At 38.1% G+C, this 144,179-nt stretch overlaps 1 pseudogene; it reads left to right on the top strand.

The window, feature by feature from the left end:
* Positions 1 to 38,098: 38,098 nt before the first annotated feature.
* On the top strand, positions 38,099 to 133,078 carry LOC121489717 (annotated as a pseudogene).
* The last annotated feature ends 11,101 nt before the right edge of the window (positions 133,079 to 144,179 follow it).

The raw sequence follows: 144,179 nt of genomic DNA, 5'->3' as shown, positions 1-144,179 counted from the left end.
CAGCTGCACCTCTCTACAGGCAATAACATAAAAATTCAAGTTTGCTAATACCTGCCAATAATATTAAAGTAGAAATTAGTAATCACCATAAATACTATCTCCCAGGAAAACAAAGGATACACTTTACTAGCTTCAGAAAAAATAACCCTCAATTAAATAAATGATGGTTATGAAAACTTTGCTGAAAAGTATCAAACTTCTGGGGGAATTTTTTTTTCCTTTTTCTTTTCATTTGGGTGGAATAAGAAGCATTTTTAAAAGTATACTACTCTCTTTTTCTCTGCACAACCAGTCACAACATGATGAAATTCAAAGTGCCAATTATAAAAATAGATGGTGGGGGAAGCACCTGGGGGGTTCAGTCAGTTAAGTATCTGACTCTTGATCTCAGCTCAGGTCTTGATCTCAGGGTCATGAGTTCAAACCCTGTGTTGAGCTCTACATGGAGCCCACTTTTTTAGAAAGGAGGATTTGTAAAGAAAAATGACAGTAACTTCAGATTAAATGGCATATTTGCTATGGTCTAAACTTCCCTTTTTCTGTGTTTTAAGGGACCCAAGTCAAGCTTTCAAATTTCACTTGGGAAAATTATTTAACTGAAAAGGCCAACTCTATAGATATTGGTTTCTTTTTTAGCCAAGGTAAGCCATTCATGTGTGTGTGTTACCGGGAGGGGGGGGGGAGGGGGGACAGTGTTTCACAAGCTCCTATACCAAATCTCCAAATCTTAAAGTCAATTCTGAAGTCATAAATGCTAATTTACACCTGTAAGTTTAAGACTGGTTAAAATTCCTATAAATCGTCTTTTGTTATGGTATCTAAAAATGTGAAAAATTCAGTAAGAGTCTCACTAGTATTCCTCCAGGACTTTTTTAGCCCTCGGGTTTTCTGTGTTGCTCCTGGCAATTACTGTTACCTCCTACAAGGTTTCAGAATATGATCTCATTGCTCTGCCAGGAGCATAATGAGTTAGAAGAGGACGGAGTCCTATGAATTCTAACTGCAGTGTCTAAAGCTACCTGGAGAGGGGGCATCATGGATGGTTTCACCATGTGATATGTGAGAAATAACTATGAAACTCAGCTTTCATGGTTGTCCCTTTGGTCTAGCTACTGTTGTGTGCAACCACATCACAAATGTCAGAAAAGTTGTACCACAGTCATGTGAGTGAGAATGACCCAAGGTGGTTTGAGAGCAAAACAGAGTAAGTCAGGAATGGAAATTCTTTCTAGAATATTTCTGAGTTCAGAAACTATCAATATCATTAGACATGACAGAAATAAAAAGAACTTAAGCAGGATCATGAAGCTTATACAAGCTAGGCTGGGACCCAAATACGTGTCTCTCTGACCCCAAATCCCTCTAGCCTCCCTTTCACTCCATAGTACCTCAGCCCCTCTTCTGGAATGCCATACCCCATTCCTTTCCCAGAAATAATATTTGCTTATTATAAAAGTTGTAATCAAAATTCAAATATGAATGGACATTGAGAAACGTGCCTAATATACTTTTGCCTCTGTAACTCCTTTGTCACTGGGGATAGTGAACCCTCTACCCTTACCCACCCCCAAAATCAGATCCATATTAAAGAGGGCAGAACAGAAGTGACCTCAAACACCTACCCATAACTCAAGAGTTTTCTTCATATTTAATCATCTATAATTACATTTAATCTTCACAACAATCCAGCTAGGTAGAACAAATACCATCATCAGTTCACTTCACAGATGAAGAGATACTCTCAGGGAAATGTAACTTGCCAAAGGACACACAATTAATAAATGTTAGTTCAAGGCCAAGCCTGAACTTCTGTCAGTGTTGGAACTACATGAACCACCTGAGTTAATTGTTTTCAGTTCTCCATCTAGGCTCGCTGTTGGGTACCATTCAAGGATTTGTCATGCTGCCATTTTCAGCGCCCAGGAAAAATTATTCTCAAACATTGCAATTACACAACAGAAAAGAAAAACACACTGCAATCTATATATTTTTTTCTTTTTCCTTTCGGTAACATCTTTGAAAAAGCAGGATACAGACAGGTGGAACATTGTTCACAGCAGAATCATTTCTCTATTTACCCTGATGTCACTCTTGTTTTTTTTCAGTAAGAAAGAATGACAGTATAACTAGGTATACAAAATATCAAGCCAGTTGGGTCAACAATTTTTTTTTAAAAAAAAGCTCTTTCTATATTCACTTATTGTGCTTCTAAAAGGTTTATTCATTAGTGCAGTTTCATTTTTCATTCTTTATACATGATTAAAATAATGAGGGATATGTCCTCCTCTTGTTCCACAGGAGCAACCAGTCCTGAGGCTAATGGGGTCCATGCAATGATCAGAAAGACAACACTCTAATATTAAAATGCCACATAATCAACTGGATAACAATTTCACAACCGAAGATCCTATATTGAAATCTCAATGCAAAAGAGGATTCTAAATGTAATATCTCATCATTGTTAATATTTGCCTAAATAGAAGAATTGCTGATAGAAATATTTCTTACATATTTTCCAAAGCCAGACATTCATCTATATTCCTAAATTACAAGAACTAACTGTTAATATCAACTAGAGATGAGAGAAATGAAAAAGAACCAGGGCAGAGCCACTGAGCTGGTACAAAGCTATATTGAAACACAAAACTCAGGTGTGTCTAACCCCGAAGCCCTTCTGCTTCTGTTAGACTTTGCCTCAGTTCCCCTTTTGAAACTTTGCATTCCATTCCACTCTCAGAAATAATATTTGCTTCTTGTAAGTATTTTAACCAAAATCCAAATATAAGTGTATCAAAAAGTTCATAAACAGTCTTTTGCTTTCTATCTCTATTGTTACTGAAGTAACAAAATCTATGGTGATGGGACTTCTTTTTGGCTTCTCAATTGTACCAATGCCAAGCTTGAGTGTCTAAACTCCTTGACAGGACTACAATTTGTTATGTACATTTTTATCAGGCTCAGCTCAAATAGAATACATGGGACTTATGTAAAACATTATCTTGCATTCATAAATTTACCTATACAGTAAGAAGCACGTTGATTCTTCATGCAAATGTTACACGCTACTTAAAACCTAAATGGGCTTTGGTTTTGATTTTTTTGAGACGTAGTATTAGTACATATCATGTGGTTATTGCAGCAAGTTGTGAAAAATGAATGCCAATAAGAGAGAGAATAAATGAATTGTCAAGATCTTGTAAGGTCTACCATCAGAAGAGTCATTTGCAACATACATGTGACGTAACTAAAATATCACATGCAACATAAACAGTGCTGTAGGATCAATCATTTAGTTTTCCATCTAAGGGTCAATATTCCCTTTTCCATTTCTTATCCAAGGAATGACATTGATTTTAAAATGAAAAAAAAATAATTTTGCAGTTCATTTACATGCTACACAAACAAACAGAATTCAAACTGATTTGTTTAGCCTACTCTATGTGTTACATAGATTTTGCTACAAAACTAAAGCTTTCCTTATTCAATAAAGTCCTTTCGGGATTATATTTAGGTGGCTCACAATAAAAATATTTATCATTTTCTTGTTGCTTTACCTTCAGATTTATCATATATGAAAAAGCATAAATTTGCCTGGCCAGAATTAATTCTTCAAACCATGACCAATTACAGTAGCTACTTACTCCCACTTTATTTATTTATTTTTATTTTTTTGAAGTACAGTTGACACATAATGTTACATTAGTTTCAAGTGTACAACATGATTCAACAATTCTATCCATTATGCTGTACTCACAAGTGTGGCTACTATAAGTCACCATACCACACTACAACAATACCATCCACTATATTCTTTATGCTGTACCTTTCATCTCCATGACATTCATTCCATAACTGGGACCCTGTATCTCCTACGTTTAAACAATACTGCTTCTTATCATCCTACATCCCTTCAGTTTCTTGAAAACTGTTGAAGAGAACTTTCTATATCCAAAGGTAATAAAGAGACAATTAGTCACCCTAAGATTGTTTCATGATAATTACATGAAGATGAAGCCATCAAGTAGGGTTTGCAATTTATGAATTCTAGAAATCCAAAGTCAAGTAATGTTTTCAATACTTACTTAAAATTCAAACAGTATACACTAGGGTTTTATCTTAACAGTTGCTTATAGAAGGAAAAGCATGAATGAAAATCACTTTACATAGGAATAGTCAAATAATGTGAATTAAATCTACATTATCTATGTTATATTATTACTTTAACTTTTATTACCACCAATAAAATAGCAGTGTTTTAGTCAAATTGGATAGCTTTGTTATTAAAAATGACTTGAATTTTTATTCTTATTTCCTATATTATTAAAGTATAATTAACATACAATGTTATATTAGCTTAAGGTGCGCAGCATGACTCAACAATTCTATACATCACTCAATACTCATCACAATAAGTGTAGTTTTAATCCCCTCTTTTTCACTCATTCCCCCCTCTTACCTCCCCTCTGACAACCACCCACTTATTCTCTGTATTTGAGTGTTTTCTTGGTCTCATTTCTTTGTTCATTTGTTTTATTTCTTAAATTGCACACATGAGTAAAACATAGGGTATTTGTCTTTCTCTGTCTCATTTATTTCACCCAGAATTGTATCCTCTAAGTCCATCCATGTTGTTGCAAATGGAAAGATTTCACCTTGTGAAATAATGCTTCAATAAACACAAGGGTATATATGCCTTTTTGAGTTAGTGTTTTTGTTTTCTTTGGGTAAATACCCAGTAGTGGAATTACTGGATCTTATCTTTTTGGAAGATGTACAGATCAAGGATATGTTCTCTTGTGATGTATTTTCTCACCCTTCCTTTGGAATGCTCCCAGTGCTTTATGAGAATAGAATACAATACAAAAGAAGGACTCATTTTAAGTACTACCCTTTCCAGACTCACCTAGCATAGTCATCTTTCCTAAACACTCCCCAGAGTGTTGGTCATCTCTCCTTTTTATCCTAACTGTATCCCACACATACTTCAATTAAAACATTTCAAACGACTGTAAGCAATTATTTATCTGAAAATCTATCTCCCCAGAGTGGCATAATTTATAAACAGATTCATGTTTGATTCAGCTCCATACCTCTAGATTTCATATAAAACAGTAAAACTTTAATGAATGAACATGGCCCTGGTCTTTAAGATCTTTTGCTCTAATTAAGTTAATAGTAAGTTAATTTACTCTAATTAAGTGAATAAAAATATGAATATCTATAGTTAAATTTAAAACAGATTCAGTTCTTGCACATCCATATCTAGAAACATTTCAAGGTAATGAAACAGGCTGTCATGTTAGCGTACATCTCTACAAAATGAATTGATCTGTTAATAAATGCCATTAGTTTACGGAAGCAAAGATTACTTCATGCCAGGTGGTCAAGGAAGGCTTTGCAGAGGAAGGGAGCACTGAGCTCCATATTACAGGCTGAGTTGGTTGTGTGCAGTGTAAAGGGCCTTCTGGGAAGGGTGCCAACAAGAGTGTCAGCATTTCATGAAAGTGGTGACTGATCCAATTAGCTGGAGCCAAAGGTCCTTTTGAGAAGAAAGATAAGAATAGGAAGATAAGCTGCTTTTACATAAGGAAGAGTCTTTAATGAGGGACTAAAGAGATTTTTTTTTCCAATATAAGAGTCATCTAAGATTTTGTTTATGACAGCATAATCAGAGTGGTACTTTAGAATGATGAATTTGCCTTAAGGGGGATGGAAAGGATAAGAATTGGAGTGAACCATGAGATGGAGGATATGAACTGAAAGGCTGCTGCAATAAGACAAATATTATCTAATAAGTACCCGGAGTGAAATAGCTTGCAGGAAGAAAAGGATTAAATGCAAACGATAGTGTCAAGAAATAGTTCACAGAAGCCCCAAGACTAAAGGAATAAGAGGCTTGAGAAGGCAGACAGAGCGGAAGGATGGTTGTCAGGCTGCAAGCCCTTGTAAGGTGAGAGTTTTCAAGTCACTGGAAGATACAAGGAAGTCATGAGGCCAAGGAGTTTTGCAAGGGGGAAAGTTGTTTCATCCCAGATTGTGAAGGTTGAGTGGATGGCAGGCTAATCAAGCAGAAATGCTAGGCAGGTGATTGGAAAAGTGAACCATTGAGAGAAGACAAGGATTGTCAGTTAGTGGGAATCATTTTCCAGTGAAGGTGTTAAGTCCTGAACAAATGAGATATGCCAAAATGAGTGCATCAAGAAAAGTTAGGCTAGACTTAAAAGGGGTAAGGCATCCATGTTTAAGAGATGGGAGGGTGGAGGGGAACTGGAGAAAGAGCAGACAGGATATCAGAGAGACAGCAGAAGGAGGAGGAGAGTGAGGTAGCAGAGATTAGGAATGGACAAGTGTTCAGACAGAAGGTGGGTGGGGGAGACACTCTATGGTGCACATACATATCTAGAAACATTTGTGTTTCTAGCAAAAACAGAGTGAAAAGGAATCCTGGAAGTGAAAAGAAGAAATTGCTAGAACAAACAATAAGACTCAGAAGAAGGGTTAAAGATAGGAGAAACCAGAGCATTTTTATACAGACAGGGAAGGTAAAAAGGGAAAGGGATCCAACATAATTCTGGATAAGTTTAAATAGGAGGGTTTTATTTAAAAAAAAGATTATATTTATTTATTCATGACAGAGAAGCAGAGACACAGGCATAGGGAGAAGCAGGCTCCCTGTGGGGAGCCTGATGTGGAACTCAATCCCAGGACCCCAGGATCATGCCCTGAGCCAAAGGCAGACCCTCAACTGCTGAGCTACTCAGGTGTCCCAAAAAGGGAGTTTAATATGGAAAACACATTAACTTTTCTAAGAGAAGTTTTAAATTTAGTACTTTGACAATTTTAATATAACTTTGACTAAACTTTACAACCTTTAAGGAATGTAAACTGATGAAAGCCTTGCACTTCCTTTGGTTGACTAATATGCTTTCAGATTTCTCCAGAAATCTTAGGTAACTTTAATTTGAATTCCTTAATCTCTGTTGAAGAATTTCAAACATCTGTTAAATATTGTTTACCTCTGTTGTTTAAAGAAGAGGTATAAAGCAGCAAAGCCATGTTGGAAGATAGAGTTAGCAAAAAATAGTGATTCCTTTCAAGGCCAAAGGAGTCCCTTGGAAAAACACAGTAGTAGGTCAAAAGGAAGCGATTTCCACATTTTTCAGGAAAAGGTATAGGGGAGAAGTTTGAAGCAAGACCAGTGATATCACCAATTATGTCCAACATAAGGTATGACACATTATAGCAAAAAATCAATTATAACCAGTGACAGGTGTAGTTTCAGACGTAATTTCTAACTAACTCATCCAAATAATTTGCTTGTAATCTATTCTGAAGTTTGCTTTATATTTAATTACTGGCAATTTTCTTTTCATAGTGTTCCCCAGAAATTAGTTTACAAATCAGTTGTGAGAAACCCTGAATATATTTTTCATAGATCTTTTTCCTCAAAGATAATATAGAATATGGTGATTCTGTCAACACAATAAAACACCTACAAAAGCCACCTTATTCCAGAGTTTATCTGAAGTACGATGCATTTTTAGTGATTGTTACCTCATTGAAAGCTCTCAAGAATTCTGTGAGGCAAGGACTACTAGTATCTTATATCTACAATAAGTCAATTGAGGAAATAGAGGTCAGGTAACTTGCTCAATAATATATAGTATATAAATAAATACAATATATGATATACATTATATTTGCAGTATAGTTGACCCTTGAACAACACAGGTTTGAACTGCATAGGTCCAGTTGTATGCAGATTTTTTACATATACAAAAATATTTTCTTTATGGTAAGAATATAGTATGTAATACATTTAACATACAAAATATGTATTAATCCTCTATGTTATCAGTAAGGTCCAATCAATAGTAAGCTATTAGTAATTAAGCTTGGGAGGAGTCAAAAATTATATGTGGAATTTTGACTGTGCAGGGTGTCAGCACCCTGAAACTCCCACATTGCTCAAGGGTCAATTGTATATATGATGTCATATATAGTGTAATTTACTACATATACAGAGAGAGAGAATTTTTTGGTACTAAGAAATGCAACTTTTTTTCAATAAAACATTGCATTTATAATGGCAAAAAGTGAGTTTTTCAGAAAGGTATGTAAGAGTGAAAAGGAATACTTGACTAGAAGTTCCAACCTTCATCCTCACTTATGATGACTTCAAGTGCATCATAAGCATCTGTAGTTTCTCTGTCTGAAAATAAATAATTTAGATTAAATAACTAGTAGGGCACAATTTAGAACCAAAGTTCTATGTTTCTGTGATCAGTTTCTGTTACGTTATTTTATGTACTTAGCTAGATTTGTAAGGAAAATTAAATCCTTGTGCTGTAAATCTCTAAAGTTCTTTGACTTTCATACAGAATATTGAGACTATTTGAGAAGAATGTTAAAAATTAAGGTCTTGGGAATTGGAGGGACCCATCCCAATCTTCACTTTTTATTCCCATAATCTCTTCTTTCATTTATTTTTATAGTTAGACACAAGAACAGAAAAGTTAAAAGCATAAAAGTAAAAGAAAAGTGGGGATTTTTTTTACCTTGCCTTAAAATACCTATTTCAAGCATCAAAAAATTAAATAAAATGAAGCAGCTGCACCTGATATCTAGTACCTTTTGTGGGCTAGGCATTTTGCATAGGTTAGCTCACCATTCTATAGGTGAGAAGATTATAATTGCTCAAGGCCACACAATTCATGTTTCCAGTTTTCTTATCCTTAGCCACCACCAGTGACAGACATTATAGTCACAGCCTAAATAAATCCATTGCTCTTCTTCCTCATTTAGAGAAGGCTATGTCTGGATGTCCAGACCTCTCTGGATATCTAGCTTGTTCCCAGTGAACCATGGCAGTCTCTTTAACCTTGCCAAATCATGAGTTTAGTCACAGGAAGATGATGTACTTTTGGCCAACTGTATTTTAGGTGATGCCAGCAATGTAGGTTTTGTGAGGGCTTTACTCACCGTTAAAAATAATAATAATAAAATCATTTCTTTTACCTTCTACTGTGTGTTGTGTTTTGAAAATGTAATGTTTGTTCCCTTTAATCTTATGATCCTAAGGGACAAGTCTGAAAAAAAAAAAAAGAAAGAAAAAAGTCAAGATGAAAATGATTCCTGTGCTGAGAGATGGAAAGAAGGTTAATCCTATCAAAATTGAGCTGCTGAAACTGAACATACTCTGGATGTCTATTTATATGGGATAGGAAAGACTCATATTATTTTAACCACTGTTAGGGGGAATTTGCTGTTATTTTCAACCAAAAGTACCATAATTGATAACTTGCTGCATGGTATGAAATCACTATGAGCGTTCTCTTCCCCCAATATATTATCCCATAAAAACTCTCTATAAGGGCAGCCCGGTGGCTCAGCGGTTTAGCACCGCCTTCAGCTCAAGGTGTGATCTTGGAGACCTGGGATCAAGTCCCACATTGGGTTCCCAGCATGAAGCCTGCTTCTCCCTCTGCCTGTGTCTGCCTCTCCCTGTGTGTCTCTCATGAATAAATAAATAAAATCTTTAAAAAATTCTCTATGATTCCTCTTCTATAATCCAATTTCTTACAGTATTCTTCCCTCCTGACTCTTCGACTATGTCCTTTATAACTCTACTTCATAACAAATTCCCTAAAGTCACAATCTGTCTATCAAACTTACCCTTTGCCTCTTTCCATTAGTTGCAACATGGCTCTTGGCTCTTCACCAAGAAATGACACCCCCAACAGCCAGACCTGTAATCACTCACTTTCACGGACTATCTTCTAGACCCCAAGACTTTCCATCTTCCTCAATGATTTAAATACCTATGCAAAGTATAAACAATCCAATGCTCTCTCATCTCTTTGTACTCCCTTTCTGTAGGGCACTTTAGCACCAATCCCCCTTGGACATGCACTCCCACACCACACTCAGCTGGAACTCCTGTAGCTCTTAAAATCTAAATTTAAGCCTCCTGCCCTCTGGCCAACAATCTCCTATCCTTCCATCTCTCACTTGCTTACTTCCACTAAATTTCTTAATTTTCACCCCAGCAGTTTAGAATCAAATACCTATCATTTCAAAAACTTCAACTCCCTTATTCTTCCAGTTTTCCATTGTCTCTGCCTAGAAATCTTGGATCAATCCATCTGTCCAAATATTCTACAACAATATCCAAGCTTCTATTTTTATTAAAAAAAAAAAACTTCAGAACCCATGAATCAGCACAATCTTCAAAAGAAATCAAGCTCTTTAACCTGACCAATATGCTTTCTGTGCTTCCTAAATTAATTATTTTTCCCATTATCCATACAATTATTTCTCATCATTTGCATCCTTCATTAAACCTCCTACCTCATTACCATCCCTCCATTCCCAGGAAAAGACCTGCCTCCAGTGTAAAAGCCAAAGGAGAAGCTCTAAGATAGGAATCCCCTCTTTATCCTGCCACCATAGCTACTACAAATTCAGCCACACCTCTACCCATTATCCTTTCTTCATCCTCACTGTAAAACAATGCCCCAGCCTTTCCAGTAATGATAATCTCTCTGCTTGTTCTCTAGATCCCACCTTCATCTGCCTACTGCAAATACTAGCTCTAGTGATTATTTCCTCATTTTCTCATATCTTCAACTTTTCTCTATGGGCTCCTTGTCACACACACACACACACACACACACACACAACATGTTCACATTCTCTCTTTTTAAAAGGTAAAAAATGAAACCTTCTGTGGCAAGCTAAATAATGACCCCCAAAGATAACCTGGTACTAATCTCTGGATCCTATGAATATCACCATATATGACAAAAAAGACTCTGCATATCTAATTAAATTAAGGATATTGTACTGGGGAAATTAATGTTGATTATCTGGATGGGCCTAAATTTAATAAAAAAAGGCAGGTAGGGATAGATTCGTTGACAGAGGAGGAACAAGATGATGTGTGACAAAAGCATACAAAGAAAGAATGATTGGATATGAGGGAGAGGTCACAAGCCAAAGAATGGCAGTTGGCTTCCCAAAGTTAGAAAAGGCAAAGAAATAAAATATCTCCTCAAACCTCCAGAAGAAACTAGCCCAGCTGACACCTTCATCTTAACCCCATAAAACCCATGTCAGACTTCTGCCTTCCAGAACCATATGAATAAACTCAAGATGCTTTAAACCACTAAATCTGTGTTTATTAGGAAACTAATTCACTATCCCTCAAATTCACATGTCCCTCTAGCTACTACTTATGTATGTAAGTCTACTTTTGAGGAGGTATTACCTCAAGAGCAGACATCTTATAAACATAATGATAGTAGTAATAATAATATTAGTAATGAACACATATTAAAGAAGGTTAGAACCTGAGTATTTGCATTTTCTTCTCTATAATATCATATTCCAGTTAAAAATTTTACTAATTGAAAAGAGTGTATCAGGACACTCAAGATATATAATTGTCAAATAAGCCACTGGGGAATTTGTTTTTTTCTTAATTTTTTTTTAGTTTTTACTATATTTTTTATTGGAGTTCAATTTGCCAACATAGAGCATAACACCCAGTGCTCAAGTGCCCCCCTCAGGGCTGGTCACCCAGTCATCCCATCCCCCCACCGCTCCCCTTCCACCACCCTTGTTCGTTTCCCAGAGTTAGGAGTCTCTCATGTTCTGTCTCCCTCTCTGATATTTCCCAGTCATTTTCTCTCCTTTCCCCTATAACCACTTTCACTATTTTTTATATTCCCCGAATGAATGAGACCATATAATGTTTGTCCTTGAGGAAGACTGACTTACTTCACTCAGCATAATACCTTCCAGTTCTACCCATATGGAAGCAAACTGTGTTTGCTTTGGGGTTTTTTTCCCATCATTTAAAACTGCTACCACCACCCAAGGCTAGATCAAGTTATCATAAAAGAGACTGATTACTTAGAATGATGCAATATATAAGCATCCAGATTCCATTTCTATATGTAACTAGGACTATTATCTTTTAATAGAACTATCTGATTAGATTCTGCTTTTGGGATAAAGTTTCCAGTAGTGAGAGTATTCAACTTTAACCTGAATATTGAGCAAAAGGTAGACTTGTTAGAAAAACAAACAAATGGAAATGTGAAATGGGGTCATGTGTATGTATGTGTATTAGTCAAGTTGCTCATAATGTTCACATTTTCATGCATAGACAAGATTTCAAAATAACTTTTAAGTTTCTCCTATGCTGGGTATTGGACCTTAGGAAATGACTTTATGGGTAGTTAAATAATAATATGTTCATGATTATTTTGAGGTTTCCCGTTCTCAAGGGGCTTCTTAAACTTATCATTTTAAATTTTAGTTGTTCTCATAATGATTTAGCTACTCTATACTGACATCAACACTAGCTAACTTTTTTTCAAGAAGAGAAGTATGTTGTATAGAACTATAAATGAAGAAAATCCTTTTGAGGCCATATTTTAATGGTTAACTATATTCAATCATTTTTATTTTGTAATTAGGCCAACATGTAAAATATCCTAAGACTCCAACTCAGAATTCTTATGCTATCTCTTTGAAAAAGTCTAACAGAATGCTTTAAGATCATTTGGCTAGGTTTGTTTATTTTTACTAAGCTTGGAGAGAAATTTCACTATGTTCTCTTGGTTTTGATTTCCCAGCTTCTCAGCATTTCAGTACATTAAATAGACTGATTGAGAGCCTTGGTCAAAATTCAAAAAATGTAATTTGTTAATGGATTTAAATACATGGATTTCCCCTAAGAAGAACCCATTGACCTCTAGATAAGAGAAAAAGGAGTCTCAGAATCTGAGGCAATAAATGTAAATTTCTTAGAGGTGATACACAGTTTTTGATGGTAAATCTCCTAAGATATTAAAAGTGATGGTTTTAGATTTCTCCAGGGGACTAAAATACCACCTGTGGCTGAAATGGGGGAAATATTACAATAAGCTAAAATAATTTCAACATCATTACCTAAAAAATAGATGGCATTTAGTTTCCCACTTTGAAGCAACAGATTATAGCTGACCACATATCTAATTGAATAAAAAAAACATGGAAACTTGGTTTGGATATTAGCCTCTTGATGTTCATGATCCACGTAATAAAAACTAAAATTCTAATGAATGTAATTCAGTAAATTTAGTAATTTAAGTGCACAAAAACATTTAATACCTCTTTTCCACCATTGAGGGGTCACATGTAAAAAGAGAATTTGGAAAATAGATTCTATCAGGCAAGCATATCTTTATGCTAAATGCACTTAAACCTTTTAATTGGAGATAAGCTTATATAACGTTTAAGGGAAATTAATATTTATTACTTCTTAAAGTTTTAACCATATAAATGAAACATAAGTGACTTTACCCCCAAAAACATTTTAAGTAAAATATATGTATTTTCCCTTTGGGAAAACATATAGAAAATCAACATAAATTTATTGTAGAAAAAGTTCGATGTTTCTACACAGAAAACATGTAAAGACCCGAAGATATTTATTTGTGAAAAATAAAATGGTTTTCTAATATAGGCTCATTAGTATCGATAATAATTAGGTTAAATATTAGTTAAAATGCTCATTAGTACTTTTCTAGCACTTTGTTATCTAGAATCAGTCTACACAAAAAGAGGTCACAAATTCTAAATGCCCTATTCCTACAGAGATTTATAAATGTCATGGCTGTATAGAAATCTGTATATTTGATAAATAACTTTTAGAGGATTCCTGTAGCAAAAAATCAAGATGCTTTACATGAACCCCAACAACTTTTTCTACAAAAAATAATGATGTTATATGCTTTGAGAAAACGATAAGCTCAAAACTTGTAATTATTGAGATATTCTCTAACAAAAGGAGGAAGTATATTTTACCTTTCCCTAGGGATGAAATTTCTCTGGAAAAAAAGAAACGTCAGCATCTCCAGCTATGAATGGAATAGTAACATTATGGAATTATACATTTCCTGCTGTTGTTCAGCTGCGACCTTTAAGAATACAGATAGTTTTTAATTTGCATAAGTTCCCACAATTTTGTTTCTAAATGTGTCCTTTTTTAATTCCATTGACTAAAAGAAGTTTTGCATGTTCACATTAGCCTTTCATAACTTTTATTCTAGTATTAAAAAATGCTAACTAATGCTCAGTCATTTAAAAGAAAGTTTTTTTTTATATAATAAAATTTAGGCACCAAAAGTGCTCTTAAAATCATCCATTATTATATGAGTGATCCATAATTTAATTATTTAATTTTACTTATTTTTCTTTTTTGAACATATAAAATATTGTCAATATTAAATAAATTAAAATATGATTTTCTTGTTTTTATCATAAAGAATAAACAAAAGAATTGTCTATAAAGCATATCCTTTACAAAGAGGTTTATTATTTAAAATATTTACTTTAAAAAATTTAAATTAAATAAATATTTACTTTACCTCCAAGAAAATCTGAAACCCCAACACTGCTTCCTTTATTTCATGTTTTGAAAGTTAACATTCATTGAGGTTTATCTGATTGTTTTCATTTTTGACTCACTCAACTTTGATGTGCCTCTAAGTATAATCGCTTATATAATACCCAGTATACTAGCTAATCAAATTAATTTTGAAATCCAAAACCTCTATACAGTTTCTAATTGTTTCTTGGGTTTTGTCAGAATATTTTGTCATGCTAGACATGCACATCTTACTGTACAATAACATGCCAGTTCCGTGAACAGTGGGGAGCTCACTTTAGAATTTATCTTCCTAAAAGAGGCATATTCCTCCTACGGGTCATATTTTAAAAACCTCAGGCACAAATTTCGAAGACTTTGACTCAATTTCCCTTTTCTGAGATAATTGCCTATCTTGGCTGCTGAAGGAACAAGTTTAAGGATATAATCTGGCAATTGGTCCTTAGAGATGTTACGAAGAGCAAAAGAAAACAGCAAACTCAATAAGAAATGAAGAGCAGGTGTTCTTTCAATTAGAAAGAAACAGAGAAGTTTCAGATAATGAGGCTGTGATGAAAACTAGTGGAGGATACAACATATAAAACACAATGTTAAGGTTGATATTCTTCCCACACGCTCATCTGCATGCTTCCTTAATTAAATGAGCATGTTAGTTTGCATCTTTTAACATTTAATCTCGAAACAACTCCCTCTTTTCATCTTTAAATAATGACAATGTAGATTGCTGAATATGTAAAACACTGTAAGAAATTAGTTTATAAGTCTCTTAGTTAACTGAAGTAGATTGTAGCATCTTGTGGCATTAAACTAGATACATCAGAATCACAATTAAGATAATCCTTGCTCTTCAAAATATTAATATGTGAATACTTTTCATTTGCATAAAGCTCTCTACTTTGTAAAAGTAAGTTCTATGAAGACTGCCTAGAAAATAATTTTCCAGAAATGCATTGTATTTGATATCCACAAGAAGGAACTCCAGCTTTCAGGAAAATTCTGTTATCTAATATAACACCAACAATCAAAATCTCGCCAAACTCATATTTTTACAGGCACTGTTTTACTAACTTGGGGGAAGTCTAGATCCCAGATTTCTGTCGAGAGCGCTCATACACCCACACCTAACTATCTAGCAATGCCTATAGGTGTTACCATTGCATTTAGCCACTTAATGATTACTTGGGATGTTTAGGACCAACCCAATGTGAGACTTTCATGACAGCTACCATGGGTCTTTTTTAGCACAGCAGGATCAGTAAATGCAAGCTTTCTTGGTCCAAATTACAAAGCTTCATCACCAAGACAAGCTGAAACCAAACCATTTGTGGCAGCAGTCTGACTCCACCAAACTCTGCTGAGTTTTGGTGAGCTCTGGGATAATAATAAACCACTAATGGTCACCATTAGAAGGACCATATATACTTAATATTGACAGAAAATGGATTAGAACCATTAAAAAAACTTAGGGATGTCTATATGCAAGCTAAAATAGTTATAAGGCAGTACTGGGGCACCTGGGTGGCTCAGTGGTTGAGCATCTGCCTTTAGCTCAGGTTGTGATCCTGGGAAGCTGCTTCTCCCTCTGCCTATGTCTCTGACTCTCTCTGTGTGTCTCTCATGAATAAATAAATAAAACCTTTAAAAAAAAAAAGGCAGTGCAAACTTTAAGCCAAAGATAGAAATATCAATTTGGGAGTGCTTAGGTGACTCAGTCGAAAAGAAAGAAATCTCAATATGTGTTCTTGAGAATGCCATTTTTCCCTTCATTATCTTTGACTACTGTAAGTTCATGCTGGCCCATGGCGTGAGCCTGCCCTCATCGACAACATACTGTTAATGTCCTCATGTAGCTTAGAAAAAATGAAAGCTAACGTAGCACAGCAGCATCCAGAGTATCTCATATATGGCTCCATCTACTTGATACCCATCACTACTAAGGGTCTGCCCAGACCTAGTAATTTCATTCCCAGGGGATAAAGTTGAAAACAAAGGTGTTTCCCATTTCAAGAAAAAAAAAGAAGTTTCTATGTACTATTTTATTCACAAAATTTTCTAAAGCAGGACCCTGTATAAGTTCTGTAAAAATATATAGAATTCCCAGAAAACTGCAAAAAGGGTTACAGGAATATCACTATTAAAGAAAACATAGAAACTTCTTGTTACTTTAGATTCCTGGAATTGTCAAGTATTTCAAAGATATGGTTATAATAGTTGCAGCTGCAGCAGAGAGTTACCAACAGAAAGAATACTAGGATTGAGAGAGAATAAAATTCACCTTTGCTTGAACTATATCCTTTTATGCCAAGAAAGCTACAAGAAAGTTGTGGAAAGATTTTTGGTCAGGAGGGAAGATCAGAAAGGTAGGAATCCTACCATCACAGTGAAGACAATCTTTTGGGAGGACCAATACAGAGTCTCTCCATCTTTCAGGCATTACATCCTGCTTATGTGCTTATGCTTCTCTCCAGAATTGGTTGGATCAATAAACTGACTTTTATAACAGCGAATGTCAACCTCACAAAGTAAGGCTAAGAATTGAACTCACTGGATCAACTTCTTGGCAATTATAGTGGTAGCTTCAGCTTAAGTCCCATCCCCAGAAGACTGGACTCTAGGTGATAACGAATAACACTAATCCAGGCAGGCAGGGGCTATAATCAAGCTAATGTCCTCTGCTGCCCTGAACTCCACACTGAAAAATTTGCAGAAGAACACCACCAGCAATGCCTTCTTTTATTTCCTGGTTTGCAGGCATTCATTTTCTACTTACCATTTTTGAAATAGCATACACACAAAAAAAATAGCCTGTCTACTTATACAAATTAAAGGATGAAATTCTCCTATATAAAGTCTTCAAGCAAAACTAAGTAATAGCAATAAGGTTTACAAAACAAGGGCTTGGCATACTGAAATACTCCGTGTATCAGAACAAATAAAAGTGTTGTTTTAATTTTACTTTGGTAAACATACATGCAATAAATTCTATGTAAAATATAGACCATTTATTATTTAATATAAATATATTTTAATAAAATTTTGCTTTTACATTTTGCTAGATTTTGCTTTCCCCAGTGGGCTGAGAGATAAGTTATTTATAGCATATAACTTTCCTTAAGTTTATGATAAAAGCCTTTATATTTTAAAATATCTCAAGGAAACAACATTGCTGAAGGCCTGTGTATAAATAAGGAGAATAGTTATTTAATGCAGACCTGTGTAAGTTTAAACAACCTATGTGATCTATTATAAATAAATAAAATACCCAGACTCTGAGACTAGTTGAGCAAAAAAGTAGTTAAACTTGGTGAGATGTGAAATTAGGTTTTAATGCATGCAAAACACATCCCAATGCATATTTTTAGGTGTAGGCTGATTGACTTTTCTCAGTGTTTAAAATTAAAAGCTGCCTTTAGGCAGTTAAGAACCTTTGGAGAGCTTTTGATATTATTAAACTCAAGCACTTACATTTAGTTCTACCATAGAGCCATGCAAAAACCAACACTTAAGTCTCATCTGAGGATAGATTTTTACATGACCATCTGTCAATACTGTCCCACACAGCCAGCTCATCAGTTTCTCTCCCCAGGGTGACCCCGCCACCCTATGCCGGGGACTGTACTCCCTTTCTTTTTTTTAACATCCCAATCATGTTTCACTCATTCTTGACAGCTGTCATGAACATCATATTAACAATAATAATAAAATAACAGCTGGCACATAAATATCTCAGGGTCAAGCACTGTATCCACGTCACTACTTCATTATAATTTCACAACCTATATGGGATAGATACAATTATTAATCCAATTTTACTCTTTGAGAAAATCGACATTTAGTCAAGTTAAATAACTTGGCCAAGATCATGCAGCTCACAAGTAGAGCTGGAAGTGAATCCATGTCTATGCGGTTCCAAAGCTGAGCAAAGAGAGCATGTGCTATAATTGGCTTCACTGAGACTGTTAGATTACATTCGTTTTCTCCCCCAGTGTGTAGGCTGTAACTCATGGTTTCCCATGATTAGGAATGCAAGATCTTTAATACACAAACTCTGTTCCATAAGTATGCATTGAGTACTTTTGTGTAAGATACTGAACTAAGTGGGTGGCTATCCTAATATATTTGTCATTATCCAAATTCATTTCTTTTCCGAGTTTCAGATTCTGTGGTTTTCACTCTCTCTGAGATTACATGTATGGGTTACTGTCATCATACTATTTTCCTTAACTATCTCTTGTGTTTCTCCAAAACAGATTTGTTGTGATATATTTTACGCAGACATTTAAGTGTGTGATTTGGGCAAAATACAAATTAACAATCTTGACTTGCCTGTGCTGAGTTAAAATGCATTGCTGAGCCAGTGTGACCCACAAATGCTAGTACATCGGGTGCAAAGCTTCAATGGCAGGTTCCACCTTCATATTCTATCATTTATTTCCTATTGCTCACGGGTCAAGACAGAGTACCAAGTGCAGTAGAATGGTCATTTGAGAAAGACATGTTTTGCTTTTTATGACTGCCAGACAGAGATAGGAATTTTACCCCAGCATGCAATGTGACACTTTTCCTATTCCAATAATTTTATTACAAAATTGTGAGAGTGTCTCAGGAGCCTGAGTGGATGACATACCTACCTGAATGCTGACCACTATCCACCTCATCTAAATGAATATTGAATGAAACAGGTGCTTTAACTATGGTGAAATCTGTCCTGAGTGTATAGATAATTTTTAATCACATATTCACTTTTGTCTCATAATGAATTTGGCGGGGAGGAAAGCAATAAGATCAGCACTAGAAAACAATTTTTATTCAAAAGTTAATTAATTTAACAAATAGTCATTAAATACCTACAGTATACAATGTGTGTTTCTAGATGTGTGGGATAAAATAATATTTTTTAAACATAAAAATGAATTGATGATAGTTGTAAAAAGAAATATAGAAAGTTATAATCAGAGATAAGTCGAGTCCTAGGCATCCAGTTTCTGAATGATATAGTCTCGACAAGAGTGTGAGGTTTTTTTAACAATTTTTTTTTATTTATTTGAGAGAGCATAGTGGGAGGAGGGGCAGAGAGAGTGAGAATCCCAAGCAACTGAATGTGGACCCCAACATGGGGCCTGATCCCAGGACCCTGAGATCATGACCGCAGCTCAAATCAAAAGTCAGATGCTTAACTTACAGCCATGCAGGTGTCCCTAAGAGTGTAAGCTTTAAGAAAATTGCATAAATTATAATGAAATCATTTTATTTGTTCCAAGGAGAAGTCAATTTGAAAAATGCCAAAGTTCCTCTGGATTTGAAAAAGGTCAGTATTAAAACAGATTACTTTAATTGCAAATGAGAGAAATTAAACTAAGTCGATGTGTGCCTGAGGAGGGGAAGATTGAAGAGGAAGAAGCAGCAAAATTTACTTTCAGGGAAATACCATAGGATTCTGGGAAGAATGGAACTCTTTCTCTCCTGTCTGTTCAGCTTTATCTTTTTCAGCAGCAGGAGTCCACAGCTCTGCACTGCATTTGGTAGACTAAAACCTTACTTTCCAATCCTTTAAAATTCTAGCAACACTGAAAAAATAGGTCTACTCAATCATCAGCTAATCCAAAAATTCCAACAGGGGCAATACTGCCCTCTAGGATGAATATTTGAAATTTGTTAAGACAGTTTTGGTTGACATAATGATTTGGGGAATCCTAAAAACCCAACAGCATGTTGGAACCACTGTGCATTCCTCCACCTGGAATCCAAGTTCACTGTATGCTTTTTTCAAAAGTTAATAAAATTTGACGCAATTCATAACTTGTCCAGAAATACAACATCTATGTAAGTAGAAAGAAATACTGCATTTTGTTTTGTTCTAAATTTACTAAGAGATGCCCACCACTTCAAAAAATATCATGTCACCACCAGGAAAACCACTTATGGAATTTTAATGACAAATCTAACATATCCCTGTCAATCTTCAATTGCAGCTAGTGCATTTACTGTATTCTAGCATTCACATTTTGAAACAAATAGAATCTCATCATGAAATGTTTTCCTCCTATGTCCTTTTATTTCTCCTTTGTATTGTAATTAGGTCATGATATTTTCAAAATTATGTGCAAGTAGGTTATATTATCAAAGCACTTATGAGAGAATTCTAAAGGGGGCTTTGTAAAAATTATTTGCAAGTAAGCTATATCAATAAGATCATTTTTAAGGAGGCTTTACACAAATTATTTGATATAAAAAAACAGATATTGGATCCAACAGGGTTGAAATTAGGTTAGTTAATCCATATATCAGGGCAAAAGAATCTAACTGTCCTGGCTTGGGTCAGATGTCTCACCATGCCCCAGTTAGTTATGGTTAAGTAGCCAGAATTAAGAAGTGGAAAACAAAGATCCACCTTTAATGGCAGTGCCACCATCCCAAGAGATTCAGGACAGACAGCTTATTATATCATTATAGTTTTTCCTATAATGATATAGATCTGGCACAGGTATTAATCATAGATGATAAATTAAGTCACTCCATCCCCTTCCAGCATCCCCTCTTTTACTTTCCCCCATTCCTTTCTCTACATCATAGTTAGGATGTCCTGTCCTGTTCTCTCCTTATGTGGGACCTCAAGCCAGATTGCCCTACACAGGTCTCCTCATTCATTCAGTCGTCCAATTATTATAATTTCTAGGTATGTACTACATGTCAGGCGTCAATCTAGATATTGGAAATATAATAATCAAGCAAGATGATTGCCTTCATGGAGCTCAAACTTTACAGGGAGAAATAATAAACAAAAAGCTTTTTATTTTTTTTTATTTTATTATTTATGATAGTCACAGAGAGAGAGAGAGAGGCAGAGACACAGGCAGAGGGAGAAGCAGGCTCCATGCACCGGGAGCCCGATGTGGGATTCGATCCCGGGTCTCCAGGATCGCGCCCTGGGCCAAAGGCAGGCGCTAAACCGCTGCGCCACCCAGGGATCCCAACAAAAAGCTTTTTTAAAGCTTACTTTCAAATGTGAAACTGTCACTACAAGAAAATGAAACATGATAATATGATGGGGAGTAACTGGGAGGAACTGGTTCCTTTTCTATAAGGGACTATATTCTGTCCTATAAACAAATGTTCTCCCTCTGGGACCTACTTAGTTAACAGATCTGATAAAGAAGTTTGTGCTGAGAGAGTAATGCTCACAAGTGATTGAAAGCATGAGCTTTCACCAGTAGTTGTCTATCACAGAATTAGAAGGAATTTTTTGCTAGTATTTATTTTAGTACCTTCATTTTACATTTGAGGTAAATATTTCTGCAAGTGTACTTTTGTACACTTATATATATATATACACACACATACATTATATATATGTATATATATATGTGTATATATATATATATCATAGATAATATATGTGATATATATAGACACAGTTTCTTGGTTCATCAAAGTCCTAAAGCCATGATGCTCTTTACAGATTCCAAACTCTGACTTACCAAGCTTATATAAAAACTATGTGTGTGTGTGTATATGTGTGTGTTATTAACTTAGAAAAAGAAATCTGGGGGGTGGGCACCTGAGTGGCTGAGTCAGTTAAGCCTCTGCCTTAGGCTCAGGTCATGATCCTGGGGTCCTAGGATCCAGCTTCTGCTTCTCTCTCTCCCTCTACCTGCTGCTCCACCCCCCCCCCCAGCATGTGTGTATTCTCTTTCTCTGATTAATTAATTAATTAATGTTTACTTACTTACTTACTTACTTAATTAAAGAAATATGGTATTAAATTCTATCACAGAAAGGTATCCAACAAAAATTAAAACAATTAAGGAAAAAATATAAAATTGGTAATTACCAATATTCAATTTTAGCTGCAGATAAGTAGGATTTCATGAGGGTATAGTTTGAGAATCAGTCTCTGAATCCAAAAGCATGATTTAAATGATAAAAATTTCAGATAATTTGGGAAACATATTTTTTCCAGGACACAGGGAGACTAGAGAATCTTAAATCATACCACATAGGTAGCTTTTTATCTCACCAAAATTTAGAGCATACTTTATGACTCCTAAGAATCTCTTAGTGTGTTGCTAATCTGAAATTGAGCTGAAGTAGAAGTACCACCACTAGAACCTGAAATCGGACACCAAAGATACAGAAACTGGATAAAACATTCTCCCTACACTAAGCAGTACAGAAAATAGAAAACTCAAAATCAACTTCATGTTGGGAAGTCTGCAGTAAGATCTCAGCTACAAAAATATAGTTTCTGCAAAGTTTGGTTGTAAATCATGATAAAAAGTTGGCCCAAAAATCCAATGGGAAAATTCCTCTACCTGCCCCAAAGAGAACTTCTTGTGTCACCACCACAAGGTAGTGATAAACCTATAAAAAGCTCCCCCTCAAAAAGACAAAACCCACAAAACAAACAAAATACCACAATCTCATAGATAGAGAGAAGAGAGTGGAGGGTTGCCAGAGGTAGGAGAAATGGATTAGGGAAGTCAAAGGACAAACTTCCATTTATAAAATAAATGAGTCCTAGAAATGTAATGTACAGCACAGCAACTATAATTAATAATATCATAAGGCATACTGGAAAGTTGCTAAGACAATAGATTTTAAAAGTTTCTCATCACAGACATAAATTCTATAACTATGTATGGTGACAGATGTTAACTTGATTTTTATAGTGATCAAATATCAAATCACTATTTTGAATATCTAAAACCAATATAATGCTGTATGTCAATTATACCTCAATTTTTAAAAAGCTTATAAATATGTGGTTGATCATTAGTCACAGAAACTGAGTAGTAGTTCATCACCTAACTCATGTTTTATTCATCCAGGTAGCAAAAGAGAGAGAGAGAGAGAGAGAGAGAGAGAGAGAGAGAGAGAGAGAAAAGAAGAAAGAAAGAAAAAAAAGAAGAAAGAAAGAAAGAAAGAAAGAAAGAAAGAAAGAAAGAAAGAAAGAAAGAAAAGAACATTATTTGCCCCCAATATAAAATTCTGGGTGGCCACCAAATATTGCCAAATATATATCAACAAGAATGTAATAAATATCTAACATTTATCAGAGGTACAAGAGATAACATTAGGATGGAAAACATAAAACACAATCTACAATCCCCAATGTTTATACTTATATGTTTACCCAGATAGCACAGAGTCAGTGCAGAATATATACAGAGATAAAAATAAGATCTTAAAAGGTATAGCATGATCACCATGGGTGCAGTTACTAGGAGAAAGCATCTTAAAAGAGATAATATAGTAATTATTAGATAAACTCCATTAGTATCTGAGTCCATTTTTTCTCCTTTACAAGGAGTCAGGAAACTTATAAAATACCAAGCTGGATAAATAAAAAGAAAATCACAAACAGACATAAAATTAAAGAACAAAATAGATAAAAAGGTCTTCAAAGCAGCTACAGAGAAAACAAATGCTACTTCTATTAAATAATACTTGGACTAAGATTTGATTTTTCATTGACAGCAGTGGAAGCAAGAAGACAGTGAAATGATACCTACAATATGCTAGGAAGAAATTCCTATTTATCTAGCATTACAACTCATAAAAAACTATTTCAAAAATGAGAGTGAAAAAAAGATCTTTTCAGGCTACCAAGAAAATGAGGGTTTGCACCCCCAGGTGTACCTGATACAGAAATAAAGTGATTTCTGGAATGAAATTATTAAATTAAATATAAATAAGCTAAATGTGATAAATAAGAGGCCAACTATTATCCGAATGGATTTCTAAAATCTAGATATGTGCTGCTTGCAAGAGATAAATATAAAAATTAAGTATAGAAAGAGGGTGAAAACAAAAGGGTATGAGAAGCACTAACCATAATAAAGTGGGTTAATAGCACAGTGAAGGTACTAGTCAAAGCTGGTGTGGCTACATCAAAATCAGAAAAAAATAAATTTAAGGCAGCAATCATTGCATAATAAAAAAGGTCCAAACTCACCAGGAAAAACAATAAATTAAACCTAAATGTATCTGATAACATAGTCTCAAATATGTAAGGTAAAATTTGAGAGATCTATTAGAATACTATCATAACAGAAAATTTTAACATATCTTTCATAATTTCCAGCTTAAATAAACAAAATAGAAAGATTATAGAATATAAAAACAATATAAATAATAAAATCTCATAGGACTTTATCCCTAAAAAATGAAAAAAAAAATACCTTCTTTCCAAAGAAACTCAGAACATGAATATTGGCTTTATACTAGAACTTAAACAATTTATGGCAAGCCTCAAAAGATTGGTATCATACAGAACATTTTCTCTATCATATACTGTTTATTTAAGAATGTATAGTATAGTTAAATGTACAAAGTGTGTAGGAACACAAAGGAAGAAACAGTCATCTCTTCCTGGGACTAGGGACAAGAATATTTACCTCAGCTAGTCAACAAGTGGGATTCTCTCATCAAAGAAGCAGAGATGACTATTGGGACTTAACCAAGATAAAAAGCTTCTGTACAGCAAAAGAAAGAGTCAACAAATGTAAAAGAACCTACAGAATGGGAGAAGATATTTACAATGACATATCAGATAAAGGGCTAGTTCCCAAGATCTATAAAGAACTTAATAAACTCAACAGCAAAGAAACAAACAATCCAATCATGAAATGGGCAAAAGACACGAACAGAAATTCCACCAAAGAAGACATAGAACATGGCCAACAAGCACATGAGAAAATGCTCTGTATTACTTGCCATCAGGGAAATACACATCAAAACCACAATGAGATACCACCTCACACCAGTGAGAATGGGGAAAATTAACAAGACAGGAAACAACAAATGTTGGAGAGGATGTGGAGAAAGGGGAACCCTCTTGCACTGTTGGTAGGAATGTGAACTGGTGCAGCTACTCTGGAAAACTGTGTGGAGGTTCCTCAAAGAGTTAAAAATAGACCTGCCCTGCGACCCAGCAATTGCACTGCTGGGGATTTACCCCAAAGATGCAGATGCAGTGAAACAGCAAGTCACCTGCACCCCAATGTTTATAGCAGCAATGTCCACAATAGCCAAACTGTGGAAGGAGCCTCGGTGTCCATTGAAAGATGAATGGATAAAGAAGATGTGAGATATATATATAATGGAATATTACTCAGCCATTAGAAACGAATACCCACCATTTGCTTCAGCGTGGATAGAACTGGAGGGTATTATGCTGAGTGAAGTAAGTCAATCAGAGAAGGACAAACATTTTATGGTTTCATTTATTCAGGGAATTTAAAAAATAGTGAAAGGGATTAAAGGGGGAAGGAGATAAAATGAATGGGAAATATCAGAGAGGGTGAGAGAACATGAGAGACTCCTAACTCTGGGAAACGAACAAGGGGTAGTGGAAGGGGAGGTGGGCGGGGGGGATGGGGAACTGGGTGATGGGCATGAGGGGGGCACTTGACGGGATGAGCACTGGGTGTTATACTATATGTTGACAAATCGAACTCCAATAAAAAATATACAAAAAAGAAGCAAAGATGTATTCCAGCCAAGTGTATATGAATCATTACAAAGGAGCAAAAGAAACTGGCATCAGGAAGTGAGTTCTTTGGTGAAGTTATGGTAGAAAATATGTGTGTGTGTGTGTGTGTGTGTGTGTGTGTGTATGTGTGTGGTGTTGAAAGGTAGATAAGAGTAGGGTCATACATGGCCAGAAAATGAGCAAGCTCTATATCATATTTTATTATATTAAGGGGGTACAGATTATAAAATAAGTAACAGGAAATTGACAAAGACTCTTAAGCAGGTGAGGGACCAAGTATTATTGTATTCTAAAATCTGGGAAATCTGAAAGTATGGAATGCAAATAGCTTGTCGAATATACTGGACAGAGGTAGACCAGTTAGACAGTGACACAAAGCTGGCTGACTGATTCCTTAATAATGAAGAATCTCCCTTTGAAGAAGCATGAACATTTTTCAATTCCTTGAATTCCCCATTCTTGCAAATCACATTTTCTTAGGATGTCCTTCACTAGCCATTGTTGTCATCAGCCATCTTCAGTTAGATTTTGGTCTCCCATTCCTACCTTGATCTATACATTTCTACATTACTTTACTCTTATTAGCCCACATTATAAGACCCCTACAACAGCTAAAACACATCTATCATGATTAAGTAACCTTTACTGAAAGAGTAAGCATAACAAGGATAAAATAATTACAAATCCATCTTTCCAACAGCTTGAGATTTACAGGTCACTAACAAACCAAATTCATTAGCTATAATGTGCATTTCAGAATACACGTTGGCCTACCTCTATAGAGATTCCTTCGGGTCTGCCTCTCTACTCCATTAGGTAGCTTAATCCTTGGGCCACCCCATGGAGACAGCTGTCAAATCCCCAGAGGCAGATAATATATCTGACAACAAAAAAATCTGATCAGACTGTCAAAAAACAGAAAAATCAGCTAAAGAAATTGTGAAACATAGTTCATGGTTCTGGGGTGGTGTATGCAAGTTTCATCGAGGAAGAAACTGAAATTTATCATAATTATCTCCAAATAATCTGTGGTCTCCTTTCCTCCCAACCTGAACATTTTAGTCATGGTTAATAAGTGGATACTATCAGCCCTAGCTTCTAGAAACCATCTATTTATTTTTGGTGGTAACCATAGGCAGTTCTAGAAATCTCTAAATCCCTCTCCATCCAGCATCAGGCCCAGGCTTAGTGCCCCAGTTTCCAGGATTTCCCAACTTACTTTGAGATGACTTACTAAGTAAAGGAAGAGAATATATAAATCTCTTCACAGTGATTCCTACCCCACCCCCAGCCCTGTGGCCATAACATTAGAATTCACCACAGTACAGCCAGCACCACTGCAAGAAATACATATGAATATTCTGGAATCAGACAGAGAACATTTGACAAAAATTCAGAATAGAGATGAGAACTTGATCTAGGGCTTTAACAAAAGGTATGGAAGGGAAGACTTGGACTATGTGATATGATGGACTTGATAATCAATTAGATAAGTGAGATGAGTCAATGGGATAAGTAGGAAAGGATCCCAAGAGCTCCAGCTGGCATGCCTAAGTGAATGGTGACACACTAACCAGAGAATAAGTTTTGTTAGATTTAAGTGACTACGAAACAACTAGGTAAAGATTTCTGATAGACTGTCAAAAATTGGGGATGTAGCTTAAGTGAGAGGTGTCGGGTGTATTGTATTACCATGCACTATCACCCTGTAAGTACAAAACAGAAGCTACGAGTAAATAAGACTATCTTGGAAGTATGTTGAGAGAGAGAATCAAAATACCATTGTACAAAATCTTGGGCAACAGAAACTTTGGAGAAGGCATCCACAAAGGGCCATTAAAAGATTCTGGGAGTGAAAAATCAAATAAGTAAAAGTTCTTACATTACATTTACATTGAAAATATTAATTTTCTCACACACACACACACACACACACACACACACACACACACACACACCAAGGAGCTATAATGTTAAATCTACCAATATCATAGTGAGTCACAGGTCTTAAGATATAAAATGCAGATATTGGATTCTCTAAAGGACAGAATATCATTTAAGTCAAGTGTTCTTTTGGGATGGGAGCATAATATTTATTTCTGTTTATTTTTGTGTCTACTTGGATTCATTCTTTCTTTTTAAGTGAAGCTTTAGATTGTTAACTTCCCCAAATTTTATTTGATGTTTCTTCTTGTTATCCTTATTCATTTGTGTTCCAATATTATATGGCATAAAACACAAAGTAGAAAAAATAAGATTACAATCTTTGGTATTTTGATTACACTGTGCATACTACATTAAAGCATAGTTCTACAACTTTATGGAGCTTAAAATAGGATGGGTAATGCATCTCACAAAATCTCACAACTGAGGCAGAGAAGACCAAAAAATTACACTCCCAGCATATTCGCAGATAATTTTAACAATTATGCAAGTCTATGAAACCAAGTTAAAGCCTTAGCATTAACTATTTAATCATTTGAGAGATCATAATATTGCATATGATATTAAATTTTTAATATGCTTGAATGGCATTTTTCTAAAAGTTTCTGAAATCCACTTCAGGTGTGTAAATATGAAACATACTAAAAGAAACAAACAAAAACATTGCTAATTGCCAATGTTAAGCACTTCAAAGTCAGTTGTGTTTTTATTTACTATGTATTAACAGCTATTCATGGCTTAGAAAATAAGTAAAACAAATGTATATGTAATAACACACTCGTATTTACAAAATGAAAGGTTTGTATGGTAATTGGGCATGAAGCAAATGAAAGATCCTCAGCTGCACTTGCCACATGCCAAAAATATGTTTAAGCTAATCTTGCTGTATATTTCACATCCAAAATTATTAAATACTTATAATTTCTCCCAGGAATGCTTGATAACAAGGGCCTCAATTATTAAGACATGACACCATCATGAACTGCTTATTCATTGGACCATGATTCCAGCATGAACTTTAAGAAACTTGATGAGATGAAATAAAATATCCAAAAGTTTCAACTGTTTCTGCTACCTTGAGCAAACAACTGATCAAAACATTGATTTTTAAAAGTGGGTCTGAAGAATATTAAACAAAATGCTGTTAACCTGAGCACATTTATTTTAACTTCTCTTAAATAATGTCTCCACACCAGACAAAAATCCTAGGCATCAGAAACAGAGATTTAGAAGTGCAGGCGGGCATTCTCCCCAGATGCCCAATTTGAAAATAAAGAATAATAACAATGATTTAACACAGGTTGTTTTAGAACATGGACAGATTCTGATAACATAAGCATTAAATCAGTCTTTCACTCCCAGAGTCAGTGGGTTCCATTACGTGGCAAGCAGGGTCAGAAGTTCTACAGCTGTTTCATACAATGGAGATCTCTCACACAGCATAACTGGACACACATAGTGTAATTCAAACTTTCTAAACTCTATATCTGCTGACTAATTAAATGCATATTGAGATATAAGCTCTTCAGAAGAAATGCCAAATATTGCAGCATGACCACTGAAACATTATGAAAATACTGAAGTCTCTGCAAAAGGTCTTAATAACCTTTAGTATTTATAACCACTAATTCCTTATGAAAGTATTTAAAAAGAGTGAAGAAAAAAAAAGTATTATGAGGCCAGGATTAGGTTAAGACACAAGTATACTTGTTAGAGATGGGCCACAAATCTGCCTCTCAGCTTTTCAGCTACTAAGGCAAAAGGGGAAATACAATCAGTTTTATCATGAAAAGGATTCCTAGGATTAAATACCAAGCAGGTGCTTAGCTGTGTAACTAATTCTCATACTCAGATTAGACATAATTTCCCTCTCATGAGTCTCATGGTGGGAGGGAGGTGGAAACCTAGCTTATAATTCAATAAGACTTTAGGTAAGCAATTTCTCTCCTTGAGTTGGTTAGCTTCTCATTCTTATTTGGATTTTAAAATCCCTCAAATACTCTTGAGTAGATACCGACTTGTGGAATCACAATGATAACAGTATTTTCCCATTCATGACATTGATTTATTATATCATGTTTCACAAAAATGCTCTTGCTCATGGCAGCTGAATTGGTTATTTCTACCCCAGAAAGAATCAAAGGCTCTTTTATCTCAGGTAGATAATATTTATTTTTCCAACCATTCTAAAGAAAGATGGGAGTTTAAAAACCAATATGAAAAGAAGTTAGACAGTGATAATGTGTGGGCAACTGAAGCATTACATGCCTCCAGCAAAGACGAATATAGTAAGTTCCTGACTATCAGAGATTTAAGGTTTGCATTTTTTAACTATTTAGGAGTGACCCAGAATGTTTGCAGGGTACATCCCTAACTCAGCTGAGACACCAACAGAACAGGTGTGAACGTGGAAGGCACTAGGAATGTCAGTCAACCTGATCCACTGTGCAGAAGCCAAAACTCAAATCAGCTTGGTTGTGTCCCTTTCTCCATGTTACTTTAAACACTCACTCTGGTGAATGAAAGAAACTATGTTTCTTTGAAGAAAATGGTCTCCAGAAGAATGACAAAATCTAGTTCTGATGATGAAAGAGAAGAGATCTAAGAAAGTGATGGTTCTTAGGCAGAAAATATGTGTTATCAAATAAATCATCCCCTCTAGTCAGACCCTTAAGTGTTGACTTGCCTAAGTTTCATGAAGCAGTCCTCAGAAAAAAGTATGATTCAATATTGACCCTCCTATGAATATGAAAGAAATGTCCTTCCAATATTATACTGAGTTATCTGTGTATTTTCCTTTGTTGTCCTGATATAAATATGATTTGGAAAACATGATACAAAAAAAGCATAGCAAGATTCAAAGACAATTTTACAATGCAATTACATTTAATTCTGCTAAGTCACAAAGATTACCATTAAGAACTTTATATTTTTATTATGGATTAAATCATCTGATATTTATTTCCAGGTTTCCAGGGTATCATGAAATCTAAGGACTTAATCATTTTAGTGTCAGTATAACCACTGAGACTGATTTCTAAAATTTTATGATTAATACTAAATGTACATCAAGCTGGAATGCCAAAGCAACACTAGAGGTTAAATCCAATGAACAATCCTAACAAAGTGAATATTGTTTGCAGTGACCTGAGAGGCTGAATAATGAAGAAGACTAGTGAAGAACTTGGACAAAATACAGAGTGTTTATTTTAAAAGACTAGCACAGGGTTATGAAATTTTATCTAGTGGTCTCAACCTGTGATTTATCTATCACTCTCTTATAGGCTTTCTTCACAAACATCAACCATCAGTAATCTGGTCCAAGGTAACTGATTAGGAATAAGCATATTAGTAAAAATAAATATGGCTAATGAACAATTATTCTGTAACAGGAGTAAATACTATGAGTATAGGTAAAAAAAAAAAACACTATCACTTTTATTTGAAACAGAATATTAAAGAAATTCAGTGAGAAATTTTTACAATCAGAAGTTTTATGAACCTCCTGGAATTTGGGCCTATATAAAAAAGCATAGGATTTAGAAACGGAGAACATATATTTAAGTTCTTATTCCATTATTTATTATTCATGTGATCCTAGGCATCTCACTTGATTTTTCTGTCTCCATTTTGGCATCTATAAAATAAGAATATGATGTTCAGCAGACAAACCTATAAAGCCATTCAAACAAGGAAATATTTGGGGGAATAAAAAGAGCTATATTAACTTTATTCATCAATTTGAAAATGATTTTCTTCCAGGAACGCACAAGAATGGCATTCTGAAACAAGTACTCAGAGCTGTAGAGTCAGACCAGCAAGAGAGAGACAAACTGATCCTGAGGTTTTTTTACCCTCTGTTCTTCTGTTCTACAGCCTGGGCAGTGTCCTGGGGTCAATGGTGAGAACCAACGGGAATAGACTACTACATAGGGTCCCCCAACTTCTCTTGAACCAGAGCTGCCCCCCTTTTATTGGTATTAGATGTTACAAAAATGTTTGAACAAATCTTTCAGCTGTGGCTAAAAATGATTACACTAAAAAGTACTAATGAGATCCAGTTTCCACCCTGTGACACCACTGTCACCTGAGAAGCCTGAGGGGAAGAAGCATAGTGACACAAACTCCAAGTTCCCACCTCTGGTTGACAGCCAAGCCAGGGTTTGCACAAGGACTTCTAAGTACTACTTCAACCAGATGAGTGCCCTTTCCACCACACGAATCAATGACTTGAAAAGCTCTGAGCTGGCAGATGGAGAGGGAGAGCTTTAAATACTTTGGGGTGCCTCTGACTTCTAACTGCTGGTAAACTCCATGTTGGTGTAGGATGATTGCTTTAATTAATATCTAAGGCTGAAGCTTTAGCTGTTATTTCACAGATGGACACTGATACGGCAATTAAAGCCTTTCTGGCTGGATAATAAAATCCTTTATTTTTAAAGGTCTCTGATGTCAACTTGGTGTAGAACACTCTAGATAACCTATGTAATACCAACAGAGCAGTATAAATGTTCTAAAATCTGACCAAGGCTTACAATATTTTTCAGAGTGAATCTATAAAAATGTTGTTCAGGAGTGTCAAGAAAACTCTCAAGGCATTTGGCACAATTTTTAATTGTTAGGATTTGAGTCTGCTATTCTCTTGGAGGGATGGTTATCCTTAATTTGCTCTTTCTGGGGCTGGCCTAGAAGTCTCTAGGAAGTTTCATTAAGGATGTAAGATTACAGCATGTTTCTAGAAATTTGTGAAGAAAATGAAGAGACATAAAATATTATTAACATCTACATTTATGTAAAATGAGATAGCTCACTTTTAGGCATATAGAGATTGAGGAGCTAAGAATTTTATCCCAAATTCTCAACAAATCAAGCAAAATTCTCAACAATTCATGAACTTTTATTTTGACACATTAACATTTATTGATTTACCTATTTAAATGCATATCCTCAAACATTTCACAGACACTCGAACAAAACTACACAGTCATTTTCCTTGCTAACTTAAGGTTGTAATCTCTGCCAAATTGTATTTTAGCTGAAATTCCAATACAGGATGAGAAACAGCTCACTAAATATTATATAAAAGGAATGCCCCAAAAGACACATGCTGATTTATTGTCTTACAGCATTAAGCCATCTTGTGTAGCTATGATTTTGAGTCCATAAATCCTAAAATATTCTTTTTTACTGGACCTTCAAAATTTGATGTATTCTCAATTGGTAAAGTCTGAAGATCAGCAAAGCTGTAATAGCCAGTAGGAACATTTCGAATATAGGCTGAGTGATGACAGCAGGCCCCTGAAGATTTCTGAAATAGTCATTTACACAACTCCCTTCAAATTTTAAACAAAATTGTTTATTTTTCTTAATTCTTTCTCCACTCACATCAAACATGTTCCTTCATCCCTCCTGACTATATATATATATATATATACATATATATATATATATAGTGTTGTACTACTGTTACTCCAAGTTTATTTCAACTTCAATAAAACAAGTCCATACTCTGAATATAAGGAAATCAAGATTAACTATTTCTAAATCTTCATGACTAGTTTCTGTTATCAAAAGAGAAATGGAGCTGGCCCTGGATGGAGGAAATTGTAATTGGTTTAGATGCGAAAGAGGTCAAATAATTCAGTATTCACAAATGTTTCCAAATTTTAAGCCAAGAAATGAATATATAAGGCAGGTTGCTAAAAATATGTCATTTGTTGGAGAGTACTATTTTTCACTAAGGAATGACTAATACACACACAAAAAAAGGGAAAAACACCTACTTATACTCATCACAAAGCCTCCTACACTGCAGCAACCCTGACTTTCCTGAGCAGAGTGTGTTATTGATGAAACAAAAAAAAAAAAAAAAACATTTTTAGAATTCTCCTAAGTACCAACTCTCTTATTTGATTGAAACTGTAGACTAATGTATTATGAGACTTAGTTTAAGACCTCAGCATTTTCAGATCAACCACTTGTTTAAACACCTCTGCATTTTTCTTTTTTGCTAGATTATCATTTCTCACCCATGCAATACTTTCTTAATGACCTAATTGTATTATTCAGGGAAGCTTTTTCCTGGCCTATCTAGGGCAAGTTTCAAGTTCTTGGTAAATGAAATTTTATTTAAATTAAAGAGATAAAATTAAGTAACAGTGACTGGACCACATTTAATTAACTCAAACAAGTGCAATTATATTTATTGAAAAGTTGTTTTATGCATCTCAGGATTAACTATGCAGTTTATAATTTTTGCACCTTATAAAATGATAATTAAGAAAATATTCCAGAAGCATACTGTTTATATTCTGCAAGCAATGGAAAAATTTCATTTTAACTTCTAGCCAGTCATCCCATTAAAGGAACAATCCTGACAAATAAATTAGAGCTAGGAAAAATAAAACCACAAAAATTATTCTGTACTCTCAATGTGTTTTATGTTTTTGATCTCAAAGCAAATTACAATTATCTACAAATATATGCTTAGCATCTGAAAACAAAATTTCTTGAAACTCCTATTTCAAAAGCTGAGTAAAAAAATCACCAAAGTCTTATGTATTATTTAAACGTAGCCATTTATTCAGCCTAATAATTCTTATAGATAAACCCTACAAAAAGCAAATTTATAAGTGTCAACTCGAAAAATAACTAGTGCATAAGATATTAAGATATGTTGTTTAAAAGAGAGCAACCACAGAGCTAAAATAAAATCAAAGGCTACTATCTTAAATATCAATTACAAAAAGTCCTTTCTAACTCAGAGATATTCCAGGATAGAAGGTGAATTTCTCAAAAATCAATATTTATTAACACCCACATTTCCAAAGCAGGAACCCATATTTTGGGTTGTTTGATGTTGTTTCCTGCTTAAAACAAACGCCAGGGCAAAACCCAGAGTAAAGTTTATACATTTATTGGAGAAACAGATAGGGATCAAAGGGAAAAGAACAGACCAAAAGTCTTTGGATGAGAACTCTCTACCTTTTCAACACTGATCTGTTTCATCAGGAGCTTGTGTACAGAATAGAAGATGAATCATACTCACTTTCATTAGCAAGTTTTCTACATATAACTATATTTTAGTTTTCCACCAGGAAATCTTTTAATGTGCATGTTATGTTTAGTTTTATGATAATGACAGCAATGGTGTCACACCTAATTATTGAGTTTATCTTTAGTTTAAAAACTTGCAAAAGACAACACTGTTTACTCAAAGCATATACAAAATCAAGGTCCACATAACCAGCATAGCAAAAAATATGTATTCTTTGCTAAAATCTCCTAAGGAGAAAATAGTTCACCGCAAAAAAAGAGATTTAAAAAGTAGCAAAGTCTTTCTTTCCTAAAACTTGAGGGAAGCAGTTTCAACTAATAATGGCACTAATGATCTAAAAGTAAGCTAAATGGTATTCTCTCGTAATATTATGCACATTATTTATTTATCAAATCCCAGTGAACGTTGCTTTTCTTTTCATGTATTTAAAGCATCACAGAAAATAAAGTTTTTATATGGATGTGCTTTAATGTAAGCATCCTTGGACCACAGTATGGAAAGTCAACATGCAAATACTATAAACAGTAAGTACCCCCAGCTTTTATTTCCCCCTCTTCACTGACCACCATCAGGGTCTCCTTCACCACTGAAAATAACTCCAACTGGAATTCTCTAGAGAACCCAAGCCGATGGATTCTGCTGATAAGAGGGAATCCAGACAAGTTATTCTACATTAGTACACCCATCTCTAGAAAGCATATATATTCCAGAATATGTTTCAAAGCCTCCATGTTCCAGAATTGTAGACAAGCCTGACAACACAAATTTACTCCCAAATTGGAGGCTCTCAAACATTTTCCAGTAAGGCTTGACTGCATTTCCTCTTTTGCCAGCTCTGACTCCCAATAGTGGCTTGTCCCTGACATCATTGCTCAGCAACCTCAACAAACCTCTGCCTTGAATGCCTTCATTTCTTCCCAGCCTTTACCAATACGCCTCCTCCCATCCAAGCTCTTCCATTTTCTACCCTTTGCTGCTTAACTGCAGAGTCTATTACACTCAGTCTATGAGAATCTCTGAGTCCATGTGTAGTAGTTTTGAGGTTAACTGGGATCTCCTACTAAACTAGACAGAAGCTTCCAGAGTAGGTTTGCTCTTTTGCTGATTTAAGCAACAATTTAGTGGTGCCAAATTCCAGGAAGGGGTGAGGGACTCAGCTAGTAAAACACTAATGGAGTATCAGGGGAAATGATTATCCCAAACCATTCTCCCTTCCATTTCTCATAAAAAAAAAAAAAAAAAAGCTTTCTTCTGTGCCATACCCAATATTTCACACACACAAAAATAATAAATCTGGATAGTCTGCCTCTGCATGAGATACACATTACAAACGTTCATATGCTTTCTTTCGCATCTCAGATAAAATTTCCCCCTCTCTCAAGAGACTGGAGATGCTCCAGAAAAGCTGCAAGGGATCTTTTCAAACACAAAGGCAATGTATTCTCTCTTGGAAGCAGAACCTTCTTCTAGGCCAGGGTCTACCAACTGTGTGACCTTGGCCCTATCCCCAGAAACTTGTTGTTCCCCAACTTTAACTGGAGCAGCAAATATGCCTCCTCCCTAATTCACTTATTTTTTTTCCCCAACAAAACCAGAGTCTTAAATGAAGTGGTGTCTAACTTCTGACCATCCTGTGCCCCCCGGGATTCATCTACTATCTGTGGCAGGGCAGATTCCACAAAGCCACAGTTCAATCCCCCCTTTCTTCTTGTCCTATGCAATTTGGAGCAACAGAAGATCTGGGCTGCACATTCCAGGAGAACTGGGCGCTGGGCTCTATGTGCTCCGTGGCCAGGACAGACAGCCGGCTGCTGACAGCCTTTTGCCCTCTACAAGGGATTTCTCCAGCCCTCTCTTCTTACAGGGCAAATCCACTTCCGAGACATTTCCAAGCAAACCTCTACTAGTCAAGTTTCCCCAGCGGGAAGGAGTGTCTAGAAGTCTTCACCTGAACTGAGAGTCCATTTGACATGGATCTCTAGTAAAAAGAAAAAAGAAAGAAAGAAAGAAAGAAAGAAAGAAAGAAAGAAAGAAAGAAAGAAAGAAAGAAAGAAAGAAAGAAAGAAAAGGAAAGAGAGAAAAAGAAAGAGAACCCTCTGAAGCAATACAGTCGAGTGTAGAAAATGCGTGGGGGTAAAAAAGCGTGAAGAATAAAAACAAAAGATGCTCCCAGCTTCACCCCCTTTCCGGGTTTTTCATTTACTGTGAGCGGGACATTTAAATTATTTTGTAGTTGTTGATTTTTTTAAGGTGGGTTTTTTTTTTTTTTTTTGTCTTTTTTTCAAAAAACGGCACTGCAGGCAGCGGTGCCCACAGGCAGGGGGGCAAACTGTCCTGTTTGCCCAGATGTCCCCGCCAAGCGTCCCCTCCTGGCTGAGCCGGGTCAGGGAGGGAGCAGGGTCCTTGGGGAGCGGTGGGTCGGTGGGGGCGCGGCTCGGGCCGGGCCGGGGCTCGCTCCACCTCGGGGGAGGGACCCGCGGAGCCTCGGCAGGTGCCCCCCCCGCCCCGCCCCGCGCCCCTCCCGGGAACCGCTCGGTGCCGGGTGCCGGGGGCAGGTGCTCGGCGCTGCGCTGGCGCCGCGGGGGCAGCCGGAGCATCTCTCCGCCCCCCCCCCCATCCATCCACAGAACGCGGGTTCGCGCCCGGGGCAGGTGCAACTGTGGGCGAGCCGGCCTCGGCGGGGGCCGCGGGAGGGACGGGCTCCGGGAGTGCAGGAAGGAGGGCAGCCGTGGCCCCCGCGCCCGCGCCCGCGCCCGCGCCCCGAGCCGGAGCAGGCTGTCCCCGGCGGGCGGGCGGGCGCACCGGCGAAGTGGCGGCGCAGCTCCGGAACTTTGCGGGGCGGCCGGGCGACGGCGGCCCGAGACCGCAGCCTCCGCTCCGCGGCGCCGGGTCCCGCACCCGAGAGCTGCTGCGGCTCCGGGAGCAGGAGCGGGCGGCCGCGGGCGGCGCAGGAGGCGGCGGGGAGCCCAGCCCGAGGCGCACGCCGAGCCCCGGCCAGCCGCGCTGCGCGTCCTCGGGCCTCGGGGGGCGGCTGCACCCCAAATGCCCCCTCGCCGTCCCACGGGGCCACCAACTATCCTAGCGGGCGAGGAAGAGGCGGCGGGAAAAGGAGAGGAAGGAGGGCGCGAGCGGCGGCGGGCGCGAGAAGGCAGGACCCACGCCCGCCCGGAGCATCACGTACCTTCAGCTCCTCGATGTCCAGGTGGGTCGATCTGTCCATGGAGCGAAACTAGAGGAAGTGGGGAGAAACCGGGCAAGTTGAACCAAAAAAAAGAAAAAAAAAAGAAAAAAGAAAAAGGAAAAAAAAAAAAAAGAAAAAGAAAAAAACCACCACAATCTAGTCTTTTAGTTTCCAGCCTAAACTCAGCTTTATCCTCCTCCAAGCCCTGGCAGCTTCTCTCAGTCTCATTCTCCGTGATCACGCCGCCTCCACCGGTTAAAAATAATAAAAAAAATAAATAAATAATAATTGTAATTCAGTTTGTTTTACTTCCTGAAAGATTTAGTGACAGGTGATCTGTTACCGCGGTGCAAACACAGCCCAGTCGAACCAAGCAGGAGGAAGGAGGGGGGGTGGGGGGGGCCGGTGGGAAGGAAGATCCACACTATTTAAGATTATTTCTTCTTCTGCAATAAGCTTAGAAACCAGCGAATTGCTGCATCCCAAGAAAAAAAGCTGCTTCCCTGGACAGCATCATGCGGCAAATTTCAAGCAAATGTGTTCAAACTGAAGAGGAGAGTCTGTGATAAAAGCCTTCCTCCGCCAGGCTTACTCTGGTAGCTAATTTAGCACACTGTGAGTCCCAAGCATTAGCAATGATCAATTTCCCTGGCAAGATAACCAAATCCCCGAAGTCCTGCATAGACTTAAAAATGTCTTGCAGCTAAGAGGTATTCTCTCAATGGGGAAAAGAAGATCATAAAGTCTGAAGGGAACGATCTCCTTTGAAGGTTATGCTAAAAAGAGTTGAGAGAATGGGAGGTGGATCCTACAGAGAGGAGAGAAAAGAGGGAGAGAGAGAAAGCCAGAGAGGGAGAGAAAAATGTTCCTCCTGCTTTGCTGTTTTACTGGCCTTCACCACCAGGTGACTGACTTCACTTCTCCCTTCCCACAGCCAGCGCTAAGGGGATTTCTCTCATCTGTCAAAAAGCAACATTTCCTCTCCAGACGGATACGGTGCTGCTGGGTCTTAAAGACTGCCCTCTGCCCAGAATCCAGTAGGTGACACGCATTTTAATTCATTACACACGTGGCCTCATCTCGTTCGTGTCAGTCGGGGAGGAACATGCATGTGTGTACCCTCTGCATGTATTCACGTGTCTGCGCTTGACGTCTCTGATGTGTTCCGTGTCAGAGAGCTTTGAGAAAGACTTCTCAAGAAAGTGACAAATAGAAATAAAGAAAATTTCTCGTCCGGTTGCTTCTTCCCATCAGCAACCATTTACTGGAAAATTATCTTGCAATAGACCCTAAGAGGTCAATACACTTAACTTGTAGATTTGCTGTAAAATCTCTCTCTCTCTCTCTCTCAATCTCTCTTTTTAATTTAAATGTCCTTTAGTGTAAAAGCTTGACTTTTGAAGGGATTTAAGCATTCTCCTCTTGTTTTAGTATGGTACATAATAAACTAGTGAGACTTAAAAATGTTAAAAAGTGCTGAATAAATAATTACCTTTGTCCCCCCCCCCCATTTTTTTTTTAAATTTTGGATTTAAATATGCAACATCTAGTCTCCTGGCCTCAATCTCCAACTGCATCTTTGCCTCCCTCCCTGGCTCTGCTTCAGCCACTTGGTCTACCTCCACCTGCCATGGGCTCTCCTCCCATAGTCAGGACAGCTCTTTCTCTCTCTCTTTGCAAGTTTAACCCTCATGCTTCACACTCAAGGCACCTCTAGAGAGAGGATTTTCCTTAAATGAGTGGCTCAGATGCTCCCCCTCTCTTCTGTCCTCTCTTCATAGCTGTCACTTCAATTTATCATTATTTAGTGTACGCATTTGTTATCTGTCTGACTCCAGTAGACTATAAGCTCTGGAAGGCAAGTTTTATCTTTCTTATTCACCAATATGTCCTAAGGGTCTAGCACATAGTGCACAAATATGCCTAGAACAGATAGATGTGTGTGGGAAGAATCTTTTTTAGTTATTATTCTAATATCTAAAAACCTCCAAGACTTCCTCCCCATTCAACATGCAAGTAACCAGTTTTTCCCCCTCCGAGTCTGCAGCTAAACCTAGTGCTCTCAGCTTCATGAGTAAGCATGCAGTTCTTTAGTTTAAGCTTATTCTATTCCACAAGCTTATCAATGCTACCTTTCTCTCAAACTCTGACTTGTGCCTACAGCTTTCAAGGTAACATCAATTAGAGAAGCAAAACATAAACTTCTCAAAATAAATTTTCAATGTTCATTTTACATGATGTATGATGAAAAATAAGGCTCCAGGTTAAGAGTAAATGAACTTATATAAAATGGATAACTCTTAAAAGGCCTCTCTTCTAGACATTATCAATAATGCTCATGAATATACATGATTACATGAGTTTTTTTTTAATTCCAGTTCTTCAATATAGAATAATTTTATATTCCCTCTCAGTCAGTTATTGTCTAATTTCAGCAAATGGAATATAAAAAGCAAATTTATTTTGAGCATATTAAAGTGATACTATCTTTGAGATAACTTTAAAATTTGCAATTGTGAAAACACAGTCCAAGAAAGATAAACATTAATGTTTAAACACTATTCAGAAAGGGAAGACTCAAGAGAGTTTCTTAGTACAGCATAAAATTATGGTTGGAAGAAAAGATGATATAGTATATAACTATAAAAGCTAAGTTTATCCATATTTTTCAAAAGTTATATATAGTCATACATATGATTTTAAGCCATCTTTAATGATACAAAATTATATCCACCATGCTATGTTGACCAGACTGGCATTATATGAGCTACAGAAACTATAGGTGATTTCCAAATCAGTTACAAATGTAGACCTAAATTAAATATCTACAGAGTAAGAGACTCCAAGTATTTTACTCTTTCATGAATTCCCATGCAAACTAATTAGGCTGAATATTCCTAAAATAAAAAAAAATGAAATTTGATCACAAAAATATGATTTACTGAAACATATCTATAATAACCTTTCAAGGCAATCAGGATTCAACTCCACTTCAAATGACACATGGCTAAGGGAGACAACCGTCAGAAAATGGAGTAACTTGGGATGCCTGGGTAGCTCAGTGGTTGAGCATCTGCCTTTGGCTCAGGGCATGATCCCAGGATTCTGGGATTGAGTTCCATATCCTGCAGGGAGCCTGCTTCTCCCTCTGCCTGTGTCTCTGCCTCTCTCTGTGTTTTTCATGAATAAATAAATAAAATCTTTAAAAAAGAAAAGAAAATGGAGTAACTCTAAATAAACTTAAAATAGGGCAATAGAAGGATTGGGAAGTGAACTGAGGGAAGGAATATTGTCTAGACGCCCTGAATCACAATTTCAAGAGGAAGACAGCTACCCCTGGCTGCTCCAGGAGATCATGCTGGTACATAGCAGGGTACATGAAAGGAGCAAGATTCAATTCTAATAAAGATATATAACTCACAGGTAAAGTACAAATAGCAATTACAACCTCCAAGCAGGGGAAGGCAGTGTGGACCTGCCAGTCATGAAATGTCACATTTCAGGGTCATTTATTCATGAATTTCATCCTTTACCATAAGGTATTAAAGCCAATGTACAAATGCCATTATGGGTTTCTTTATCTGAACTAATTTACAGAAATGAGAAATTTATCCTCCTTTTTATCCCAGTTGAAAATATTTTTATTCATCATATAAGGTTTAAAACCACTTCTAGAGTTTTCCATTTTGTTGGCCTGTATACTACCCTCTCCCAACTCTCTAGACAAAACTTATGATTCTTGTGCTTTTATTTTATTTTCTTAGCATCCTACACAGTAAGATCATGTTTTATTTCAATTTTCTGAAATTATTAAAGGGATAAGTAATGTATTCTAATTCATTATAATTGAGTAATAAATTACTTACTTACATAGTTGCCCCAGGAGCCTCTAATGATCACTATTTATATTCACATGATATAAACACTTGCCAGAAAAAGTTCATTTCTCAAAAATGTTATTTTTCATTCCATTCTGCTTTAAAAAGTATGTACTAGAAACTATGGGAATGTAAAATATAGGTTGTTTTTATTTTTATACAAGGGATGCAATTGTTTATATGTGAATAGATGAAGAATAACAAGTTAAATGTACTATTAACATTTTGATGTAGTCAAAAGGATATCCTTTGGCTCTTCCCCCAAAATGATCACTCACCTCTATTGTAGCACAGATGTATATATTTATTTTTAAAAAATTGATGTGAAATTAAATTAACCTGCTCACCTTCATCCTCCATCATGCTGCTACTCCAAATTTTATTCCAGAAAAAAAAGAAAAGAAAGGAAAAGCAAAAATAGGATTAGTACTCCAGACAACAAGTGAAAATAAAGGATCGAAAAGAGTAATAGGACACAGACATGCCTGCTTATAGCCAAAAAAGAAGCCAGAATGTAGATTTAAAGCTACCGAAAACTTGAAACTGGGAACATATCTCCCCTTTTTTGTTGTTGTTGTTTTACTGGAGAAAAATATCGTCAAATGTGTATTTTTAAAGTTATGTTTAATTATTTAGCCACATATATAATTTAAAAACTTCCCCTCTCTGTCACGAGAATACATATGCTTTGTACGGCATAGATGATAGTAGTCTATAAAAGATAATGGAGGCTCTTCTTTGTGGAATTTAGAGATTTATGATTGGTGCTAACAGTTTTACAAGCATCTCCCAAACCACTATTTATTACCGCTCAGAGTCATGAACATTGATAATTACAGTTTGAAGTTTCAAAAAACAACCCACCTTAAAACATTAAACTTCCTGGGGAGTCTAGGAAAAAGAAATTTAACAAATCTACAAGAAGAATCATAGCCTCATCAAAAATTGAGTTAAAACTCTCAAAAAAATGCATAGCAGCTAATGCTGTAACATTGTAGTAATTAAAACAAAAGAGAAGCATGCCAAGACACATCAAAGAGCATCACATCCCAGTTCCATAAGTTCAAACAAATAGGAAAGAAATGCTGTCAAACATCTTCAATCTGAAGGCAATGTTGATCCTCAATGAACTTTCCCATTAAAAATGATTATCAATTTACATAGAAATTTTAAAAGGTCAGAAATGGTGAACCCTAAAATTATAGCCATATACCAGAATAAAATATAACTCTGAAGAATTTTTTAAATTGCAACCTTCACCCTCAGACCAATAATCTTTTACTATTAGAAAAAGGAAAGCCTTTGGCTTCATTATTCATGTTGCCTGTATAAGTTGGTTCATTTAAATTCAAGAACCCAATTCTTTAGCAAAATTAATTTCTATGAACAGGCTTAATATCAATTTTTTAAACTAACCTTTTTGGAAGGAAAGTGACTTTTCTGGAAATATGTTTTATTCCAATAGAAGAACTTAAAACTGTTAAAGTCATCACCCTGCACACACAGAGTGATAATCCAATATTATATCAACAACAATAAAACCTTTAAGAGCTATCAGTCTTCCAGTTAGTTCCACTGGTATCACTCTAACAAAAAATGGAGAAATCTTAGGAATAGGGCCACAGGTATGGAAGGAAATAAGTAAAATGGTAACTGATTCTGAAAGAAAGGTCTGAATAGCCAGGAGGAACTGCAAGTAGTATTGGCCTTGGATAGAGTACTTTTGGAGGAGCAAACAAACAAATAAACAAAAACTAAGAAATCTGGAAGGAAATACTTAATGTGGTTAAATTCTAAAACAGGCTACTTACTCTCAGTTAACTTCTAGTTTGGAAATTTTCCTATGCCAAGGATGACAAAGAATAATGCCATAAAACAGAACAAAATTGTGGGGTTTTTTTGTCTGTTCATTGACATATGGACTGCTGTTTGAAACTTGTTTTTAGGAAATGGGTTAATGTGAAATTTTGTCTCTTTTTTCTTCCATGCCTTCACTGAGTAAAATAAAAATCAAGATTAAATGTATAAAAGTATAATTAAATTAATTTCTGATGATGTACCTTAAGTAAATGCTTAGATATAAAACTGAATTCTAAAGAATTTGCTATGTCTAAATAATAATAATGAAATTTAAACTTGTTTTTCAATACTTTCTAATTTGGAAGGATGGTGGAGTCCAAAGAGTTCCCAAACTTAAATTTGACTAGGACCTGTTGGCAATAAGTTTCCTATCATCACCAATGTATACTGTTGTTGTGGATCTTGAAAACTTTAACAATTCTGAGAAGAGCATTTGCTCTTTTTGATCATTGTTCAGTATTTTTTGATATGAAGTTCTGCAACGTGCTTTAAGAACCTAGGATGAAAAGTCAAAAGAACAAAAAAGGTACCATATTGTAGTATTTAAGACTGTCATTGACTTGCTTTAAAAAAAAAAGAGAGAGAAAAAGCAGAAGAAGGCAAAGTGAGGGTTTATGAAACTGTGAGCTGGTTGGAATCATCCATCCTGCATGACAAACTATGTTTACAGTCAGCGGTCACAAACTGTTTAATCAGCCCTAGCATCATTGAAGCCCACGCAACATGCTGTAATCTCGGGCTCATTTCAGACTCTACCCATTTGTGACTATTGAGAGAACCAAGTCGGCCTTTTTTTTAGTTTTTTTTAAACCTAATTATGCATGACAATTTTGTTACTAAACTGATACACTCTTCATATTGAACTGAGAGTACATTCCCCATAAGCCACAGCCTGACATCCACATGACAAAAGACAAAAGATTTTCTTAAAAGCCCAGCAATGTCTTCGTCCTAACTGCAAATAAAATTTCATGTGCTTTGGTAATAACTTACACCCAGGGAGGGATGCCTTCCCAAATGTTGTATCCTTAGCTTTTTTCCTTTTTTACCATTAAACTTGTGCTGCCAAAAATGCAGCCACTCCATCTTTGGATGCTTCAAGATTTGGTTTCCGGTGCTCCTTAGAGTGTGTTTGTAATTAAGACTGCAAATGCTCTTCTTTTTCAAAGGACATGCATTTTGAAACGTACATTCAAAAGGATGAAATTTCTTAACATACTGGATATGTGAATTTCTTTGATCTAGAGGGTAATTTTTCTGTGATTAAGTATTTTTGTTTTGATTTACAAAGCACATATGAATAAAATACATGTTTATTAAGGTCTGATTATTAAAGACAGAATGAACCATCTTCACAGATTTTTCTCCCAGTTACCCATTTTAGAAGCAGTCTCAGTATATACATAGCAAATTGTAGCTCTGGTTATAAGATCACTTGCATAATTCTTTGTAACTATAATGTTCTTTTTCATATGTTAAAATAACAAGTTTAATTTCTACCTGTTTTTTTCTGATCTGGAAGCAAGATATGAATTTTCCATATTTTCATTAAAAACTGATTTCACTAAAATACATTTTCTTGATGTACTTTATGAAAGTTTGGAAACTGACTACTTTTGAGACTAGAGAACTAATTTTTTTTCACTTCCACCTCTGTTTGATACAAACTTGAATTACAAATAAAGGACTATCTATTATTATATGCCAATCAACCTTCCCAGCTGTGTAACATAAGACATTGACTCAAAGATAAAATTTCCATAGTTCCGGTAAATATAAAAATACTTAACTTTTATGACAAAAAGAAGAACATGCCTTCTTAACTTTAGTCAACTTAATCTTTCATACAAAAATTAATAAGGTAAAATTTTGACTCAGGGATATTATAAGGGTTAGAACACTAATTGAACATACTCTTTGTAACTATGTAAGCTTAAGTTAATATTTATTGAATATTAATTATTAAAAGTCAGTACACTTGAAATCACACAGTGTTAAGAAACAGTGAGACCCTGAGCATATAGATTTTACAATATAATCAGTAGGAGATAATACAATGCAAATTCAAAGATGTGTTCTAGACAATCATTAAGGACACACATCCCAGTGCCACAATCCTGTTCGAAGTTTATAGTCAGGACTTCACAAGATCTTGACCTCTATCTTAGGATTTCAGGTATAGAAAAATACATTTATACGTTTTACTTTTTAAACACTTTTAATGCAAGATGTGGTGGAAAGTGAACCAAACTGGAAATGAGGAGAAATGTATTATAGTCTTGGCTTCTCTGCTCATTAAGTTGTGACCTTATGACCCATCTTTTACCTCTTTAGACCTCAAGTCTCTATAAAATAATGAACTCCTATTAGAAAAGTTGTAAGTACTTGATGTTCTACTGTTTTTTAAAGACATCGAGTTGACTAAAACAACACACATAAAGAGCATAACCACAAAGACTAACTCAAAAGTTAGTACATTTTCCTTTAAAGCCCAGTGTGGCTCTAAAAATCTATGATATACTTGCATTCTCTCACAGGTATTCACTAAAATACACCATCTATTAAGAGTTGCTATCTTTACAGATGGGATTATAAGTGCTTCTTATTTTCCAGATTTCCTACAATCTGTATGTATTAAGCAGTGGATTAAATAATAACTGACTGAATTCATTTAGCATAAAAAACCACATGTCCACCAGGCATACAGCAAACAAGAAATGAGTATTTACATATATAGCTGCATATATGTAATTATATATTTTTAACACTGTACATACGCACATGGGGATCTCATAGTAATATACATATGTATATATAAGCATATATGTGCACAGATATTGCATATGAAAAATGCAAAGAATACATTGAAAACATGGATAAAAGATATGAATCAGTGCCTCCTCAAAGAAGGTAACCTAAGAGTCAAACATAAGACTATCCTCATTAGTACACCAGAAAATTCAAGTTAAATCCATAATAGATAATATTTTATACCACGCCATTGGCAAAAAACATTTTAATCTGGCAACAGAAAGTGTTGAGGAGAATATGTAGCCACTAGAATACTTTTATAGTGCATTCATGGAACAATAAATTGGTTCAAAGATACAGGGGAAATTGGCATTTTCTAGTAAATTTGAATATGACATGGCCTATGATACAGCAAGTCTACTTATAAACACATTTCTGTGTTAGTCAACATAAATAATGCTAGATATGGCAACACTCAAATCCCAGTGGCTTACTACAGCAAATTTTCAATTCTTGCTTATATCTCAAATTGATGTGGGTCAGTGTGGTGAGAATTTTACAATACACAAGTGCTCAATCTAGTGTTTCTTCTGAATTATAGAATCTTAAGTCCTCTATTGGATTACTGTCAACCCCCCAGGAGACAAAGTGAAAGTAAATGGAGAGTAGTCAATTTAGTGGGATAGACCTAAATGTGGTATATGTCACATCCTACATCATTCAATCAACCTAAACTCAATCACGTGGCCTGACCTAACTGTAGAGGATACTGGGTAATGTAGTGTGGCTTTGTGGAGAAAGGAAAAAGATAATGTGAATACCAATGAGCATGAGCAATCTCCATCACAGTTAGTCCTTTTGGCCACCAAATATCTCTCTGCTCTTTACTAACACAAACAATACGTCATTCTGGCTCCAAAGAAGATTGACCCATCCAAACCCTTTATCTAGCTCAATGTCTAGGGTCTCTGGGTTATGTGCAGTCTTCTCTAGACATGGTTTCTCATTGCTCAGCCACCTATGAATTAATTAAAGTTGATTAACTTTCTCCAGAACTCCAATATGCAAATGTGCAACAAGGACAAGATAACCATAAGAAATCATGCCAATTCTGAAAGAGGAAGAAATGGGGCACTCTAGAGTCTCTGACCCCTAGCAATTATGAAGGAAACTTAACATCCGATACAGGCAACTTATCCTGGGAGTCAACACTATTCCTTAATTAGATCCTGATAATACTGGGAGGAACTCTCAAGTCCAAAGCTGTCTTGCCTCCACACCTTAGAGGTTTATTCTGTGTTCATCATTCTCCTTGTCTACATCAGATATGTAGGTATTAGAAGCTACACCATTTTTGTAAACCACTTCCTGCTCAAGTTAGTTTTCTAGGGCTGCCATAACAAGATATCACAGCCTAGTTGCTTAAGCAACAGAAGTTTACTTTCTCAGAGCTCTGTAGGTTCTTAATCTAAGATCAAGATGCTGGCATGTTTGATTTCTTCTGAGGGATATGAGGAAAGGATCTTTCCTAGACCATCTCTCCTTGACTTGCAGATGGCCACCCTTTCACTAAGTCTTCATAAGGTCTTTCCTCTGTATGTGTTCATCCCTCATCTCTTTGTGTACCCAAATTTCCTCTTCTGATAAGACCACTAGTCAGATTGGATTAGAATCCACCAAATGTCCTCATTCTAACCCAATCACTGTTTAAAGACAAATTGTGAAGCACTGGGAACCAGAACATCAATGCATGTATCTTGGAGGGGACACAATGCAACTCATAACAAGAGCACAAAAGTTGTTTGGCATTTGGAACATCCAATATGAAAAGTGGTTCCTTTGGCAGTAACATTCTCTCGAAGTATTAATAAGCTAACAATCCATTTCTTTTTATTTAATTTCATGTGTCAGTGACCATATCCACATTTCTTTCCTAGATAAAATTCTCAGATATGCTTTATTTTTTTGCTTCCTTCTCAATATCCCCTTTGTTAAACTAATGGATGACTACATGATGACAGAGGGACAGTAGGCTTGGGTAGAAGGCCAGCCTTAATCTGAATTTTGCCATAAACCCAATTGGCTCTATCAAAATGAAAAATCTGGTTGACCCTTTGCCACACAAAGTTTCTTAAATTTTTTATCTCAAACTTTACAGGGCATAAAAGCAGTTGATAACTCAATCCTTTGAGTGCCCCAAATTTATGGGCTGTCTCTATTCCCTCTTATATTCCATTATATCTCATCTTTATAACTTTGTCAAATGTAGTTAATTTTAGTGACTATACACAGAAAACATCTTTTTCCAACTTCTTCCTCATGAGCTGAAAGATCAGTAGGTAGATAACCTGCTTTCCAAGTTATCACTGGGAACAGTCTTAAGAGATTTTTTCCATGTTTAACAGGGCTCTCCCTTTAGTCTCTGATATCTGATCCTTTGCCAAAGTTGTCTGATAAGCCAATGTCACATTTCTGGCTAGGAGATGAGGAAAAGGAATGGATGTGCGGAGATTTCTGGGAATCAGCCAGGACCGTTCACATTACAATGACCAGAAAGCAGACACACAGTCCCATCTAATTATAGAGGACCCTGGAAAACAGTACGGATATATGGCTGGAAAGGAGAGGAAAACATAAACATGTGCAAGCACTGGCATTCTCTAACACAGACTCTAGGAAATTTTTTGCACGTTTACTGATTGTAGCAAAAAAGTACAAAACAACTCAGAATTACATTAACGCTGGAATGTTACACACACACACACACACACAGAGGCACACTTAGAGTCTGGGTCCATATACGTAAGTGTGAAAACATATAAAACTGAATAAAATATTAATACGGTTAATACTATTTATGTAAACATATATTGTAAAATTATGTTTACACCTAGTAAGCACTACATAAACCTAAGCCATGGTCTTTTTTATCATCATCGTTATTGGTGGTAGCTCATACACTACAGGCCCAGAAATGAGGGATAAATACAGGAGCTGGGAGATCACATGGTTGGCTGAATAGCTGAATCCCAAATGGACCTGAAGCAGGTGGTCAGCCAAGGCGTGGGATACACATGTGTATGGGATAGTCATTGGATAAGAGATCAGGACAAGTAAGGAAGGTTCTTTTTTTTTTTTTTTTTTTTTTTTTTTTTTTTTTTTTTTTTTTTTTTTTATTAATTAACTTTTATTGGTGTTTAATTTACCAACATACAGAAAAACACCCAGTGCTCATCCCGTCAAGTGTCCACCTCAGTGCCCGTCACCCATTCCCCTCCAACACCCGCCCTCCTCCCCTTCCACCACCCCTAGTTCGTTTCCCCGAGTTAGGAGTCTTTATGTTCTGTCTCCCTTCCTGAAGGTTCTAATTGTTGCTGCGTGCTTTGGTGCTTGTGATTTTGGCTTGGGAGCAATGCCTTAAGTGTCCATCAATTTGTGGGATACTATTATTCAAATTGATTTGCATTTTTTTCCTGACACTATCACACGTCATAAGGATTTCTAACAATGAATCCTTTTTATGGAGTGACTAAGAAAGATGACATTTTACTTACTTTATTTACCAGAGACCAGCTGCTTTTAAAAGGAAATTGCATTTCCAGTTTTAAAGTTTTAACAACAGTGAGAATATTTACACTTTCTTTAAGAGAATGACTGAAAAGCACAATATTTATAATGTGCACACAATTCATTAGGAAAATCCTGAGGGTGATATTTACCATAATGCAACTATGATTTTAGGTATTTTTATTCATTAAACTTAAAAATGTATGATCAATAGTAATATCCAAAAAGGATCATTTTTAAATTAAAGTGAAAACAGACATTTCCTTCCTTAACTACATTACTATCCCTTATTCCTGCATAAGTAGCTGGCCTAGTTTCTTAGTGCTAATAATAAACAACCTATCCCAGAAGAACAACTTTTTATAAAGCGAAGTTCTAAAAAATTACCCAAAGTGAAAATTTATCATATTAACTTTAAAAGTAAGAATAACAAGCACATTTAGGAAATAGTAAGTCTTCTTCAATCTACTTGTTTAACATGAACATGATCATATAAACCTATTATGAATATAATTAAAACCAAGAATAAGAAAGAGTTGGGGTCATTATTTTATTCATAAGGTGTAACAATATTAAAGTAATTGATAGCTAAAGTGTAATGATATATTCAAGCCAAAATAACCAAACATCCAATATCCTACAGCAACATAATTGTAACTTCTGCTATAATCAGACCAATCTATATAATCTCATATCTGACATCCACTTAAAACACAAGATGTGCTTATTTTTTTTATTGGAGTTCAATTTGCTATAGCATAACACCCAGTGCTCATCCCGCCAAGTGCCCCCCTCAGTGCCCATCACCCAGTCACCCCAACCCCCCACCCACCTGCCTTTCCACTACCCCTTGTTTGTTTCCCAGAGTTAGGTGTCTCTCATGTTTTGTCACCCTCACTGATATTTTCATTCATTTTCTCTCCTTTCCCCTTTATTCTCTTTCACTATTTTTTATATTCCCCAAATGAATGAGAACATATAATGTTTGTCCTTCTCCCATTGACTTACCTCACTCAGTATAATACCCTCCAGTTCCATCCATGTTGAAGCAAATGGTGGGTATTTGTCGTTTCTAATGGCTGAGTAACATTCCATTGTATACATAGACCACATCTTCTTTATCCATTCATCTTTCAATGGACACCGAGGCTCCTTCCACAATTTGTCTATTGTGGACATTGCTGCTATAAACATTGGGGTGCAGGTGTCCCGGCATTTCACAGCATCTGTATCTTTGGGGTAAATCCCCAGCAGTGCAATTGCTGGGTCGTAGGGCAGGTCTATTTTTAACTCTTTGAGGAACCTCCACACAGTTTTCCAGAGTGGCTGCACCAGTTCACATTCCCACCAACAGTGCAAGAGGGTTCCCCTTTCTCCACATCCTCTCCAACATTTGTGGTTTCTCGTCTTGTTAATTTTCACTGTTCTCATTGGTGTGAGGTGGTATCTCATTGTGGTTTTGATTTGTATTTCCCTGATGGCAAGTGATACAGGGCATTTTCTCATGTGTTTGTTAGCCATGTTTGTGCCCTCAACTCTGTGGTCAACTAATATTTGACAAAGCAGGAAAGACTATCCACTGGAAAAAGGACAGTCTCTTCAATAAATGGTGCTGGGAAAATTGGACAACCACATGCAGAAGAATGAAACTATACCATCCTCTTACATCATACACAAAGATGTGCCTATTTAAACAGTCTACTCAAATTTCCTTATCCAAAGACAAAACATTTAAAAAGGGAAATTTCTTTGATAGAATATTTGTCCACATTGGGCTTTCCTCGTCACTGTGCCCTGTAAGTCTTTGGCATAGAAGATTCAGGAGCATCTTGAGTTCTAAGGTCCCAAGGGTCATAAAGGGTGAAAGACACATTAGTGCTAATAGCAGAGCTAACAGTGTGAGTCCTGGCTGCACACACTGGGCATGTGAATGTGGCTACTGACATTCTTCTCTTTAAGTATCAATTTGACAGTATCCTCAACTAGGATATTACCTATCTTATGGGTTTGTATTTTTGAGAAAGAAATGAGGTGATTCAGATAAAACTAATGAAACTCTAGCACATAGTAGGTAAACACATTATAAAACTTTGCTGCTGTAAAATATTGCATGCCATAAAAATGTTGCTATCACTATTTGTTTCTAGCATTTTAGCAGTGGTAGTGTTGGTGGTGATAAGGTGATTTTAGCAGTGGTAGCGGTAATAGTAGTGGTAGTAAAAGGTTGTATGGACCCAAGAGTAGAAGAAAAAAAAAAAAACCGAGAATCTGAGGCCTGTGAATATAAACCGCTCGTTTTCCTGGCCACCCTATCTGAAGACTAACAGGAGGATCTTAATGTCAGCTCTGGTGCAGTATTTATCTGCCCCTGCTTTTTGAATACCCTAAAACTTCCACCTCACTTTCTTCCCAGCATCCCCAGGAATGCCATGGAGATGCCTCACCAGTGTCCACAGATGGTTCCCTGACTATAGCGTGGCATCCATCACGTCCCCCTTCTGTGGCCCCTCTGAGGGGGGAGCAGGTCTGTTGTGCCAGCCACAGGAGCCGGGCCCCCCACACCCTCCAACAAGATCACCACTGAACCTCCCGGAGGGATGGAGTTTCTAATCCCTGACAACACAGAGGCTGGCAGTGCCAACACCTACCAATGTCTGTGCTGAGGCTGCACTGCCCTCACGCACACTGCTGGACATCAGGCATGTCCCAAGTCACAGAGGAATGCAAAGGTACCAGGCACTGGGTCTCAACTTGGCATGGCTTCCCACAAATATTTGGATTCTCCAAACACTTAGTAACTCCCATGTGGTGCATCTTCTTAAATTTATTTTATTTTATTTTAATTCAATTTGCCAACATATAGTATAACACAGAGTACTCATCTTAAAACCTCTCTTCCTTTCTCCCTCCAACCCTCCTACCTTCCCTCCCTTCCTTCCTTCCTTCCTTCTTTCCTTCCTTCTTCCTTCCTTCCTTCCTTCCTTCCTTCCTTCCTTCCTTCCTTCCTTTTTCTATCTTTCTTTCTCTACACCATGCTATAGCCATGATTTTTTTGGACTTCATAATTATTTATAATGACTGCAAGATGTTACATTAGATAGTTTTAAAAATGCATAAAACATTACACTCCTGTCCTTTCTTAAAGGCAGTAATAATAGAGTTATTTGTCAGGATACCATGAGGTAATTTCAAATGATAATCATTTTAAGAATGATAATATTAAGCACAACTAAAGACAACTTTGGAGGAAAGAGAAATTGGTAAATAGTCTAGATATGCATTTTTTTAATTTTATATGACTGATTCATCTTCAAGAAAATAAACAAACCATTCTGTAAATAAACTTCTTGCCAGCAGGTGTTATTTTAATAAGTAAAATGCAAGTGAGAGTCAATACTCAAGGAGAGAGTAACATCATTAGTTTATAAATCTGATTTTAGTCCAACTCTTGCATTATGGGTCTCTGTGGTACTTTTTAGTACAACTTAAACAGGAAGCTCTTGACCATTGCCTTAGTAATTGAAAATTGCTTAATGAGTTTTACTAATGCACTGCTGCATTTTTAGCCAGCAACAAACCTTCTGTTTCAGAAGCCTATTTTTTCACTCCCTCTACAAATTCATTTACCTCTGCAGCCAATAGTACTTCCCTTCCTTCCATGGTAGAGCTAGGTGTCCTTTCTGCTCTCTAGGACTAATTAGTCCCTCCACCTATACTCTGGTTACTTTTCCTTTTTCAAACAAAATTTGCTTATTCTTCTTTCTTATATATATCAAGCTCTTTCTTTACATTGATTATATGAAGACACCACGTTTTTGTTCCTTGGAACATAGAAAAAAATTAAATCCTACCATTTCTCTGTGTCCAACTGCCTTTCCTAACGAGGCTTTTAGAAGTATTATTGTAAACATGCCTTCTCCATTTGCTCATCTTCTGATCACTCATCAACTTCTGATAATCTGTTTTAAGCTCTCCAAAGGGAGAGCAAAGACAATAATGAAATGATTCTAAATCCAGTGGCTACCCTTTGGTTTCTACTTAAATATTTCTGCACCTTTTAGGTGAATCTCTCTTGCATTGGCTCCCAAAACATGTCATTTGCCTTCTCAACCCTGATTACCTTTGTAGGTTCATCTTTTTCTGTACTTTTCATAAAAGTTGACCTATTCATCCCAGCTCTACAGAGGGCTGAGAAGGAACCCTCTTTCTAAAATGCAAATCTAACGTAACTCTGTTTTAAATCTCGAAGTGGTCTCCCATTGCTTACAAGGCTTAGCTTTTTAGCCTAATAGGTTTACAAAACCAATTCCATTCTCTGTCTAAACCATATGCAGTTTCCCAGTGTGCTGGACATTTTCATGCCTCAGAGCTTGTGCACATGTTTCCTCTGCGTGAGGTACTCCTTAGAGAAGTCTAGAACATTTATTTTCCATCACCGACTATTTAAGAAGCACCTACAATGTATAAGAAAATACATCAGGCTCTGTGGGACACACAATGTGTCAGAACTTTAGTACCACCCCTCCTGGGGCTGTAATAAGGGATATGTTTTGTACATTATCGCATCAGATTTTATCAACTATTTCCAGTCCTTTGTGCCTTTACAGGTTCTCATCATATGTTTGCCTCTACTATAAGTCCAGAAAGGTCTAGAAATGCGCTTTTCAAAAAATAATATATCCCATTGTGGGGAGGAAAGGTATAGTAAAATGGAGTTATTCATATGCTCAGTAAGCTAGAATATGCAAAATTAAGTGTTCTTCCTTCTATTATCATCATCATAACCACTAATATACACAGAGGAAATAGCCACAAATAAAGTAAAAGTCCGGATGCCCTAAGCATAAAGCACTTCACTCACATAGCCTCAGTATAGTGAAGTCTAAAGTAGACGCATTAACGCTCATTGAGATAGACATTATTATTTTCAGTAGAGTACAATTTTCATGTTTCTCCATAAAAAAATAAAAAACACCCATCAAGGAAATGGTGATAATCAATATTTCTCATCCACACTAAATATGCAGAGAAATATGCCTCATTAATAAAGCCAGCAAATTCACCTCAGAAATGAATATTGCATTGTATTAAACACAATAACAAAATCACCCTCGAGGTCATTCATTTTGCTGCTATGTATAGATAAAAGATCTGTATGCACACATTTGCATATATTTAGATAAAACACATACAAAAATAGTGTAAGTGTTTTCCGTCAAATAGAAATACACTTTCTCTGCCCTCTAAGTCCATCAAATGACAGGTCATGAAAAATATCCTTTTCCTGAGTCTCCCCAAATTAAGTAAGAATGCAATGCTATTTGCAGTATAGCAAAGAGCACATAGAACTTTTATGAATATACTTTCCAAACTGTAATCCATCATATATTTATCACTTAGGATCTTTGCTCCCCAAATGATAAGCATACATGTCTTTCAAACACATCTATTTTTAAGCTAGGATATATAAATTTGAAGATGTTATTTTAGATAATTTATTGTCTAATATTTTTTCTCCATCCTGTGTGCCTCTGTCGGCAACCTCTATAACAATAGCTTGCTCCTTTCCTGAACTTTTCTTCTGTTTTGACATCTGACTTTTCTCTTGCCTCTCCAGACTTACCTTTTCATTCTCTTTTGTAGGTCTTTCTTCTCCAGTCTCTCAAATTGTCATTTTCAATGTTCTCTTTGCTCATCTTGATCTTTTTTACTTTTCCATCTCTGAAAATACCATCCAAACCTTAACTTCAGTTTTAACCCAAATAGTAATGACCCTTAAATTTATATCTACAGTTCATATCTTTGTCTCATGCTCTGAATTTATATAACCTTATTTACCATCAACTGTTGAATATACAATCAAGCATCTTCTATTTAATGTACATAGAAATGAACCTACATATTCACTTCCTAAATATATTTATTTCCCACCATTCCTAATCTCAGTTTAGAAATATTGGAACTAAAAAAAATATTGAAACTATTTTTATGTTTTTCTTTTTGCTTTACCATCCAATCAATAGCCAAGACTTCTTGATCTTTTTCTATGAATATCTCTCCAAATTTTATACTTAACTATTTCCACTGCCATAGCTGTAGTTCAGATATGCATTATTTCTTGCTCAACATTCTCCAATGCATGTTCTTTTCTACCAGTGTTATGTATCTTATGTATCCTGGTCCGTTTATCAGTGTAAGATCTATCTCTTATTCATCATCAGTTTCTCTAGTACAGTGTCTAGGCCATAGAATTACCACAGTAGAAAAGCTTTTTAGTGTAGCAAGAATTACTATATTCTAGACACCATTCTACATGCTCTGGATACATCATGGAACCTTGGAAAGATACCACCTCTCTGATGCTCACATTCTAGTGGACAAAAATAGACAATAAATAATAAACAAACTGAGTAGTAAATTACTAGCATAGTAGCATGGAAAGAGGCTCAGGAAAAAAAAAGATCAAATTGATGGGGATGAGGAAAACCAGGGGAGGGCAAGCTGGAAATAAAATAAGGTAGTCAAGGTAGGCCTTGCTGAGATGAAGTCTTAGTAAAAGCTCAAAGGAAGTGAGGGAGTTACATACGCATTTATTAGGAATAAAGTTTCTAGCAGAAGAAGCAGCCAGTACACATATCCTAATGATGAGAACATGTATAATGTGTTCAAGAAACAGTAAGAAAGCCATGGCTAGAGGGAAGTTTCAAGGAGAATAGAAGTAAAAGATGAAATCAGACAGCTAGTAAACATTTGGAGCCTTTGTGAGGATTTAATCTTCTACTCTGGGTAATAAGATTGAATAAATAATGACAAAGCTCCTTACAAAAGATATGGATCTGCAAAACTAAAATTATTAATCAAAGTAAGAAAGAGAAGATAAATGATGGCTTCCTAAACTGTCCGCTAGTTCAGTGTGTCTAATTAAATATCCACATTTTAAAATATTATTAGATATATAATGATAGATTCCTTTAATAGGTCTTTAAATCTGGATTAACCAAATAAAAATCAACAACATTTTTGACTGCACCGATTTGAAAACTGACCATGGGTAGTTTCTGACACTGCAGTGCACTGAGCACAGTTGTTCAAGGTGCCTTGAGCAACAAGGGTTTTGAAAACATTCCTAATAGTCTGGAAAGAAAAGCAGCACCAAATGCTGGTTAACCTCTGTAAGAAGCACTCATTCCAGCAAGACACCAAATTTGTAAACTGCTGCCGTAAATCATGTGTGAATGGTGAAGGTAGATTCTGGAAAGTGAAACAAACACCCACAATTAATTAGTGAGAAGTAGTACGTTGTTTTGAAATTACCTTTGAAGGCTGATTTTGCTACGAAGTCCTGATGTTTTACTTCTGTGGTTTAGAGGGCATCAATACTGATGGAAAGCTTCACTTTTGTTGGTGGAAGCAGTTGTGAGCTCTTTACGACACCATCAGTGACCCGGTGGACATGGAAAACACCTCATCTGGAGACAGTAGCTTCATCACACCCCTTACAAAGCCTCAGGTGATCCCCTTTACCTTATACAGGCATCCAAGGAGGCAACTGCCAAATAAGAAAATATGTCCCCTGGGTAAGGAAGCCTACCATACATGGACTGCCTTCCATTATGTATCAAACCTAAAATTTAATCTGATCTCTCCCAAAATATCTCTAGGTATTATTTTTCCAAAGCTAAAAACACATCAGATAAATGGATTCTCTTCAATATGTTTTTTTTTTTTCAAAACATCAATCTCTACAGGTATAGAAAATAAATCCAGGGGATGTACAGTTTCAGTCACAACATGGCCTGAGCCTGGACATTGTCTCTTCCACACTTAAAATAAGAAAACTGCAACAAACTTAAAATCAATTACTTTCCCTGGATTCTGAGAACAATTCTGAGAACAATTCTGAGAATTGTTGCAGGACAAATGCCCACCCCTAAATCTGGAGGATCACAGCTGATATCTGCTCCCTAGAGCAGAAGCTACTAGTACCGTAAAGTGACAGGAATACTTAAATAGTAATTTTAACAAATTTCTGGAGGCTGAGTATAAACTAGAATGACAGTGGGAAACTCCAGGGGCACCAGATTTAGGGGACCTCATATTTATTGAATTTTACCACTAGGAAATGCACTAGCAACTTACAATTAAAAAATCAAGAAATATATTATCTTGACTCTGGCAGGAGGAGGAAAAGAGTAATATGAAATATGCCCAGTGTGTTCTTCATAATATGCTCACTTTCTAGGGGAAAGTCTTTGCCAGAGCCTTATTCCACCTGGAGGAGGGGCATCTACCCAACTCTGTCCTCTTTAGCCTTCTTGTCTCACCTAAAGGGGAAAAAGCTATACTATTGGAACAATGCCTGTGACGGTCATGACCTAGGGAAAAAAGCCCACTAAACTACTGACATTTAATCAAAACACTATACAGTACTTTCCTTATCCCACATCTTACCAGCACACACAGGGCTCCAGTGTAACAGTGGATTACAATGGAAAAAAAATGCCAAGATCCAGACTCTAGAGGGAGGAGTCCAAAGGCAAGAAGGGACACCAAAACTAAGGATACTAGAGGAATTTTAAAACTCTCCCACCTATAACTACAGCAAACATTAAATACAGCTCACCTCCTGGCCAGATTAATTTAAATCTTCACAAGAAAGATCTGTTTACCTCAGTTCCCATTAGACCATGAAACATGTCCAGCAACCAACAAAAATTAACATGCATGCCAAAAGACCAAACAAAAAAATTCTGAAGAGACAGAGAAACCATCAGACTGTGGCTTAGACATGACACAGATATTGGAATTATAAAAACAGATTTCTAAATAACTATGATTAACTTGCAAAGGTTCTGACGGAGTGTGCAAGGAAATGTTTTCAGAGTTGCAAGAAAAAAGAAAACAACAACTTAGAACTCTATATCCACGGAAACTCTCCTCAAATGTGAGGGAGAAATAAAGACATTTCTGGAAAACAGAGACTGAGGGAATTCATTATGACCAGATCTTCCCTGCAAGAATGTTCGAAGTTCTCCAGGTAGAAAAACAACAGCAACAGTACCCTAACAGTTCAGAAACCCAGATTGACACAAAGAAAGAAAAAGCTATGGTGATGCAATAAATTGAGGTAAAATAAAATCTCTCAGGAGGCGGGGCAAGCTGGCAGAGGAGCGGGGTCCTTCCTGCCCCAGCCCCACCAACTGACCTGGGTAACTTTCAAAACACCCTGAACACCTACGAATTCAGCCTGAGATTTAAAGAGAGAATGGCCGGAAAGCTGCAGAGAGAAGGGTTTGCACTTCTCACAAGGTAGGAAGGCGGGGACACATAAATAAGTAACAAAGAACCCGGGGGGAGGGCCCAGCAAGGACCCGGGCTAAGAGGGCGGCAAGGGCCTCCCCAGAAGCGGGGACTCTAGGAATCCGCCCCGGACCCTTCCCAGGGAGAAGTGCTCGCAGGGACCCGGGCAGGACCGCGGGGGCGGGGGCTTCCAGCCCGGGGTCACTCACAGAGGAGGGGCGCCCGGGGAGAGGATAGCGCCGCACCCCGGCCCAGCAGGTAAAGGGCTGGAGCGCCCGGGGAGCCTCCGGACCTCCGGATGACCTGGGGGTGGGTGGACACGGCCCCATCCTGCGCTCCCCTGGGACAGGCGGGCGGGGAGGGCCTGGGACAGCGAGGACGCTTCTGCTTGGGGCGCCCCCAGCTGGGCAGGTCAGTGCCCTGCCCCGGAGCATCCAGGCCCCCGGACTGGGAGCTGCGGTAGTTACTGGGGAGCTGACTCCAGGGTTGGGGAGCTGGCCGCCGCCAGTGGGGTTGTTCCTCCCAGTGTCATCCTGTGCCTGGGATGGAGCGGGGCCACCAGGGGACAGAGGCCTCACGGGATTAACAGCTCCCACGGAGCCCGGCACCTGGCAGGGGGCGGGGCATCTCCCCAGGTGCACAGGTGCACACACCTGAGGATCAGCACAGCAGGCCCCTCCCACAGAAGACCAGCTGGAAGGAGAGAGCAGGACAGCAAGTTCTTGACCCAGCAGCACTGGAAAGCTCCAGGACCAAGGGAAATAGTATATAGAACTAAAGGGTCCCCCTTTGTTTTTATTTTTTTTCCTTTTTCCATTGTAACTCTTTTTTATATCAGCCTAAAAATTTCCAATATGTTTACTCTTTTTTCCACCTTAATTACAATATTTTGCCAGCTCTTCATTTTTAAGTCTTTTCCCTTTTGACTTTCATATTTCTACAATTACAGGTCTTAGATATATTTTTCACTTATGGATTCCCTTCAACATATTCAATTTAATTTTGAGGGATATACAAGATATGGGTTTTTGTTTTGTGTTTGTTTTCTCTGCCTCATTTTGTTCTACAATAGCAGAAGTTAATATCTTCTAAAATATGACCAGCATGCACCCAAAACCAAATGGAATACTGTGCCGGTTCATTCTGAGAGATTATATTCTCTCTTCATTCGCATTCTGCCCCTCCCCCCCCCCGCTTTTATCTTGTATATGTGTTGGTGGTCAGTGTTGGGGCCCTCTATAGGTATTGCTGGTTTATATAAATTGGGATTGAGCATAACATACAGAACAAAATACACTCAGAACCAAGAGGATCATCCTCTAGGACTCCTCAGGTAGACTACATTCTTTCTCCACTACCAGTTCTTCACCAGCACTATCTCAGTCCTTTTTTTTTTCCTTTTTTTTTTCTTTACTTATTTTTTTCTTTTATTCTTTTTCATTTTTCTTCTTCTTTGGGGTTTTCAGCCTTTTATTTTTACTACTTTGTTTTAAGATTTGTTTTTCACCCTAGTGGTCCTTTTGGTTCATTTAGTTCTGATCTTCTTTTTCATTTTCTGGTATCTAACTCATCAGAATAACCTAGGGTGGAATTTACTTAGATTGTAGTTGATATTTTTGACTCAGCCTGCTCATACAGCCACTCTGCACTGAATAAAATGACTAGAAGGAAGAATTCACCACACACACACACACACACACACACACACACACACACAAAGAATCAGAAACAGTACTCTCTACCAAAGAGTTACAAAATATGTATTTCAATTTGATGACAGAAAGCCAATTCAGAAGCACAATTATAAAGCTACTGGTAGCTCTGGAAAAAAGCATAAAGGGCTCTAGAGACTTCGTTACTGCAGAATGTAGATCTAATCAGGCCAAAATTAAAAATCGATTAAATGATATGCAATCCAAACTGGAGGTCCTAACAATGAGGGGTTAATGAGGTAGAAGCAAGAGTGAGTGACATAGAAGACAAGTTGATGGTAAGGAAAGAAGCTGAGGAAAAAGTAGAAAAACAATTAAGAGGCCATGAGGAAGGCTGAGGGAAATAAATGATAGCCGGAGAAGGAGGAATCTATGTATAATTGGGGTTCCAGAAGAAGTTGAGAGGGAGAGTGGGCCACAGAGTATATTTGAACAAATCATAGCTGAGAACTTCCCTAATTTGGGGAGGGAAACAGGCATTAAGATCCAGAACATAGAGAGGTTTCCCCCCCCAAAATCAATAAAAACTGCTCAACACCTCAACATTGAACAGTGAAACTTGCAAATTCCAAAGATAGAGAGAAAATCCTTAAAGCAGCGAGAGACAAGAGATTCTTAACTTACATGGGGAGAAATATCAGATTAACAGCAGACCTCTCCACAGAGACCTGGCAGGCCAGAAAGGGATGGGAGGATATATTCGGGGTATAAATGAGAAGAACATGCAGCCAAGAATACTCCATCCAGCAAGGCTCTCATTCAGAATAGAAGGAGAGATAAAGAGCTTCCAAGATAGGCAGAAACTGAAAGAATATGTGACCGCCAAGCCGGCTCTGCAAGAAATATTAAGGGGGAACCTGTAAAAGAAAGATGAAGCCCAAAGAAATAATCCACAAAAACAGGGACTGAATAGGTATTACAATAACACTAAATTCATATCTTTCAGTAGTTACTCTGAACATCAATGGGCTAAATATTCCATCAAAAGATGCAGGGTTTAAGACTGAATAAAAAAGCAAGAGCTATCTCTGAAGTCTACAGGAGACTCATTTTAGACCTAAGACACCTCTAGCCTGAAAATGAAAGGTTGGAGAATGATTTACCATTCAAATGGTCCTCAAAAGAAAGCTGGGGTAGCAATCTTCATATAAGACAGGCAAAGTTTATCCCAAAGACTGAAGTAAGAGATAAAGAGGGACACTATATTATATTTAAAGGGTCTATTCAACATGAAAACCTAACAATCATGAATATTTATGCCCCTAATGTGGGAGCTTCTAAGTATATCAATCAATTAATAACCAAAGTAAAGACATACTTAGATAATAATACACTAATAGTAGGAGAGTTCAAAACGACACTTTCTGCAAATTATGGATCTTCTAAGCATAACATGACCAAAGAAACAATAGCTTTAAATGATACACTGGACCAGATGGATTTCACAGATATTTGCAGAACTTTACATCCAAACGCAACTGAATACACATTCTTCTCAAGTGCACATGGAACTTTCTCCAGAATAAACCATATATGGGGTCACAAATCAGGTCGCAACTGATAACACAAGATTGGGACTGTCCCCTGCATATTTTCAGACCAAAATGCTTTGAAACTAAAACTCAATCACAAGAAGAAATTTGTAAGAAACTCAAGCACATGGAGGTTAAAGAGCATCCTCCTAAAAGATGAATGGGTCAATCAGGAAATTAGAGAAGAATTAAAAAGATTCATGGACACTAATGAAAATGAAGATACAACCATTCAAAATCTTTGGGATACAGCAAAAGCGGTCCTAAGAAGAAAATATATCTTAATACAAGCAAGCCTTCCTCAAAAAATCGGGAAAAACTCAAATACAAACTAATCTTTACCTAAAGGTATTAGAGAAAGAACAGCAAGTAAAACCTACACCAGGCAGAAGGGAGACAATAAAGATTCGAGTAGAATTCAATGAAATACAGACCAGAAGAACTACAGAACAGATCAACAAAACCAGGAGTTGGTTCTTTGAAAGAATTACTAAGATAGACAAACCACTGGCCAGCCTAATTAAAAAGAAAAAAAGACTCAAGTTAATAGAATCATGAATGAAAGAGGAGAGATCACCACCAATACCAAGGAAATACAAATGATTTTAAAAACGTATTATGAGCAGCTATATGCCAACAAATAAGGCAATCTAGAATAAATGGACACATTTCTGGAAAACCACAAATTACCAAAACTGGAAAAGGAAGAATTAGAAAACCTGAACAGGCCAATAACCAGTGAGGAAATTAAAGCAGTCATCAAAAACCTCCCAAGACATAAAAGTCCAGGGCTAGATGGCTTCTCAAGGGAATACTATCAAATGTTTAAAGAAGAAGTAATGCCTATTCTACTAAAGCTGTTCTGAAGGATAGAAAGGAATGCGATACTTCCAATCGTGTTTTATGAAGCCAGCATCACCTTGATTCCAAAACCAGACAAAGACCCCACCAAAAAGGAGAATTATAGACCAATATCCCTGATGAACACAAATGGAGAAATTCTCAACAAGATACTAGCCAATAGGATCCAACAATACATTAAGAATATTATTCACCATGACCAAGTGGGATTTATCCCCAGTATGCAAGGCTGGTTCAACACTGGTAAAGCAATCAACATGATAGATCACCTCAACAAGAAAAAACAAGAACCATATGATCCTCTCAATAGATGAAGAGAAAGAATTTGACAAAATACAGCATCCATTCCTGATCAAAACTCTTCAGAATGTAGGGATAGAGGGAGCATTCCTCAGCATCTTAAAAGCCATCTATGAAAAGCCCACCGTAAATATCATTCTCAATGGGGAAACACTGGGAGCCTTTCCCCTAAGATCAGGGACAAGACAGGAATGTCCACTCTCACCACTGCTATTCAACATAGTTTTAGAAGTCCTAGCCTCAGCAATCAGACAAAAAGAAATAAAAGGCATTCACATTGGCAAAGAAGAAGTCAAACTCTCCCCCTTTGCAGATGACATGATACTGTACATAGATAACCCAAAAGACTCCATCCCAAGATTGCTAGAACTCATACAGCAATTTGGCAGTGTGGAAGAATACAAAACCAATGCCCAGAAGTCAGTGGCATTTCTATACACTAACAATTAGGCTGAAGAAAGAGAAATTAAGGAATCAATCCCATTTACAATTGCACCCAAAAACATAAGGTACCTAGGGATAAATCTAACCAAAAAGGCAAAGGATCTATCTATACCCTAAAAACTACTGAACATTTCTGAAAGAAATTGAGGAAGACACTAAGAGATGGAAAAATATTCCATGCTCATGGATTGGAAGAATTAATATTGTGAAAATGTCAATGTTACCCAGGGCAATTTACACGTTCAATGCAATCCCTATCAAAATACCATGGACTTTCTTCACAGAGTTGGAATAAATCATCTTAAGATTTGTATGGAATCAGAAAGATCCCGAATAGCCAGGGGAATATTGAAAAAGAAAACCAGACCCAAGGGCATCCGAATGCCAGTTTTCAGGTTGTACTACAAAGCTGTGATCATCAAGACAGTGTGGTACTGGCACAAAAACAGACACATGATCAATGGAGCAGAATAGAGAACCCGGAAATGGGCCCTCAACTCTATGATCAACTAACATTTGACAAAGCATGAAAGAATATCCACTAGAAAAAGGACAGTCTCTTCAATAAATGGTGCTTGGAAAATTGGACAGCCACATGCAGAAAAATGAAACTAGACCATTCTCTTAAACCATACACAAAGATAAACTCAAATAGGATGAAAGATCATTCTTGTGAGACAAGAATCCATCAAATTCTAGAGCAGAACACAGGCAACACCTTTTTGAGCTTGGCCACAGCAACTTCTTGCAAAATACATCTATGAAAGCAAAGTAAACAAAAGCAAAATGAACTATTGACACTTAATCAGGATAAAAAGCATCTGCAGAGCAAAAGAAACAGTCAACAAAAGTAAAAGACAACCTACAGAATGGGAGAAGATATTTGCAAATGACATATCAAAAAGGGCTAGTATCCAAGATCTATAAAGAACTTATTCAACTCAACAGCAAAGAAATAAACAATCCAATCCTGAAATGTGCAAAAGACATGAACAGAAATTTCACCAAAGAAGACATAGACATGGCCAACTTGAGAAAATGCTCCGCATCACTAGCCATCAAGGAAATATACATCAAAACCACAATGAGAGACCGCCTTACACCAATTAGAATGGTGAAAATTAACAAGACGGGAAACAGCAAATGTTGGAGAGGATGTGGAGAAAGGGGAACCCTCTTGCACTGTTGGTGGGAATGTGAACTGGTGCAGCCACTCTGGAAAACTGTGTGGAGGTTCCTCAAAGAGTTTAAAATAGACCTGCCCTACGACCCAGCTATTGCATTGCTGGGGACTTATCCCAAAGATACAGATGCAGTGAAACACCGGGACACTTGCACCCCAATGTTTATAGCAGTTATGTCCACAATAGCCGAACTGTGGAAGGAGCCTTGGTGTCCATCGAAAGATGAATGGATAAAGAAGCTGTGGTTTATGTATACAATGGAATATTACTCAGCCATTAGAAACCACAAATACCCACCATTTTCTTTGACATGGATGGAATGGAGGGTATTATGCTGAGTGAAATAAGTCAATCAGAGAAGGACAACATTATATGGTCTCATTCATTTGGGGAATATAGAAATAGTGAAAGGGAATAAAGGGGAAAGGAGGGAAAATGAGTGGGAAAAATTAGAGAGGGAGACAGAACATGAGAGGCTCCTAACTCTGGGAAATGAACAAGGGGTAGTAGAAAGTGAGGTGGGCGGGGGGGTTGGGGTGACTGGGTGATGGGCAGTGAGGTGGCACTTGATGGGATGAGCACTGGGTGTTATGCTATATGTTGGCAAATCGAACTTAAATAAAAAAATAAAATCATTTTTTCTTACTCTCACTAGATGTAAAAGATAACTGCTTAGAGTCATAATAGCAGGATTCCATTGTGTGATTATATTTAGGACTGGGTGTATATACAGAGCAGAAACATTATGGAACACAGGAGGGAAGAATTGGGAATACTTTTAATTTAACTACACTACCCATGAAGCGGGATAGTTTTAATGAAGGTAGATTTAGATTGGTTAGAAAGTATAATGGAACCTCTAAGATAACCACTAAAAATGTTTCAAAAAGAGTATAACTGGTACACTGAGAGAGAAGATAAAAATCAAGTGTCCATGTAAAAAAATATTTACAGTAAGAAAGAAATTAGTAATGATCTTTGTAGAAATCTCAGTTGCAACCACAGAAGCTGACTATGACTGGTCAAGCAGAAACAGACAACCAGGGTGCCTGGGTGGCTCAGTCATTTAAGTGTCTGCCTTCAGCTCAGGTTATGATCTCAGGGTCCTGGGATGGAATCCACATTGGCCTCGCTGCTGCACCAGGAGTCTGCTTCTCCCTTTCCCTCTGCCTGCCGCTCCCCCTGCTTATTGTCTCTCTCTCTCTCTCTCTCTCTCTCTCTGAAATAAATAAAATCTTTAAAGAAAACTACTTTATTGAGTTTATTGGGCAAAAATTAAACAGGAGGTCTGGAGAACCAGATTTAACACTAAACTTTCAGAAATAAGCCTCTGAATCACTCCACAGAAGGAGGAATGAGAAATCACTGCCACTCGTGCTCCCACTAACAAGCTATAGATATTATAGAGGTTTTTTATTTGTTGCACAGAACCCAATTGCAAGTGCTTCTAGTGCAAGCCAGAATGCCATCCCTGCCCTAGTACCCCACCAGACACCCTCCAGCATCATCCCAGCCTCAGGTGCCTGCCTTCCTCCTCCCAGCACCCCCAAGAAAGACTCTGCACAGCACATCTTTCCTCAAAGTTAATGCTTACTTCCAAATTGGATTCACCTGCTGACACATGTGATTGGTGGAGATTAGGACCCGTGTCTGGGCTCCAGTTGCAAAAGAAGATGGGAACAAGTTTTCTGGCTTCTACAAGTGAAAGTAGGGCTCATAAAAGAGGAAGCTTTCCAGACACATAAAGTTATATTCAAAAGTTGTAGGCAGCAAGAAACCATGTAGTTGATACCTGTACATTTCAAATTTATATCATTCATTGCCTATTGTTTTGAAACTTTGGAGCTTCCAGGGTGAAATCTGAAACCAGCACCAGTACACAGAGGGCAAGGAGAGGCCAGAGGAAAGAGACCATTCCAGATTGATGGGTAGTAGATTAAAAAAAACCTATGAAATTTACCAACCAGAACCTTAGGAGTTTATTTATAGGCCTTACCTGGGTTCAGTCACCGTGTACCTCCAGATGCTCTCAATAATACACTACTATCTCAAAGCTGTGTCCTTGAAAAGACTCAGGCTCTCCCAGTGGGGATGGTGAGTAGAATGTACATTATAAAGATGGGGGAGGGGATGATGAGCCTTCTATTGCCCTGGTTTAGCTCCGAGATCAACCAGAGGTCCCGTCCTCTCAATGTCCTTACCCAAGATTACATAAGGAATGAAAAAAGCATTTGTGTTTATATGAAACTCGTGACAATTTCTGTGTGAAGAAAGACCATCCTTAGGTTGTCTTTAACCAGCACAATAATTTAAAGTTAGTGGATTTTTCGAATCAAAGCCCTGGATTGCCAAAGTACTAAAAAGTATAAAATAATTCATTGTACAACTTTCTAGATCAAACTTTTCATTGTGTATAAATCTATATGCATTGAAACTTTAGTTTGCAAAAAAATATTTCAAGAGTCAAACAACAAACTAAGAGTTGATGAATATCAAGAAAATATTCTATCTATCTCATAAAAATGAGGGTCACATTCTTAGTCACACAATTCAAATTGCAATTCGAACTGTACTGTATTTTTGTTTCTTAAATAGAAGTACATGGTCTTAAAATTTCATACAGCTTTGAAAGGGCTTAATTTATAATTGGAGATTATTTTCTGGTTTAGGAGAATCCCTTTCAAAAATATAAAGCATCACAGATTGGCATGAAAGATAAGGTTAATGGAGATATTTCTGTGTAAGCTGTAACTAGTTGAAGAAGCTGAAACCTGAGTAATAATAGACATTTATCTAAATAGGTGTTATGATGTCCTTACATGAACAAAATCTAATAATTCTTATCATTGCAATATGTCACAGTGGAGTGTATAGTCTTATTTTCTGAAGAAAATACAGCAGGGAACAAGGAATAAAATGAACAACTGGGAGATTTTCAAATTCATTGTGTTTTTTTTAAAAAAAGATATTAATGTATAATATACTATATAGTATTTGCCTATCCTAAATGTAGTTCCATAATTCAGTGAGAGATTGATCCTAACTATAAATTTACCAGATGTATATGTCGAAGTCCATAAATATGTTTTGATATGAGCCAATCTGTTTTTCCCTATCTGTAACATCATTAAAATTTCTGACCTGGAAGTGTTAGTTTAATCAAGCTGCATTCGGAATAGCCTATAACAGCCCAAACTGACAATCTTCAAAATCTCCAAAACCGAGACTTTATGCAGTAAACTAACTTGATATGTGAGCAGTAGAAAAATAAATAATTATGGAAGTAAACTATAAAAAAAGGAAAATGAGATTTTTTATTCTTGATACTATTAGCAAAGGAACTTATATTGTGGTGAGCCAAATTCTCCAAAGTGCATAACATAGTTTCTAGAAATAAATTAGGTGCACTGGGAAGCTACATTAACTCTTTCTGCACACAGGAGTCCTATTTGTTGCCAGGAGACATGGATACAGGATGCTTTGCCCACACTAAAGTGCTAGGGGACACATTGTTTTTTTACCATTAACTACTGACTTTCTATTATGGCATTTCTCTGGAGCAGATCCTCAATTTGCCATGTTGACAGTTTTTATGCATTATATTTTATCTGATTATGAAGACTTTTAGTTATCTAAAAGTTCAGAAAATCATTAAAAAATTCATAGTGATCAGAAAAACTTGAAAATGGACATAAGATAAAATTCCGGAAGAGCTGATTAATTTACTCAAAATACAAGAAGGTTGAAGGCAATTTTAAAAGTCCTAGAATGCCTGAGAGTTGTAATGTATAGGCGATATTCTGCACAAAGATAGTAATTAGCTGTTCTGGATCTCAACTGAAGATAGAAAAAGGAAAAAAAAATTATCTTGACAGTAGCACAAGAGGTTTGGTTTAAAAATAAGGAAAAAGTTTTCTGACTGCCAATGTTTTTATGAAACTGTTGTTGTTTTCCTCTCATTACAAAAGATATATATAGTCTATGCAGAAAGATGTTAAAGTGCAAAAATAAAAGCAAGGATTAAAACCACACATAATCCTATTACCCGAGGATAACTACTAACAAAATAAGATGTGGATGTATATATTTTCAGGTATATATGGATGGATACACATACACTTATAATATTTTGAACACGATTTTTTTCTTGAGACATACCTTCAAATCAGTAAATACCCTTCTACAATGTGATTTTTAAGTTAATCATTGTATCTCATGCACACACCATAAATTATATAATAAGTCACATATATCCTTTAGGCCATTTATAATTTTGCCATTATTTTTAATACTATGATAAATAATCTTGCACATTAATCTCTGTATACATATTGACTTTTGTCTTAGTTCAAACTCATAGAATATGTAAATTTGAAGGGTATAAACATTTTATATTGTGAAACTACTCTTCAAAATTATTGTTTCAACTTAACTCCTACAGCAAATGTATGAGGGTCCCTGGCCTACGTGGGTTTATTTATTTCATCTTTGTTTTACTTTTTAATATTTTCATTATTGTTTTAACTCTCTTTAATGAACTGCCTGCTCATTTTTCCATTGGGTGCACTGGTCTCATTTTTAGGATTTTCCAAGTGTTCTCTATATATTTAGAGTTTCCTAATTTATAGCTCACTATTTCCTTTGTCATTTTAATACTTTTTTTTTATCTTTATGACTTCCTTCTCTTTTCTATTCCTTTGGCAAAATCATCTCTAAGCCTATGTTTTAATTAACATCCAACTATATTTTCTTCAAGTAATCTTATTCTTTTTAACATTTAATTATTATTGTGTTGAGAGGCACAGAATTCTAACTTCACATTTCTGAATAGTTAACCAAATACATTCTCATATTGAGTAACCCATATTTATCCTGCTAACTTGAATTTCAATCCAAAAATATCTCCAAAATACTTCCGTGGACATGGGTCTGTTTCTGAGCTTTGTGTTTTATTCTATTTATCTTTTTGTCAGTACTATATTATTTCAATAACTAGATCTTGGGATATGTTTTAATATCTAGCAGTTCATGTTAGCTCCATTATCTGTTGTTCTTATTTTTCCAAACTTACTCTGATTACATGTGTGTCATGTGACTTTAGTTCCAAAAGTTTAATTCATTTAGCACTTTTTAAAAGTTTTTATTTATTTATTTATTCATGAGAGACATTGAGAGAGAGAGAGAGAGAGAGGCAGAGACACAGGCAGAGGGAGAACCAGGCTCCATGCAGGGAGCCTGATATGGGACTTGATCATTGGACTCCAGGATCATGCCCTGGGTTGAAGGCAGGCGCTAAATCACTGAGCCACCCAGGGATCTCCAATTTAGCATTTTTGTTGCAACTGAACTAGGAAAATGTATCACTATGAGTGTCAGTTTATACTACAACATATCATAACACCCAACATACAATAATGATAGATAAAAAATTGAAAGACAACTGACAGTGTATAACAAGAACATCTGAAGCTAAGGATTTGCTCCACTTTGGGCCCAGGTTAGCTCTTTTGAGTCAAAAACAACCAAAATGCCCCACTTGAGATGAGAGTCTGAAGCTAGGTTTGTAGCTCAAACTCAGCAGCATAGTAAGTTAAAAAGATAAAAAAGGATACCTTCAAGGAAGCTTTTTATGCCATGTGTGACAGATTGAATTGTGGTCCCCCGAAGTTCCTATGTTGAAGTCCTAACACCTGATACCTTGGAATATGACTTTTTTTGGAGATAGAGTCCTTAGATAGGCAATCAAGTTAAAATGAGATCATTAAAGTGGGGTGCACTCTAATCCAATATGATGGTGTCTGTATAAAAAGGAGAAATTTGGAGACACATGCACACAGGGAGAACACCATGTGCAGATGATGGCAGTGATGAGATGATGTTTCTAAAAGCCATGGAATGTCAAGGATGGCCAGAAACCACCAGCAGCTAAAGGAAAGGCAGGAACAAATTCTTTCTTAGAGCCTTCATAAGGAAGCAACCCCGGCAACACCTTGATTTTGGACTTCTAGAACCCAGAACTATGAGACAATAAACTTCTGTTGTTTAACCACCCAATTAGTGGTACTTAGTTACAACAGCCTGGGGAAACTAATATACCATGACTTTATGGAAACCTGTGGACCTCCAGAAGTTTGGAAATAAACACACAGCCTAATGACCAGGAACTTAGCCAAGCCAGCTAAGAGTTTGGTAACTAGAGCCATGGTGTCCCTAGAGCCATGAAACAGTCATGAGGAGACTAACTCTGGCTTGAAGTGGGATCAGGGCAAGTACATACAAAACTAAAAAAGAACAGCCAGACAGCTAAGGAGGCAGAAAGGAGAAAAGAAAGTTAACACTCGAAATTAGCCCACAAACTAAAACACTACACAAGCAAAAGCTAATAAAGATAGATAACAGAATTTAAAATTCAGAACATGAAATCAGCTCAACTGAAAATAATTTATGAAACAGTGTGACAAAGATTTTTAAAATAGCTCAACAAGATAAAGCTCAACAAGATAAAAATAAAACTAAAATCCTTCAAAAATCAGCATGTAATGAAGATACATAAAATGCATAAAAATTTAGAAACTTAGATGAATATTAACCATTGAATTAAAGAACTACATAAGAGATAAACTCTACCCCATACCCAATTGAAGAGAGAAGAAACACAGCAATAATATAGGTATTCAAAACTCAGTTCATAGATAAAGAGTTTAAAGAGTATAAAAAATACAATTAAGACATATGGGTAAAAGATTGAAAGACTGCAAAGCATGTTCAATCAGTTTCAAAAGAAAACAACAGAGAATGTCAGAGAAGCCATACTTGATAAGAATAGAATTGAGAATTTTCCAGAATTTAAAAAGCACGACTTCTCAGATCAAATGTTTCCTACAAAAACTGAATGGCATATAAATATAAACTCACACTTAGGCACAGCATTATAAAAACTGCAGATCATCAAAGTTTTTTTTTAAATTCTTAATGTTTACCAGAGGGAAAAGACAGATTACCTATAAAGGATTGTAAATTAGCCTAAAGCTGACTTCTCAACAGCACTAATTAAAACTAAAAAATAATAGAACAATATCTTCAAAGTACTATGGGAAAAGAACACGATATTACACTCATCCAAATAATCGTCTTAGACTAAAAGCAAAACAAAGATATTTCAAATACACAAAGACTAGGTAAGAGAGTTTAGAGCCCATAGATCTTGAAATATATATATTTTTATAATGTAAACCCCGGAGGAATAATGAGACTAAAACAGTATCAGTAAGTGAAAACACTGTTAAAAATATGTTAGAAAACTTAACTAGGAGTTGATAGTAAAACTAATAATAGTTTTTTGATAAAAGTAACTCTGTAGAAAATAATCTACATAAAAGAATTTTAAACAGTGGCTTAAGGCACCCTAAAGTCCTTGTAATGTTATGTCTAGGAAATAGAAACACTAATTAATTACAGAATTGTAATAATAACTTGTATAAATAATTGGAGATTTTTTAGTTGAGACAAATTATTATAGTAAATAAAACTCAATTTATAACTTCAAAATTAGTAAAATGGGGGAAATGGAATATCAAAAAAATTAACAGAACACAAGGAAGGAGACAGAATAAAACAAAGAAAAAAGATTATAGACAATGGACTATAAGTTGGAAGAAATAAGTATGAATACACTAATGATCACAAATGTAATTTAGTTATTCTCATCATTTAAAACCCAGGGACTAGCAGATTGGAAGAGAAAATAAAGCCAACTTGTTGTACTCTACTTTCAAGAAGAAAATGGGGTGCCTAGCTGGCTCAGTCAGTAAAGCATGTGGCTCTTGACCTCAGGGTTGTGAGTTCAAGCCCCACATTGGGCATTGAGCATATTTTAAAAAACAAAAAAAATAAAAAGCTCTTCTTTTTTTTTTTTTTTTAAGGAGAAAACCTGAAAACATTATTTAGAAGGCAAGATTAAGATTATTATGGAATGGAAACAAGATCAGTTATGCAGATACTAATCAAAGAAAATGTGATATAGTAATATTAACATAGGGCAAATTAGACTTTGAATATAAAGGCATTATTAGAAATAAATAGCAGATATGTTGGCAAACTGAATTTAAATACAATTTTTAAAAAAAGAAAGAAATAGCAGAGAAGTAGGGTGATACATCAAAAAGGTGATGATGGATGACTATTTTAGATTGGGGCCTCTGTCATAAAATGATATTTAAGCTCAGACCTGAATTGTGAGAAGTGCCAGTCATAAAAAGATCTGAGCATTGAACATTACAGGCCAGCAGGTAAGGGGGACAAATGGTACAAGCGCTCCAAAGTGGGATGAGTTTAGTGTGTTGGAGGACTCAACTAGAGGCAGAGTGACCGGGTCATCAGGGAAGAGTAGCAAATGAGTTTGGAGTACATGATGCTGGCCTTTTAGGCTATGGTAGAACTGTGTTTTTTTTTTCCAAGTGTTATGGAAAACATTGGTGAATTTTAAGTCAGAATATGACATATTCTAACTTTTTCCAAAGTATCATTATAACTGATGTCTGAAGCATGGAATAAGAGTACAGACAGGACAAACATTTAGGGAGCTATTCAATAATCTCAAAGAGATGCAGGCATAGCAACATTTTTTTTTCCTTCAGTCCCCCCATTGTACTCATTCCACCAAGGTTCTGTCCTAGCCCTGTATTTTTCTCTTTTCTTTTCATTATCCATTTCCTTAATTTAAACAGTCAACTTTACATAGATAAATCCTGAATATTTATCTATAGCTTTATCCTTTCCCAAGACACAGTCCTTTATTATCAATTCCCTACTGGCATTTCCTACTGGATAGCCTGTGAGTGTCTCAAACTCTAAGGTACAACTGAGCAACTTCACCATAAGTAGCCAGCTTCAAACCCATATATCGCCATCAGTATTTTTTAATCACTCAGTGTTAAATCCTAAACATCCCTTCTGGGATTTTTTCCCCCTATTTGTTCTTTCTAACCAGTCACATTACAATTCCCGGTTGTCTACTTCTACAATATCTCTTCTGCTACCTATGCCTTACATTTCCATGACTACCACTTATTTAGGTCCTCATTTCATCTCTGTTCTAGGCAGGATTTGGCGGCCCATAATCTTCAACCCCTGGTGCCACAACCTTTACATCTTATAGCAAAATAGACTTCGCAGATGGAATTAAGGTCGCTATATGCTGCCCTTAAAAGAAATTTTATCTTGATTATCCACGTGGGCCCAACATAATCACATGGGTCCTTAAAAGTGAGAGCAGAAAAGCAAGAGTCTGTTAAAGAGATCTGACCGATAAGAAGGAGGAGAGATTCAAAGCATGAGAGGGACTTGACCTACTTTTGAAGATAAGGTCAGAAATGCAGGTGGCCTCCAGAAGATCAGAATAGCTCCCTGACGGACAGCCAGCAAGGACACAAGGACCTCAGTCTTACAACTGCAAGGACTAGAATTCTGTTAACAACCAGAAGAAATGTAGAAGGAGATTTTGCCCAGAGCTTCCAGAAAATACTACAGCCCTGGTGACGCTATGCTTTTATCCAGTGGAACCTAGATCAAAAAAAATGAGCTGTACCCACACAACTTCTGACCTGCAGAATTGTGAGATAACAAATCTGTGTTGACTTCTAGATCTGTAGTAATATGTTTGGGCAGCAAAAGAAAACTAATATGGTCTCCCAAGGGAATAGTTCCCCTTTTCTTTATACTCTCTGCCTTCAAATCCATTTTCCTCATCAGTTCAAGATTAAACACATGCACACACACACCATCTTAATATGCCACAGCTCTGCTCAAAACTTTAAATATTTTTGTTGTCTATATTTTTTATTTTTATTTATTCTTAGCCCCAGTCAAGGCCCTCTGTAATGTGATGGCAACTCTTCCTTCTATATTTCACTCTGCCAAGGATATATATTAGAATCAGCTAAGGAGAAAGACATATAGAGAAGTTCCTGACACCAAGCCTCAGGCATCCTCAGGATGAGTTAACCTTCTGCCATTGATGTGTGACAATACATGCAGAGAATCGGCAAGCCAGAAAGCTCACTAGAGATTCAGTGTCCAGTGTCTTTTATTCAGGCATCATTATATAAGCAAGATAAACTGAATTGCCCATGTAGTTGAACTCGATCTCCAGGCCCCTTTCCCTCCTTGAAGATCAGGCTAATATTATGTGGCCCCAAGTCCTTATTCTCTAATCAGATACTATAGCAGGTCTCTCTTATATGGCAAGCCCACAGCCTAAGTCATCTTGCTAGCACAAGCTATTGCGGGGCCTACCATGAGTCACTTCTTAGCATAAACCATGAGAAGCAATCTATGGATGTACCACCAATAACAAAGACTCTCCTCTCAAAGAGTTTAGAGGTTACCTCCCGGGACCCAGGACAAAGATTATATACCTAGACCTATCTTTCGGCACCAGATTCCTTACTACACATTCCCCCACCACTCTTCTGCATCCTATATTCCCACAAAACTGGAGTATTCATTGCTCCCCAGTCACTGAGTTTCCTAATACCGGCCTTTGACTTGTGCTATTCCTCATTTGAAATGGCCTCCCTCTAATGTCATTTCTGGAAAAAAAAAAAAAAAAAAGTAAGGATCCTTCAAGACCTAGATAAAGTGTAAGTTTCTTCACCAATCCTTTTTTCTAATGCTAGCAACCAGAAGCAATGCTCTTCTGTGTAGCCCTATCAAATTTTGCCGGCTATCTATAAGTGGCTTTCCCCTTCCTTTTTCTTTATTTCAGTGATTTTTTTTATTCCAGCTCCTTCTTCACTCATCTTGTTAGTATACTGTGAGCTTCTCAAGGGGAGGGAGCTCTATCTTACTCGTTAATTTCCTATGTAATAGTTGCATAATCTATACAAACGTTGAATGGTATGCATCACACAGTTAGTGTTTGGGAGGCATGCCATCCTGAGCTTCTAGTGCCCACTGATAGAATCCACGATTGAATAGAGCAAGTTAAACTGTCATCTCTAGAGGTGGGGCTGGAAGATGTAGGTACAGGCATGGTATCGCAAAATGTGGTGTTGAAAAGTCTAGGGAAAGACGCTTCCAAAGGAAATTACTATCATGATGGGTTAGCTCCTATATTGAGGTGCACCAAAAAAGTGATGTCAGTAGCAGTGTGTGTGTGTGTGTGTGTGTGTGTGTGTGTGTGTGATGGAGAAAGGGAATAGAAAAATAAAAAATATGCTCATCTGATCTCCTTTAGGATATATCTTAGATATCTTGATAGTATAAAACTACTTCCAAATTATGTCAAAGAACTTGCAAGTGAAAAAAAAGTGCGAAGACAATAGATATTTTCCAAGTGTAACAGCTTTATTGAACTAAGTAGTTGCTATGAAGTGTATAGCAAAGCCAGTATCCTTCATCTTCTCCTGCATCTGACTTTCTGACATGCTCTGTTGCAGCTATTTTTATAGGGCCATATTCTAGCCACTTGTTTTATAGGCCATGGGGCCTAGTTCTACATGGAGCAGGTCAGATGCTAGGAATCCAAAGCAATCATTAGACAGCATGGCAGGGCTTATAGATATAATTTCAGAATAGCATTGTTTGTGAAAGCAAAAGAATAGAAATAATTAAATGTTCACCATAATTAGAGACTAGCTAAACAAATTGTGACAAATCTATTAAATAGAAAACCAGCTATCATTAATAAGAGCAGCTAGGCTCTGTGTCTGATAAAAAACATTTCCAAAATATATTGAGAAGTTTAAAGTTAGGTGAAGAACATAACATTTAATAGTATGCTCATTTGCATAAAAAAGATTTATATACTTACTTGTATGTCAAATATTTTGAACTATTCAAAATATACTTTTAAAAATGACTACCATTGCAAAGTAGGACTATAACTGGGGACAGCAGATTTCTGAAGGATGAGCATGCATTATTTTAGTTTTTAAAAGCCTTAGTCATTTTACAATTTTGCTTTATTCCATTGGCCCTTCAATTTTCATTTTGCTCATTTATCCTGTATTTGACTAATTTGCCTGTCAAAAATCCCCATGTGACTTCTGTGGCAGCAAAGAGGAAAACAAATTACTTAAGCATAATCTTATTTTACCTCTAAGTTGCCTATAATAATGGAAGTAAAAGGTGTGCAAATTATTAATACCATATGTTTAAGATTAAAATCTTTTAGACAAGACTCTTTATAATTCCTTTAAACAGGTCCCCTCTAAGTCATATAAAAGTATTTGTTTTGACAGATAATTTTCGGTTCACGTTTAAAATCAGCTCCCTTTCTAACTTTTTTTTTTCTCTGAAATTGTGGAAAATGAGCCACTGAAAAAAGTTCACCTAACATTTTCTTCCTGAACAAATTGAGAGATTAATACTTTTCACTTTTTTTTAAACAAGAGACTCAATTTAATTTAGATAACCTCGCATTATATTTCTTTGTAGAATTAAAAGAACAAATGATCTACTATATTATTGTTAGAATGCACTCTATATTTACTAATGCATGTCTTTATGATTAAAATTCATTTTCAGGAATGAATGAATGAATGAATGAATGAATGAATAAAATTCATTTTCAGGAAAAAAAGAAACCAATGAAAAACATTTAGCTGCTTACGATTTTATCTGAACCCAGTGGTTCATTTCTGCCCTTTGGTGGGGAGAAAAGAATTCATGTTTTGTTATTGCACATATGCATTTTATAACATTTACACTTGCTTTTCTTTCTCTACTCTGCTAGTATGAAATCGGATTTTTTTAATGACATTAGATGAGTATAGTGTGAACAAACTAGTGAAAATTCTTAAGAGATTATTCAATGCGAATGTACACTAAGTATTAAAATCTTCTTTTGTTGGACAATTTTCAAAGCAAGAGATTGAAAGGAAATTAACAAATGTTGAATATCTCTATGCACCAAATATTCCATTTGGTACTTTACAAAAAAATGCTATAACATATCTCTGAGATAGGTATTCTAGCCAACCTCACAGGTAATGGCAGGAGGTGGAGGGACTCCCTCTCAACAGTGTGAGTCACCTAAGCTATAGAGCACTTTTTTTCTCAAAATATGTTCTGTGGAACACTATTCATTTGCGAAATTCAGGAAAAGAGATTTCAAGCCGAATATTTTTATGGTGACTAGTGACAGTGCCACGCTCATTCCTAACTGGACTCTTCCCACTTCCTGCTTTAAAAAATTATTCATTTATTCATGAAAGACACAGAAAGAGAGAGAGAGGTGGAAACACAGGCAGAGGGAGAAGCAGGCTCCATGCAGGGAGCCTGACGTGGGATTCGATCCCAGGTCTCCAGGATCACACCCTGGGCTGAAGGCGGTGCTAAACCACTGAGCCACCCGGGCTGCCCCCACTTCCTCTTTTTTAAGCTTTCTGAAACTCTGCTGCCTCAGAACCTTTTAGGGCTCTTTCCTTCTTCAGTTTTCAGATCGGTCTCCCTGCAGTAGTCTTTCCTCACCAGTTAGTCTCTACCATGTCGTTGTACTTTATTTTCTCCTTAAAAGTTAATTTTCTCAAAGTATCTTGCCAAGTGTTTGCTTGTTTATTTTCTGACCCACTCCCCCCATCACCAGCCTCAAAGCTGGATTGTCAGAACCATGAAAGCAAGGATGCTATCCATCTTATTCAATGCTACATCATCATCCCTACTGAACGGTGCCTGGTATATAGAGGTGCTGTATGAATCGTTGTTGAATTAATAACTTTGCATAGTCCAGTGTCTCCTTAACACAATGCACATTGCGGATTAAGAGCTCCTGGCAGTATTACAGTAAATGAATCTGCTTAATTTTGTTTAACCAGGTCTCTGCACAGTGTATTTGATCATCTTTCCCTTGTGACATCAGCATCTCTTATAATTAGCATTTGATTTTAAAAATCCTTTGGTAAATGTTGCCACAGTGAAACCAAAAAGAACCCATATTCCAAAATGCTGCTCACTTCATCTGCTAAAATTTCTATTCAAATGCAAATGTCAACCAGAAGATTTCCTATAGGAACCCCTTGTCAGCCATTAACCCCACACTAAAACGGAGTCTGTCCACTAGCAGAGAGCCTTGAGTACAGAGAGAATGGATCCTAGGGGAAGATCCTGGGAGGAGACTTCAGGAGGAGATGGTGGGAGAGAAGATTGTGAGGGAGACTCTAACCCTCTAGGGGACAAGAACTTGGGAGAAACCTAAGAAGAACAGTTATCACCAGTGAAGGAAGCTTGCACACATTTTCCTCCTCAACCAGCTATTAATGGATTGATTACACAATAATTTTTTAACTTCTTCCAATTTAGTGCACACAAGTGAAAAGACATTCGGATTCTCAGTGGTTGGATTATTGATTTGTTTGAGTTAAGATTTTATTATAGCTACTTCCATGTTGGAGACACAAAATCACCTACTTATCCATGTTACCTCACCAAGAAGAAAGTTAAAAGGGCATGTAGAGGCCACCAATGCTCTTATTAATAGCTATGGCACTAATACCAATAACAAATCCTTGAAACCACCTGCTCTCCAGCTGGCTGTTCATACACAGGATTTCATGTAATGCTTTTAACAACATCACAAAGATTTAACATGAAAAGATATTGAGATACAGAGAAGTCAAGTAACTTGGTCAAGTTCATGGTAGTTAGTGGAGTAATTAGAATCTAACCTACCAATGACCCCAAATTACATTGGCTTTCTGTTATTCCAGGTTCCCATCCTGTTTATCTTTAACTAGCAAGAAATGAAAAGGAAAACTATCATGGCTCTACTTCCAGATAGCATCTACCTGACTCTGCACTGTCATTTGCTACCTGGTTGGTTGGTTGCATACCACACAGCTTAGAAATAGGGCATATCCTTGAGGAGAAGTCACTGTAAAAGAAGAAAAGGAGAGGATCATGCTGGAGTAAAGGTCTAATAAATCACCATGGTGTCCCTTTCTTGATGCTTCAGAAATAAATCACAGCATATTTATTTATCTAAATGGTTATAACAGGAGGGAAAAAGAAAATAAGTAATCTATCTCCTTAAAACTGTGTAAGCAGCAAGCAACCTTGGGATATGTTTGAGTTTAGACCTACCACCTATGTACAAAAGGCGTTAGACAGAATTAATGTCAGATTCTGGGCAGCCCAGGTGGCTGAAGGTGGTTTAGCGCCACCTTCAGCCCAGGGCCTGATCCTGGAGACCTGGGATCGAGTCCCATGTCAGGCTCCCTGCATGGAGCCTGCTTCTCCCTCTGTCTGTGTCTCTGCCTCTCTCTCTGTGTGTTGCTCATAAATAAATAAATAAAATATTTTTTTAAAAAAAGAATTAATGTCAGATTCTTCATTTTCCTCTTTTGTAAATTGCAATTTACGCATATCTGCTTAATTTTGAGCCCCCTTACAAAACTTGACAGTATATTACACAGGGCAATTCAATTACATTGAACATAGAACAAAAATCTCGGTAAGTGATAAATATATAGGTGCTCATGGAAAATTAGAGTAAGTTAGTTACTACAGTGAGTCAAGATTGTATCAAAGGAAAAATAACAAATGGAAATATTTTGATTTATACAGAACTGATGATTAATCAGAGAAAATAGATTAGTTTCTATTTAAGGATAAACTTTTCACTTGAACTAAATTTCAAGGAGGGATGAATATTTTAAATAGGTCCCTTATATAAAAGGTTTCTTAGCAAATTAATTAAGAGTTTCCACTAGGAATGAAGCCTAGAGCATAGCAGATTCCAAATTCTTTGTCCTTAATAGGTTCTAGAATGCTAGTCATGCATTGATTACCAAAGGATATTTTGGGTAACATTTGGAAAGCAAAGTAATAAACAGCTCTGGTCAATTCTCTTCTAAAGACCCTCTGAGAATAATTTCAACCCGAGCCATTTATTGGCTTTAATAATGAGAAAAGTGAGCTGGGAAATACCAGATGTTAATGAAAACCTGTTTAAAGCTCTGTCTTGAATGGGAGGTTGATCAGTTTATTCAAGTCTAATTTAGACTAAAGGCATGTTATTTAATAACTATCCAATATGCTTCCCTCCAAAATGCACTATAGGAATATTCTGAACAACCTGCTCATTTTCTAAAATTATACCTGTTTATGGATAGCTTTTTGATAGCTTTTCCCAAGCCTCCATGATTTCAGGGGGAACAGGTATTATATAGGAAATTTTACAGATCCTGAGCTATTTTTGTTGGTAGTGATTTGAAGGAAGTTGAATGATACTGAATAATCACAATGATGTTTTAAATTTCTGTAGTATCAACTAAATAAAGGTAGCTTTTCATGTATTAACTCATCTGGTATTTATAATTTAAATATACTCTGAACTGTTGTTCGGCATTTTGAAATGTGTCCCCCCTTTTTTTATTATCAAAGTTGAGATTTTGAGATTACCAAGTGGTTGATTACTTGTATCTATGTCTTCTACAAATACTTATTGGACCCTATGCTAAGTTCTAAAAATAAAAAATTAAACAAGACAGAATTTTAATAGGACAGGCAAAAACGAATTTCAAAAGAAATTATTTCATAATGATTGTGATAAGTGCTCTCAGCAAAGAAATACAGGGAATTATATTCATGATTAGCAGGGGGATTTGACCCAATCTTGTAGATTAAGGAAGACATCCCCAAGGAGGTAATATTTTACATGAGCTCAGAAAGACAAGTAGGAATTAAGAAGTGTGAAGACTATTCTAAGTAGATGAGATAGCAAGTCTAAAAACCTTAAGACAGGATAAAATAGTCCAAATTCCATAAACCAAGAATTTATTGAAAGCAAGTATGGCTGGAGTAAAACAGTGTGTGTAGAAGGGTCTGATGGGTTAGAGGTTGTAGCATAATGAAAATGAGAAAAGTAGTGACCAAACCATGCAAAAACATACTATAGATTTCCATCCATGTCATAACAGCAACAAATGCTTTTTAAGCACTTTCTATGTGCCCACTAGGGTTCAAGTACTTCACATGCTTTAAACTTCACAATAATCTCATGAAGTAGATATTGATATCCTTATTTTACCAGTTGAACAAGGAGAGTGTGTAGAGAATTTTAGGTCACTTGTCCAATATCACCTAGCTAAAAGATGGGCAAGTTGAGATATGATCCAGTTGGTCTTGCTCCAGAGCTTTCTTCCCTAACTCTATGCTGGGCATTGAAAGACCAACACAGGCTTTGAGCAGGGAATACCCACCTACCCACCCTTGCACTGGGGTTTATGGGTTCCTGTGAGTGAACAGTAGTTAAATTCAAGTGTTGAACAAATCCCTATAGTAGTGCTTAGATATCTTATATACGTATACACACACATTATCTTATTAGTATGAATCTTTAAAGAAGCAACTCAAATACCAAGATCAAGAGGACATAGATGTAAAGTTTACATAAAAATAAACTGTGACAAAGCAATTTTAGTTAAGGTGGTATGTTGATAGGCATAGATTGGTGGAGAATATCCCCCACCTTATAGGTAAGGGAACTGATGTTAAGAAAGGATGAAGTACTGCTGCCAAGCACACCTACCAGTGATGAAGTCTGACTCCTCTGGATGTCTGCTTTTATATGATGTTGTCTAGGCAGAAGAAAGAGCCTTTGGAGAAATATAAAAGAAGGAAATACAAAGTACTGTATATAGTAAATAGGAGAAAACAATTGTACACTTATCCCATAAACTAAAGGAAATTGAGTAAACACAATGTTATAATATTTAATTTTCTTTTTTAGTAAAAATACGCTTAAAATATCTTTCACAGAATTATTGTTATTGTGCCTAACTGCAATCCTGCTCTTATAAATGTACCTTTTGGTTTTTATATTTCCCTAATATATGCAAGAATTAGAAAATTATTAGAGATTGTTAGGAAAGTAAATTGAAAACTAAATAAATTAATTGAGTTGGTAAATGCACTGAGTTCCCAGTGCTTGTTTTAACTTTTTTCTTTTTTGTTGAAGTAACTAATTATTTGAGAGTCTCAAGAAAAATTGTGTAGTTATCCAAATGTTTTTTGTTTTCTACCATGACTCATATTATTAAAGGAAAGTGCAATCAGTCTTGAATTGTGACTTTTGGGCCAATATGCTAATAAAGACAGGAAGTAGTTGGCTACTGCTAGACTGGGCCAACAACATTCAGTGTTAAGATATTACTTCTTGAGTGTATATGTGTGCATGCAATTTATTTTCTACCTGAGCTCCTGATGTGTAGAGTACCCAAGCTGACATCTCTGCTTTGGACTTGACAAATCCCAATTTTGGTCACAAGTTCTGATATCTCATGGTTATGAACCCTATGAATAAAATCAATTAAAGGATATACAATTGGCCCTTTTGAATTATTGTTCATTTTGGCCAACCTCCTTTTCTTTCATTAGTCCTAGGCATAAAGCCAACATGAGATTTATTTCTCACTTATGGCCTCTCTTTTCTAGATTGTCTTTCTATTATTTATGGACAGTAAAACTATTGCCTGGGCAAATGTTGAATTCCTCTTAAACCCTTATTCACCTAGAATAACAGATGATCAAGTTATCTGACGTCTTCGGCACACATTTCATATGAGATTACGATACAACTGACTTGTGTTAAAATAACTTTTGAGATTCCAGATGGAGCTGCTCTTGCCAGGGCTTTATGTCAGCAAACTGAAACTCAGATAATGTTCATGTCCCTGTAAACACTCCATTTGACTAAAAATGTAGTATATCCAGTCTGCCATCCCCAAACATGCAGCCAGCGCTGGGCCTTCTTACCTCAACAAAGTTGACTATGTGGTCCCAAACCATCAGAAGTTTTCTATTTTTGTCTTTTTTCTTCTTTATTCTTAATCCTACAAAAGTTTCCTGCCTTCTGCCCCATTTTGCAGTTCTCCACAGGAGACTGTCGACTTAGCGAAGGGTTAAAGTTTATGTGTATCATCTAAATTGTTTGCTTTAATTGTTTTTTAACAGTTTTGGGCAACAAAGAATGGGACTCCAAGCTGACTGCTAACAGCCTGAGCATGAGACAAATCCACTGAATGTTCTGAATTCACTCTTCCTCTCCTCATTACTGAGAGCCAGGTAAGTCACTCTCAGATTGGAGCTCTGTTCCCTCCCATGCAGCTCTCTGAAAGAAACAATCTTTATGATTAAATAAAGGTTATATATTTTTATATCAAAATGGTTTTGGGGCCCTGGAGGGGTTTCAGAGTTTTTTAAAAATTCCAGAATGTTTCTGAAGTCCTAGGGGCACCTGGTGGCTCAGTTGGTTAAACATTCGTTTCTTGGTTTCCACTCAGGTCATGATCTTAGGGTTGTGGGATTGAGCCCTGTGTTGGGCTCCATGTTCAGCAGGGAGTTTGCTTAAGATTCCCTCCCTCTTCCCCTCCCTCACCCTGATCTCGATATCTCTCTCTCTCTCTCTCTCTCTCTCTCTCTCTCTCTCGTGCTCACGCTCTCTCTCTCTCAAAAAAGAAAAGAAAATATTTTTAAAAAGGAAGTTTCCGGGATCCGAGAAATATTCCAGTATAGTTATATTTGGGAGTCCACATTGTCTGGTAGCTGTTAGAGGACTCACAAAACCTTGGGACAAGTCCATAGCATAAGCTGTTTCAGGGGATGTTGATGGGGAGCTCAGAAGAATAAACTGAGACAAGAAATTCAGACTGTTTCGACCATCAATACCTAAAGGGGCACAAGTGACACTATTAAAAGCCATCAAGGCATCTGCCACTATAAAGACATCTTGTGAAAAGAATAATAGATTTCTTGCTAATGGGAATCTGGGAAGTCAAAGCCATAAAATTGGTGGGCAGGGGTTACGCACTTAAAAGCTGTTGGAGCACTTACTACCTAATCTAAGATTTCCATGCTAGGTTAAGTTGTCAAGGAATAGGTGAACTTGACACCTTATTACCCTCCAACCTCAAGAAAACTTCCATACAACAAGGTGGACACACCATCCCTGATCCAATGGCACATCCTTTTTAGGTATTAATTTGTTTCCAAGGGATGGAAGTCTCAGCTAAAGAAATGGGATCCTAGAAGTTTCAAAGAATGAGGGTGGACCATTTGGCACACCTGCTTATTTTATGTCTAAGAAAGTGGTCCTGGAAGCTGCAGATATCTACAAAAATGGTAAAGTCTTACTAAGACAACTAGAATTACAATGGCCATTATGGGGAACATTACAATTAGGCAGGATTGTTCAGTTAAGAAGGGTACTTGAAAGCAAGGTTTCCCAAATCAAACTAACAGAATGGGATACCTATTTTAACGAGCATGCAGAAGGCTCCAAAAGGATTCAAGATTCCAGAATAGCTTCATTGAGAGATTCATTGCAGAACACTAATGAAAAATTAAAGACCCAAGAGGTACCTAAAACAAAAGACTGTTAAGACTGGTGTAGTGTCCGCTCTTTTTCTCTATCTTCCTTTACCTGAGTTTTCAGTCTGCAAGTCCTCTGTCTGAATTGCCTTTATGTTCTGAAGAGACCACAAGACTGCAAAAAAAAAAAAAAAAAAAAAAAAAAAAAAAGCCCACCAGGTTAATGGCCTTACTGCAAAAGCTCCAAGGTCAGAGACCTAAAACACCTGGGTCTTCCCCTTTGCACCCTTCTAGGGGTCTAGCCTCAGAACACTGGCCCAGAAAGCAGTGTCTCCCTGGTGATCAACTGGAACACTGGAAAAAAAGATTTTTTTTTTTTGTTTTGTCAAATTCTTTCACACCCACTCAAAAGTTCCCATATCTAGCCTTGATGGAGCCCCCACCCTGCCCCACCCCAAAGGGCCCCTTCCAGGGTTGATGGGATTCTGAGGGATTCTCTGGTAAACTATTATCAGTTAGACAAGGAAAAACTAAAATTAAAGTTGATGGAAAACCTTACCAAATTCTGATAGATAACAAAGCTATATTTTCTACTTTAAACCCCACTTGCTCTGGAGGCTATAGATGGGAAGATGGGATCTTAAGAAAATTGTCAGAAGACAGCAAAGGATGAGAGTTCTTAGAACTCTCTATAGTGCTTGGTCAAGAAGGGGAGATAAAATTTCTTTCCAGATTCCTTTCTAAATTCGGAGTTTTGTAAATATGATTTTGGGGTGCCCATTGGTTGCCAATCCTTTTTCTCCCAGGGACAGATATTGCCTTTTATGTTTCTTTCATTTTGTGTCCTCAGACTTGGGTTGGCTTTCTGCCTGCCTGGGACATGTAGATTGTTGGTTCTTGCATATGCAAGCAGCTCACTATTGGGCTGTGGGCCAAAATGTATGGCCAGGCAGAAATGTAGGTTGCATTCCATCTGTGACATAGGGTCCTAGTGACTTGTTCCAGGTTGTAGGGAATTGTCTGAGTCCTTTCTTTTGGCTCTCTTGGGAGTGGCTCTGCATCTTGGGAGGGTAGTATCTTCTGGGGTTGTCTAATACTGCCAGAATTGTTTACTATTTGTCCTAGCTGAAGCTTGGTAAGATATTTGAAATCATTTCTTTTTAAATTTTTAGATAGTTTTATGGTCAGAAGTTAGCCAAATTGGAAGCCGATATTCAGGGCCTGATAGAAACTTTTCTTTTTAGGCCTACTTCTCTAAGTTAAATGAAACCATGTACCCAGTATATGTGTGGAAGGAACATTCCAGAGACAATAGCTCTAAGTCTAGAACATAGGAATCTTTTGATTTCTATCTTAGTTGAAGATCTTCTCCCTAACATAAAGTAGAAAAGTGGGTGAGTGCCTGGGTGGCTCAGTAGGTTAAGTGTCTGCCTCTTGATTTCCACCCAGGTCATGAGATGGAGCCCCATGTTGGGTTGCACACTCAGCTTGAGATTCTTTCCCCCTCTGTTTCTCCCCATGCCCCTCCCCCCTACTCGCTTTCTGTGTGTGTGTGTGTGTGTGTGTGTGTAAAATAAATGAATAAATAATAAATAAAATATTTTAAAAAAGAAGCAAACTGAAGATAATGTCATTGGATGGATGGGTCATATCATAAAGGTTGCAATCCAATTCTTTGAGGAATTGAAAACAACTGTCCTACAAATGAAGACAACTCACATGACTTATTTTACAAGTTGAGTCTTTATAAAAACAGAAAAAGAAATCCCACCTATCCTTTTTACAAATCCAAAAACCACCCTTATTCATCTCAAAATCCTGGTAAGGCATTATATGCCAGATAAGTTTGTACCCTCTCCTGGATGTTTCAAATATTATGTTTTGAGACTTGTTTTAATCCTACAGTGAATGTTGCCACTGTTGTTTTAGTAGGCCATAAACACAGTTTGGTTCCAATCACATATTCAAATCAGTCATTTGTGAGTTGTTATTTCAATGTCATTTCTGTTTTCAAAGTCTCTGAAGTGTTTTTAGGATCTGTCCTATGTATTGGCCATTCTAGATGTAAGCGACAGTCTATTGCTTATTAAAACTCTCAGCATCTTTGGTGGATTGTTTGAGATTAAATCCATGCTTGTGTAGTTCTGGGCTGAGCATAGGGTTTCATAGACAACTTTATTGTGTCACTTTTGTCAGCTTCATGATCTTCCTGGCACTTTATTCCCTGTAGATCCTGCTTTTTAGTGCTTTGGCCCAAAAGCTGGAGCTTTATTTACTTTCCTCTGCTATGTGCTTCCTTCAACTGTACTCACCTCTGAAACCAACAAGAAAAGGACAGGAAAAAAAAAGAAAAACAGTTTTGTTTTTACCATTTTGGACCACAGCTTCTTGCAATAGAGAGGAAGCTTCTTCTTCAGAATTTTAGATGATTGCATGACCTTGCTGCCCGCTGTCTCTGCCAGAGGAGCCCTTTCCTACTCCAAAAATCTAAAATGAGAGGGTTTCTCTGGTAGCTTCTGTTCATGCAAAAGGCTACTTGTCAGTTCTGGATGCCTTGATTCCAGGCCAGTGTATACAATTGGTGGGAATATTGTAAATTCACAGCTATCTCAGTGATACTTTGATTCTGGTCTTCTTCCCCAATCCATCTGTTACTTTTAACTTTTAAAAGTTCTCCACTAACTGCTCCATGCCTTCTGCCTTATTTTTGAAGCTACGTTCACTAAGAGAGACACAGGATGAGAGTGTGCTTATCCCATGTTACTCAGAACTGGTGGTCCCTCATTAGCATTTTAAAAGTTCTAAGATATCCTGCAAGAGACCACTTTAACATATTTTAACCCATAGTTTCTCAAACATAAATCCTCAGAGCCCAATTTTCACCTAATGCTTACTAACAGCTTACACAATCATGATTCCTCAGGAATACATCTTCAAAATACTGTCCTAAATCAAACGAATAATTTTTAAAAATCCTTGAACTATTGGTAGTTTTTGTTTACTTAAATGCTAAGAAAATAAATACATGGAGATCATGTGATATTATCAACCTATTTTGTCAGGTCTCTGCTTAGGAAAATAATGCCTTCAAATAAAAGGCCATATTTAAGCATCCCAACAGTGCATGCAGACTTGTTTATGGTCCACTTAATATTATCCTAATATTCTAAACTCAGAATAGATTTAGAATTATCAATCACTTAATTTAGCTCTCTATGTTGATTCTACAGACTTAATACACAACCTCCATTTGACCTATGTGATATATAGTGTTATATGAATCTTACTAATATAGAAACTGCTGTGCTCTAAATTTTGGTGTCTCCCCAAAATTCATGTTGATATTCTAACCCCCAGTGTGATGATATATAGGAAGTGGAACCTTGGGAGGTGATTAGGTCATGAAAGTGAATTCGTTATGAATGAGATTTGTGCCATTACAATGGAGACCCCCAAAAAATTGCTTGGACCTTCTACCACCTAAAGTTACAGTGATAAGACAGTCATCACTGACATTAAGTTCATTGATGTCCTGACCTTGGACTTCCACCTCTCTAGAACTGTGAGAAATAAATTTCTGTTGGTATAAGCCACCCAATTTGTAGTACTTTCTGAAAGACTAAGACAGATTTAATGACAAATTTAATATTAGATCTAAGGAAAGCAGAGCTATCAGATGCATCCTTGTTAGTGGATCCACCCACAAGCATGAGGACAGGGGATCCTCCAATTTTAGAACTCTACAAACCAGAGGGGCCTGTCAAAAGACCCTAACATTTTGTTCCCTTTTATGATGCCACACATACAAAGACAAATGAATAGACATAATTTAACTGAATAACCTCTTTCTATGTATAGCACATGAATTATTGAATGACTTCTCTTGACCTAGACACCTAAAATATTGTTCACCTTCTTTTGACTAACCCTACAAACATCTGCAGTAGTGATTCTTTTCTTATTGACCTCTCCAAAAAAGTCACAATTTGACTTGGGCCAATTTGTGATTATCAGCTATCAATCCAGAAATGGTGACATAAAGCTTTGCTTTATATAATATTATTACACAATAAAGCATGAAACAGAATTCCTCTCTTTTGGCAACTAAGCATCTGTTAATAACAGATGGGCTCACCCAGATACAGTGTATAAGGCAATAATAAATAGCAAGTGTTTTCTCCATGTTGTTGGTAGCATTTGGTAGTTTTTTGGATGTTCTGATTTTCTGAGCACTTTTATAGGAGGAATTCTACTTTTGTTTAATACCTGAAATTTTTTATTTTTGCCTACATTTTGTTTGTGTTGTTGTCTCTTTTGTCCTTCTCCTTGGAATTCTAACTATGCTAAACATATAATGTGCATTTGTACTTGCATGGTGTGTGTGTATATGTGAGAGTAGCATTTCTTCTGCATGAAGTGCTTTATTAAACCTATTCAAATCAGAGTGGTATGTATTGCTATAGCAAAAGAACTGTTTACACAGGAAAGCTTCCTCATTGATGGGCAATAGATCTTATCATTTCTTTATTTCTACCTAAACATAGCGGAAATCAGAAGAGGAGATAAAGCACACGAGACTTTTCACAACATTCTACATCAAGTATTGCAGTATGATTGGAAAATACTCTCAGTGTGATGATATTAAATCTTTGGAGTTAAGCACACCTATATTCATATCTAGTCTGGTACGAATTTATAATAGTTTTAGATAACAGAACTTTCCTTGAAAAGTTATTGAGATATTAAAGATAATATATGTAAAGCATTTGTTAGCATTAATAATCCATTGATATAAAATATCTCAATAAGAAGGAAAGTACCTGATACAGAGTATGATCTTAGTAGTTTATATTAATCCCTTTTATTTATTTATTTTTTTAAAGACTTTATTATTTCAGAAAGAGAGAAAGAACACAAGTAGGAGGCAGCAGGAGAGAGAATTGCAAGCAAACTCCCTGCTGAATGTGGAGCCCCAAGCAGGGCTCAAAGCCTAGGACCCTGAGATCATGACCTGAGCCAAAGTTAGACACTTAACTGACTGAATCACCCAGGCACCCTAAGTGCTTTTAATATCTCTCTTTAACATGTGTCTAAACTGAGATTCAAAGTATATGAAATTTTGATTGTCAAAGGCATTTTTATTACATCTTGGGCTTGCTATGAGTTCATGGATCTTTTTATCAATATTTTCTTTAAAAATGTAATTTATACTAAACCCCTTTTGCTTTTTTCCTCTAATTGTGTTTTGATTGATATCAAATTATTTTTGAAAATAAAATGAAATACTGGTTGAGGTATTTCGTCAAATATTTTGTTTTATCTCTTAAGAAATATTCTGTATGAAGCATAAATTTCCCTTTAATATGAATTTTAAGCAATCAGTTATATTCATTCATATTTTCTTGTCTTCCCTCTTTAAGATCTCATTATATTGACCAAAAAAGTAATTTGAACGTAAGAAGGCTCTGAGGTCTGGAATAAAAACTGCATTCCATTGTCAGTGATTAAAATGATAACTTTCCAGGCTTCTATATTCTAATAAGTAAGAGAGTAGAATCAGATATTTTGTTAAATAATTCTCAGAAGGAAATATGAAATCATGCTATCTGTCCTCAAGGCTTATAAATACAGAATATCTTACATTATATTCAAGTAGGAAAAATTAATTCTGTAATTAAGGAAACCATGTAGAATTTTTTAATCCAAATTTCCTTTTTATTCAAGCATAATAGATTTGCCTAGTCTCAACTATGTACCACACACTATACTACGTGACCTAAGAGACATAATGAATAATATCTACCATCTGCCTTTAAAAGGTTTATCACTTAGTATAGAAGGGAAAGTATACTAGTGAGTGTCTTGGTTAGGGAGGAGAGTTGAGCAGCGTGGGAATGGTAGTTTCTGATCTCTGCGGTGCTTTTTTTAAATCTGTATGTGATACCTCCACTAAGATTCAAATATGTTCACTACAATGAAGATGCTACTGAGTCATCCCTATCTCAGCCAATGAGAATCTTTACCATGAATCACTATTCTGGATAGGATATCGCAAGTGCTGAGTTTGTTAATGTTAGAAAGAAAAAGTGGGGATGAAAACAAGAATGGTACAGTTAAGTAGAAACAAAGATAGAACATATCTGATTTACTATATAGTTTACTATTTTCTTGTATTTGTTCTCAAGGCAGTAGAATTACCTGTTCCTGTTAGTATTCAGTATCTCTTGTTTAAGAGACTAGGTAATTGACTTTGACTTTTCCATTTACCCTTTCAGAGCAGATGCTCCCCCTAGTTTACCTGTTAGTACATCTCTACTTTATGTCTTGATCTTAATTAGGAGGTGACTTTTTCAAAGGAGGCAATCACTTTTAATTTCAGAAGTTAGGAAGAATAAGGAAAGGCTTCACATAGAAGGGTGATTTTTAAGTTTCAACAACTAAAACAGAATAAAATGTAGTAGGCAGAGAAAATAGTATAAAAATAATTGTTTTTGAAAAATAAATGGAGTATTCAGGGTTTGATATTGTAATGTGAGTGGAGATTACACACAAAAAATAAAGAAGTTATGGGGCATCGGTTTGGAAGGAGAGATTGTAATCACACTTTGGGTTGATATATAATTTAATAATATGGGTCATATATATATAATTTAATATATTAGGCAATAGAGGGCCATTTTGCATTGGAGAATCTGATGATTAAATCTGTGATTAGGGAAGTTTGGTGTGGCAGTAACTTGTAGAAAATTGAGATGGATGATACATAAATTATATTATGAAGAAATAAGAATATTTGAGACAACCTGGAAAGTGGCATGCAAGGTTCCAACTAGAAGAACTAATAATCGACAAACAAAAAAGGCAGAAAAGGAAAAAGCCAGAGGTAAAGATGAAAGTATTTTGAATCTATATGTATAGCTGCTTGTTGGTGAAATGACAAGGAAGTGTGCATAACAGCAAACAACACAACTATTTCTTTGACAGTTTTCCCTAAGACTGATGCTATCATAAATTCAAATTTCAACATCAGGAGAGAGAATTGGTTTTGGAGAAATAGAATGAGTTCATTTTTATATTTCTTAAGTTTAAGATAGTAGTAAAAAATCCAGAGGAATATAAAAGCAGACCTGACAGCTAGAATGCAAAATAAGTGCTCTGTGGAGAGCAAGTGTGGAAAGGGAAGACCTCGAGGTGAACAGATTGTGAACGGAGAGGAGGGGAGATGATGACGATGGTGATGACGGTGGTGATAACAGTAAATACTTAAGGAAAGCTAATAAATAGAATGTGGAAAACCAAGAAGAGCAAGCATAAAAGAGAAAAAGCTACAAATAAATTGGAGAAATAGGTTAATGCTCCAGAAACAAGGGAAGCTCAGAAAGGAAGGCAGAAGTGGTCACCACAGATAAAGGAGGGGGAAAGTGGAATCCAATGATGAATAGGAAGTCAAAAAATATGTGGGCTAACAATTTCAGTGACAAGAAGTAGAAAGGTGATAACGAAGTGTAGGCACCAAGTGTAAACTACTTTGTAAAATGAGTGGCAAGGAAAAAAAGAGATAAAGAATGAGAACTTGAGTGAGAGATAATTTTAAGAGAGTAGAGATCTAAATATTTGCATTTGGGGCAGCCTGGGTGGCTCAGTCAGATAAGTATCAAACTCTTGATTTGGGCTCAGGTCATGATCTCAGGGTCATGAGATTGATCCCTGTGTCAGCTCTGCTGTCAGTGTGAAGTCTGCTTGTCCCTCTCCCTCTGCTTCTTTTCTCTCTCTCTCTCCAGCATAAATAAATAAAATATTTTTTAAAAATACTTGTGTTTGCAGGAAGAGGGTGGCAAAACACACACAAGAAGAAATATACACTTAGGAAAGCTCCACAAGAGTGACTCACAAAACAAATTACTAAGAGCAAATAAGGATTGGAAATAATGATTTAGAAGTGGTCAAAAGGGAAGCATGGCAGAGAGTAGAAGGATTTGCAGGAAGATATGTAAAGGTATAAGCATTCAGAAAAAATATCACCATGGTTACAGAAAAATAGAAGCAGTTCCATGGATTGAAAGTGAGAGACTAGATCATTGAGATAGAGCTTAAAAATAGTGGGACACATTTGTGGGAGGTGACTGTGGTTGGTAGGATTAACAATGAATCAATAAGGGGGTGGGATCCCTGGGTGGATCAGCAGTTTAGTGCCTGCCTTTGGCCCAGGGTATGATCCTGGAGTCCCAGGATTGAGTCCCACATCAGGCTCCCTGCATGGAGCCTGCTTCTCCCTCCTCCTGTGTGTCTATCATAAATAAATAAATAAATAAATAAATCTTTAAAAAAATCAATAAGGGGTAATTAAGAACCTTCCAGAGATTGAAAAGAGCCCACACCTCAAATCCTTTAGTCACGTTTAGATAGTGAGCATTTGTAGAGGATGCTTAAGATGCTGTGGTGAGTTATGGTAGCTATCCACTACATAGCATTTGCTAAAGGTGTAATCAAGTCATCATTGCGAGAAGGTAAATGGCACACAAGCATCTGCATGGGAGTCTGTTAACAGATGGAGGGCTAAGGAGATCATACAACATACCATAATTTCAAATTTGCCAAATCATGAACTCCTTCTAGAGAAAGAAGGCTGGTAGTGGCAATGATCATGACATATTGCACCATTTGCTTTGCCGGATGCGTCTGGTCAGTGTCAATATAAGTGGTTTATAGTGTCTCTGGATGTGTTTTCTGCTAAAATGAAAGGAGAGGGTGCAATATTTTGACAAGTGTCCATTTATTTTCATCCCTGTGTCTCTCGGGTCCTATAAGTTTGGCTTGCCAAACATTTTTGCTAATATGAGTTCAGTTAAATTATGTCATCTTCTTATCCTGTTCTCTTTACAAACAGGATGATATAGAAGTCCCATCTTACTTAATATTTTTTACTCACTTTTCTTTAAAAATGTAGCAAGGAACCCTAAAACTATTTTCCCCATATAAAGAAAAGTTATTTTGCACTCTGTAAGCCTTAAATTTGATCAGAGTTTCTTCTGGTGGACATTCAGGAACTCTTAATGCTGATGTTTCCAAACCCGAAGATTCCAAAATGTTCTACATGGTCACAGTGTCATAGTAACTGATGATATTTCTTAAGAAGAAATCAGTCATACACAAGCCAGGGTTAGAGAAACCTTGAACAAAACCCAAGACTTTCTTCAGAAATATACTTTGATATGTAGCCCTTGCATTTTTCTAACTAAATCATGCAAGTTAGCACATGATTGAAAAACAAGGGCTTGAAGACTGTCATTTAAAAGGTTGACACAGTTCAGGTCTTTGGAGTATTGATTATTAAATCACTAAACTCTAAAAATTCAGTTAAATTGTGCTTGTCTGTAAAATAATGTAGAATAATACAGAAATAATGTAGAAACAATGCAACTTTAAGGAAAAAAGAGTACTGGGATGAGAATCAAGTGCTTGATTCTCAGGTGCTTATTCTGAACTCTTCCTACTAACCACATTTACATAAAATACTGAATTTGTTTGGTGAATTACAAGGATTCACTGGTTCAGCAATATTTACTCAGCATATACTGTGGATTAGTCATTTAAAAAGGAGAAGGAAATACCTCCAGTGTATTCCCAACTCTAGTAGTCTACACTTCAAAATAACTGCCAGATTTGGGATATAAATATTACCTCATTTTATTTTTCCAACAGTCATTACCATTTTGGCTTTATTCATCTTTCTGCTGGGTACTGGGCTTTCTTAAAGACAAATCAATTGGATTCTTTTTTTTTTTTTTAACCAGTTTTAGCTTTAAAGACTTTGCTTCTTTCATTAAAAAATCTCAAACTCCTGTTCAAAGCAAAGTTCCCTCCTTGGTCTGCTGTCTTCTTTCCTTTCCCTCATCCCCATTCTCATACGTGCTCTTCCCTGCACCAACTTACGTGGTGTTGGAGCAGAGAGAAAGTTCTCTTGGGGATAGTGTCCACAATTACATTGCTGTTCCCTTATTAACTCCTGTTTTTAGGCTCATTAAGCAAAAGCAGAGGACTCAAGGGGCCCTGTTGTCCATCCCTGGATGGATCCAGGGACTCAATCAGCACCCCCGCCCCAGACACTGAGGGTGCCTTGTAAACCTCAGCTACATTTCTTGCCTGGCCCTCATTGGACAGCACCACATGCTTTACTCTTTCAAAGATTCAGTGTTTTTGTCATCCCGTAGTGGTCCCATGTAAAATTCCATCCTCTGATGTCATCATGTTGGGGCATCATGCTCCTGCACATGACCACAATCTTTCACCTGCTTCAGAGTCTCAGAACTCAAGGAGAGGCATCTGTTTTCCCACACTTTGATTCAGCATCCCGCTGTTTATCTCTTCTATCATTTCTCTGATAGCACCAGGGCAAACTAGCAGCCTTGGAGCCAAGCAGATACCCAGCATGGATGGATCCTATCCCTTTTTGGGACACAACCAAACTTTAAGAATGATTCTTTTGAAACGCAAATCCCTTAACTTTAGGGAAGAAAATCAATGAGCATACTTCTCATTATCCCTGCAGTGGGGGAAGGCAAAGAGATAGGCTTTCCTCATGAACATTGGGCTCTCTCCATGTTTCATGTCCTTCTCTGACTCCAAATGGTAAAGAATGACATTCTACTCATCCAGTCATAGCCCATTTCACTCAATGGGCACCTGGAGTCTGATGCTAAGAAAGAGGTTTTCTTTCAATTCAACCCAAGCAAATTGACTAATTTTGTTCTAAAGAGGCCTCTAAATCTTTGCACTATCCACTGAAGCCTGGAGAAAACAAAGAATTCAAGCAGTACCTTCTGCCTTGAAAATGTTCACTAAAGTTAGCCATGCTATAGTAACCATAACTAAAATAAGTGAGATACCCCTTTACACTACTGGCATTTTACTAACAATAATATTAATAAATCTGCGTATGGCAGGCAAATTATAAGTCATCTAAATCAAGAAGCAAAATAAGTCATCTTCAAATGATCGTAAATATTCTAAAATAGATTATTAACTTTAGATTTACATTGAAACAGTGAATTTGAGTGGTCAAACTTAAAGCATGGAAATTGGAAATTTCAAGACACAACATTTAAGAATAATCTGAAAGTTAGAGATGACTGAATTTTCCTGCCCTGGCGAAGTAGGGAATTATTGTGGTTATTCAGATGTGCCTGAAAGTTATTTTTTAAACTAGAAAAGTACTATATAAGATGTGATTTGCCTAAATAATGCATTTGATTTCTGCATTAATTGTACTTGTTATTTTGGGATCATAAAGGGATTTCTTCCCTTTCAATTTTTTGCATAGGATATGTAGTTAAAATTATGGATTATCATTTTTTAAAAAGTTACTCTGTATCAAATGAGAATTGACCAAGTTTGAACTATTCTACTAACAAAGTAAACAAGCAGCAAACTATAAAAGAAATTAATGCCTGCCCTACGACCCAGCAATTGCACTGTTGGGGATTTACCCCAAAGATACAGATGCAAAGAAACGCCAGGACACCTGCACCCCGATGTTTATAGCAGCAATGTCCACAATAGCCAAACTGTGGAAGGAGCCTCGGTGTCCTTCGAAAGATGAATGGATAAAGAAGCTGTGGTCTATGTATACAATGGAATATTACTCAGCAATTAGAAATGACAAATACCCACCATTTGCTTCAGCGTGGATGGAACTGGAGGGTATTATGCTGAGTGAAATGAGTCAGTCGGAGAAGGACAAACATTATATGTTCTCATTCACTTGGGGAATATAAATAATAGTGAAAGGGAATAGAAGGGAAGGGAGAAGAAATGGGTAGGAAATATCAGAAAGGGAGACAGAACATAAAGACTCCTAACTCTGGGAAACGAACTGGGGCTGGTGGAGGGGGAGGAGGGCGGGAGGTGGGGGTGAGCACTTGGTGGGATGAGCACTGGGTGTTGTTCTGTATGTTGGCAAATTGAACACCAATAAAAAATAAATTTATTATTAAATAAATAATAAAAAATAAATAAAGAAAGAAATTAATGCATGTTATATTTTAAACAGCTTTCCTTCCACAATTTTTTAACCAAAGTGAAAACAGGAGTAAAGTGTTTATATACTAAGCACTAGTGCAGAGGCCAAAGTGAAAACAGGAGTAAAGTGTTTATATACTAAGCACTAGTGCAGAGCTAATTAATCAGACTTTGTTTATAAAAACTCCGAATGCACACATAATATATCTATACATATGTACATAATCCTGTTACTGTATCACTGGAAATATGAGTTGAAAGTGTTACTTATGAAACTTCTTTAAGAGGACTATATCTTCATAAATAGTTTTCCTTAAATATCAACTTTCTAAAACTCTAATGTTAAAAAAAATAAAATAAAACTCTAATGTTATTTCTCTTATGCATTCCATTTCTAGATTCTGTTATCTACAGGATGAGGTGGGAAACATTTCAACCAGGAAAATTCTTTCCCAGGGAAAGGGCAGAGAGCTCAGATGTTAGAATATTAATGCCACTGGAACCACCAATGACATTTTAACACTTGAGGTTTCAAAATAGAAGCAGAAACTCCCTGAGGTCTTAGCCTTCCATTTGTCAAAATCACTAGTAAAGATCTTAAGTGAGATAAACAAAAGCTATGCAATCACAACTTAACAGCTAGCCATGATGGATAAGTAATGAGGCAGTTTAACATTCAGCTGAGACAACTGCAAGAACAATATTTATGTAATTTTTATCATCTGAATGTGGTTGAAGTTTTTAAACACTTGACATGTTTATCCATGTCTCTTAATTATAGAAAGTCCTTTTTCATTATACCTTTGTGAAATTGTTAATAATAGGTTAATACAAATGTTTCCCATGGGTTTTGTCTAGAGATAATAGTACAGTGAATATCCTGTATGTGAGTGTTCCTGGGATGCAGAAGTGGTCTGTAAACACTCTGTACATAGGAAGATTCTTTGTTTGTAATTGTATGTTCAATTGCAATATTTTTCCAAAATGATCAGGGAACATGTTAGAAGTGCCTAAAAATGCATACCAGACAGTAAGTAAGTGAGTAATCAATAAAGATGAAGATGTTGGGCATTAATTCTGCCTTCAGAAAGAAAATCAGTTTCATGACTTTATGGCCATGCCCCTCTTAATTTTAAGATTTTTTTGCCAGAAATATTTTTATTCCATTTAATCACTTTTTTTTTTAAGAACTGGCTTAAAATTTCTTATGGCCAATGCAGAGTATGAAAAATGTATACACAGATAAATCCCAAGGAACATATTTCAGGGTCTAAACACCATTCCAAAGCAGGATTTTTAAAAATATTTCCAACAGTGGCAATACCAATTTTCACTCTTGATATGGCAAATGAACACAAACTGAGGTCTCCTTCCTCAGCACAAAACTCTAGAAATAACTGAAAGATGGTTTTAAAAATAAAGGTAGCTTCAGTGTTAAATTTCTGAGGTTCAGAAATCAGAAGGAAAATCCACAACACTACAGCAGAAAACAGCAGCCCAGAATATAGGCAAGAACCCAGAGTCTACAAACAACCACAGTAGAAGCGACTCCGGTGAGGCCTGAGACACCTTGAGCACGGATAGTGAGGAACCAGTTCACAGAGATGCATTTCAATACCACAAGACAACCAAATCGGTGGACTCTTTCTATCTGCTACTCTCTCTCCCAGTAGAACAGCCACTGCCATGTCTGTGTGGCCCCCAGAGCAATGCCCTATTGTCTTGTTCAAATACTATTTCATCAGAACCAAGGACGAAGGTTTTGAGATGGTGTATTGAATGAATGGATAAAAGAAAGCATATTTAAACCAGAAAAAAAAAAAAAAGAGATCTGAGCTTTCTGCTCTTGTGAATGTTAGTCAAATAAATGTTATTTGTCAGCATCTCTCTCTCTCTCTCTCTGTCTCTCTCCCTCTCCTCCCCCTCCCTCCTCTCTTCCCTCCCTCCTTCTCCCTGCCCCTCTCTCTCCCTTATATGTCTACTGCACATTAAGTCCCAGAAGACCACCACATAACTAATAAACCTTTCTACATCAAACTATCACGGAGTCTGCCACCAGTCCCCAGATGGCTGCTGACTTACCATGGACAAAATGCTTCTGGATCTCCTCCATCATTTGTGTAAAAGGAATCGAGTTTAACCACAATGAGATCCACCTGGAGAATGCCTTTGATTTTTTTTTTTTTCAAACTGTATCTTTATTCCACGAGCTGTCAGAGAAAGTATCACGTTGTCTGCTGCTGTATCTTCCACAGAGTTAATATTAACAGTGATATAAATAAATAATCTTTTAGCCTTAGAGAGATAATATGCTGTAACTGTCAAGAGTGTAAGTTCTGGGACAAGACTACCTAAGTAGCTCCAAATGTAACCTTAGACAAGAGTCAGAATTTCATTTCACTCAGTTTCCCCATCTATAAAATGAGGGAAAATAATAATGGCTATGTCGTGGGATTTATGTAGATTACATGAGGCAATGTAGGTAAAGCTCTTAAAATAGTCCCTGTCACTTGATATTTAATGAACAGTAGCTATTAGCCATTAAAATGAGTTCCAGTAAAAATAGGAAAATTTTTCTAAAACAGTATTTTACTCATTCTATTTGAGACTCAGATCAAACTCTTTCCTTTCTGCTTATTTTTCCTAAGGTTTCACTAAGCTACTCTCTCTCTCTCTCTCTCTCTCTCTCTCTCTCTCTCTCTCTCTCTCTCTCTCTCTCTCTCTCTCTCTCTCTCTCTCTCTCTCTCTCTCTCTCTCTCTCTCTCTCTCTCTCTCTCTCTCTCTCTCTCTCTCTCTCTCTCTCTCTCTCTCTCTCTCTCTCTCTCTCTCTCTCTCTCTCTCTCTCTCTCTCTCTCTCTCTCTCTCTCTCTCTCTCTCTCTCTCTCTCTCTCTCTCTCTCTCTCTCTCTCTCTCTCTCTCTCTCTCTCTCTCTCTCTCTCTCTCTCTCTCTCTCTCTCTCTCTCTCTCTCTCTCTCTCTCTCTCTCTCTCTCTCTCTCTCTCTCTCTCTCTCTCTCTCTCTCTCTCTCTCTCTCTCTCTCTCTCTCTCTCTCTCTCTCTCTCTCTCTCTCTCTCTCTCTCTCTCTCTCTCTCTCTCTCTCTCTCTCTCTCTCTCTCTCTCTCTCTCTCTCTCTCTCTCTCTCTCTCTCTCTCTCTCTCTCTCTCTCTCTCTCTCTCTCTCTCTCTCTCTCTCTCTCTCTCTCTCTCTCTCTCTCTCTCTCTCTCTCTCTCTCTCTCTCTCTCTCTCTCTCTCTCTCTCTCTCTCTCTCTCTCTCTCTCTCTCTCTCTCTCTCTCTCTCTCTCTCTCTCTCTCTCTCTCTCTCTCTCTCTCTCTCTCTCTCTCTCTCTCTCTCTCTCTCTCTCTCTCTCTCTCTCTCTCTCTCTCTCTCTCTCTCTCTCTCTCTCTCTCTCTCTCTCTCTCTCTCTCTCTCTCTCTCTCTCTCTCTCTCTCTCTCTCTCTCTCTCTCTCTCTCTCTCTCTCTCTCTCTCTCTCTCTCTCTCTCTCTCTCTCTCTCTCTCTCTCTCTCTCTCTCTCTCTCTCTCTCTCTCTCTCTCTCTCTCTCTCTCTCTCTCTCTCTCTCTCTCTCTCTCTCTCTCTCTCTCTCTCTCTCTCTCTCTCTCTCTCTCTCTCTCTCTCTCTCTCTCTCTCTCTCTCTCTCTCTCTATAACACAAAGCATTATCTCTCACTTCATCCTTCCAGGGCTCTTCTGTAGTCTCTTTCTGAGGATGGCACATTCTGATAGTCACACAACAATGCTTACTTCCAAATGACTTCAATTTCCATTGTCCACATTTCCTTAAGTCTCAGTTTGGAAATCAGTGCCATTCTGTATCCGATGCAGTAAAATCAACAAACCTTTTTAAGGTCTTCAGATTTAGACGTTTCTACTTTCTTTAATATCACCATGGTAGCTACACTGAAACAAGGTGACTTTTATTTAATGTTCAATGAAAATCTGTAGGATTTAACTGGAAATAATGGTGCTGACCTTGGGTTCTGATAGAAATGAGGCAAACTTTGGTGCACTCCCAAACAATAAATGAGCCCAGGAAGTGCTAACATTTCTATTAAGAAAAGATACTTTTCCATTGCTCTAAGAGCTCTTTTCACAGACTATTTGAGAATATCCACTTCACCGCTTAATAACTTGTGCTGTGTTCTCTCTCTCTCTCTCTCTCTCTCTCTCTCTCTCTCTCTCTCTCTCTCTCTCTCTCTCTCTCTCTCTCTCTCTCTCTCTCTCTCTCTCTCTCTCTCTCTCTCTCTCTCTCTCTCTCTCTCTCTCTCTCTCTCTCTCTCTCTCTCTCTCTCTCTCTCTCTCTCTCTCTCTCTCTCTCTCTCTCTCTCTCTCTCTCTCTCTCTCTCTCTCTCTCTCTCTCTCTCTCTCTCTCTCTCTCTCTCTCTCTCTCTCTCTCTCTCTCTCTCTCTCTCTCTCTCTCTCTCTCTCTCTCTCTCTCTCTCTCTCTCTCTCTCTCTCTCTCTCTCTCTCTCTCTCTCTCTCTCTCTCTCTCTCTCTCTCTCTCTCTCTCTCTCTCTCTCTCTCTCTCTCTCTCTCTCTCTCTCTCTCTCTCTCTCTCTCTCTCTCTCTCTCTCTCTCTCTCTCTCTCTCTCTCTCTCTCTCTCTCTCTCTCTCTCTCTCTCTCTCTCTCTCTCTCTCTCTCTGCCACTCCATTTCTTTCTATCATAGTTTACTTCTCTTTGTTGCTGACTACATACTGAATTCCTAGAACTCTACTTCATTTAGTAAAAATGTGGTACTTGGTTCTTTGATTTTCTTTTCATCCCAAAGCACTAGTTCACACATTGGGATCTTTCAACTTTTACATGAGTCATCTATTTTATTCTCTGTCTTCTAACTTGTTTGACAGTGCCTCTCCTTGCTGTACCAGCATTGCTATATAATGACCACATGCTGGATCATGCTATCACATGGAACTACAACTCTAATATGCCACATTAAAATATTCTGTATTTTATTCCTAGACTCCTACTCTTTTTAGGCCTTTAGATTGTGCTCCATATCCTAGTTTTCATTACTTCAGAATATATGATTATTTGACCCCTCAAATTTCTTCTCATCATTCAATCCCCTCTTCTGTGCACTTCCTTCCCTATGTAATAAAATATTTAATATTCTACCATTTAACTGGAAGAATTCATATCTTCATTTTTCCAACTATCCCCCAACTATCCCCTTGATGCCCATATCCGAAAAGGGAAGAACTGCTTGAAAACATAAGTTTGAGACTACACATTAGCAGTCATTAATAGCAACAAGACCCTCACATTTTTTTACAGTAAATATGTTTTATCTCTTCAAACATTCGACATACCACTTATGATCTCGCTCACAATAGATGAACAATCTCTTAGTTTCCAAAAAGCAACCTTCAGATGGGGACGTCTTCACCTTAGTACCTTAGCAAAAAAAAAACAAAAACAAAAACAAAACAAACAAAAAAAAAACATGAAGAAAACTGCACCAAGAGGCATCATAATAATATTACTCAAAACCAGGAGAACCTAGCTGGCTTAATTGGAAGAGCATGTGACTCTTGTTCTCAGAGTCATGAGTTTGAGCCTCACACTGGGCTGAAGCTTACTAAAAAAAAAAAAAAAAAAATTATTTTAATTTCCCTAAACCAAGAAATCTCAAAAACATCCAGGAGAAAAAGACACATTATATACATAAAAAACATAGTTAATGAAAACATAGATTTCTTGTTGGAAAAAATTCCAACAAGAAGAGGATGGAGCAATATCTTTAAAGTAATAAAAGAAAAATAATTTTCAACCTAGAATTTTAAACTCATTGAAAATACATTTCTAAAATTTGTAACAAGATAGTTTCAGACATACAAAACCTGAAAGGATTCATCACCAGCAGATTGCACTAATAAGAGATTTTAAGGAAGCCTTTCAGGCACTGGTAAGCTCATATCAGATAAAAATATATATCTAGAAAAAGAAATGAAGTATACTGTAAAAACAATCCCATGGAAGTGACAGAAGAATTGTTTTAAATGTGAAAATATTAGAAAATTGGGTAAAGTTTTATTTAAAATTGACAACTTTTCTGAGGTAGAAGCCTATAGAATCATACAGTGCTTCAGAGCCATCAGAAGAAAGAACTGCCTCAGCAGAATTCCAATTTACTCTAGATCAGAGGGAGCCAAGTTGTGAGTGGCAGTGGACCAAGTTAGTTGGTAAAATGATTAAAGGGTTATAGGTTCCTACAACCAGTACTTTTGATCTAGCATTTGTCCTGAAGCTAACCTGCTCGTTTGAGAAATCTCAGAGTGGTCTTAGCAACCATACCAATATGCAAAAAGGAGCCTCTTTAAGTAATTTCTATTCTCCATGCAAAGTCATTATGAACTCTGAGCATTTGACATTGCTAAGCATACTTTTCTTTATGGAATTCACTGAAAAAAAAAAAACTGATTCTTTGGATATCTTCAAGAAAATAATTTTTTTTGGGAAACCAAGTTTGACAAATGAGCATTATGATGAATGGTGAATTGGTATTCTGTGGAGTGGTATTTAGTAAATTGAGTTTAGGCGAATTTGATAAATTATTTATTAGCAAAGAACTCTTCAGTGAACGTAGTTTTCAATTTCTCTGTCTACTCTTAAATGATGACTTTTCTTAGGATCCCATTCTAGGTTCTTTTCTCCACTCTAGAACAAAGTCTTGAATAAATTGCCTTTGGCCTAGATCTATCTCCACATAATTTTACTAAATAGCACAGTGATTGAAATTTTCTACATGCACCATTAAATCTTCTTTTTCACTCTCTTTTAACGAATACTTCTGGGTATTGAGAGGTCACAACTCCATTCAGCCTGTCACTTTGATGTCATTATTGTATACTCTTAAACTTTCTACCCTCACATCTTATTGAGAAGCATGTATACAATTACTTCATAGCACAGATTTCTTTCTACCTGTATCCATTATGAATTTCTTGAGTTCAGTTCACCAAAATATCTCAAGCAGATTCCTACCAGTGCTCCAAAATTGGGCTCTTTCCCTCTGGCCTTCCTCTAAACTGCATGCAGTGAATACTTTTTTAAAATGAAAATATGATCATTTCATCTCTTTCATTGCAACCCATAAATGGCTCTAAGTTGTTCTTAAATAAAACAGAAGCATTTAATTTTGATACTTTGATATAGAAGATTTCTCATGGTCTCCCAGCTATTGACCTGCATCTGACTGATGAATTTTCTCAAAGTTACAAAGGGGCTTTAGAAATTAGTAGTTGCAATGGGCTGCTCAGTTTTTTCCCAAGTCCATTCTGCCCACCCCACCCCCTTTTTTTTTTATAAGTAATAGAGTTTTAGCTGGGCATAGGGTCATCCTGCTAGAGATTACACATTCTAGCCTCCCTCAAATCTCATCGTAAACATATAACCTATTATCACCAATAAAAAATGAGGAAAATCTCATTTACATAAAACTTCTGCATCATTTTCTCATAAGAATATTGTTTGCTGGGGATCCCTGGGTGGCTCAGTGGTTTAGCACCTGCCCAAGACATGATCCTAGAGTCTCTGGATCGAGTCCCACATCAGGCTCGCAGCATGGAGTCTGCTTCTCCCTCTGCCTGTGTCTCTGCCTCTCTCTCTGTCTCTGTCTCTCATGAGTAAATAAATACAATCTTAAAAAATATATTGTTTGCTAAATCTTTCTTTCTGTGGACTAGAATGTAAACAAGGAACTGAGTGGTGAAAAGCAGATAGAACAATATGATGGGAACAATAAAATGGAACACCTCTTGTCTTAAGTCACCATCAAATTCCAGACAATAACATATCAGATATACATGTTTTTTATCTCTTTAAAGCTACTAAACTTTGGAGTCTTTTGTTACAAAAATTCAGCATGCAACCTAACCAATACAGTCGCTGAAGAAGTAAGGCTTACACATATCCAATATACAAAATATATTAAGAAATTGTGAATGTACTTGCAAAGCAAAGAAAAAGAATGAGTATTTCTATGGCTTGAGTGCTTAAGTCTTAAGCAAATCTGTAGAAATTCCAGTTAACTAAAAGACCAATGCAGTCTATCATTTCTGGGGCCATCTATATATTATTTCCTCTACTGGAACACCTTTCCAATCTTCTTTTTAAGGAAAAACACCTCCATTCTTTCAAGTTTTAACATCAATGTCATTTTATAAAGGAAGTTTTTCCTAAATCTCATGCCATACCCAAATCCTGGAGCCCAGGATCGAATCCACGTCGGCTCCGTTGCTGGCACAGATCTCCCTCTGTCTATGTATCTGCTACTCACCACTACACTGTATGCTCAATATGTAGACAGTCAAAAAATTTAAAAAAAAATAAATCTAAAGCCTGGTTCTGTATTTGATCCACAGTAGATTATCAAAAAGTATTTGTTGAATTAGAGTCATATAATTCAGGTAACCTTATGAAATGAATGCATTACTGAAGCCCCTATGTCAAGAACTGCATGAGGTTCAAGTTTACGAGCACATGTCAAAGCCCAAATAGCTGTACTGACAGCCACCTTCCAATCATAACTTCCCCTCCCCTCTAAACATAACCATTATCTTGAGTTTTAACACCATAGATAAGATTTGTTTGTTTTTGCACTCTAGTAAATGGAATCATGCAGTATGAAGATATTGTCTTACTCAGTTCAGGCTGCTATGACAAAATACCATAAACTGAGTGACTTTTCAGTGACAGAAATTTATTTTCTCTTAGTTCTGGAGGCCAGGAGTTTGAGATCAGGCCAGCACAGTTCTTTTGTAAGAGCACTAATCTCATTCATAAGTCTCCACTTTCATGACCTAATTACCTCCCAATTTTCTACTGCCAAATACTAACATTGAGGGCACGTACCAAATTATAAATTATGGAATGGAAGAAAGGAAAGAAGAAAGAAAGAAAGAAAGAAAGAAAGAAAGAAAGAAAGAAAGAAAGAAAGAAAGAAAGAAAGAAAGAAAGAAAGAAAGAAAGAAAGAAAGAAAGGAAGGAAGGAAGGAAGAAAGGAAGAAAAGAAAGAAAGAAAGAAAGAAAGAAAGAAAGAAAGAAAGAAGGAAGGAAGGAAGGAAGGAAGGAAGGAAGGAATGAGAGAAAGAATAGAAGAAGAAAGCACCAACCAATGATAACTAAGTGTTGTAAAGTCTGGATATTTTTAGTTGGAAGCTCACTTATATGGGAATAATTACCTTAAAAATAATATTGTCTATTCATATATTCATTTTAATCTCTCCAAGTTACCCACTTTTAATATTATTATTCACTTTTTAAATACCTGACCTCTGGCTGGTAGCAAGAAAATCAAAGCAAAATAAAATCTGGTCTCTGAATAACTTTTAATTATGGGTTTAACAGATTAAATGAAAAAAAATCCCCAAAATTAAGGCCAATGTTCTCTCTTATAAGACTTTTTAGTAAATTTTCTCAAAGGATCATTTTCCACCTTTTAAATTTAATATTTGATGAATATAAGTTTAGCAAAAGTTAACTGTAATTTTTTAATAATGTACTTTCTTTTTTTAAGATGTTATTTATTTATTCATGAGAATACACAGAGAGGAGAGAGAGAAAGACACAGACACAGGCAGAGGGAGAAGCAGGCTTCATGCAGGGAGCCTGACTGCGGGACTGGATCCCGGGTCTCCAGGATCACGCCAGGATCACGCCCTGGGCTGAAGGCGGCGCTAAACCGCTGAGCCACCTGGGCTGCCCTATTAACCATAGTTTATATTCAACTTGTATATAGAAGCATAAACATCTTTTACCTTGTTTAGCTTACATTATTTATCAGCATAAGAGATTGACTTACACTAAATGATTCCCTTGACTACAATCTCCTAGAAATAGTTTTTACCTGTCACTTCTCTTACTTCTAAGCAGAAAGCCTCAATAATAGGGCCCACATAGCTCCTCACTACTGATATACTTACATACTGTCTCAGAATTCCGTTAGAATTGTAACTGACACTATCTGAATGCTATCATCTTTTAAGTGTGTTTTTTTTTTTTAAAAAAAAAAAAGAACACAAGCAGGTACTTAAGAAATAAAGTGTATTTCTATGGTGCCTGGGTTGCTCGGTGGGTTAAGCATCTAACTAGCTTGGTTCATGATCATGGGGTCTAGATGGAGACCTACTGTGGGCTCCCTGCTCAGCGGGGAGTCTGCTTGTCCCTCTGCCCCTCTCCCCACTCTTGCTGTCTCCCTCTCTCTCAAATAAATAAATAAGTAAATAAAATCTTTTTTAAAAAGGAAACAAAGTATATTTCGAAATACCTCTCTTTTGCTTTTAACTGTCTCATTAACACAATGGACAAGAGTCAATCATCTTTGTATATTTATTATTCAATAATAAATATTCTTTATCTATTCTCTATCTCCATGCTCTTGGTATTTGACTTTAAAAGAGTATGCATAGATTGGAAAATAATTACTTTTTTTTTCACAAACTTTGGAGAGATATTTTATATTCATCCACTTTTTTCTGTCTTTAAATATATGTATATGTTCACATATAGGTAGATGATATATAGATACAGGTATAGCTCTATATAGCTTTTTTCTTATTTAGGTCATTTTTTCTTTAAGTCATTTATTTGTAAACAGAATAGAAGAAAAATACATATTGTTAAAGATAGCTATTTTTGTGATAATTAATTTTTAAGACTTGTCCTCTGGATCTGTTACCTTGGTATAACTTGGGACAATCTGCAGTTGTTTTATAAAATTTAATGAGAGGAATAATTATGAAACCTGAAAATTGATACATTAATATTTTTAAGAGATGATATTTGATCTTAGTAACTTTAATATGAGCAAAAAACTAACTTCACTAAGTATATTATAGCTTGGAAAACTGAACAATATGTTTTCAATATATTTTAAAAGATTTAAGAAAAAGATGACTCTATATCATAGGAAAGGGAAGTATATCAAGATTCCATTTAATAAACTCCATCCTACCCAACTTTTAATAAACTCCAACCCAGCTAACATCTGAAAATACATTAAGCAGGGTTAATTTTTTAAAAATTAAAGACATTTTTTAAAAAATCTTATAGACAAAATGTACAGATTTCCATTTATTCTATAATATAAGAAATAGAAATAGTTTAATTCCCATTATCTGATTTAGAGCAATCAAATCATTCCCCGGCCTTTTTTTCTTTCAAACCAAATCACTCCAGTTTCCTTCTTTTTTTTTATTAGTTGAATTTTAATCACCTTTTTGGCACTCAACTGCAAAGCTATAAAATGTAGCCTCTGAGAAAATTAGAGTGGAAAGATAAGAAGTTAATCCAAACTGTATATGGATGAAATCCAAACCACAGCAAGCTTTCCATGGTCCTCATTCATTGTAAAATCCTAGACATAATAAAAAAAGATCACCACATTATATTTAAATTCAATGTTACTACTTTACCATACTCAACTCTCATGCTAGTTTTCTTAACTATGATTTATTCACTCTAGGCTTTTGTTCTCCATTTTATAATTCCTGGGTTTTGGTCTTATACCTGAGCATTGTCAGATGTGTCCAGAATTGTATTTGCTACATGTCTTTTTCCTCCTAAGTTTATAGCTCTGTATTTATTTAAATTTATTTGACCACTAAGCACATTCATCATATTTACTTAAATCTGATCATGCTTTTAACTGTGTTTTTATGGGTTTATTCTATTCATAGGTAACTCTTCTGTATTCTCTATAAACACATTCATCATTACAAAAATGTTGACATTAACCACATGGGTCAATGAATCAAAGTGAGGAGCTATCTCCTAGATCAAGTCAGAACAAACAACCCAACAAAACATAGTAAGAGCTAATAATGTTAAGAATCAGTGTAAGATCAACATCCCATTGTCAAATCCTATAATCAAAGTCAGAGATACTGTGCTACCATCTTTTCAGGGATTTGCATTATTCTTTATAGGTTTCATTTTAAACTCAATGGATGTTAAGTTTATAATTCCAAAAATGGCTATTTTATTTTATTCTTAAATATCTTATTTATTTATTCATGAGAGACACAGAGAGAGAGGCAGAGACATAGGCAGAGGGAGAAGCAGCCTCCCTGTGGGGGGGATCCTGATGAGGGACTGGCTCCCAGAACCCTAGGGTCACAACCTGAGTCAAAGGCAGATGTTCAACCCCTGAGCCACCCAGGTGCTCCAAAACGTGGCTATTTTAAAGACAAAAATTTTATTCTCTGATACTCTGTCTATAAATTCTCATCATATTTAGGCATATAGTCAAAAAATGATAAGACATCTAATTGGACATATCTCTAACACCACTGGCTACAGCTTAAATAAAAAGTCCCATTCACTGGTAGAATTTGCATGAGTGTGTACCACCAATGATGGTTAAGTCTTTCCCTATATTCTTAAAGTCATCTGTGAGACTGTCTATCCTAGACTTACTTCTCTAATGTATAACATGGGATAAATATTTCACAATAGTAATGTACATCTTACAAACTATATGTTAAGACTATCAATTTTTTAACATAATATAGATAGATTCTTAAAGAAACATTGGACTCTGTCTGTAGTCTACAGACCATACCCTTTTAGAAATGATCATTCAGACAGCAGTGGCTGTTAGATAGCTTGGCATTTGCCAACAGTGAAACACATACAGGAAGAGCTATGTGTGCCTTGATTATTCTCCTCTTCCCAGTCACTAATACAGTGGTGGGAACATAGTGCAATACAACTAAATTACATTGAACAAGTAACTGTATAAAAGAATGGATACCATACTGATGAAGTTTTAATGCCATGGGGTCAAAGAATGAATGACTCTTTCAGTACTGTGTTAAGAGTGAATACTTAGCCAGGTTTAAAATTAAATTTCTTGAGCACCTGGGTGGCAAAGATGATTAAGCACCTGACTCTTGGTTTCTACTCAGGTCGTAATCTCAGGATAGAGAGATGGAGCCCTGCCTCAGACTCTGTGCTCAGTGCAGAGTCTGCTTGAGATTCTGTGCCTCCGCCCCTCCCCTCCCCCTGCTCACTCACTCACACATGCTCTCTCTGCCTCAAATAAATAAATAAATAAATAAATAAATAAATAAATAAATAAATAATTTAAAATTTAATTTCTTATAAAGTGAATAAATGTGACATTTTAAGTAAATATACAGAGATACAATGGTCAACTAAGAAACCAAAGCAATTTTGTATAGAGAATAATATTTTATCTGAAGAATAATATTAACAAGCCAAAAATATATAGAAAAATATGACAAATGGGTCAAAATTTAAGGAGTGATTTTGGGTAATTTTGTTTCCACTTCCTTATATGTTTTGGTATTTTCCAGATTTTGTAATTTTATTGCATTAACCTTCTACCTGTTGGCTTGTATATTAGTCCCCCTAGAATCTATTCTAAATGCAACATTCTGAAAGATTCTTTTGGAATGTAACTCAGATCGTGTTATACATAGCTCTGCTTGAAACTCAGATGGCTCACAAAGTCTTCACATTGACTACGAGACCTTGTCTAATGTTCCCTCCCAAACTTTATCTCTTATTGCTATGCCCCCTTGCTTAGATTGCTCTGTCCATATTGGGCTGCTTGGTCATCCTCTAGAACATACTCAGAAGATGCCAACCCAGAGCATTCAATCCAGCTATTTCCTGTACGTGGAATATACTTCTCTTAGATAGCTGGTGGGTTAATTTCATCTCATTAAGTCTTTGCTGAGACCTTATCTACTCTCCACTACACTCTACTTTCCACTACCCACAAGTACCTTCTTGATTTACTGACTGCTTTAACCCTAATCAACTTTTTCTTATATCTAAAGTACTTATCACCTTCTAATATATATCATAATTTACTTATTTGTTATTTAGCATATTTAGTATATCCCCTCCCTGGCCCAATCCCTAAATATGACAACCACCAGAAGCTTGTCTGTTTCATTCATTGTTATATCCTAAATTCCTAGTAGAGTTCTGGGCCCTTAGTATGTTCTTAGTAGATATTGGTGAATTAAATAAAATAGAATATCAAATATTTTAATGTTTAACATAAAAGAGTAAATGAGAAAAAAATTCCTTCTATTCTACAGCATTATCATAAGTAAGAAGGAAAGAAAAGTAGGAAACTCTAATAGGTTATAATAATAAAGGAAAAGACAGGAGACCATGAGATTAAAGAGGATTAGCATTTTTTGTAGAATGACCTAATTATAGCTGCCTTTCCTGACAATGTCATCCTTCCAAACAATACAAACATGACTGTCCTCATTCCTGTATCCACCTGTGACTTAGGACTTGACATTTTCCCCCTAATTATCAATGTTAGAAAATCATAATAAACTGAACTAATATGTCTATGTTGTGATAACCTTATTAACGTATTAATTTGGATGTGGATGAAGAAAACACTGTTAGCCACCTTGGTCTCCATACTCCCTTTCATTAGATCATATGTAGAGATAATCTACATGTCTTAAACTTCACAGAAGCACAGAGTTTATTTTATTTATTTTTTTGTATATTTTTTATTGGAGTTCGATTTGCCAACATATAGTATGACACACAGTGCTCATCCCTTCAAGTGCCCCCTCAGTGCCCGTCACCCAGTCACCTCATCCCTCCACCCACCTCCTCTTCCACTACCCCCTTGTTCATTTCCCAGAATTAGGAGTCTCTCATGTTCTGTCTCCCTCTCTAATTTTTCCCACTCATTTACTCTCCTTTCTCCTTTATTCCCTTTCACTATTTCTTATTTCCCTGTATGAATGAAGCCATATAATGTTTGTCCTTCTCCGATAGTCTTACTTCACTCAGCATAACACCCTCCAGTTCCATCCACGTCGAAGCAAATGGTGGGTATTTGTTGTTTCTAATGGCTGAGTAATATTCCATTGTATACATACACCACATCTTCTTTATCCATTCGTCTTTCGATGGACACCAAACCTCCTTCCACAGTTTGGCTATTGTGGACATTGCTGCTAGAAACATCGGGGTGCAGGTGTCCTGCTGTTTCACTGCATCTGTATCTTTGGGGTAAATCCCCAGCAATGCTGGGTCATAGGGCAGGTCTATTTTTAACTCTTTGAGGAACCTCCATACAGTTTTCCAGAGTGCCTGCACCAGTTCACATTCCCACCAACAGTGCAAGGGGGTTCCCCCTTCTCCACATCCTCTCCAACATTTGTTGTTTCCTGTCTTGTTAATTTTCCCCATTCTCACTGGTGTGAGGTGGTATCTCATTGTGGTTTTGATTTCTATTTCCCTGACGGCAAGTGATGTAGAGCATTTTCTCATGTGCTTGTTGGCCATGTCTATGTCTTCCTCTGTGATATTTCTGTTCATGCTTTTTGCCCATTTCATGATTGGATTGGATTGTTTCTTGGGTATTGAGTTTAATAAGTTCTTTATAGATATTGGATACTAGCCCTTTATCTGATATGTCATTTGCAAATGTCTTCTCCCATTCTGTAGGTTGTCTTTTAGTTTTGTTGACAGTTTATTTTGCTGTGCAGGAGTTTTTTATATTAAGTCCCAATAGTTCAGTTTTGCTTTTGTTTCCCGTGGCTTCATTGATGTATCTTGCAAGAAGTTGCTGTGGCCAAGTTCAAAAAGGGTGTCGCCTGTGTTCTCCTCTTGGATTTTGATGGAATCTTGTCTCACATTTAGATTTTTCATCCTTTTTGAGTTTATCTTTGTGTATGGTGTAAAAGAATGGTCTAGTTTCATTCTTCTGCATGTGGCTGTCCAATTTCCCAGCACCATTTATTGAAGAGACTGTCCTTTTTCCAGTGGATATTCTTTCATGCTTTGTCGAATATTAGTTGACCATAAAGTTCAGGGCCCACTTCTGGGTTCTCTATTCTGTTCCATTGATCTATGTGTCTGTTTTTGTGCCAGTACCACACTGTCTTGATGACCACAGCTTTGTAGTACAACCTGAAATCTGGCATTGTGATGCCCCTTCCTCTGGTTTTCTTTTTTCAATATTCCCTTGGCTTTTGGTTTCCTTTATGATTCTACACAAATCTTAAGATGATTTGTTCCAACTCTGAAGAAAGTCCATGGTATTTTGATGGGATTGCATTGAACGTGTAAATTGCCCTGGGTAGCATAGACATTTTCACAATATTAATTCTTCCAATCCATGAGCATGGAATATTTTTCCATCTCTTAGTGTCTTCCTCAATTTCTTTCAGAAGTGTTCTGTAGTTTTTAGGGTATAGATACTTTACCTCTTTGGTTAGGTTTTATTCCTAGGTATTTTAGCTTTTGGGTGCAATTATAAATGGGATTGACTCCTTTATTTCTCTTTCTTCAGTCTCATTGTTAGTGTATAGAAATGCCACTGATTTCTGGGCATTTATTTTGTATCCTTCCACACTGCAATTGCTGTATGAGTTCTAGCAATCCTGGGGTGGAGTCTTTTGGGTTTTCTATGTAAGCATCCTGTCATCTGCGAAGAGGGAAAGTTTGACTTCTTCTTTGTCAATGTGAATGCCTTTTATTTCTTTTTGTTGTCTGATTGCTGAGGCTAGGACTTCTAGTACTATGTTGAATAGCAGTGATGAGAGTGGACATCCCTGTCTTGTTCCTGATCTTAGGGGAAAGGCTCTCAGTGTTTCCCCATTGAGAATGATATTCAAGGTGGGCTTTTCGTAGATGGCTTTTAAGATGCTGATTGTTTCCTCTATCGCTACACTCTGAAGAGTTTTAATCAGGAATGGATGCTGAATTTTGTCAAATACTTTCTCTTCATCTATTGAAAGGATCATATGGTTCTTGTTTTTTCTCTTGTTGACATGATCTATCACATTGATTGTTTTACCAGTGTTGAACCAGCCTTGCATCCCAGGGATAAATCCCACTTGGTCATAGTGAATAATCTTCTTAAAGTACTGTTGGATCCTACTGGCTAGTATCTTTTGCATCTGTGTTCATCAGGGATATTGATCTATAATTCTCCTTTTGGTGGGGTCTTTGATTTTGGAATTAAGGTGATGCTGGCTTCATAAAACGAGTTTAGAAGTATTCCATCCCTTTCTATCTTTCAGAACATCTTTAGTAGAATAGGTATTTTTTTCTTCTTTAAATGTTTGATAGAATTCTTCTGGGAAGCCATCTGGGCCTGGATTTTTGTCTTTTGGGAGGTTTTTGATGACTGCTTCAACTTCTTCATTGGTTACAGCCTGTTCAGGTTTTCTAATTCTTCCTGTCCAGTTTTGGTAATTTGTGGTTTTCTAGAAATGCATCCATTTCTTCTAAATTGTCTAATTTGTTGGCATATAACTGCTCATAATACGTTTTTAAACTCGTTTGTATTTCCTTGTTATTGGTTTGATCTCTCCTTTATCATTTGTGATTTTATTGAGTCTTTTTTTTTCTTTTTAATAAGGCTGGCTAAGGATGGTTTATCTATCTTATTTATTCTTTCAAAGAAAGAACTCCTGGGTTTGTTGATCTGTTCTACAGTTCTAGTCTCCATTTCACTGAGTTCTGCTTGAATCTTTATTGTCTCCCTTCTTCTGCCTGGTGTAGGTTTTATTTGCTGTTCTTTCTCTAGTTCCTGAAGGTGTGAATTTTTCCAATTTTTTGAGAGATGCTTGTATTGCGATGTATTTCTCTTTTAGGACTGCTTTTGCTGTATCCCAAAGATTTTGAATGGTTGTAACTTCATTTTTATTAGTTTCCATGAATCTTTTTAATTCTTCTTTAATTTCCTGGCTGACCAATTCATCTCTAAGCAGGATGCACTTTAACCTCCATGTGTTTGAGTTTCTTCCAAATTTCTTCTTGTGATTGAGTTTTAGTTTCAAAGCATTGTGGTCGGAAAATATTCAGGGGACAATCACAATCTTTTGGTATCAGTTGAGACCTGATTTTTGACCCAGTATGTGGTTTATTCTGGAGAAAGTTCCATGTGCACTTCAGAAGAATGTGTATTCAGTTGAGTTTGGATGTATTCTGCAATATCTGTGAAATCCATCTGGTCCAGTGTATCATTTAAAGCTCTTGTTTCTTTGATCATGTTGTGCTTAGAAGATCCGTAATTTGCAGAAAGTGCCATGTTGAAATCTCCTACTATTAGTGTATTATCTAAGTACGTCTTTACTTTGGTTATTCGCTGATTGATACACTTGCAGCTCCCACATTAGGGGTATACATATTCATGGTTGTTAGGTCTTCTTGTTGGAAATACCCTTTAAGTATGATATAGTGTCCCTCTTCATCTTTTACTAGTCTTTGGGATTAAATTTAATTTACCTGATATGAGGATTGCTTCCCCAACTTTCTTTTGAGGACCATTTGAATGGTAAATGGTTCTCCAACCTTTTATTTTCAGGCTGTAGGTGTCCTTACGTCTAAAATGAGTCTCTTGCAGACAGCAAATAGATGGGTCTTGCTTTTTTATCCAGTCTGAAACCCTGCGTTTTTGAGGGGATCATTAAGCCCATTCACATTCCGAGTTACTATTGAAAAATATGAATTTAGTGCCATGGTAATATCATTCAGTCCCTGTTTTTGTGGATTATTTCTTTGGGCTTCCTCTTGCTTTTACAGGGTCCCCCTTAATATTTCCTGCAGAGCTGGTTTGGTGGTCACATATTTTTTTCAGTTTCTGCCTATCTTGGGAGCTCTTTATTTCTCCTTCTATTCTGAATGAGAGCCTTGCTGGATAGAGTATTCTTGGCTGCACATTCTTCTCATTTAGGATCCTGAATATATCCTGCCTGCCCCTTCTGGCCTGCCAATCTCTGTGGAGAGGTCTGCTGTTAATCTAATATTTCTCCCCATATAAGTTAAGGGAGTCTCTCACTGCTTTAAGGATTTTCTCTTGTCTCTCACTGCTTTAAGGATTTTCTCTCTATCTTTGGAACTTGCAAGTTTCACTATTAAATGTCGGGATGTTGAATGGTTTTTATTGATTTTAGAGGGGGGGATCTCTCTATATCCTGGATCTGAATGCCTGATTCCCTCTCCAAGTTAGGGAATTTCTCAGCTATGATTTGTTCAAATAAACTTTCTGGTCCTCTGGTCCTTTCGGCACCCTCTGGAACACCAATTAAAATTAGATTATTTTCTTCTGAGGCTGTCACTTATTTCCCTTAACCTTTTCTTGTGATCTTTTCATTGTTTTTCTCTTTTTTCCTCAGCTTCCTTCTTTGCCATCAACTTGTCTTCTATGCCACTCACTCTTTTTTTTTCTACCTCAGAAGCCCTCATCATTAGGACTTTCAGTTTGGATTGCATCTCATTTAATTGATTTTTTAATTTCAGCCTGATTAGTTCTAAATTCTGCACTCATGAAGTTTCTTGAATCCTTTATGCTTTTTTTCCAGAGCCACCAGTAGCTTTATAATTGTGCTTCTGAATTGGCTTTCTGACGTCAAATTGTAGTCCAAATTCTGTAACTCTGTGGCAGAGAGTACTGTTTCTGATTCTTTCCTTTGTGGCAAGTTTTTCTTTCTAGTCATTTTGCTCAGTGCAGAGTGGCCAAAAATGACTTGTGTTAGAAAATGGAAGCAAAACGAAGAGGAAAAAAAAAAGAAAAAGAAAAAAGGAAAAAAGGAAAAAAACAAGGCGGGGTGCCCTCCGGTTCTATATACTGTAAATCCCTCGACTACCCCAGGAGCTTTCCAGCACTGCTGGGTCAAGAACTTGCTCTCCCGCTCTCTCCTTCCAGCTGTTTTTTGTGGGGAGGGGCCTGCTGTGCTGATTCTCAGGTGTGTGCACCTGTGCACCTGGGGGATGCCCTGACCCTTCTGGGTGAGGGGCTCTGTGGGAGCTATTAACCCCATGAGACCCCTGTCCCCTGGTGGCCCCACTACATCTCAGGCACAGGGTGACACCAGGAGGAACAACCCACTGGCAGCGGCCAGCTCCCCAGCCCTGGAGTCAGCTCCCCAATGACTACCTCAGCTCCCAGTCCGCAAGGGCATGGGTGCTCCGGGGGCGGGGCCGGCGATCTGCAAAGCTCGGGGCTGCCCAGCGGCAGGAGCGACCTGGCTGTCCTGTGTCCTCCCGGCCTCTGCCTGACCCGGGGGAGCACCTGATCCTGGGCTGTGTCCCCAGCACCCAGGGCTCTGGGGCCTGTGACTCTGTGAATGGAACTAAAGTTTAGCTCCACGATGTATAATTTAAAAGCATCAGAGTAAATTTTGTTTGAAGTTAACTTATACTTTATTACAATAAAACTCATAAGCCATTATAAAGGTTAAAGAAAAACTCAAAATATAGAAACAATCAAATGACAGGGGAGGGCAAGCCTCCGTTGGGCTGCAACGGAGGTGGTCAGGGGGCCGCTCAGAGGTCAAAGCCAGAGCCAATTGTTCCGGAGGCAATTGGTGGCTCTGGGACTCTGGGGACCCCGACGGCAGGTGCCGGGGCCTGCTCCTCCTCCGGGGTGGCCGCAGGTGTAGGTGGCTCGTCCAGGGTGTAGCGGTGAACTAGAGCAGTGACCACTATCTGCAGGGGCTTCGCCTCCCCAGCTGGCACCTCAGCTGGGGCCAAGTCCTCAGCCCCAGCAGCCAGGACAGCCTCGAGCACTTCAGGCCCTACCGAGGCAGCAGGCCCCAGAGCTGGAGCTGGGGTGGGCTCCTGAAGTGTTTCAGGGTCTTGTGCTCGGGCAGAAGCTGTACCTCCAAGAAGACAAAGTATCACCACCAGGACGGACTTTCCCCATCCCTCCCAAATCAAGGACACTCTTCCCTCCGCTCAAAGTGTGTGGGGGAGCAAGAGCCCTGGAAGGTGTCCTCAGCCTGCGGCTCGTGGGGATGGGGTGTGAGCCTAATCCCTGCTCCCGGCCCAGCTGCACAGACGCTGGATCCATGGGGCCCACCCTACCCCAGCTTGGCCTCCCCCAGCCCTCCTCACCCCCAGCCTCTGGCTCCGCTGCATGGAGGCGTCTGAGTTGTTGGAGGTAACGCCGGGCACGGAGCTCCACGTCTGTGCCTGGCATGCGCTGCCGTATGAATTCCAGAATCTTCTTCAGGGATGCAAATTCTGGGAGCTGACAAAAGTCCTCCCCATAATAATCCATCCATATTTCCAGGATGCAGCAGATGGCCCTGGGGAGGACAGGTGGACACAGGCGTCAGAAGACAGGGCTCCCTCCCACTGAGGTGTCCCGGGGAAGCCCTGCAGGACCCGGGGCCTCGGCCTCCCGCCCGGGGCTATTGGAGGCCAGTCCTGCTCCTCGTCCACCTGCCACCTGGCGGTCCTGCCTGCCCAGGCCTGCTCACCGAGGGGCTGGCACGAAGCCTCTGTGCGGGGGAGCCCACACCCAGCGGTGTGACCATCACTGTCTTTGCTGGGGAAGCGGGGCTCCCTCCTCAGCCTGGCTCCCTGCCCCCTTGCCCCTTAAATCCACCGGCAGGCGTCCAGGGACGGGAGGTGGTGTCTGGCCTGTCATTGCCCTCACTGCACACACTGTCACTCTGGGAAGGTCCAAGCCAGGAGGGCTCAGGCGCTGTGTCCTGCCAGGCCTTGCCTGGAGCCACTCGGGACCTCCACTTTCCCTCCTGTGGCTCTGCACTGCCTCCCTCATGAGGGGCCCCAGGGGGTGTCCTTCCACTGACTAATCTCCCATCTCCCACGGGGCAAGGGCCACCTGGTCTGTGAGCCCTCAGTGGCCCTCCTGGCAACATGCTGTGCACCTGGGTGCACCTGATTGGGGAGTGCGATGCTCCCCACGCCCTCTGCTCTGGGTCCCAGGTGTGGGGCAGACAGAGGGTTGGGAGGGGCGGGCATGGAGAAGATCTCCCTTCGGGGTCCCAGTGCTCTCCCACCAAGCGCACCGCCTATTCACGGCTCTCCTTTCCTCTTTTCCTGAAGGGCCCTTAGACCTTTACCCTGTCACGGGAATTGCAGATGTGTGGGGTGAGGGTCCAGCACCCCCTGACCCACAGCCCCCTCGCTGCCCTCCTGGAGAGGGAAGGCCCCCCTGCAGGAGCCGGAGTCACTCACAGTTTCCAGCGCTGCAGGACCGCGTCGTTGCCACCACACGCAGCTGCGATGCACCCATATCTAGAGGAGGGCGGGGGGCATCCCATGAATCGTCCTGTGGCCGCGACCTCTCACCATGGGGGCTGTGACCCTCTGACCCCCGACTAGGCCGGAGCCCTGGGGGCAGTCAGCTCTGTGCGAGGGGCCACGGGCAGGGCCCAGAGAAGCGCCCGCACCTGCTGGGGCCTCCTGAATGCTTGAGCATGAAAGGGCTCCAGCCAGGCCCATGGCCGATATCCGAGTGGGTCTGGGTGCCCCGGGGTCTCCGTGGTCCCCCTGTCTGGTAGCCACAGGACACAGACCCCCGATGGACTCTCAAGCCCCCCTTTTCAATGGGAAAAGAGGCCAAAACAAGACCCTGGTGACGGTGGGGAGGAGGCACAGGCCCCGTCATGGGGAGAGGACGGCCGCTGAGCACCGGCACAGCCCCTCTGGCCGACCTGCCACAGGCCAGGCCCCGGGGCTGCCCTCCAGGACCCCACTGTGCCCTGGGTGACTCTGCTCCAGTCGGGGGAGCAGCCCGAGGCCCGGGAAGCTCAGAACCATTCCCCAGCCTCCCCACCGGCAGGTGGCCCACCCCTGGGCTGCGGAGGGGCAGGTGCTCACTTCGTGAACAGCAGATCCAGCACCTCCTCGGTGGTGGCAAATCCATGATAGTCGTCTAAAAAGCTGAAAACAGAGATGACATCCCTGCGCAGCAAGGCGGGCAGCAGTTGTTGGAATTCCTGCTCCAGCAGCTCCGTCCGGCTGGGCTTCGTCGGGCAGATGGGAGGCCCCTTCCCGGCCAAGGCCCTTGCACCCTGAGGTGGGACAGAGGGGACGTGCAGCCTGCATGGAGCCGCCGAGAGGCCTGGGGTGGGAGCGCAGACCGCAGCCCGAGCTCTCGGGGGCTGCGGGGAGCAGGAGTGCCCACGGCAGGAACCCGGGCCTTGATGCCTGTGGCTCAGTCACTTAGCATCTGACTCTCGGCTGTGGCTCAGGTCGTGGCCTCAGCACCCTGAGATCCCGCCCTGGCAGGCCCTGCGCTTGGGGCCCAGTCTGCTTGAGGAGCCTGGGTCTCCCTCTCCCCCTCCGTGCTCTCTGCCTGTCTCTTACACAAACAAGACAACTATCCAATAAAGGAACAATCTTAGAGGATAAATGTTGAAAACATTTTGGATCAATACAAGGACCTCAAGAGACACAGAGAGACAGAGACCGAGAGAGGCAGACACACAGACAGAGGGAGAAGCAGCCCTGGTGCAGAGAGCCCAAGGCAGGATTCGAATTCGGGCCTGTGGGGTCAGGCCTGGGCGGAGGCAGGCGCTAAACCACTGGGCGACCAGGCCTCCCCGAAGGCTCTACTCTGATATTCCTACACATCTGTGCACAGGGACTCTGCATCTGGCCCAGGCGGGTCAGGGCCCTGGGCCAGTGTGGGGAGGAGGGGAATGCAGACTCATGTGGGAGCAGGAGGGTAGGGGGGAGCCCGGGGAGTAGCAGGCTGGCTTCTGGGACCCGGGTCCTTCGTGCCGCATCGGGGCCCCGGGTGTCGGGGGTGCCCCAGCCCCTGCACTCACCTTGAGCCCGCGCTGGCCTCTGTTAGCTGCGCAGGGCACTTCCCAGGTCCTCGAGGCGGTGGGGCAGACGACCCCTTCCTCCCGCTCGCGCCCCATGTCCCGGGTGGAGCTCTGTGGAGACAGTGCCCGGCAGCCAGGCAGGAGGCCTCAGCGCCTGGTCTGGCCCCCTCGGCTGGGCCCACCCCCAGCTGCCCCCACCCAGACACACCACAGCGCAGGCGGCACCCACCTCCCCCAAGGAGAGCAAAGGGATGCGGCTGCAGGGCCTCGGGGTGACTCTGGGTGGGTAAGAGGACCTCAGGAACCCTGTTTCCACCTGCCCACCTTGACCTCAGGGTGACCCTGAAGGGATCACCGGGGAACCTGCCGCCCTGCAAAGTCCCCCAGCCTGGATGCGACCTGCCCACACATCCCTGTTGCCCTGAAGCTGAAGAGGAGGGGATGGGGCCACCCAGGATGGCTGGCACAGGGGGCCTGGCCTGGCCTGCTCTGTGTTACCTGATGGCGCCTCCTCATAAACGCCCTGAGGCCTTGGTTTTTATGCTGGAGCCAAAGCCTACAGCATTGGAACAAGCGGCACCCCTGGGGTTCCTGGGAGCCAGAGCCCCCAGAGGTGGGCCGGCAGCAGGAGAACATCTTCCAGGAGCGGATGCCTCCAGCCAAGTGAGCCTGAGGTGGGGCTGCACTTGATGCAGTTGCCTGGTTACGGGGGTTCCAAATTCTGTTGGCCTCTGTGTCACGGGAGTGACCTCACTTCCTGGGACCCCCTCCCTGACCCACTCCTGGAGGAAGTTGCAGGGGCAGCGCTTGGGCTGCCGACGGCTCCCCCCTCCCTGCAGGCGATGGCCTGTGCACACAGTGACACACCCGCACCCCTGTCCACAGGCCCCAGGGAAGGACTGTGTGCAGCCAGGGCCCCAGCCTGGACACACGCCTGGGTCCAGACACAACTTTCCATTCTTCCCCGGTTTGACTCCAGAGAAGCCGTTGTGCCCATCAGGGATGGTCTGCATCTTGCCTGTGGGACAGGGATTATCCTAGCGGGTGCTTCCTCCAGATGTCCCCAGGCCACTGTGGCATCCTATCTATGACATTGGAGGCGGGTGTCACATGCAGGAAATACCTCCAACCACACGTTCTTCCTTGGTGTGTACATGCGCCCAGGCCCACGAGGTCCTGTGTGCACACACGTGGGCACCAGTGCTCTCATACTGGAGGCCCAGAAGATGACAGTCCACCGGGGGAGGGATGGGCAATAGCTCCCCACGATCCAAGGCTCCTGAATCCAAGGCAAACCCTACAGAAGGTGTCAGAGTCTTGGCCTAGAAGGTGTGAGGCCGTCCTTACCCTGAACCCCTGCCTGTCGTGTGTTACGCGCCCTTCACTCCTTTCCACTGGGTGAGCTGTGAACAGCGGTGCACCCAGTGGGTCGCCCTGGCCTGGGCTGTAGGAAACCTGCTGTCAGCCACAGAACTGAAAGTAGACAGGAGGCACTGACTCTCCAGCTTGACCCCCAACTGAACTGAAATCATGTTGTGTGTCCACGTACACTGACACAGAAACAGAGACACGGATATAAATGTAGACACAGATGCAGAACTAGGAGTTAGCAGAGGAGAAGCAACATCATTGAAGATCATTAAATAAAAAAAGAAATAAACCTGAATCTCCAATGGAGAAAATGGAGTAATTAAAACAAAATCATGAGGGGATCCCTGGGTGGCGCAGCGGTTTGGCGCCTGCATTTGGCCCGGGGCGCAGTCCTGGAGACCCGGGATCGATTCCCACATCGGGCTCCCGGTGCATGGAGCCTGCTTCTCCCTCTGCCTGTGTCTCTGCCTCTCTCTCTCTCTGTGACTATCATAAATAAATAAATAAAAATAAAAAAAAAAAGAATCATGAAAAAATAATTCATCAAACCAAAAAGCAGAAAGAGGGATAAAGAAGAAGGAGCACTTTGGTGACACAAAGAAACGGCAAGCCTCGAATGTAAGGATGATCGTGCCTCACGGATTCCATGGAACCTAAGTTGAGCAACAAGCAGCACCTTCCAGCAAAGGCCTAAGCGAATTATTTTGTTTTGTTTTCTTTTATTTAAAGATTTTTTATTTCTTTATTCATGAGAGTGACAGAGAGTGAGAGAGGCAGAGACATAGGCCGAGGGAGAAGCAGGCTCCATGCAGGAAGCCTGATGGGGGACTCGATCCCGGATCCCAGGATCAGGCCCTGGGCCGAAGGTGGACGCTCAGCCCCTGAGTCACCTGGGGGTCTAGACTAAGCTAATGAAAATGTACAAGTGATTGTGTCATACTGTGTTTGTAATGTGGTAAAGTTTCTCTTTACTAAGAACGAGAGGGCAGCCCGGGTGGCTCAGCGGTTTAGCGCCGCCTTCGGCCCAGGGCCCGATAATGGGGACCCGAGATCGAGTCCCCCCTCGGGCTCCCTGCATGGAGCCTGCTTCTCCCTCTGCCTGTGTCTCTGCCTCTCTCTCCATGTGTCTCTCATAAATAAATAAAAAACAGTATATGCCACATTTTCTTTATCCATTTGTCTCAAATGATGGACATTTGAGTTGCTCCCACCCCTTGGCTATGACACAGAATGCTTCTATGAAGATGGAGGTCTCTTGGAGACCCTGCTTTCAATTCTTTTGACTACACGTAGCCCAGAAGTAGGATTGCTGGGTCATATGGTAGTTGTATTTTTAATTTTTTTGAGGAACTCTCATACTGTTTACATAGTGGTTGCACCATTTTACATTCCTATCAGCAATGCACAAGTGTCCTGATTTCTCCATATCCTTGCCAACACTTTATTTTTTAATAGTGGTCATCCGAATGGGTGTGAGGTGACCCTCATCGTGGTTGTGATTTGCCTTTTTTAATGGTTAGTGATGTGGAGCATCATTTCATAGGTTCATTGGCCATTTATACATCTTCTTTCAAGGAACATCTGTACAAGTTCTTCCTCCTTTTCTCATTGGGCTACTTGTTGCCTTGTGACGAAGTTCGTAGGAGTTTTTTGTATATTAACTTATTGTCAAATACATGATTTGCACATATTTTTCCCATCTATTCGTTGTCTCTTCACTCTCTAGACTGTATCCTTTGATGCATTTGAAGTTTTATAGACCCCATTTGTCTATGTTTACTTGTTTGCTGGTGCTTTGGTATCGTAGTCAGGAAATCATTGCCAGGTCCGTGGATCCTGGGTGGCTCAGTCAGTAAGCATATGACTCAATGTCAGCTCAGGTCTTGATCTCAGGGTTGTGAGTTCAGGCCCCATATTAGGCTCCACCCTGGGTATGGAGCCTGTTTAAAAAAAGAAAGAAATCATTGGCAGATCTGATATCGTGAATCTTTTCCCTATGTTTCCTTGCAAGCGTTTTATAATTTTAACTTTCACGTTTAGTTCTTTGATACATTTTGAGTTAAGCCTTTGTACATGATGTGAGACAAGAGCCCACTTTATGGTTTTGCATGTAGATACTCAGTGTTTTCCACAGCATTTGTTAGAGAGACTCTCCTTTCCCTATTGAGTAGTTTTTACGTCCTTTTTGAAGATTACCTGACCATATACATGAGGCTTTCTTTCTGGTTCGGTTACACTTCACTGGTCTGTGTAGATCTACCTTTATACCAGGGCCATGCTACTTTGACTTCTTTAGCTGGGCAATGTATCGAAATGAGGACATGTGAATTCTCCAACTTTGTTCTTTTTTCCCAAAGTTATCTGGGCTATTTGGCTTCCCTTGATTCCAAATAATTTTAGAACGGATTTTTCGATTTCTGGGGGGAGAAAAAATGGTATCGGGATTTTGATAGAGATTGCCTTGATCCTGTGAAGTTCTTTGGGCAGCATTGACATTTCAGCAATATTAAGTCTATCATCGGGACGCCCGGGTGGCTCTGTGGTTAAGCGTCTGCCTTTGGTTCAGGGCATGATCCTGGAGTCCCCAGATCGAGTCCCGCATCAGGCTCCCTGCACGGGGCCTGCTTCTCTCTCTGCCTGTGTCTCTGCCTCTCTCTGTGTGTGTCTCATGAATAAATAAATAAAATACTTCTAAAAAATATTAAGTCTATCAACTTATGAACGCAAGATATCTATTTTTGGGGTTTTTTTTAGACATTACTCTTACATATGTTTTCTCATTTTCAGTGTATGATTCTTTCACTTCTTTCGTTAGTCTTATTCCTGAATATCTTACTTTTTTCGGTGTTGTGGTAAATGGAGCTGTGTTCTTGAGTTCCACTTCAAATTGTTCATTGTTAAGATATAGAGATCCAACTGCTTCTTGGTGTGTTGGTTTTCATTTCTGCAACCTTGTTGAATTTGTTTACTGCTCCTAATTTTTTTTTAATCCTTATGATTTCTACGTATAAGATTATGTTATATGCAAATATGATTATTCTTCTTCCTTTCCAGTTTGGATGTTTTTTGTTTCTTTTACCTGCCTAATTGCTCTGGCTAAGTTTTCTAGAAATATAGATTACTATATTTGATGGAAAGGCCAGAGTAAAGAACTTTATTTTGATCCTATTTTTAGAGGAAAAGTTTGAGTCTTTTGCTATTTTGTACATTAGTTGGGATTTTTTTTGATATTTGGTCTTTATTATGTTTAGTTGGTTTACTTTTACTCCTAGTTTAGTAAGTTATTTTCATGAAAGAGTATTAAGTCTCGTGAAGTTAAAAAAATAAGCAACACTCAAAGGCAGATGCTTTTACCATCTGAACCACCTAGGTGCCCCCCTTTGCACATTTTTTGTTTCTTAAATTACACTTAGGAATGAAATCATATGGTATTTGTGTTTCTCTGACTCACTTATTTCACTTAGTATTACTCTTTAGTTCCATGTACGTCATTCCAAATGACGAGATTTCATTCTTTTTTATAACAATAATACTCCATCGCATATGTACCACGTCTTCTTTGTCCATTCATCTATTCTTTCTAGAGTTCCTTGCAATATTTATATATATATTTTTTTCTGTATGTGTTTATAGCATTAAGCTCTCCTAGAAATCTTTTGCTGCAGCCTAAATGTTTTGGTATATTGTGTTTCCTTGTTTCATTTGTTTCAAGATACTATGTATTTATGTAAGAAAGAGAACCCAGGAGTGGGTTGGGGCAGGGGGAAAGGAGAGGGAGAATCTTAAGCAGGCTCCACACTCACTGCAGATCCTGGCACAGGGCTCGATCTCCAGATCCTGAGATCATGATCTGAGCCAAATCAGGATTTGAAGGCTTAACCAACTGAGCCACCCAGATGGCCTCAAGATGCTTTTTAATTTCCCCCTTAAGTTATTCTATGAAAGAATTTTTTCTTCTTTGACCCGTTGGTTGTTAAGAGAACGTTGTTTCATAATTGGTTCTTTATACATCTGGGATTTCACTAATACGGTGGTCACTGGCCAGGCACATGTGACAATTTACATTAAAATTAATTAAAATTGGGATCCCTGGGTGGCGCAGCAGTTTGGCGCCTGCCTTTGGCCCAGGGCGCGATCCTGGAGAGCCGGGATCGAATCCCACATCGGGCTCCCGGTGCATGGAGCCTGCTTCTCCCTCTGCCTGTGTCTCTCTGCCTCTCTCTCTCTCTCTGTGACTATCATAAATAAATAAAAATTAAAAAAAATAATAATAAAATAAAATTAATTAAAATTATATAAAATTAAAAATTCACTTTCCCAATCACACTAGCCATATATATCAGATATGTAATAACCACATACCATATTGGGCAGCACTAGTACACAGTATTTCCTTTTTACATTAGGATCTAATGGTAGTCTTGATATAGAATAATAGTTGTCAACCAGGTGCAATTTTGCACCCCCCCCCCCATGGGACGTATGGCAATGTCTGGAAACATGTTTGATTTCACAGGTTTTACTGGCATTAGTGGGTAGAGTTCTGGAAAGCTGTTAAAATCCCGTAATTCACAGGACAGCCCCCCAACAAAGGCTCATCCGGCCCACATGCCAGTAGTTTTGAAGGTGAAAACCTTTGCCCTGTAATATGTTTCGGCAGGAGGTGGAGGGCTCGTTGTTTTTCCCTCTGATTGGACAGTTTACCAGACCCCCTCTGCTGTGTGTATTCAATCCATCCTCTGCTTACTGCTGGTGAACTTTAAGCTAAAAATGTGGGGTTTTTTTTTTTTTTCGCTTAAATGGTGGAGAAGTTCCTATTCCTTGCTAATTAGCATACAAGTTTTTTAAAGTGAAATTGATAGTTAAGGCCCTTTACAATGAAAGAATACATATTTTATTTTATTTTTTTATTTTTTAAAGATTTTCTTTATTTATTCATGAGAGAGACACAGAGGGAGAGAGAGGCACAGACACAGGCAGAGGGAGAGCAGGCTCCACGCAGAAGCCTGACGTGGGACTCGATCCTGGGTCTCCAGCATCACACCCTGGGCCGAAGGCAGTCGCCAAACCACTGACCCACCCGGGCTGCCCAGCATACAATTTTTAAAAATCGACCTTTGCTGTCTTACAGGTTCTTTGACTCTGCACATATAGACAAGTCTCTGTTCCTGGCTCATCATGGCTTCAACTTCAAGGTAAGTGCCTTTGATGAAAGCCTTTATGAAGGGCCACACCCAGGACATTTTTAGCTCTTGGTCCTGCTGGCCTCACTAAGCATATGGTGTCTAGGAAAGAAAAGGGAGGAAGAGAGAGCAGAAAAGGGAGATTGAGGAAAGATGAGGTAGGCAGGCTAGTGTATGTGGTATAGGTGAGGCGTTGTAGCTCCAGGGTCTTCACTGTGTCTGAAAATGTGATTTATTTTTCTCATCTTAATTTTTTTAAAGATATATATATACATATATATATATAGATATATATATATCTCATATATAAATCAGAGAGAGAGAGAGAGAGAGACAACAAATGTGCATTAGAGAGAGAGGGAGAACACGCTCCAGATTGAGCACGGAGCCCGATGTGGGACTCGACCTCATGACCCTGAGATCAGGATCCAAGCTGAAACCAACAGTTGGTCACATAACTGACTGTACCATTCAGGCGCCCCTTCCTCATCTTTTAATGCATAAGGTGCTTGCTACTGGACTACCATGGTCCCTGCAAGCTTTACTTGAGTCTTCTTTCCTTATTTTTTTCAAGTTTTTACTTAAATTCTAGGTAGTTATCATATACTGTAATATTGGTTCAAGAGTAGAATTTAGTGATTCATCACTTACCTATAACACCCAGTGCTCATCACAAGTGCCCTCCTCAATGCCAATCACCATGCCAATCCCATGCCCTCCTTCCCTCTAGCAAGCCTGTTTGTTCTCTGTACTAAAGAATCTCTTATAGTATACCTCCCACTCTTTTCCTTCCTTCCCCTATATTTGTTTTTTTTTTTAAATTCCACATATGATTGAAATCATCTGGTACTTTCTCTGAATGACTGACTTTGCTTAACATATAAAATACACTCTAGGTCCTTCAATATCATTGCAAAAGAGAATATCATCTTTTGATGACTAATATTCCATTGTCTGTCTATCTATCTGTCTATCTGTCTATGCATGACATCTTATTTGCCTATTCATCAGTCCCTGGACATTTGGGCTTTTTTCATAGTTTGTCTAATGTTGATAATGCTGCTGTAAATATTAGGGTGCATGTGCCCCTTCAGAGAATATTCTTGTATCCTCTGGGTAAATACTTAATAGTGCTGTTGCTGGATCACACATAGGGTAGTTTTATTTTTGACTTCTTGAGGAACCTCCATAGTGTTTTCCAGAGTGGTTGCACAGCTTTGCATTCCCCCAAGAGTATGAGAGGGTTCCCCTTTCTCTGTAACCTTGCCAACATCTGTTGTTTTCTGTGTTGTTAATTTTAGACATTCTAACAGGTGTGAGAAGTGATTGCATCATGATTTTGGTTTGTATTTCCCTGATGATGTGTGATGTTGAGTAATCCCATGTGCCTGTTGGCCATTTGTAGGTCTTCTTGGGAGAAATGTCTATTCTGTCATGGGCCCATTTCTTAAATGGATTATTTGGTTTTTGGGTGTTGAGTTTGATAAGTTCTTTGTAGATTTTGGATAAGAGCCCTTTATCTGATAGGTCATTTGCAAACATCTTCTCCCATTCCCTAGGTTGCCTTTTAGTTGTGTTGATGGTTTCCTTTGCTGTTCAGAAGCTTTTCATCTTGATGAAGTCCCGGTAGTTCATTTTTGGTTTTGTTTCCCTTGCCTTCATACATGTATCTTGCAAGAAGTTGCTGTGGCCAAGTTCAAAAAGGGTGGTGCCTGTGTTCTCCTCTAGGATTTTGATGGATCGTGGTCTCACATTTAGATCTTTCATCCATTTTGAGTTTATCTTTGTGTATGGTGTAAGAGAATGGTCCAGTTTCCTTCTTCTGCATGTGGGTGTCCAATTTTCCCAGCACCATTAATTGAAGAAACTGTCTTTTTTCCAGGGGATAGTCTTTCCTCCTTTGTCAAATATTAGTTGACCATAGAGTTGAGGGCCCACTTCTGGATTCTCTATTCTGTTCCATTGATCTATGCGTCTGGTTTGTGCCAGCACCACACTGTCTTGATGATCATAGCTTTGTACTACAACCTGAAATCTAGCATTGTGATGACCCCAGCTAAGGTTTTCTTTTTCAATATTCCCCTGACTATTCGGGGTCTTTTCTGATTCCACACAAATCTTAAGATGATTTGTTCCAACTCTCTGAAGATAGTCCATGGTATTTTGATAGGGATTGCATAGAACATGTAAATTGCCCTGGGGAACATGGACATTTTCACAATATTAATTCTTCCAATCCGTGAGCATGGAATATTTTTCCATCTCTTTGTGTCTTCCTCAATTTCTTTCAGAAGTGTTCTGTAGTTTTTCGGGTATAGATCCTTTACTTCTTTGGTTAGGTTGATTCCTAGGTATCTCATGCTTTTGGGTGCAATTGTAAATGGGATTGACTCCTTAATTTCTCTTTCTTCAGTCTCGTTGTTAGTGTACAGAAATGCCACTGACTTCTGGGCACTGATTTTGTATCCTGCCACACTGCCAAATTGCTGTGTGAGTTCTAGCAATCTTGGGGTGGAGTCTTTTGGGTTTTCTATGTAGAGTATCATGTCATCTGCGAAGAGGGGAGTTTGACTTCTTCTTTGCTGATTTGAATGCCTTTTATTTCTTTTTGTTGCCTGATTGCTGAGGCTAGGACTTTTAATACTATGTTGAATAGCAGTGGTGAGAGTGGATATCCCTGTCTTCTTTCTGATCTTAGGGGAAAGGCTCCCAGTGTTTCGCCATTGAGAATGATATTTGCTGTGGGCTTTTCATAGATGGCTTTTTTTTTTCATAGATGGCTTTTAAGATGCTGAGGAATGTTCCCTCTATCTCTACACTCTCAAGAGTTTTGATCAGGAACAGATGTTGTATTTTGTCAAATGCTTTCTCTGCATCTATTGAGAGGATCATATGGTTCTTGTTTTTTCTCTGCTGATCCGATCAATCACATTGATTGTTTTATGAGAAGCAGCCTTGCATCCTGGGGATAAATCCCACTTGGTCATGGTGAATAATCCTCTTAAAGGACTGTTGGATCCTATTGGCTAATATCTTGTTGAGATTTTTTGCATCTGTGTTCATCAGGGACATTGGTCTGTAATTCTCCTTTTTGGTGGGGTCTTTGTCTGGTTTTGGAATTAAAGTGATGCTGGCCTCATAGAACGAGTTTAGAAGTATTCCATCTCTTTCTATCTTTCTGAACAGCTTTGGTAGAATAGGTATGGTTTCTTCTTTAAACGTTTGCTAGCATTCCCCGGGAAGCCATCTGGCCCTGGGCTTCTGTGTCTTGGGAGGTTTTTAATGACTGTGTCAATTTCCTCCCTGGTTATCCACCTGTTCAGGTTTTCTATTTCTTACTGTTCCAGTTGTGGTAGTTTGTGGTTTTCCAGAAATGTGTCCATTTCTTCTAGATTGTCTAATTTATTGGCATATAGCTGCTCATAATGTTTTTAAAATCGTTTTTATTTCCTTGGTGTTAGTAGTGATGTCTCCTTTCTCATTCATGATTTATTAATTGGAGTATTTTCTGTCTTCTTTTTAATAAGGCTGGCTACTGGTTTATCTATCTTATTCTTTCAAAGAACCAACTCCTGGTTTTGTTGATCTGTTCCACAGTTCTTCTGGTCTCTATTTCAGTGAGTTCTGCTCGAGTCTTTTTTAACTCTCTTCTTCTGTTGGATTTAGAATCTATTTGCTGTTTTGTCTCCAGCTCCTTTAGGTGCAAGGTTAGCTTTTGTATTTGAGTTCTTTCCAGTTTTTGGATGGATGCTTGTATCGCGATGTATTTACGCCTCAGGGCTGCTTTTGCTGTATCCCAAAGAGTTTGAACGGTTGGTTATATCTTCATTCCCATTAGTTTCCATGAATCTTTTTAATTCTTCTCTAGATCCCAGCGTTCCCCTTCCTCACTGCCCTCCAAATCCCACTGCAGCCATTGCCGCAACCACGATGCCCAAATGAAAGAAGCAGAATCAGCAGCAGCCGTCGCCACCGCAACAGCCCCCGCTGCCAGAGAGGGGGGAGACTGGAGACGAGGAGGATGGGAGTCCCATCGGACCACCTAGCCTTCTGGGCCCTCCCCCCATGGCCAATGGAAAGCCTGGTGATCCCAAGTCAGCTCTTCACAGAGGTCCTCCAGGATCAAGGGGACCAATGATTCCACCACTGCTGAGCCTCCCACTTCCTCCCAGGGGCAGAGGCCCAATCCGGGGAGGCCTGGGCCCCAGGTGTGGCCCATATGGTCGTGGCTGGTGGGGGGCCAATACTGAACCTCCTTTTCCTGGACCAGGCCATGGGGGTCCTTCCAGAGGAGGCTTTCACAAAGAGCAGAGAAATCCCTGAAGGCTCAAAAGTTGGTCTCTTATCAAAAATACCTGCCCGCCCAAGGATGGCCCCCAAGTTATGGAAGACAAATCCAACCACCCCGTCTGCCGACACTTTGCCAAAAAGGGCCACTGTCGATATGAGGACCTCTGTGCCTTCTACCACCCAGGCGTCAATGGACCTCCTCTGTGAGACTGTGCCTTCCCATCCAGGCTGGAACGAGCCCTCTGACCTGGCGGCCATATATTTCCCTGTGGCCCTGTGACAGCTACTGTGAGGCTGTTCCACCCACTACCCTCAGTCAGTGGCACCCACCCCCATCTCTCACCTCCCCCATTTGGGGTCCAGAGTTTTGTTTCATCACTGGTGCCCAGCGTGTGGGCTTTCTTCCGATTCAGCCTCCAGAGACTCGCCTTCAGAACCCCACCTTTGCTCTCTTCAACTGCCTCCTGGATCCTCTTCCCCTTCGCTGATTGACTGCTGAACAAGAAACCTCTTTGGTGCTGTTTCTTGTGCATCTATCTGTCCACCCAGCCCTCGGCACTGCCCTCGATTCCTAAGAGCCCTGGAGCAGTTTCCTGCCATTCCCTTCTTCTAGCTGCTTGTTTTAAGTCCTTTTTATGTGACAAACCCTACCCCCAAAGTTGTCAGTTGCTCTGTGAAACTCACCAGGTTGACCTGGGGTCAAGTATGGATGACTGGTGCAGAGTTATTCCCTGAAAGGCCACTCTCCCTGCTTTTGGATTTTGTAGATCCTGCGTCAGTAGCATGATCCCCACCACTCGTCTGTGATCACTGTGCTTTGTGAAACTGTGCATCCCCTCATACGTAGCCTTTCTCAGTGTCTGTGGCATCATTGTGACTTCCCAACACTAGAGTAAGTTTTTCTGCCAAAATGAGTGAGGCTCTTGATGCCCTCTAGATTTTCCACACCTCCCAACATGGGAGAATTGTGAAACTTTCTGCAAGACTGCCTCCCTGGTCTCCCTATTCTCCTGGTGTCGGTTTTTTGGGGTTTGACACAAGCCCATGAGATGTCCTCTAAAGCCTCTTATGGGCTATCCTATCTCCTCTCCAGCCCACTTTAGTTAGCGTATGTCATTGTGAGGCCACCAGCCCTTTCGTCTGAATTCTGTGAATCTCCACCTGGCCTACCCTTGGGTGGAACCTGGACGGTACTGTTGCCCTCGTCTAACCTTCTTCCCTACATCCCTGGCACTGGTTGTTTTCTGTGAAAACGGCAGTGAACAGGTTCGGTTTTGCACTGGCCCTGAGGAAATGGGTCAGGAGTTGTGTGGGCAAGAGGGAAGGATGAGAGCCGTTGGAGAACTGAGAATGAATTTTTTTTTCTTTTTAACATTTTTTATATTAGTAATAAATGCAGTGGAAACAAAAAAAAAATAATTCTTCTCTAATTTCCTGGTTGACGCTTTCATCTTTTTGAGGATGGTCCTTAACCCCCATGTGTTTGAAATCCTTCCAAACTTCTTGTGATTTAGTTCTAGTTTCAAAGCATTATGGTCTGAAAACACACAGGGGATGATCCCAATCTTTTGGTATCAGTTAAGACCTGATTTGTGACCCAGTATGTGGTCTCTTCTAGAGAAAGTTCCATGTGCACTTGAGAAGAATGTGTATTCAGTTGGTATTGGATGTAAAGTTCTGTAAATATCTGTGAAATCCATCTGGTCCAGTGTATCATTTAAAGCTCTTGTTTCTTTGGAGATGTTGTGCTTAAAAGACCTGTCGATTGCAGAAAGCGCTACATTGAAGTCACCAAGTGTATTATTATCTAAGTATGTCTTAACTTTGGTTATTAATTGATTGATATACTTGGTGGCTCCCACATTTTGGGCATAAATATTCATGGTTATTAGGTCCTCTTGTTGGATAGATCCTTTAAGTATGATATAGTGGCCCTCTTCATCTCTCACTACAGTCTTTGGGATAAGCTTTAGTTTATCTGATATAAGGATGGTTACCCCTGTTTTCTTTTGAGGACCATTTGAATGGTACATGGTTCTCCAACCTTTTATTTTCAGGCTGTAGGTGTCCTTATGTTTAAAATGAGTCTCTTGTAGACAGAAAATAGATGGATCTTGCTTTTTTATCCAGTCTGAAACCCTGCTCCTTTTGGTGGGGTAATTAAGCCCATTCATGTTCAGAGTTACTATTGAACGATAGGAATTTAGTGTCATCATGATACCTATTCAGTCCCTGTTATTGTGGATTGTTTCCCTGGAGAATTCACATGTCCTCATTTCGATACATTGCCCAGCTAAAGAAGTCAAAATAGCATGGCCCTGGTATAAAGGTAGATCTACACAGACCAGTGAAGTGTAACAGAACCAGAAATAAAGCCTCATGTATACGGTCCTTCTAGTCATTTTTCTCAGTGCAGAGTGGCTGTATGAGCAGGCTGCATCAAGAATATCAACCACTACCTAAGCAAATTTCACCTTAGATGATTCTGCAGAGGTCAGAGACCAGAAATTGAAAACAAAGATCAGAACAAAATAAAACAAAAGGACCACTAAAGTGAAAAAGAAATTTTAAAACAAGGTAGTAAAAAATAAAAGGCTAGGAATACTAAAGCATAAGAGAGAGAAAAAAAGAGAGGAAACAGAAAAAAGAAAAAAAAGGAGAAGAAAAAAAAGGAGGGGGACTGGGAGATGGGTGTGGTGATGAAGTTGTAGTGGAGGGAGAATGTAGTCTACCTGAGGGGTTCTAGAGAATGAACCTCTTGTTTCTGAGTATTTTCAGTTCTGTATGTTAGGAGATGCTGAGTCCCAAATTTATGTAAACCAGAAATACTTATAGAAAGCCCCAACATTAACCACCAAAGATAAATGAGATAAAAGAGGGGGGGAGAATGGGAATGAGGAATCTCACAGAATGAACCAGCATGATATACCACTTGGTTCTGGGTGATGTGGGTCATGTTTTAGAAGGTATTAACTTCTGCCATTGTAGAACAAAATGAGGCAGAGAAAAGAAAAAACACAAAACAAAACAAAAAACCGTATATTGTATATCTCCCAAAATTGAGTATGTTGGAGGGAATCTATAAGTGGAAAATATATCTAGGACCTGAATTGTAGAAGTATGAAAGTCAAAAAGGAAGAATCTTAACAGTGAAGAGGTGGTAAAATAATGTAGTTAATTAAGGTGGGAAAAGGGAAAAAATAGGAAATTTACAGTGTGATATAAAAACGAGTTGTACTGGAAAAAGGAAGAAAAAAAGGAGGGGTACCCTCCGGTTCTGTATACTGTAAATCCCTCGACTTCCCTTGGAGCTTTCCAGCGCTGCTCCGCCAAGAACTTGCTCTCCCCCTGTCCTTCCAGCTGGTCTTCTGGGGGAGGGGCCTGCTGTGCTGATCCTCAGGTGTGTGCACCTGTGCGCCTGGGGGAGATGCCCCGCCCCCTGCCCGGTGCCAGGCTCCGTGGGAGCTGTTGACCCCGTGAGGCCTCTGTCCCCCGGTGGCCCCCGCTCCATCCCAGGCACAGGGTGACACCGGGAGGAACAACCCCACTGGCGGCGGCCAGCTCCCCAGCCCTGGAGTCAGCTCCCCAGTAACTACCGCAGCTCCCAGTCCGGGGGCCTGGGTGCTCCGGGGCGGGGCGCTGACATGCACAGCTGGGGGCGCCCCAAGCAGGAGCGTCCTCGCTGTCCCGGGCCCTCCCCGCCCGCCTGTCCTGGGGGAGCGCAGGATGGAGCCGTGTCCCCCGGCACCCCTGGCTCCACCCGCCCCGCTGGCATCGCGCTCCCGGCCCGGCCCCGAAGGCAGCAGGTGCAGCCCCCTCCGCGGAGCCCCCCGACCCCCGGCTCCTCCCGAGGCCCCCTGGCGCTCCAGCCCTTTACCCGCTGGGCCGCGGGTGCCGCGCTCTCCTCTCCCCGGGCGCCCCTCCTCTGTGAGTGACCCCGGGCTGGAGGCCCCCGCCCCCACGGTCCTGCCCGGGGCCCTGCGAGCACTTCTCCCCCGGAAGGGTCCGGGGCGGATTCCTAGAGTCCTGGCTCCTGGGGAGGCCCTTGCCGCCCTCTTAGCCCGGCTCCTCGCGGGGCCCTCCCCCCGGGTTCTTTGTTATTTATTTATGTTTCTCCGCCTTCCTACCTTGTGAGAAGCTAAAATTTTTCTCTCTGTAGCCTTCCAGCTGCTCTCTCTTTAAATCTCAGGTCAACATCGCAGGTGTTCAGGATGGTTTGAAAGTCATTAGGTCAGTTGGTGGGGCCGGGGCAGGTGAGGACCCTGCTCCTCCCCCAGCTTGCCCCGCTTCCGAAGCACAGAGTTTAAATAAATGTTGGAGATGATCTAATCCCATTCCCTGTATGATTCCTAAATCCCTTCAATTCACCATCTCTGAAAGCAGCCTCTTCCATTTTCAGATATTTTGACTCTTTCATGTTGAGAGAATCCATCAGCCACAATAGTGGCTTCATACATGGGCCCAAGTTCTGCCCTTGAGGCATTCTCCATAAAACCTCCTCTGTTTTTTCAAAGAACAGCTCTTCTTATATTTGAAGACAAGTCCAATTTGGCTCCCTATTTTCCAGTATAGTTTCTTTAGAATGTTGTATATAATTCAAAGCTTCCACAACTTCCTAAAAGACTCCTCTGGCAAGTTTTCATTTACCAAGTATTGCTGATCAGTACATAAATAAACAAAACTATCACCTCTTTTTTCTAAATATTGTACATATTTCAATAATGTACAACAATTATTTTAGCATGTATGACATTTACAACATTTAGCTGTTCAGATTACTCAGTAAAACCGGTTAGAAGCTATAACCATGAGGGAGATCCAAATTTCAATCATTATATCATGTTAAAATCCATAAGGATATTTTGGTCCTAAAGAGACATCATGTATAAAACACAAAGAATTCAGGTTTATATCAGTTAATAGTTGAATTAGATGAAACAGAATAGAAAAGCCAGAAATAAACTCCTGTAAATCTACTCAACTGATCTTCAACAAAGGAGCAAAGGCAGTACAATGGAGCAAAGCTAGTCTCTTTAACATATGGTCTTGGAACAATTGGTTGGAACAACTGGACAGTTGCATGCAAAAAATGAATCTAGACATAGATCTTACACCCTTTACAAAAAGTAGCTCAAAATATGTCATAGACCTAAATGTAAAATGCAAAACTAAAAATTCCTAGAGATAACACAGAAGAAATCCTAGGTGACTTGGGAACAGTGATGCTTCTTTAGATAAATACCAAAGACACAATCCATGAAAGAAATAATTGATAAAATTAAAGTTCTGATCTGTGAAAGACAATATCAAAAAATTAGAAGACAAGCCACAGACTGGGAGAAAATATTTGTAACAGATGCATCTGATAAAGGACTATTACACCAGATAAATAACTCATAAAACCCTACAGTAGGAAAAAACAAACCTAATTAAAATATGGGCCTAACACCTTAATAGACACCTCATCAGATAAGATATATAGATGGCAAACAAGCCTATGAAAGATGAAATAATATTCCACATTATATGTCATCAAAGAAATAAAAATTCAAACATAAATGAGATACTACTACATCTATTAAAATAGCCAAAATCTGGAACACTGATGACACCAAATGCTGACAAGGATGTGAGGCAATAGGAACTCTCATTCATTGCTGGTCAAAATACAAAATGTTTCAAAATGCAAATGGTAAAGCTACTTTGGAAGATGTTTCAGTATTTTCTTGGAAAACTAAACACACTCTTCACATTCAATCCACCAATTACACTTCTTGGTATTTGCCTAAGGAGTTGAAAACTCGTGTCCTCACAAAAATCTGCACTCAGATGTTTGAAGCTGCTTTATTCATTCATTGCTAAAAACTTAGAAGCCACCAAGATGTCCTTAAGAAAGTGAAGGAAAGGGGATCCTTAGGTGTTCAGCGGTTTAGCGCTTGCCTTTGGCCCAGAGCGTGATCCTGCAGTCCCAGGATTGAGTCCCACATTCAGGCTCCCTGCATGGAGCCTACTTCTCCCTCTGCCTGTGTCTCTGCCTCTCTTTCTTTCTGTGTCTCTCATGAATAAATAAAAGCTTAAAAAAAAAGAATAAAGTGAAGGGGAAAATAAACTGTGACACATCCAGATGATGTTACTCAGCTTTTAAAAAACAACAAAAAAGTGTTTATCAAGTCATGAAAAGACATGGAGGGACCTTATTTCTAAGTGAAAGAATAAAATCTGAGAAGGTACATACTCTTTAATTCCAGCTATACTTGACCCTTGAACACCATGGGTTTGAACTGTGTGGGTCCACTTATACACAGAATTTTTTACAGCACAGTACTGTAAATGCACTTTCTCCTCCTTATGGTTTTTTAAAATAATGTTTTATTTCCTTTAGCTTACTTTCTTGTGATAATACAGTATATAATACATATAACATATAGAATGTGTATGAGGAACCTCCATACTGTTTTCCATCGTGACTGCACCGATTTACATTCCCACTAACAGTTTCCTTTTCTCCATTTCTTTGCCCACAAAAATAGCATGTGATTTCACTTATATGTGGAACCTAAAGACAAACAAATGAACAGACGTACAACAAACAGACTCATAAATATAGAGAACAAATTGGTGGTTGCCAAAGAGGAAGGGAGTGTGGGGATATGCAAAATGGTGAAAAGGATTAAAAGATACAAACTCCCTGTTACAAGATAAATATGTTACAGGAAAGAAAATTATAACATAGGGAATATAGCCAAAACTTCTGTAATCACACTTGCTGGGGTAAGCATTTTGTAAAGTATATAATTGTTGGATCACTATTTGTACACCTGAATGTAATTTAATATTTGTCAACCATACTTCAATTACAAATTTAAAATTTTTTAAGTTTATATGTGGATTTTTGGACTGGGCAGGGGTCAACACCCCTAAACCCTATTGTTCAAGCACCAACTGTATGTGACATTTTGGAAAAGGCTAAACTCTGAGACAATCAAAAAAATCTATGGGTGCCCAGTGGGGGAAGGAGGCAAAGATCAAACAGCAGAAGACAGGATGTTCAGGGTAGTAAAAACACTCCATATGATATACGTAATTATGCATTTGTCTAAACCCAAAAAAATCTGCAAATGCCAAGAGTGTACTCCAAGGCAAACTGTGGACTTTGGGTAATTTTGGTGAGTTAGGCTCATAATGGAGGAGGCTATGCATTTGTGAGGACAGGGGATGTATGAGAAATCTCTGTATCTTCTCAATTTTTTTATAAACCTAAAACTGATCCTTAAAAAAAAAGCTTTAAAAAAACTGAAGTAAACTTATGAATAGTCTTTTCTATATAGCACTTCAGCCTTGAAGGTATCAAAATCAATTACATTAACAATTGTCAATATTTACTGAGTATCTACTGCACTGGGAAATGTGTATATTGTACTATATGTGTGTATTCTAAAGAGTTGTATACCCTCTGTAGCCAATTTAACTGTTCCTCACAAGTATGCTGAGAAATTCTCTCTTCCTCATCTTTTAGACAGAGTTAATATTTTGTGCTTACTTTAAATATATGTCTACAAATCTGCTTGTCAGATTTAACTATACTTCCTTAGTTAATTTGGTCTTCTATTTTGTTGAATCAACAATTTTGCACATTCTCTCAACTTTAGCTTACATCCAGTTCTCTTGAGAAGCAATCAGAAGAAAACCTCCTTTCCTTCTACTACAGATGTCCAGCCTAAGAGCAGTTATGTTCAAATACTGTTTCCCCACCCATCACAGTGGGTCATCGTTATAGCCAAAACTTTTCACTTGAACACTGGATCTGATGTCCTTTGTTCTTAGAATTATGTTTTTTTTCCTTTGTGGTGTTATCATTTTTTTTACTCCCTGATGGATCTTTTCCATTAACATATGAACATAATGAAATATTCTCAGTCTTAAGAAAACACTCCTTCTCTTTGTTATATCCTCTACTCCAGCTACCATTTTCCTGCTCCTCTTTCGAGTAAAAGCTCTTGCGAAAGTTGTCTACATTATGTCTTCACATCCTCAACACCTTTTTTATTTTAACCTGAACCCACTCAGTTTAAGCTTTTCTTCACTCATCTCTGGGTTGAAGTTCATCAATGGACTTCATGTTGCCAGCCTGAAGATTCAGTTATGAGTTCTCACTGAACTTGATATCCCAATGGCACTTGACAACTCCATCCTTCCTGGAGCACTTTCTTCACTTCATTTCCAGGACACTGCCCATTTCTCCCTTCCTCACTTCTTGCTAATTCTCATTGCTGGAGCCTCTTCTTTTTCTTGTTTTCTAAATATTGACTTGGTCCAGGGTACCGTTTCTCCACTGGAGAAACCTTCTCCATATGTTTTCTTATTTCCATTTATTCCTTAGGTGATCTCAGTGGTTTTCAAGGCTTTACATATCATGTATACGCTGAAGAGTTTTCTCCAAACACATTCTGCATATGCATAGCAGATAATTATGATAAATAAAAGTTAGGGTTTTTAGGCCAATGTGATGGAAGGAAAGAGAAATTTAAAGTTACTTTTAAAATAATGATGCAGATCTCTACATTTTAACACAGAAACATGCCTTGGATATATTAAAGTAATTTGAAGCTATTTAGCAAATAGCATGTGCATATCTGTTTGTATATAAATGTATAGATATCCCATTGGTTTCTACTTACATGTGAGTAGATGTGTGTATATACATAAGTAGAGGAAAAAAATTAAAGAATATACACCAAATTATTAATGATTACCTTTTTTGTCTCTTTGTTCATTTTAGAATGCTTTTCATAGCTGGTCTAAATAGTTTGATACACGATTCCCAGAGGTGTTTGAAGAAAATATCCTCTGCTCTGATTCCACAGCACCAAGCTGAGACATGAATTCAGATCAGGCTAAATTAGCCAGGATTACCACTCTGATTACTCCTAATATTATGTACTGCATTCTGCAGTCATGGTACATTGCTAAATCCAAAATTTATCGGGTAGTAATGGCCCAGGTAAAGTATTGCCCAGTACCTAGTCATACAAGGCCATGTGCAAGGATGCTCCAACTTCACAAATTTAAGATTTATGTATATAAGATAGAACCCAGAAGTAGAAAGTAATGTTTCCAGATTTCATATAACTCTTATTCACCCATCAAGCTTTTCTTCAAAGTTGCTGTCCACAAATCTGGGTTCCCTAAGAAGATCTTTTTTGAAATAGACAACTCACACTTCTCTCAGTCTTGGAAAACTATGGTGATTTATCAGTCATATGTCCTGCTTATAGTATAGTATATCTCTGTATTCTTTAGGAAAGACAAACATTCTTGAATTATAATAATATTATGTATATATAATTTTCCAGTTAACCCTAATTATTTTATATTTATCAGTACAGAGTTCATGTATATAAATGGTCTAAAAGATAGAATTTCTATTTATCCCTTTCACACACATACTAAACTCACAGCCTCACCATCTGTTATCATTCCTATAATATCTTAACTTTTATAATCAGATAAGAAATTAAATGATTTCCAACATTGAAAGATAAAACATAAAAAGTGCTGTTTTTAATTTATTCAGGGTGGTAGAATTTCTATATTTTTCTGTGATTATTCAAATTCTATTCTATCATTTGATATTCAGATCAGGGTCAGTCTAATCCATAAGTACCATCCTAATTCTGTCTTCACCAATCATTTGGATCTTTGATCTATTTCGTCATTATCACCACAGCTATCATCATCAGTCAAAATCAACATGAAAATTATACAATAAAGCTCTTTTCTAATCACTGTGTATCCTTCTCAAATAACAATAAGCAACAATAATGACATAACAATAGTTTAAAAGATGCACACTGCCATGAGTAATTTTTCCCCATCCTTCTATACCCAATCTTGATTTCAAAAAAAAAATAATAATAAACCTCTATAAGACAAACACTTCATTTTACATTAATTTTGAATATATTATCAACTTTTGTCAAAATATTATTTCATTTTACAGTCTAACATAGCAACGTTGTGTATTACAGCTCATACAATAATCAGAAGTCAAAAACTAATCAGTTTTTTTTGAAATTGATGAATATGCATATGTATTATAAAGAGAACTATATATGTATATTAAATTAATAATTATAATAGCTGTATATACATGCACATAATTGTATATGTTGGGACAAATGCATGAATTATATTAAATAGACATGCTAGAAGTATATTCGACTAAAAGTGTGATTATTTTCATTTTATTTATTAACAACTATACTAGGAACCTAACAATAAATTCATGAAACTGATGGTCTATATATAGCCACTGTGAATAATGTAGGTCTAGGATTATTTCATTCATCTTTATTTTCTGTGCAATGTCTTGTATGTTTATATGCACTTGGTTAACTTTAAATGACATTTCTCAGGCAATGAAGGCAATTGCATTACCCTAGTGTTATTAAAATGAATTTCCTCATGCCAGATAAAGGAGTTACCCAACTCCCTATTAACTCTCATTACAAGTTTGCATAATTTTTGCTGGGTTCACAGAGGTCTTGACAGCATGGCTAATTAGATCCTACCAAACAGTTAAACACAATAGCAATTTCTTAAATTGCAGAATTTGGAATTGGAATGGCTTAGAGAGGTCATCTGGCTTAATCTTCCACACAATATTTCTTCAACATCCAAACATTTAAACATAGATTTTTCTAGCTTGGGCTTATTTTTCTTTAATTCATAAAGTATACTTTATTCTTCAGTCTTCACACTGCATATGTAAAGCTAGGAAAAAAAACAAAATTAACTCAAAGCATGGAAAAAATAGCTCCTTTAAATTGATGGTAATACACAGTAAAGATGATTTCTTTTAGGATGCATTTATCCATTGAACGTAAAATCATGTTTAAAATGCCTGGTCTCTTTAGTATTTTCTTAATGTATGCAAAAATAAATAATCTATTTTTTAAAAAATCTAAAGGAAGATAGTTGGTTTCCTTCATTTCCATCAGTTCAAGTGATTACTGTTTTAGTTTAGGTTTTATAACAGTCCAAATACATAAAGAAAACATTTCCTCAACTTTTTGATGTTGCATAAACAACTCAGTCTGTACAACAAGATGTCCACACCCCTATGAACAGTGTGTCACAAAAAATACATGATAAAATACTGAAATGGTGATGGTAGCAGCTTGGTAACAGCTATTAAACCAATTCATTACACACATCAAAATCAATAAGCCTATTTGTTGCTTTTACTACCAAAAGCTTCTTCCAATAACTAATGAGAACATTTTTCTTAAAGCATGTTTAATCCAAAGGCAAGGATTTCCCATGTGTTCATGTGTCCTGATGTGCTTTGTTTCTAAAATGTATCCTTCATCCTAATCCTATTCATAGAGTAAATTTTCTGGCAAATGTCACCTGAAAAGAACACTTACGATTATTCAAGGTCAAGTTATCTAATCATTTCTCAGACTTAAGCAGGTATCTTTTTAGGTACTGTTTGTCCAGTTTTGTCTTCTGGAAGCCAAGACCTTAATTTTTTTCTTCCTTGATGAATGTAAACAAATCTACCAAAAAAGATTTCAATCTGAAACTGTGAATAATGAAATTGTTTTTTACAAACTATAAAGTTAATTTTATTTTTTAAAAGATTTTATTTATTTATTTATTTATTTATTTATTTATTTATTTGAGAGAGAAAGTGAGCTGCAGGGGAGGAGCAGAGGGAGAGGAAAAAGTAGGCTCCTCACTAAGTAGGGAGCCCAATGCAGGGCATGATCCCAGGACCCCTAGTTTATGACCTGAGCAGAGACAGAGACTAACCAACTGAGCCACCCAGGTGCCCCACAAACTATAAAGTTACTTTAATTTGATTTATTTTTTTAAAAGATTTTATTTGTGGAAAAGAGTGAGAAAAAGAGCCAGCACAAAGGGAGAG

The sequence above is a fragment of the Vulpes lagopus genome, chromosome 4 (assembly GCF_018345385.1).
Source record: "Vulpes lagopus strain Blue_001 chromosome 4, ASM1834538v1, whole genome shotgun sequence".
NCBI classification, from domain to species: Eukaryota; Metazoa; Chordata; class Mammalia; order Carnivora; family Canidae; genus Vulpes; species Vulpes lagopus.
The sequence above is the reverse complement of the archived record's forward strand: the minus strand, read 5'-3'. Positions and strand labels throughout refer to the sequence as shown.